Source organism: Pantherophis guttatus, chromosome 4 (assembly GCF_059756535.1).
Source record: "Pantherophis guttatus breed Tessera chromosome 4, ASM5975653v1, whole genome shotgun sequence".
NCBI classification, from domain to species: domain Eukaryota; kingdom Metazoa; phylum Chordata; class Lepidosauria; order Squamata; family Colubridae; genus Pantherophis; species Pantherophis guttatus.
Window position 1 is genome coordinate 52,190,651 of NC_142066.1, and position 107,210 is coordinate 52,297,860.

Consider the following 107,210-nt stretch of genomic DNA (forward strand, 5'->3'; position numbering starts at 1 on the left):
TTAAGTCCTATTGCTATTGCTATTATGACCAGATCAGAATTGGAGCTCCAAGCATTTGTGCTCCTGTTTCATCTTCCCATACTTCCACCAGTAGCAATAAAAAAGAAATAGAAATAATGAGCCTGGAGATATTACCCTAATCTCCTGACTCAGTGAAGAGAGGAATAACCTCAACTTTTTTTTCGACCTGGATAAGAGCAGAAACTCAGAACAAAGTAAATAAACTTGGGAACAACGTTTTTATAGCATGCTTTGTCTTTCAATAACTTGATACAACAATTTATTTGAATATTCAAGTTAGCAGTTTGAAAGTACTATTTTAATTGATCAAGTTTGATAGGAGGAGAACAAATGCTCTCTGACTATTTGAGGCTGTTACCTTTTCTGGATAGTTAGTCACAATTACAGTTCTATTCCACAGTAAATTAGGTTGAAGAATTCTGAAAACGGAGAGCAAATATCCTGAAGTTACCTCTCAATAGCTAGAGCCTAAGTAGCAGGCTAAGTAAAAGCACAGAACACTGGGATTTCTTTTTTTCTAAAAATATAAATCACAGATCTAGATCACATGACATACAAAGCCATATGACTGCGAAAATTCAACATATTAAGCTAAACTGATGATGATGGTTTGCAAAATCAGTGAATCATAGTTAATTCTTCATGCAAATGTAGTCAGAGTTGTTTAACTTATAGTGTGCACATCCACATAAGTTCTTTACAACAGTTCCAACCCTGCACAGTCTCACAAAGTTGGCAGAATCTGGGCACCGAATCAATTTATTACTGGCATCTCTGTGGTTATTTCAAGTCACTGCAAATCTAGTATTTTCTTTTGAAGTGCTGCAGCTCTGTAAAACTTCTGTCTAGTTGTTTTTCTGTAGTGGGAACTCCAGTCTCATCTAGCAATGTTTGCTGTTCTTTAAATTTCATGTAGCCATGAGTATGAAAAGTTTGTGAGTACAATTATCTTCACACTAGTTTTTGGTCTTTTTTTAACCTTCTGCATGAGTGTGAAAATATTTGAGCTTTGTAATGAATAGCATAGAGGGGTTAATGTAAATAAATGTAACATTTATTTAGAATAATGTTTGGCGTGTGCACTGCAACTCCACAATTTATTTGAATTTATTATTTGTTAATAAATTAATAAATAATTTATTGTTAATAAATAATTTGTTAAATTATTATTTGTTAATGATAGATAAAATCATTGTAGATTCTTAATGCCACATACGTTTTCTCAATGATTTTGTTAATGAAAGGAGACAAAAAAGAAAGACTGTGACTTTCCTCCCACTATTAAATATCTCTAGTTGCTAGTTTTCAACCAGCTTTTTTTCCCTTACATCTTTAAGTACATTTCTATTTTAGCCTTGAATTTTTAAAGTGTGGGGAGCATAGTTGAAAACTACATTGGCATTCTCTTTCTATTTGAACTCTGAACTATTTTTTCCCATAATCAAGAGTTCTGTTTTTAATTTTTATAAAACGTTTTAAAATATTCCCAGTTAGCCTGCTGACAAGGTTATGTAATAATCACAATAGGTGTGAAGAGCATTTCATTTAAGAAATCTGTTTTACAATATCTGAATATATTAGTGACAACAGAATTTTCTCCATTTGAATGTCTGTTTTGGTTCCTGGATTTTAACTTCGGTAGTAAAAATGAGGCGCTAAAGAATGTAATAAAATTCTGAGAAGCAAGATTAAATATAATTAAGCATACCCATAAACATGCTTCCTTAGTTTCGGGGGGGGGGGAGTGTAATCTCAGGCTATGAAATTAGTGTTTTAGTCATCTTCTTTGCAATAGTGTAATATGTATGTATATTCAGAAATAAATTCCATTTTTCCCTGATTTGAGCTTAATACGTGTATTAAACAATTGTCACTTTTGAACTACAACTCCCAAAAGCCTTTGCAGTGCAAAAGGTTGTTCTAGCCAATCCGGGCGAGGCTCTTTCTAAGGTGCAAAGATGGCGGATCCCAGGAGGTAAAGGCTGTGCGTTTCCTTTACATGTGAATGGGAGTTGGTAAGTCTAATATAGGCTGTTCATCCTTCTCTTTTCGGTATTATAAATGAGCCGTAGAGTGTCTCTCGCTGTTTAATTTTTCCGCTTTAGTCCATCACATTTCGGGTCTCAAAACCGGTAACAGAAACTAAGGGATAATAATGTATTTCAGTTCTGGGATAATCTACTTTATTAATTTGTTCCCGGAGTTGGCCCATATCGTACTGTTATTAAGGGATTCCAGGGCATCCGTAAAAGGAGAGTTTTTAGTGAAATGTATGACTGCTTGGCAGTAAGTACTCTAAATTACTTCAGACGTATGTTTTTAAAATTACCATTTAAAATTACCATGGTTATCACTTATACTTGAAATGAATGTATTTAAGAACCTAACGATGCCTTTTTCGACTCAAATCAAGGTCTATCGTAATATAAATTGTTTCTGTTTTGACAATTCCAATACATAATAATCTGCAATGCAATTTGCACATTAACAGGCATATGAAAAATTTGAGGAGATTTAAGGACCTTATTAGAGATCATGTTAAAATTCAAGAAGTGTAAAGAATCTAATATTTGTAACTAAATAAAAGTGTAAGGATCTTAACTTGCTTGCTTGTTAATAAGTGAGCAAAAGATATTTTTTTCTGATTTCTGAAGTAAGGGTTAATTGTGTAATGATTTTAACATGCCTGCAATCAATGTTTTCTACTTCCCGGTTGCTTCATCATAAAAACATAAATGGTTATTGACAGTAGTTTTTAAAAAGTGAACAGAAAATACTTTTCTAACTAAGTTGCATTTATTTGGTATGATTTTATACATATCGTAGCACTTATTTTCCAATTTTTATACAAATAAAAGTTGCATTCCTATAACATTTAAGCAGTGTAAGATCTATTCAAAGTGTTCTCATGATGTTCTAAGCTGGAGAGTATAAACAAGCATATATATCCGACTACTGTGTTTTATTCTCCTTTATGCATAGCTTTTTAACAAAGCTGCACCTCTCTGCATTGTGAGTGTGGAAATAGCCACTGTTTAGGATTGGGTCTTGTATCCAAGTTTTTTTGCAGGCTGAAAGCCTCAACTTTTGGAAACCAAAAAGGCAGATGTTTTGATAACATGGTAAGCCACCGTACATGATTAAAAAGCTGTATATATTATTTTGTGTGTATATATGTATGTATACTTGTGCACACAAAATAGTGGTATTAAAAAATCTTTTTAAATTAGCATGTAATATAAACTGAATTCAATGGGTCTTATTTCCAAGTAAATGTGATGGAAAGGATTAGTTCTCAAAACATAACATACATTTTGAAATGTAAAGCAAAACAAGTGGGGATGTTTTTTAACAACTGTATCACTGATCCAATATATTTTATATAGAATGAATCTCTGCTCCAGAAGCTTACAGTTCAAAATATATACACAGGGGTCCTCGACTTGCAACCATTTGTTTAGTGGCTGACACTTGACTGGTTTTTACACTTAGGATCTCAGCAGCATCCCCATGGTCATGTGATCAAAATTTGGGAGTTTGGCAAGTGGCATTTATTTTTGACAATTGTATTCTCCCTGGGTCATGTGATCAGAATTTGTAATCTTCCCAGCTGACTTCCGACAAGCAATGTCAAAGGAGAAGCAAGATTCACTTAACAACTGCATGATTCGTTTAACAACTGCAGTGATTTGCTCAAAAACTGCAAAAAGGTTGTAAAATGACACAAATGTCACTTAACAGCTGTCTTCCTTACCAACAGTTATTTTGGGTTCAATTGGGGTCATAAGTAGAGGATTATCTGTATTTTAAACTTTCTCTGTTTAAAATACAGGTATTCCCCCACTTATGACATTTTTTTATAAGTGTCCTTGTTTCTCCTCAGAGCTATGTGTAAAATGACTCTGTTCTATAGTATTTTATGATTTGATGTATTAATATTTTTTCTTTCCACTTTCCGTTTGAAAATTGCTTTCTGAATATTCTGCCATATGTATCCTAGTCTGGGCAAAAAGTCATGGGAGTTGTAAAATTTTTGTTTATAACATGCAATATTACACAGTTTATATATAATGCAATGTTATATAGTTATATAGTTCTGAAACCAGAAACCTGACAATGATATGTGATAGAGTTACTGTAATCCATGGTGTCCAACCTTTGGCTTGAAGAGGAATTGTCTTTAGCTGCATATAAAATATATAGTAATGCTAAAAATATTGCTAAAAATCACATAATAATGTTAAAAGTTTACAATCTTGTAAACATCTGCTTTATTAGCCGTCCGAGGCCACTATGGTCCATGGGTTGGACATGCATACTGTAAACATTTTCTCTATTTCTTTCAGGAAAGGAAGATGATGAAAGTAGTCAATCTCAAACAGGCCATCCTCCAGGCTTGGAAGGAAAGGTGGAGTGATTATCAGTGGGCCATAAATATGAAGAAATTTTTCCCCAAGGGGACTACCTGGGACATCCTGAATTTAGCAGGTATGGTTCATACCTTTTGTACATCATAAATGTTAAATTGTGGGTTGATCCTAAATGACGTGGTCTTCAGTGAAAAACAAATTGCTGTGAATGACAAATTATTTCTTGTTTAGCAGTACATACATTAGAATTTTTACCATTCTGGTATTTCAGACAACCCAAGCCTTACAGTGGATTCCAGAGCCTAGTAAGTGCGGTGCTAAATCAAGTTCAGTTACTATAAGACAAGGGGTCATGTTAGAAATTATGCGGGTGGTGCCAAGTATTCAAAGTAGCTATTATTTTCCTTTGGAAAATAAATCTTTGTCCTATAATTTCCTTGTCTATTACCTACAGTCTTTGGTAAGTAGATTTCTATGAACTATGAAGCAGATCAATTAAAAAATGGGGGTTGCAGTCTTTTAAAATGCTTGTCTTTTCCCTCATGGTATGTGATGAAATCAAGATATTTTGATTTTATCAGGTTAATAAAGCTGAATCACTGTGGAAATTGGGTATTTAGGTATTGTCAAACATTTTTATAAAAGCTACCCTGAATTAAGGGATTACAGGTGTCAAAAAGAAAAAAAGGATAGTTAAACATAGTTGAACTTGTAACTCTGCTATGCAAATGAATCACCTGAATTTACTAATTATTTTTAATATTTTACATTTTAGATTTAAAAATCCCAGTAAATTTTTTATCCATGCATAATACTAAGGCACCAAACTAAGGGCTTTGGTCTGTATGAGGCAAAATACAAAACACTGCTTTTCTCTTTCATATTGTGTAAATAAATGCAATCCATGCTAGTTGAAGCACTCAGCTAGTGCTTCATACCTCATCTTCCATGACCTAGCTTTTTTGGAATGGAAAATGTGTGAAACAGTTAATGGACCTGCATTTCTGAAGATTCGCACAATGAAACACCTTCAAGAAAAGTAAGTATGTCAAATTCTAGTTGCTCAGTATCTTGAAGAAAGTATGGTATCTTATTTCAGGCTGAATGTACATACACTAAATTGTATGTAACAAGTATAGAATGCTACAAATAGAGTAGCAAGTAATCACACATAAGGCAGACAGAAAGCTGCAAGAAATATAGGTAGGAGGGCCAGGTCTTGCCAGAGATCTGAATGGTTAGAATCTTTGATAGAATCCAGAATGCCAGCCACCCTGCCAGTCAGATCAAAGAATCAAGGTTCAGATAAAGAGGAGGAATGCAGGACACAGAAGGACAGATTCAGAGTTGGTGCTGTTGTTCTCAAAAAGAGACAGTTAGCTGCTCTGATATATTTCATCACAGATGTATCTCAGTTAGAGACAATTTGCTAGACTCTATCACAGGGTTGACGGTGAAGTTCCCCAGACTTCTGGTTTTCAGTGATTTCAATCTGCTTTCCTCGGTTTGGCCTCGAAGCGGTTCAAGGGTTCATGACAGCCATGGACCTATTCCAGATTATCACTGGTCTGACTTGGGACACAAGCCAGTCCTGATATTCTTATTGGAATTGGAGCAATATCAGTTTGATCTGGTGAAGAATCTAGCATTATCCCCTGTCACAGTCAGATCATGCGCTTGGGTTCTTGAGGCTCTCTTAAACCACCCCACTCTGCAGGGAGACTGGACTCATCTGCTCCTAGAGGTCTATGGACCCAAGTGGGTTCCAGAGGGAACTGAAGGATATCCCAAAGGCTTTGCTGCATAGCCCTGCCAAAGCCTTAGTAATAACTTGGAATCAAAAAGCTGTTGGGGCTCTGGACAGGTTTGTATCTCTTAATTTATCACTCCCGTCTTTCCTCATGATTCACAGAGGAACTGTGTGTTTTGAAACAGGTTAAAAGATGCCTAGATGACACTGGATAAAAACAAAGGATGACTTTTTAAATTTATTATTTAGCGCATGTTCTCTACAGAGGTCAAAAGGATGACTTTGATAGGACACAATTTAGAGCCACTGTTAAGGCCTATGTCATGGCAATAGGAGCAGCAAAACAACATTATTTCTCTGCCCTTATTGCATCTGCAGAGTGTCGCCCATAACGCTGTTCTATTATTCTGTAATTTACTGAACTAAAGCCATTTTTTTTTCCACTGACACCCCATATGCACATATCTAGTTAATCTAAAATTAAACACTTCAAAACAGCAGAATGTGTAATTTCTATTTATTTTTGCCATTGAAGGAACTATTAAACAGAAATATAAAAATATATTTCTTAAATAATAGTTGGTATAGGAAATGGACTAATTTTTATTCTTTTATGAATATTGTCAATCAACTTTTTCTGCAATTAGGCCCATTCCTGACTTTGGGTTTCTTTTGAGAAAGGGAGGCTAGAAATGTCTTGACCAACACCCCACCTACATCTGGTGACATTTTCTTACTTTAGAATTATTATAGCATCTTCATTTGCGCTCAGAGTTCATATAAACTGCTACTGATATTGCAATTGCGTACTTGGGTTTGAAAAAGGAGGGGACAATTTGCCAGGAAACACATGAGAATGTGTGTTTTTGTGATTGAAAACAGCACAGCTGCCAATCTGAGATGCCCAAAGAGAGAAAATTCTTACTGCTTTGCTGAATATGTGTGCAAAATCTGGCTTGTAGCCTGGCTGCCCAACTATAAACGTTTTCTGGCTCTGCCCCAATCTTTTATTCAGATTAGCATAAAAGCACTCTAGTTTGGAATTATAGTTTATGCAAAGCTTTGTTCTCTCATTTAGAGAAAGCCAATATGACTTACTACATTAATGGAAATCTTCTAATCTACAGAATTGATTTGGAACAAGTTCATTTTTGTAGTATAGATAGGTTCTCAGTATGTCTTTCTATCTTTCACACCCCTCACAACTTCTCAATCTGTTCTGCTTTCTTTTTGGAATGCCACACAGAATTTCTTTCTCCTTAAGATAGTTCTAGCTTTAGCAATAACAGATGAAGAGATCCTGGAATAAATATGCAGTTAAGCAGAATTTAACTTTCTCATAAAGTTGTAGTTCTTGAGAGGTTTTTAGGAGATACAGTCAGAGCTTGTAGCTTCCAATTTCTTTCTTAGTTTCCTGTACTGGAAATATATTAAAAGCTTCTACTTCTGTTTACTGAATTTTAGATTCATCTAAATACAGATAAAATATAACTATCTCAAAGCAATATTAGAGAAACAAATGATATAATTAATGATTATTTGAAATAATGATAATTAATGAAATAGATTTCTGTCTCATCATAGTTAAGGCCCATTGTGGTTTATTCCCTTGGAAAAACAAAACAGTGCTTATTTAAAAATGGAACTACAATACTTAAAATCTCCATATAGAAAATTGGGGAAAGGAAAATATATAAGCCAAAAGCTCATCATAACTCATTTATGCAATGAAAAATGCCATTTCAGTGAAAATTAAGCTAGTCTCACATTGGTTTAATTGTTCAATGCAGGTATTCCTTCTTGTTACTCATTGCCTCATGATATTCTTCTTCACAAGACTTCAGAAGTCTTCATAAAATTATTAGAAATTTCAGGTAGTACTCGATCACAATTGAGCCCAAAATTTCTATTGCTAGGCAAGACAATTAAATGATTTTTGCCCCAGATTATGACTTTCCTTGCCATAGTTGCTAAATGATTCACAGCATTTGTTAAGTTAGTAACTCAATTGTTAAGTGAATCAGGCTTGCCCATTGACTTCACTTGTCAGAAGATTGCAAAAGCTGATAAGTTGAGCCCTGGACACTGGAACCAGGGATCATACCATTTGCCAAGTGTCCAAGTTTTAATCACCTGATCACGGGGATGCTGCAATGGTCGTAAGTATGAAAAATGGTCATAAGTCACTTTTTCCAAAGTTGTAACTTTGAAGGGTCACTAAATGAATGGTTGTAAGTTGAGGACTACCTGTAGTTCTGTAGGAGTAAGTAAAATATCTATCTGGAGTTCTGCATAAATTAATGAAATGTTGTGTTATCACTTTAGATTTCTGAGTTTTCTCACCTTTTGTTCAATATTGCATTCTTTTTCTATTTTGCTTAATTTTTTTAAAAAAATATGTCCTTTTTATGATAATCCTAGTATAATTTCTTGTATAGTGTAAGCTTGGGAATTCAAAGTCTGGTCAACATTTTTTTAAGGCTATAAAGCTTTTAAAGCTCTGTACTGTTCTGTTTAATTTTGCAACATACCATCTGGATTAATATTGAAATCTAAACAAACATGGTCATTATTAATTTTAGCTCTTTGTTTAGACAGAATATTTTTTTCTGCATAATTATGCAAACAATCCACCCTTTAAAAACCATGGGTAATTATCAAAAGTGTGAATTTGTACACATGGGAGATATTAAGTAAAGGAATGGATAATATCGCAAGTATGTTTTCTGGTGATCAGAAGGCAGTATTGAGGTTGTCAAAATCCGTTTCCTTTCTCTTTCTTGATTGATTGCCCTCTATCTAAAAGTATTAAGATAAATTATGTGTATTTTCCAAGTCGTTGCCTATAAAATCAGGCTACGTCATTAGCCCATGCTAATTTTCAATTTGCACCATAAATTGGCAGAACGCATCCATGAACATCAATTGGCAGTCAGAAGACATGATGAAAATTCTTTAATTTCACAACATATAGACAGATTAAACCATAGTTTCAATTGGGAAAATGTGACCATCCTAGCCAAGCCAAGTCCAAAAATACCAGGAATTTCTAAAAGCCTGGCACTCTGACAAATCAGCCATCAATAGACACATAAATATTAACAACATCTATAGACTATGCAAAAGAGACGATCAACCAGCCCAAAAGAGAAAAAGACTACGGCACCTCTCCATCAGTAATCAGCACTCAGGTCAGCATAGATTAATTCCAAAGTCAACTTCAGACCAACAATAAAGTAAGCAATACCTCAATCAAGAAACTGCCAAAGAGCCATCAGTAAACAATCCAACTAAAGAATCTCTAAGACCACCACCACCCACACAAACAGGCAACACACAAAAATATAAGATGGCAGCAAACAGCACTCCTTGCTAGCAATGATGATGTTACTTTACTAGGATAATGAAACATCTTCAAGAAAGCGCAGAGAGCACCAAGGACCCTGCACCATAAATTTTCCTAATATAAATAACATTGTGCAAATATATTTAATTTACATAGAAAGAATGTGCATAATAACACATAAATATAAAACAGTGGAAACTTTATTGGGACTACAGCTTCCAGAATTCGCAGCGAGTTTGGCTTCTCTAAAATTGCTTTAGAGGCAACTAAATACATGGTATAAGAAGTGGGATTATGTTAGCTGAATGGCTGCTAAGTTTAGCACCCCTCGCCAGACCTATTAATTACTGAAAATTTGAAATTCTTAACAGTTGGAATTGGAATAATAACAGGAGATGCATGGAACAATCCATCAGAATAATTGTTAGGGGAGTCACTAACTCTTAGAAAGATGTAGTGTTTGAAATACCAGTTCCCATGTGCAGAGGTTTTTTCTAGTGATGTTTGTTATTTGTAGACCAGAGAAAGCTTTCTGGGCGCTACTTTTTTCTTTGTTAGAACTCCAAATTCCAATAACTAAAACTGTAATGCACAAGACGTACGTATAAAAAGGAAAGATACTTGGATGTTAGGGTTTGGAAGTCTGGTAATTTCTTTTTATCCAAGCTTTGTCCTGAAGAATGTTAACATCTGTTGGCATTCCCCTTAAAAGATTGATGGGGAAGACATACAAATTCTTGGTGTGTGTGTGTGAGTAGTAGAAAGAACAATGGAGTAGATATTAAAACCACATTGTAAATATACAGTACTAATGGTGGCATATGTGGTGAAAGAATGTGTCAGCAGAAGAAAAGGCAAGGTCCAGTAATTACAGGAAAATAGAAGTAGGACCCTGGAAAAGTCATACAGTGTGGATGCCTGACTTGTAAGAAACATTTTAAGTGGAAGAAGTAGAAGAATATAATAGGTTATAATAACATAGCTATAAATTTTCATTGTGTAGTCGAAAAGAGTGTACATAGGAAAGAAAGTAGCTCATTTGTGAAGGAGATGGATTGTGGTTGGGACTTTTTATTGTATTTGTTCATTTTTTGATTTGTGGAATTGGCAGGAAAGAATGCTGAGTTGATTGGGTTTTGGACTATGAGTTGGGAATTACTGGTGTAAATAGCGATTTTATGGAGATTGCTAAGATTTCTTTGGAACTGTTCACAAATTATTTACAAAATATATTTACCATTTATGTTTACAAACTATGTAATTTTATGCCATTTTAACGAAAAGGGAATCTATATTGTCTTTGTTACTGCCATGACTAGAAGACAATATGGTATAATACTGTTGGTATATAATTTCCTGTGGTAAAAACAGTTGTCACCAAGGTTATTCCTACACTATCTTTTGCTCTTTTTCTTTGCTATTTGGGGTAAAGTAGTTTTAGGCGTTTTATTCACTGATTTTGTAAATAGGATTTGAATTAATATTTAAGATGTTGAGCCAGTGCTTTTATATTTGGGTGGGATTTTGTAGAGGTGCTTCATTTTATCAAGTAGGATTTGCATTTGGAGAAGGGATGGTTAATTAGCAGCTTCTGGACTAGATGGTAATTCCATAATGGACTAGAAGTGGTTCTTTCAAGAAATAGAAAGTCAAGAAGATTGTTCCTGTTCCTTTATTTAGCCTGATTTCCAGCTAAATGGGAAGATACATCCATACCTCCTTTTTTTATTTCTCTTGACTTCTAGGTCAATTTTAAATAAGGCCATCATTTAGGTGATTTGATCCTTGATTGTGAGACTGATCTGCTTTGTATGTCAGAAACCCAGTTGGAGAAACTGTGTGATGTCATCTGGATGCAGCTGTTCACCCGATGTCTGGATTCAGAAGTAGAATCAGGAAGCGGGATGGGAAGAAAGTGTGGCCATATCATTGCTAAATATTCTGTCCACTTTGCAAGACTAAAGTGCAAGAAGCTAAGAATTCAAAATAGGTTTACTGTTTATGGGCATTGTAAACAACTTGGGTAAACTTTCAGGTTATTCAGTTAATTTTAATAAACTTAATATACTTGCATTAGTTCTAAAATTTTCATAGATTCATTTAAATATCCTGAAATGTATACCTAGAAAATGTCTTCATTGCTGGAAGCTAATATTCTTTTTTCAGATTAAGGCTGGTATAATATATGGTTAAAAATCCCCATATATGGGGAAGAATAATTTAATATATATTCTTGGATGGGTTACCATATTATTACCTATAAAGCTTTACATTTATAAGATACTAAGAAAGGTTTTGTGGAATTTAGTCACTTCTAAATTATAGTATTTTTATGATTTGGGATTGATAAATTAATTTTTCAAGTGATTTGGGGACTAATGTGGCCCTTTTAGAAGAGTGAAGTCCTCCTTGAATCTTTGGTAGCAAATTGTGATATCTTTATAGACTTTGTTTATAGACAAAATCTATAAGTCTATTCTTGGCCATATTCACCATTGACCATGAATGGTGTTATATTAATAACACCATTGAATGATGGTCCATTGAAATACTGATCCTTAATATTTATCTCAGCAGTGGGGAGTACTAGTGGTATGCCACCTTTTACAAAACCAATATAAATTGTTTACTTTTTAATTATTTCAGGCCATCTTTGAATTTTCCATTTCTGAGAGGATGATGGTAGAACAACTTCAAGTTCTTTAAGTGAAATCATTTATCTAAATCTATTTCAGGGCGGGCAATGACATAGAGATGATATGGATTACCATGATGGATTAATTATTAACAGAGCCTGATAAGGACAACTTGTCTCTTCTTGTGAATGCCTTGATAGCTTCTGACATTATTAATTCTGAACCACCTTGAGACTTGGGAGTTATAATATGGCTTTGTTGTGGCCCTGCTCCCAAGTCAAGAGTAGGTTTAACACAGTAGTACTAGGGGACTTACACTTCACTCTTTTTTTTAAAGGTATAACTGTTACAGGACTTAGTTCTATTCTCCAGGTTAGTTACCATATTTATGAGACTGCTGGTAGAGCTTGTAAAAAGTGGTAAAATTCAGTGGCTCTTTTACGCACCTTCCTTTTCAATTTTTGTCAGATTTGCTGGGCTCCTGGTTGCTTCCTGCCAAGACTGTCCTACAAACAGCATGAGTTGTAATAGATTAAAATTAAATCCAGACAAGCCTGAAGATTTGATGGTTGGAGAAAGGGAGTTAATCAATTTGAGGGAATACTTTCTATCCCAAAAGAGGGCATTTTCCCTCTTAAATATCTGGTTCACAATTTGGGGGTGATCTGAGACATGATGTCCATGCATGCATAAGTTAATGCAGTGGTTAATGGTCATCTACATAAGGTAACTAGACCCTTTTTTTTGTTGTGAACAGGGTGGATAAAAATCAATGATTTTTTTAAAAAAATCAAAAAAATCAGATTTTTTTGATTTAAATCAGATTTTTTTGATTTAAATCAGATTTTTTTGATTTTTATCGAATTTATTTTAATAAAAAACTTTTGGGATAAAAATCTATCGTAAGATAGTTTTCTATTTAAGATACATAAATAATTTAGTTTATTCAGCATGAAATGGAGCTTAGTTATGTAGCATGAGGCTGTATATTCTGCAACACTGGGACTATCGGTGAGTCAACAGTGGGTCAAAGGAGTAGCAGAGATGACAGTTGCTCTTTAAAAATTATGATTTAAATCGAGTTGATTTAAATCAAGCCTTTTTACTAGTGATTAAAATCATGATTTAAATTGTGATTTAAATCAACTCGATTTAAATCAAATCCACCCTGGTTGTGAATGACTTAGCCACATTTACCCAGGTAATCGTAAATTCCTGATTAAACTATTAAAATTAGGTCTTCAAGAAACTGGCTTTAAGAAATTGTGGAAATTTTAATTGGCCCCAAACCTGGCAGCTATATTTCTAGTAGAAGTTTTCTGGTTTAAAATTTATTTTTCACTCCAGATTTCTTAATTCTAGAAATTCAGTTATTTTTCTGGGAGATATGAAGATAAATTAGTGCTATATTTAAACAGTTGGAAGAGAGAACACTCACTTTTCTTCTGCCTATTGGTATTTTAGAGCAATGTTTCTTGAATGTTTTTCTCTCAGATCCCCTTCCCATTTTAAAAAATTATGGAACAAATGAACTTTTGTTTGTGTAGATTATATTTATCAATATTTTCTATATTGAAAATTAAAATAGATGTACTCATTGCCATTACTGCTTCTCATGAGTGTTTGATGAGATTTTAATATTATATTATTTTTCAGGATAGGCAAGCAAATGATTTTGATTTTGATTTCAAAGATTCCTGAGACAGATACCGTCCCCCGCCCAGGTCCAAGCATGTAAATTTTAAATTTTAATTAAATTTTAATAGTTAATTTTTCAAAATCTCTTAATTATTAGATGCTTTGCAAATAGCTTAACACTGCTAATGTGTGAGATTTTGATTAATGTTCATGGGAAAGGCATATGTGGAGAAATAAGTTTCCAAAACAGAATTGTAGCCTGATTAGAAATTGGAGAATAAACGGAATTTTAAGGATAAGAAACAACTTAATCAAAGCAGACTTAAGGAAAACCATAAAACCATAACCATGTGTTAAAGAATCTCCCTGTGCCCTTTTATGTTCATCTGTAGTTATTCAAATAATTAATTTAAAAAATTCAGAGAAAGTATTTTATAATTAAAAATTTCCTCAGCTGAGGAAGTATTTTATAGAAGAGAAACAGCAGGCAAAGAGAAATTGTTAATATATCAAAACTTATTAATATAGGAAGATGAACTTAAGAGAAAAATTAACTAACTGCAGAGGGATTTAGTTTTCAATGGTTTTTATATGCAGAATTAAGATAAAGGTTTAATGTAGATTAAAAAATAATGAGGATTAAACAACATAAAACAGAATTTGAAATGAATTGTGTACAAATGATGAACATATGATTCCAAAAGTAAATAAACTATTGAAATGAAAGAGCCTTGGTAGTACAGGGGCTTAAGGCACCCTGTTATTAAGCTTGTTAAGACCAGCTGCCTGCAATTACTGCAGGGTTCGAATCTCGCCAAGGCTCAAGGTTGACTCAGCTTTCCATCCTTTCTAAGGTAGGTGAAATGAGGACCCAGTTTGTGGGGGCAATAAGCTGACTTTGTATAAATATACAAAAGGATGAAGGCTATTGCTGAGCACATTGTAAGCCGCCCTGAGTCTTCGGAGAAGGGCGGCATATAAATCAAATTAAAAAAAAAAAAAAAATTTGAAACAGAAGAGGAACAAATTAAAGATTGTCTGAGAAAATGGGCGAAGAGTATTGGTTACAATATACAGTGTAGATCAGTGGGAGAGAATGTGGATAAAGGGATTGAAATTCATGTGTTATAATTTTTAAGAGATATTTTAGAAAATTGCTGGAATAGGACATCAGAGAAATTATCTAAGTTGTATAAAGGTATTTCAAGTCAATGATGGAAATTTGAAAGACATGAAGGAACATTTTACCATGTATTGTTGACTTGTGAAAAAGCAAAAAAAAAAAATGGAAACAATTACGTATGATGACACAAAGGATTTTGAAAATTAATAATGAGATGAAATCAGAATTCTTTTTAATGGAATCTATGGGAACTTAGAAAAAGCTTATGGAATACTGATTTTATATATGGTAATTGCAGCAAGTAGTTCTTCAACAGGTAGTTCTCAATTCAACAGTTTATTTAATGACCATTAGAAGTTACAATGGCACTGAAAAAGTGATTTATGACCATTTTTCACACTTACCGGTATAACTGTTGCAGCATCACCATGGTCATGTGATTTACATTTGGATGCTTGACAGCTGATTCACATTTCTGACCATTGCAGTATCCCAGAGTCATGCGATCCCTTTTGCGACCTTCTGACAAGCAAAGTCAATGGGGAAACCAGATTCAGTTAACAACCATGTTAGTAATTTAAAAACTGCACTGATTCACATAACAAATATGGTGAGAAAAGTCGTAAAGGGGGGCAAAATTCACTTAACAAATTTCCCACTTAACAACATAAATTGTATACTCAAAAAAAATGGAGAAAAACTGAAGTACTTCAATGAAGGAATGCATTGTGAACAAGGCAGAAGTAGCAGAAATATCAAAACTGACCGATTTTGTCAGAGATGAAACAATAAGTACTTTTATAAAAGCCTGGAAACCTTTTATAGACTTTGCTGAAAATGGAAAAAGTAATGCAGTGATTCCTAGTTTTGATGATTGAAAAAAACAGTGAATAAGGGGCTGAAGACATTATTGTAATTTTGAGGGAGGGGGACCATAAGTAGTCCTCGACTTATGACTGTTCATTAAAAGATGGTTCAAAGTTATGATGGCCTTAGAAGAAGTGACTTATGACTTATACTTGCACTTACAACTGTCATACAATCCTTGCAGTCTCATAATCACATTTGGTTCTCTTGGCAACCGGGCTTACATACACAACTGGTTGCAGCATCACTTAAAGACTGTGGAGATTTGCTTAACAACTGCCATAAAAATTGTTATAAATCGAGTCCAACTTGACTTACAACTGCAACAAAAGAAATTACAGTCCCAACGGTGGTCGTAAATTGTGGGTTATCTGAAATGAGTTTGTAACTACTGTAAAGAAGGACTACTGTACAGAATTCATTTCTTAACTATCTTTTTTTAATTTTTTTAAATGTACTCTTATCTGCACTTTTCCTTTTTTCTTTCTTTTCTTTATATACTTTTGTATTTTTCTTTAAGCTATAGAAAAAAGTTTGAATAATTAAAAAAAAAACCAATTAAAAATTTGACTGAGTAGGAGAAATGTATATCGTTCTTTATTTTTTATTTAACATTCTTAACGTGCAATTAAGAAATACTTTTAAATTTTAAAAATAATTAGAAAAATAATCCAAATCAAAGAATATAATCTATGAAAAAAGAAAATAAACAAAAATCTCTCTCATTTTATATTTATCGATATTCACTGGTTTACTAAATGCAATCTATATATATAAAAGCGAAATACCACTCACGCATCATCACAAAATCTCCAGAACCGAAAAGCCTACAAACTTGAAATTTGCCACATATGTTCCTCTTGGCTTCTAGGTGCTCATTAAGAAAGGATTTTTTGAAATGACCATCAGAGCATTAGTATTTCCTATATTATTATTAACATGCTCTGATGCTAAGGACTTCTATTCCCCCTCCCCACCTGAAAAGAAATCTGTTCCAAATGCAAAACACAAGCAGAGGAGAGGAGTTTCAGTTTCAATTTTACTTTCACAGCAGCAAGCAGGGGCTAGGATAGGGGAGGCTTCTATGAGGCAAGCCTGAGGGAGAGAAGGGGGATAGGATAGGATAGGATAGGCTTCTGTGGGGCAAAGCTGAGGGAGAGAAGGGGATAGGAGAGGCCTCCGTGCGGCAAGCCTGAGGGAGAGAAGGGGATAGGATAAGGAAAGCTTCTGTGGAGCAAGCCTGAGGGAGAGAAGGGGATAAGATAGGAGATGTTTCTGTGGGGCAAGGCTGAAGGAGAGAAGGGGGATAGGATAGGCTTCTATGGGGCAAGCCTAGGGGAGAAGAGAGGCCGATCGTAACTACTCATTAATTTTCAACCTGTAAGTGTCGGTTTATCAAGCCTGATCACATAATTTTGTAGTGGAGCATGGGTATTTAGCTAGTATTATAATATAGTATTGTAAAATACCACAAAATCTATATCATCCTCCTGCATCCTTTGATCAGTAGACAGTGTTGCCTTTTCAAAAACAGATAAATCACAAATTTTTAACAACCATTCCTTAACAATCAAGATTATTCCAAATACGTTTATAATTTTTAGTATCATTTTTTACTACCACAAAGCTTGATACAAACATAATTCTTAATAAGCGCTCAGATTCCAAAGCCTTGGTATATAGTTCAGCATCATAAAGTAGTATTTAACATTTAAAGATTTCCCCAAAAAGATATGAGGTGGTCACAAAACCATATCATATGATTATTTTTACTAAATCCAGTGAAAGCTGCCATCGGGAAGTTCATGTCAACAGTATGCTTTGAGATATTTTTTGGGTCAGTTCTTAAACTTCTTTCTGTCTCATTCCTAAGGAACATAGATTGTAAAGTGGACACTTGACAAAGATTCTGCTACAGTTCTGAGGCTGCAGAATTTATATATGGTCATGTCCTTTGACTGCAGTAGTGTGTATAGCATGTGAGGAGAGAATGTCCATTTCCTCCTCAGAAGTCTTAATTGAACAAAGGATACTATAATTTCTTTTTCTCCCTTAAATTATTTGCTTTTGTTACTCTACAAAACACTGCAAAAATATAGGAATTCGTTGATTCTTGAAAGTGATCCAATTTCATGAGCGATTTTAGTAGAGAAAATTATGGCTGTTGTTATTCTTTGTGAAAATGATTTTACTTTTCTAGAAAGAATTTCCTTTGTTTTAAATTACAGAAGCACTTCTTGAACAGGCCATGATTGGTCCATCACCAAACCCATTACTCTTGTCCTATCTGAAATATGCCATCAGTTCTCAGGTAATAACCCCATCATAAATCCTTTCAATTTCAAGGATGTAAATTAATGTTAATGGATTAAATATTGTTTTAGCTATAGGACTGAAGTATCTTAAGGACTGAAGTATCTTTGAAAAAATGGAAAAAATCTGAGCTAATCTAGTTTTAAGTAGCTCATGGAGCAATTTTAAAATAATTGTGCGATTTTAATCTTTTTCAATTTGTGTAAATTATTTCCATTTTGCTGAATTGTAAGAAAGGTTTGTGCAGGGCATTGAAATGCTACCCCTAATTTTCCCAAAGGTGCTTTTTCAAGAGGCAACTAGACACTCTGGTTTTTCTTTGAAGATGTTTCGCTTCTCACCCAAGAAGTTTCTTCAGCTCTGAGGTCAGATCAGAGCTGAAGAAGCTTCTTGGATGATAAGCAAAGCATCTTCAAAGAAAAAAACAGAAAGTCCAGTTGCTCTTGAAAAAGCACCTTTTGAACAATCATGACCTGGATGACTGAGAATCTCCGTAGACATTTACCCCTGATTTTATTCACATGTCCACTTTAACTTTTGAGAATAATGTTTCTTTTAGTGAAATCAATGAATCTCATTGTCCGTTGCTTTCCTGCTGATCTGCAGAACTACTGCAGATATTTGGCTTTATTGTGGGGAATGGGTTCAAATATTTGAATGGATTAAATATGAATGTTTAATTCATGTTTTTGCAGCAAACATTTTTTAAAAAAATCTTCTATGGCCAAAAGAATAAAAACTGTTGTGAAAGACTATGCCTTAAAATAGAAATTGTCTTAAAAGGTGCTAATCAACTGATTTTGGACTAACATGGGTTCCCCCCCTTACAATGGATGCATCTGTTATTCTGAAAAAGGATGTTAGATATCTTGTACAAGTTTTATGATGATAGTGTTGGTGATGTGTTTTCTTATTATTATTCCCAAAATGAAACAGGTGACTGTTTTTCCATTGCTATGAATTGCCCCATTGCTATAAGATTCTTGGTAAAAATTGCCCATAAGAGAAGCTTTTTGGTTTCATTTTAAACTCTCCTTTTTTTCTTGGGTTGCTCACTCTAATGTTGATGTGAAACTACACCATTGCCTAAAAATGTCTGTTTAAATTTGTGCCAGGCCAGTGCTTCAGCAAAGCTGTATTGCTGATAGGTGACCTTGCTGTCCCTCACCCTTTCACACAGCAGTTGAAATGGCAGGCCTTGTTTGTAGGTTTGATTAAATATTAGCTTTAGCTTGTAACCCTTTCTCTTGTTTACAGATGGTGTCATATTCTACTGTTTTGATGGCCATCAGCAAGGTAGTATTCAAACATTTCTCTGTGTTCCTCCTCTGAATTTTGTCATTCTGCCCTTTGCAGGCTTGGCTCTTATAGATATTCAGAGCCCCCAGAAACCTGTTCAGATATGACATCAGGTGTGCAATTTAGCAGATTTTGTGAGCCAGGGAGAAGTGTTAGTTTCCCTTAGAGCTTTGCAGCAAATTCTAGCCCATATGACTGAGTGCAACATTTTACCATTGTTTCTATTATTCATGCTTGAAAATATAGTACCATGAATATTGGTTCTATATGTGTACTTTGGCAAGTTTTGTAAAACAAGAAAAAGAGGAAGATTTAAAGGTAATAGACGGGTGTCAGCAATCTATGACTCCGGAGCTGCATGCAGCTCTTTTGCCTCCCTGCTGTGGCTCCCTGTCAGCTGAACCCACCACTGGCTGGCTCCGCCCCTCGTCCTCCCCTCCTAGTCACTCCTTGCCTGAGAAGATAAGGGCAGCAGAGGCGGATGGATACTTGCTCCATATTCCAGAGTGGGACAGAAGCACCCCTGTATTTGCCTCTTCTTCCGACCCTTGTTGGTGCTGCACGCACTTCAATTGCTCAGGGAGATGTGCGACTTTTTCTCCGCCCCGAGACACTGGCCTGGCCCAGCTGCAGTTGATGCCGCTGCTCTTGCCGATTCCATGGCCTGCTCGCTGCTCTCACAGTGCTTTGCACAGCAAACTTAAATTTAGCGTGCTTCACAATGGGGGAGACAGCGTCCCCTCTTCCTCCTGTCATTATGATGCAGAGCATCAGCTGTAGCTGGGCTGGGTGAGTGTCTCAGGGCAGAGAAAAAGTTGTGCATCTCCCCGAGCGACCGAGGTGCGCACAGCACCAAAGATAGGAAGAAAAGGCAAATACAGGGGCGCTTCTCTCCCGCTCTGGAATAGCTTCATTTATCTGGGAGCCTGATATGACTCTTGATTTAAATCATATGGTAAAAAGCAACCAAAGAAGAAGGAAGAACAATCTCATCAATAACAACAAAAAACCCAACCCATTTTTGGAAATGGTTCAAGAGGGAACACATACCCACCCACCCACCCACACACACACACACACGAGAAAGAGAGAGAGAGAGAGAGAGAGAGAGAGAGAGAGAGAGGGAGAGGGAGAGAGAGAATGAGTTGAGAGGGAAAGAGAGAGAGGGGGAGAAAGAGAGATGAGAGAGGGAGAGAGAGATGAGAGAAAGACAGAGGGAGAAAGAGAAGGAGATGAGAGAGACAGAAAGAAAGATGAGACAAAGATGGAGGAAGAGAGAGAGAGACAGAGAAAAAGAGAGAGAGACACACACACACAGATACTTTTTCCCAGAGAAAAGAAAATACTGGGAGCCACAAAACCTGGGTAGGTGTGGATGGGGTATATGTCATGTGACTGGGTGGGAGTGAGTGATGTTGAGTTGGCCACGTCCACCCAGGTTTTGTGGCTCCCAGTGTTTTCTCTTGGAAATGGATCCAAATGGCTCTTTGAGTGTTTAAGGTTGCAGACTCCTGCTATAAGATCTTATTCACTTGGCAGCATTGCCTCATTGTCATCTGCTTGCCTTTGTAGACCTGTCTTCAACAAACTTTTTCTTTCCTCAGCCATTTAACAAAGAAACAAATACTGTAAATATGCATTTCACTAAAAGAAAATCATAAAAATATGTGCAGATATATTTCATTAGCCTGATTGATTTTCATGTCATAGTCTTTTCAGAACTGGGTATGTGAAAATAGAGACCTCAGATGTCACAATCATTCTAGTTTTTCCTCTCCCTTTCCTAAGAAATATTTATACAGTGCATACACCATCCAACTCCCAATAATTCTGGTCAGCTTACCCTGGGCAAATCCATTTTCCAGAATTAAACATTGAATTTTAAATCTAGAATCATATATTTAATTATGTTTTACGGCTCACTCATACACTCTGGCAAGTTTATTGATTGATTGATTTTATTATTCTTACAAATAACTCAAGGCAGCGAACATATCCAACACACCTTCCTCCTATTTTTCCCCACAACAGCAATCCTATGAGGTGAGTTGCAGGGCTCACCCAGCTGGTTTTCATGGCTAATCCTGATCCTAATACAGTTTATACAATTCGGTTTATATTGTTGTATAGACTCAGCCGTTGTAGTTTTCAAGTCACAGTACAGTATATGGTTTAGCATGTGGTGTAAACCCAGTTAACTGAGAATTAGTAATCCATAGTAACATTATCTACACAATAATATAACAAAACAAGGGAACTTCGTAAGTGTAATTGACTAGCAGATGGCTGTCAAAATCAAATGTACTGTAGGTAATCCTCAATTTACAACCATTTTTTAAATGACTATTCAAAGTTACAATGATACTGAGAAAGATGACTTATGACCAGTTCTCACATTTATGTCCGTTGTAGCATTCCCACAGCCACGTGATCATAGGTGCTTGGCAACTGGCATGTATGTATAATGGTTGTGTCAAGGTTCCAAGTAATATAGCCCTTCAATGAGAACTCCAAGGCAGGCACATTCCTCAAAGAACATTTATTGGGACATATCAAATTGGTTCAGACTTGGTAGAAAACCGGCTCTAAGTTCCTGCCGGTTTTACATCCAATTAAAAGTAAAACTTTGTCACTTCCCCCTAAAGTCTCCAGTCACATGATCCAATCAGCATATAGTCCAGTTGCTAGATAATCTCAGTCTCCATCTTTCAAACATCTGCACAAACATCCTTGATTCCCAGGGGAAAGGATTTTATTTTGGCTACAACACCCCAGCTATCTCTACACCCCCTTTCCTGGCCCCTTGGCTCCAGGCTGTGTCAGCCCTGAAGCAATGCGAAAAAAAACCTCCTTAGAGGAAAGCTACAGAAAAGAAAATGGCCACAGTTAGGCCAGCTTCAGGGTTGATAGCAGGGGTGGGTTCTAAAATTTTTTGCTACCGGTTCTGTGGGCGTGGCTTATTTTGTGGGCATGGCTTGTGGGAGATTGCAGAAAATAATCCTTTGAAAAGCCTCTGCTGATCAGGCAACTCAGCTGGGATTGTCAGAGGCTTTTCAAAGCATTTTTTTTACCACCTCTTGAAGAGGTTGTAGAAAAAATGCTTTGAAAAGCCTCTGACAATCCCAGCTGAGCCGCGGGATCATCAGAGGCTTTTTTTTTTAAACTTTTAAAAGCATATTTTTGGCTGAAGAGATTGTAGAAAAAATGCTTTTAAAAGTAAAAAAAAAAAGCCTCTGATGAGGTGGGCGGGGTAAGCGAGCGGTGACTGGGCCAGGGACCTGTTCGGGGGCATGGCCAGCCAATGTTATTACCGGTTCTCGGAACTACTACAATTTTTTACTACCGGTTCTTGCGAACCGGTGCGAACCAGGAGCAACCCACCACTGATAGGTTGTAGCATCCCAGGGTCCTGGGATTATCACTTGCAGTCTTTCCAGGACATGACTGTTTGTCAATGGTGGAGGCAGATTCCCTTAACAACTTCATGATTCACTTAACCAATGTAGTGATTCACTTAATAATAGCAAAAAAATTGTAAAATGGGACATGATTGACTTAACAACAGCCTTGCTTAGCAATGAAAATTTTGAGCTCAATTATAATCTTAAATTGAGGACTGCCTCTATATTTCCTCCAGGATTTATTTTCAGAATTTCTAATTTGCTAGTTAGCACCTAGTTTAAAATTTTGCATTGAAGGCTGGATGCAAGACTTGGTTAAAATGACTAGTTTCCTCCCCTCTTGCCTGGAATCATCCATTTTGCAGAAAGATTTAAAATCAGATGTAGCTGAAGTTTTAAAATCTATGCCAGGTAGAGTGAATAAAAAAAAAAAAAGAGGGTAAAGATTCAGTAAGTGGTAATTATCTTCCAGTTTTAGACTGGACTGCATCTCCGTGTAAGAAGGCAATACTTGGTGGTATTTTGTTAAATCAGAAAACATATTTCCATTGAAGTCTTAATTGTAAAATATAAAGTATGAGACATTTTGATAAAACATAATGGGAAGATAATTATCTATTAATAATGTTTGGTATAAGGTTCTTGAAACATCAAAGTGCTTTAGGAAAAAAATGGTAGGAAACATTAACCTTGCAAGATTCAAGCCCATGTCTGCCTTAATTTTTGTGTTACTTAAGACCAGTCATAATGTTTTTATGGTCTCTGTTTTAGTTTGATGACTTCTCCCGAGATCTCTGTGTCCAGTCGTTACTTGAAATTATGGACATGTTCTGTGACCGTCTCAGGTAGGGAATGAATTGTATGTTTAGGTGCATATGTGTTGAACGTAGATGAGACACTAGCATTATCAGGCAGTGGCTTATCAAATGCCTGTTGGTTGCTAGGATCAGTCTTTTAACTATGATATTACAGTCGCAAAATGTATTTATGTATGAGTATTTGCCCTGAGCTCAGTTCCCAGATGGTGTGGTCTCTTTGGTCCTTTCTATTCACAGTGTAAACTCTTGATAAAACTCACCGTCTCAAAAGCAAAATCCTTTTTGCAATCTTTGAAGCCAACTGATTCTTAGAGAATGAATCATTGTTAACAAAAAGAACCAAAGTTCTTTTTTTTTTTTTTAAAGGCGAACAAGGGACCTCAAAAGAAGATTTAAACTGTGAAAACTGAAAATGGATCTTGTGATATAAGCACACTGAGATAAAATTATATATTTAGTGAGGGTGCTAGGATCATTACCTAGTTTGGGTAATGAAATGTCTGCAAGAAAACAAGCAAGTTCAGAGAGCACCAAGGACCCCTCATGTCAACCCTGAATTATAAATATTCTCCTTTATTAGTGGTACATTTAGTATCCTGGTAAATGAATTGCATTTAAGTAGACAGTGCAATTTCTGATTAGTTGCCATAATCTGGCAAGAGATTTCTTACATTTTGAAATAAGGCCATATATTTCAGATCACTTAAATCCTATTAATAATACTTTAATTATATGCAGTCAATTATTCTTGTAACTTTTCAAAAATTCTTTGATAGACAATTGAAATTCCAATACAAATAAATGGAATTCATAACTCTAAAAATCATGTACTTCTAATACATGAATCCCAAAACAATATGTACTGACTATTAAAGCACATATATATCTGAGAACATACAGTGAGACTCACTTTACCCCTAACTTCGCTCATGCACATTCTTGATCAGTCTGAGAGATTGTGATGGCATATCTAAATAGGAGGAAGCTACATAGCTAGTCAGGTCCAATCTTCAAGCCACTAACCTACCTGTGATAACTGACTATGGTTTCAGCAATATATATATTCAACAATTGACTAAACTAGATTAAAAAAAACATAATACAAAAAAAGAGCAGGAGGAAGAAAAATATTCTATTATGCTGTGTATGTGAAGAGAAGCATTTGGATTTTTAAAAAGCTAGACAATTAGCAAACTGAATATATATAGAATTATCATCTATGCTAATATCTTCTACCTTGTTTTCAATATTCCTGGGAGAACCACAATTGTTAGATAAGGCTTTTTTTATTATTTTATTTTATCTTTGATTTCAAAAAATTAAAACTCTGTAAAGATCTTACCTTTCTAAATTCAGATTAAATGTGTTATATAGAGGTAACAGGTGAGGGTGCTGGAGTGGATTGAAATGTGAGGAAACAGAAATTTTCTCTTCCTATAAGAAAATAGAAACAATGAATATTAAATTGTTACCAGAACACTGATAAACACCTGTTACAGCCAGATACAAAGCCCAATACTTAATCCTCTTTCTGCTTAATTCAATGTTCTGCTTTTTAATTTGATCAGAACCCTTCAGCTCCGAGATTATTGCTGCTTGTTGAAAAGGTACTTGTCCCATCAACAAGATTTTTTTCTCAGTCCCCATCTGCTTTTTGGGCCCAGTTATGTTAATCACTGAATGATTGAATATTTTCTCTTTTTAATTTTTTAAATAAAGACATGAATTGTAATGAAAGCGACAACCTGCACTGTGGTGCCACATTATGCAAGATGTTTGATGTCACTACTTTGATACCTCTGGTTGATAATATAAATCCCCTGATATTTTACTCTTTCCTGAGAAATCCCCAAAAGAAAGCAATGGACAGGAAGTTGGTTAGAAAAATCAAAGTAATAACATTTTGTATTATATTATATTTTGGGGTATTCAGATTACATTTGGTGCTGTAGCAATCCTATGCTAACATTGCAGATGGAAGGCTAAGATTAAGCACTCATGCAATTTCACCACAGAAGTAAGATTTGAAATGGGCATTTTTTAATTGGCAAGTTATTCTCATAGTAGGGTACTTACAGGTCTTTGTGGCTTAAGCTACTGTGTTGAACATAGTGTTGCTCCATGTACTCTTGCACCATTTTGCTCTACTGCTTTCACTATTGGGCTCATTATTTCCATAAAGGGAGTTTACTCTTGCAAAACTATAACTGAGCTGTAGCTACAGGAAAGTATGTCCATGACTAAACTTGATTGGACTCAGAAGACCTAATGCAGCAATATGGCCTTTCAAGAATGGGCAGTGGCTATGAAACTGGGAAGTCAGTAGTGGGCAGGCAAGTGGAAAGAAGGTTACAAAAATCATTGGAGCTTTCAGAAATAAGATAATCTATCTTTTCTCCTTCACAGTTGAGATTTATCTGGCCGCCATGACAATTGAATAATGATGTGAACCAGAGCTTTCTTTCAGGTTCCTCTTCCTATTGTCTCATATATTTTTTCTTTCTTCGCATCATAGCCCATGTTCAAGTAGGAGAAGTCTTTCTCTGATACTTTTTGTGAGATTTCGCATTTCTCCCACACCCTTCCAAAGAAGCTAGGATTACATTTATGTTCCTGAAGATCATGGAAATTCTGCAGTAAATGTCTGCATGCCAAGCAAGATAGTCTTTTTGCTATATAACTTATTCTGTCCCTTCCTTACTGTATTTGCAGCTGCCATGGTAAGGCAGAAGAATGTATTGGCCTCTGTCGTGCCCTGATGAGTGTTCTCATTTGGATGCTGCGATGTGCTGCCTTCTATACAGAAAAGCTGAAAGAACTGCTGGAACAGGGGGCTGCAGAGAACCAGCTCAACATGTGCTTGGAGCGTCTGGTGAAAATTCTGGGGAGCACCAAAAATCGGGCCCTGATTCATATTGCCAAGCTGGAAGATACATGTATGTGGCCAGTGTTCATATGGAAGAGATATTTTTTAAAATTATGAAAAGAGCAACATACTGCAGATTTTAATACAAAACATTTATAAGACTTGAAACAGCATAAGTTTCTTAGTGATCCTCATTTTTATTTTTATTTAGTTGTGGATCCACAAAACTTTATAAACTTAACAATTATTCCAAGCCCTTCCCTGAAACTCAAGGAAGCAATAGCACACTTAATCTAGGTGCTTGGTTAAGTTAAGATGAACTTTGGATAGCAGATGCAGATGAGTAGACTGAATTGATATAAAACAGATCTTTATACCTTTCTTTTAAATCTAGCAAAATTGCATATGCCTGCAAATAGGTGAGGTTGTTAGTAAAACCAGGAAGACTGGAAGTGTTATCCTTGTCTCTAATCCTGTTCATCACTATTCATGGGTATGAGCAATAAACATTTAATAAGATTCATACTTATTACTGAGCCTTTTTTCCACCCCGGTTGCAATCTGCCAAATTTCAAGTCATTTTCTAATTGCTTGTGTATGAGAAACTGATTGTGTATATGTATGTGTGTGTACGTACGTACATACACACACACACACACACACACACACACACACACACACACACACACATATATATATATATATATATATATATATATGGAATTTTCTAGAAGAAAAATAAATGAGATATATTTTGGGTTGTTGGACAAATTGTGATTAAAATGTAACCTTTATGGTGTTTTGTTTAGCTTCCTGGAGTGCAATTGAACAGTCCCTTGCCAAATTGGGAGACAATGTGGGACATATTAATAATAATCAGTTGCGGAACCAATTGGAAGAGTGCATTAATCTTGTCAAAAGGTGAGCAAACAACAGCCACAGGTTAAGAAATGAATGGTTTACTTCTCCATATGCAAGTAAAGTTAAATGAATCTCTTCTTTCTTGTGTCACAATTCTCTACAGTATCCCTACCATGCTCTCAATTCATTCAGAACAGTTAAACAAAACAGGCTTCCCCACCATACATGCTGTGGTGCTGCTAGAAGGAACCATGAATCTGACTGGAGAACCACAGCCTTTAGTCGAACAACTGATGATGGTGAAAAGGATGCAGGTATGGATGGATCATAGAGGAATTCTCAGCATCTCTGTACTAGTCTTTCTGTTTGGCCTTCTATAGAGAAAATATCTCTATAGATCTTTTTTTTGCCTTTGTGGAGCCAGGGTGAGCGTGGCCTCTGTGGGCCATATCCAACCCACAGACCGCCAGTTTGACAGGACTAATGTAGACATATATGTGTTGAACCCAACCAAAAGGCTTATCATCATGTGTGAGCCTATTGTTTCATTTTGTTCAACAATATACAGCAGCTAAATCTGTGAATAGCCAGATATATGATCTACTCATCTTCTATATGTAGAACATATACATATGATGGAATATAAAGTTAGGACATTTCATTGGTATTCATTCTGAGCTGGTACAGCCCAATATTATTTTACTATGTAATAACTATCTAGACTAGAGTGACCTACCTTTTTAAATGGGGCTATAGTGATATACAAGGAATTATTTAAGGAATTTCTTGATGGATAGGCTGGTGAGTAAGACCATGACACAATCATATATCTCTTTATGTCTCCATATCTGGTATCTCAGACACCCAATCTCCTTTCCAGAAATGGAGAGATATTAGATATTTGACCTTGATCTTTTTTTTTTTTTTTGAAGTTACTTTCCTTCCAGCAAATTAGGATTCTTGGTATGAGACCTTTGGCTACTACATACTGTTGATTCTTCTGGGGTTCCATGTTCTGTCTCCTCTTTTTGAAAGTAGTGGTGGTATGGAATTTGCCATGTTACAGTTTCAGCTGTTTTTTTTTTTAATGGTAAAACTTTTCTTTATCTTTTTTGCAAGCATAGCATTGATGACATCCTAAAATTTCAAACATGCCCATCAGCCCACAGAGGTTGGAGACCTGACAGAAAGTTTTTACCCTTTTCATTTTCCGTGGAATGAAAGATGCATAATTGGCTTCGTAAAAAAAGAAAAATGCTTCTCTTTTCAGAAACCCTGTTACATATCATTGGCTACCAAGTAATGTTTGGATTCTTGGCAGCAGGAAATTTTGAGAGAGCAGGAATCTGCATTGTTGGTTGAGGTTGGGGTGAAATTGAATTTCTAGAAAAGCTATGGATAGGCTATACATTTACATATTTAGCTTATGGTGAAGCCTAGATCATTTTGTATTATAAGTATTTTTTTCCTCTATTCTTGGTTAGCGTATCCCATCCCCACTCTTTATTCTGGAGATCTGGAAAGCTTGCTTTGTGGGACTGATTGAATCTCCTGAAGGGACGGAAGAGCTGAAATGGACAGCCTTCACTTTCCTCAAGGTAAGCCTAAATGTCGGGGAAAAACAGCTGCGCTTAGTTGCCTTCAGTAGGATTCTGACCAGAAGGCTGTCATGAAGGAGTGTTCATGATAAGCATCTGGCTTTCAAAAAAGGTCAGAGAAGACAATATCTCAGCAGGAAACTATGTGCAAGAAGTCCTTGGTTCAATTCCTGATATTTCCACACACAGAACTGCAAAAACCTATCTATGAAATTTGTAATTATTACAGGCAAATCCAAATTGCATAGACCAATTCTCTGAAGTGATACAAAGCAGTTTCTTTCACTCCTAATAGAGAGATTTTTTTAGTCACTTGTTTTTGTTTATTCCAATGGTATGATTTAGGTGAATGGAAGGAATTTAATATGAACTCTTTCTAAAATCTGTATTACCCCTTTACAAATATGATTTCAATGTGTTTGCTTTTTCTGCATCTTCTGCAAGCTGTCTTACGTTCTCTGGCATTGCACAAACCCAGTTAAATATCCAGGGAATCTTTTTTGCATTTCAACCCATTCATGCTCATTCAGCTATGGATCTATGTACATATTTTCTTTGGTTAGTTACTTTTGTGGATTTTTTTCTTCATTGTAGTGTGTAGAAGAAATTCATTGCAGAATGATAGCAGTGTCAGGAGTGCATTCAGATGGCTCTTTAGCTTTCTGTATGAACTATGGATGCGTTTCTAAGTTTGTTTTTTGCTTTTTCTGCAACTGAAAAAAAGTTACTTTTAGAGGAATAAGAATGAAAATGGAGAATGGCTCAAGTACGTGACCATTCAGTGCTAGCTTCTAAACCAGGAGGGTCCTTACTTTGATTTCCTATGGTCTTCAGTGGAAATTTAAAAATTCACCGCAAGTAGTCTGTTCAGGTATCTGACAAAGGATATATTTTTTTGTTCCCTGTAAGGAGTAGTATGTAGGAGCAGGAAAATGAGGGAAAAAGATATAAAGATATAAAGAAAATATAAAGAGAGAAAGAACATGGGATTATTTTATTTTGGCTGTGACACTATTACATCAATGGCATGAATTCCCCAACATAAGGGGACTTGTTTACTTCTCTTGGCAACTCCAGGTCAAACTGTTCTGGGGACCTTTGTCAGGATCAGTTGCTCCTGGGGCCGTATACCAAAGATTAGATGTTCTTTTTTAAATTTAAGGATATTTACAGACCTATCTGATCCATGTGGAAAACCTTTCTTCAGATATTTTTGGCATAAATTGTGGCAGAAAACTGCAGCCATGTTACTTCTTGATTTCGACTCTGCATAAATACATGCTTTCAGATCTATTCTTCCTCTATGTAGCTGGTGACATTCATTGCCATACTAGTGACTTGAAGCCCAAGTTATTCTTTGTTCTTTCTTCTGGGCTGGTGTCTTTTGGTAGAGTATGGAGAAGTCTGCATTTAGCTGCATAATATTTTTTATAATATAAACATAAGCCAGATGGCTATGTCTTTCTTCTTCCTTGCTTTCTTAGTAAACACACTATGACGCTACTAGATTCCCCAAAAGAGACTCAACAAATTGCAATTTAACATTCCCGGCTTGTTCAATAAATCACTACTGCAGCTCAAGGACATCATGTATCCAATTGTCCATGCAGAGATGAATACATTAAGCATGAAAAAGTCAAGCAGATATACACAGGAACAGCCTGTGGACAAATTGGAATATTATGGAATAAAAGATAGGACAGTTAACTTGTGAAACAGCATGAAAATCAGATTAAAAACATCAAAGCTTTCCTTTATTTCTTTGGATCTTTTCCACAATGTCACTGTTGTGTCTTCAAATGCTTATTCATATTCAGCGAATGTCATAGCTAAGCAGTGATATTAAATCTGCCTTTTCTACCTCCATCATATCAGAAGAACTTCAGATTTTTTCCAAGAATATAGACATTTACAATTGCATGGTGTATAATAGAGAGCTCTGGTTGAAACTCTCCTGAGGCGTTAGCTGAGCTACTTTAATGTCACAAAATGTTTACAAATATTGTCATTTTGCCCATGCCTTTGGTGAGTGGCTGAAGGTCTCTTTAGATTGTGTACACTGTTTTCTTTGTTCTCTGTCTGGTTTTGTCATTTTGCCATCTTTACTCTTCATGTGTTGTTGTTGTTGTTTTCTTCTTTTAAATATTTTTTTATAATTTGCAAATCACCCAGATTTGCTGGGAGTCAGGCAGCATATACATTTGATGAAGAAAAAAGGAACCTTTTTATTTTAGTCTTGATCAGCAAAAGTCCATTAAGGACTTAACAGAGAGAACAACATATCTGTTTTAACCTTGATCACATAAATCAATTTTATATTTCTTCTTTTTACTTCTAACAGTCTTGATCTTTAATCCCTTCAAATAATCTCCTAAAATTTGATTTATTTTCATTTTTTTTTCTTTCTCACAGAAGGAACTTTGACAAGCTTCTTTTGCAAATCCAATATAGGAAAATTAGCCAGGTTTTGGTCTGTTATTTGTATATCCCTTTTAATTACTAAAATATTAGCTGGCTTTTTTTATTTGTGCAGTGTAGCATTTTTCTCGTATCATTCTTGTAGCCTATCATTTTTTAATCCACTTTCACATCTTGTCATATATAACATGTCCTCTTCCATGGCATCTTTTAAACATAATCAGTCTATAGATGCAGACACTATTAAAATTAATTTCTGAACTCATTGTTCCAATATTAAAATATTTTGCATCCTTCTGTATTAGCAAGTCAAATTTAAATATTCTTATCCTTTAGTTGTAATCTTTAATGCCTTTTAATTCCCTCTAATGTACAACCTTCAAAGTTCATCCTACTGTGTTTTTTAAGATAGTTCAAAACACAAGGAAAGGATTCCCAAAGGAAGGATTGTTAATTAATTTCAAAATCTTATTTCAAATCCATTTGGATCTTTAGTCCATTTGTAACTTTTCAAAATCAAAGTTCCAATCACTCTTTCGCTGTTTATTCCAAAATATTTTGTAAGTCTTTAAACTTGTATTTAAAACTTCTTTTCCTGAGTATTGAAAGAAATTCCCCCAGTCCCATAAAACCTGTCGATCGAGGGTTTCCTAATAGCTGTTATCAATAGCAGTTAAGAAACAATATCCAAAAATGATTTGGCCAGAGAGAAATTATGAAATTTCTTACTATATTATTTTTTCTTTGTTTTTATTTTGCTTTCTATTTTTGTTTTCTGTATTTTTTTCTTCTTTCTAGTTTGTATTAGTTTTTATCTTTTTAATTGCAGTTTTTAGTAAAATTGCTATGAGGAGAATCTTGAAAAATGAACCAATGTTTATGGGAGGAATGGGAATAGATTTATATGGAAGAAACCATGTTAGAAGGACATGTAGATCTTTGTATTGTTAGGAGGATAGAGAAGAAAAGATTAGGAACAAAGATTCCTAAGTGGTTAATTTTATTCTTTTTTTTAGATACCACAAGTTTTGGTGAAATTGAAAAAGTATTCTCCAGGAGAAAAGGTAAAAAATATATCAGAGTGACATTTGAGCATTATTTTAATGCTCTGTTTTGTTTTCTATATTTGCTTTTTTAAATTATGGGAAACAGAAACAAATAAAAAAATACTAATTAGGCTAGTGGTGATCATGTAAACTGTGAACGCGCCCATGTCAGTGACTTCGAAGAGTGAAGTCTCTATATCGACGAGCAATATAGTTTTGATTGTCAGTTTGATTATTAGAACAAAAAGGAAACTTAACAGTGAGTTTGTGACTGAGTTGGGATTTGAATGTTTGTGTTTAATTTTATTTTAGGAGGCCTTATGTTGATCTTTTAAGAAAATTAAATGCTCACTAACAGCTTTTATTTGACTTCTTAAGATTCTCCCTTTTGAAATTGGAAATCATTATAATTGGCTGCTACTTCTCCTCCTCCTCCTCCTCCTCCTTAATACAGACACAAACTCAGCCTACCCTTTATAATTAAATTCCATTGAAAATGGAAACAATTAAAGAGTGTCTTTTCCAAAGCAGCAATCATTTTTTAATCCAAGGTAATTGCATAAAATATAGATAACAGTTTACCACATACAAAGATAAGGTAAGAGAAGCAACCACTTTATAAAACTTCACTCTACACACTACAAACAGAAACAGAAAAGGTTATCAGGGTATCAAATGTGAAAAAATTATTTTTTAACCTCATTAAACATTAAAAAATGCATATTCCAGCTACTCTAAAATATTTGGCGGTATATCTTATTGAAATGCACTGTCTCAGCTTAAAATTTATAACAAATTAGGGGTAGAGTTACCAGGGCTCAATTCCTAGATTTTTAAAGATCTAAAGAAGTATACTGTACTGTTCTACTGTTGCAGGATTTCACAGAAGATGTGAATTGTGCCTTTGAATTCCTATTGAAGCTGACCCCGCTCCTGGATAAAGCTGATCAACGGTGCAAGTAGGTCCCTTCAATGGAAACATCGCAAATAGACGATGTAGAACTTTCTATAGCTAATCCCCGGGTTATGAGTGTTCATTTAGCGCCCGTTCGAAGTTATGAGATAAGTGCCCCCTAGTGTTTATGAGCAAGTCTCAAAATTATGAATGTTACAGCACCACAACATTCACCCTATTCTCCCTGCTTCTGCTCCCCACATCCTGCCACACCGGACTCACTTACTTTAGAAGATCTGTCTCCTCTTTGCCACGGTTTCTTTGCTTTTGAGGGAGAGGAGAGTTGATGGAACCTCCTGGGTGTTGTAATATCGTGCGAGTTCAGGCATCCATCCCATTTTGCAGAGATTTGGTCCTGAACTCTTGCAAGATCACAGACCCCTGAAACTTTCATTCTCATCACAAAAATGTTTCCTGTGCCTGTCTTCTGCTCCTCCCCCCAACTCTTTTTTTTTTTTTAATTTGATTTATATGCCGCCCTTCTCCGAAGACTCAGGGCGGCTTACAATGTGCTCAGCAATAGCCTTCATCCTTTTGTATATTTATACAAAGTCAGCTTATTGTCCCCACAACTGGGTCCTCAATTTACCTACCTTAGAAAAGATGGAAGGCTGAGTCAACCTTGAGCCTGGTGAGATTCAAACCCTGCAGTAATTGCAGGCAGCTGGTCTTAATAACCAGCTTAATAACAGGGTGCCTTAAACCCCTGTACTACCAAGGCTCTTTTCCGCCACCACTAGGACACTTTTTGCCCAGACAGAGACGAAGCTTCATATGCGTGCAAATGGGGCCTTTGAAAACAGAAGAATTTGCTCCGTTTGGAAACGCCCCATAGGCACCTATGAGACCTTTGAAATGGAGCAAATCCCTCAGTTTTCAAAGGCCCAATTTGCACGCAGATGAAGCCTCCAGTCTCCGTCAAGTCTTGATGTGGGTAAAAAGTGTCCAGGTGATGGTGGAAAGGAGTTGGGGGAGAGGGGAAGGAGTAGGAGACAGGTGCCACAAACACTTTTCGCGCCCAGGAGCTTCCATTGACTCGACTCTCCCTCAAAGGGAAAGAAACCGCAACAGAGAGGAGACAGATCTTTGCAACGTTAGTGAGTCCGGTGTGGTAGGGAGGGGGAAGCATGAGGTATCTTAGTGGGTTGGGGAGGCCTTGGGGCTTGTTCCATCACTAGCCCCCCCTCCCCGGCTTTCCCCATCCTGAGATACCTCATGTGCATTTAATGAACTGCGTATTCGCCAACGCATTAAATTAGCGAATGCATGGGTGAAAGCAGGAAGTGATCTCATTCATGGTACGAGATTCACTCCCATGAATCCTTGAGATACGAATGGAATGGACAGACTCCATTACATTCATAACTTGAGGACTACCTGTACTTAGAATTTCTGTCTCTATGATTACAAGTCTCCAGTGCGGCCAGGAATATAGCAAGTCTGACCTGCAAAATGTTGGCCATACATTCATCTTGGCTTTCGTTTTTAAGAGTACGTGAATTTCTGTCTCTATGACTATAAGTCTCCAGTGCGGCCAGGAATATAGCAAGTCTGACCTGCAAAATATTGGCCATACATTCATCTTGGCTTTCGTTTTTAAGAGTAAGTGAATACCCATTAGTTTACTGAGAAAAGAGGTAGCCAAATAGGAAAAAAATGCAAGATTAGGATGAGGATAGTATTTAGACATGGTAGTTCAGAGGAGGACTAATAATGGGGAAAGCAGCCCATATTTAGCATTTAGCCCATATTTGCATATGGGCTAAATCCTGAAAATTAGCCTCTTAAACATGTTATTGTTGTTATCTGACAGGGTCTGAATAATTGAAAATATGGATAAATTTCAGTTCAAACTCAAGTTAATTAACTACTGACATATGTTTGCTTACCAATATGTATTCTGTTTGTATACTGTGAGTCGAGTTGTTCAGTTCCCCAGATTTTCTAGCCAGTTTGAGGAAGACACGATGTCTGTTTGGTCTTGGTTTCTGCATTATATGCAAAGTGAGAAAGAAACAGCACAACCGATATAAAGTTTTTGTTTATATTTAAATATAATTAGGTAGTTGCATTAATAGTTTAGACAAGCATTTGTTTTATATAATACTTGTATAATACTTCACATTTTAAAGTCATGAACCATAGTTTATTATAGATGTATGAACCAGGTCAGAGGTTGGGTAGGAGCACTAAGATGTCCATTGAATTCAGTTTAAGTAACTGCTTTTTTAATTCATTGTCTAATGACAGAATACAGGTAGTCCTGGCTTAACTGCCATAAATTGGTACTGCCAATTCGATTGCTAAGTGGAAAATCACATGATCACAACACACTTACAGCATTCTATTGTTAAGCATTTGCTGACTGATATATCATGTAATTGAAACTGATTATTTTACTTCCATGTTCTCCATTCTGTTTGTTCCAAAAGCACGCAAATATGTGACCATGGGTTGTTACGACAGTTGTAAATGCATGCCAATTGCAAAGTGCCTGAATGGTGATCACATGAATGCAGGACACTGGCGGTCAATATTGTGAGGATTGGTTGCAAAACTGTCTTTTGTAATACCATCATAACTCTATATAGTCATTAAACAAGGCAGCTAATAAGCAAGGACTACTGTATCTAAAGCAAGCGCACAATACAAATGTACTTTGTTTATATAATATAACAGTCACAAACTGATAATTTGGTATCCAATGACAGATTTTGCAGTATATACATTTAGAAAGCATTAGGAATGATGAAAATTGGACATAGGCTTAGTATTTGGAAGATTGGACAGGCAAGAACAATATGTCCTTCTCTGTGAGTCAGGAAACTGACTGAATTAGCTTAGCTGTATCATCACATCTCAACCTAACTCTGCACAAGGCATTTTGAGAGGTTACTTTGACATTATCTCTGGATAAGCCACCTGGACGTACAGGAAGCAACTGAACATGATAAAGTCAATTTAAACTTTTGTTGACTCCATATCCACCAAGTGCTGGAAGCTGCCTTTGAGTGGATTTATTGTAACTGTTTTTAACACTGAAAAAGCTGGAAAGAACCAATTTTATATCTCGTCCTTCATATCAGGAAAAAATTAAAATATAAATAAAAATGTAAAGCACAGTAGAACAGCACAGCAATATTTACTGCATGAAATATTTTCATAATTGAAAGGCCATGGAAAATAATTCTTTTCCTGTTACTAAAAAGCATTAATGATGACTTTCTGTCCATGGCTCTTAAAGAAAGCCTTTCCACAGAGAAATTTCTATTATCATTTGTCACTTCTTTTCAGGTAGTTGGGCCACGCTGTGAAAAGCCTATGTGAGGGCAGGTCATAAGTAAAAGAAACAGATGAGTGAATTCATAACAATAACAGAAGTTTGCAAAATTATATATAAAAAAGACTAAAACAGGAAAGATGCCTAGAACTGACTTCTTACCAGAAATGCTAGGAGGATGAACTTTTACAATCTTTACAAAATACAATGAATTCTATTTTACAGAGGGGAAAGAAGTCAGAAAGTAGGAAAAAGGATAATATAGCTTCAATAACTAAGGAGGGAGATTACCGTATTTTCCGGTGTATAAGACGATTGGGCATATAAGATGACCCCCGACTTTTCCTGTTAAAATATAGGGTTTGGGCTATACTCACCGTATAAGACTACCCCTCTTCCAACGCACACCAAATAAAAATTAAAAAACATCAACTGGCTCACCCACAATGTAAAAGCAGCAGTGCTTTTAGCAATGCTAGACCCAAAATGGCCCCTGCAACAAGCAGGAACCTCACACAGCCACAAAAAGTCCAAAAAAACAACTTTCACACTTTACATACACACAGCACAACACAACTGGCTCACCCACAATGTGAAAGCAGCTGTGCTAGACCCAAAATGGCCCCTGCAACAAGCAGGAACCTCACACAGCCACAAAAAGCCCCAAAAAACAACTTTCACACTTTACACACACAAAATTCCACATACAGCTTTGTGAGATTTTGTGTGTTTGTGTAGTTAGAGTGAAACACTACAGAAACACACTAAATCTCAGAAAGCTGCACAAATATTATTTTATTTTATTTTTATTTTTATATGAAAACTAAATTTAAAACTTCCTAAACTTTAAATGGCTAGGTCTAAAAAAGAACAACTAAAAAAAACCCCAATTAACTATTTTTTTTAAAGCTCCCAAAGGGGGAAAAAAACTTACCCAATAGAACAGGAGTCTCCAACCTTGGCAACTTTAAGACTTGTAGACTTCAACTCGCAGAATTCCTCAGCCAGCTTTGTTTTGCTGGCTGAGGAATTCTGGGAGTTGAAGTCCACAACTCCCTGCCTGCTTGATTGCAGGCAGGGAGTGGCTTGCTGATGGAATGGATTCAGGCAAGCGAAGCAAGGCAAGCGTTGCGACTAGCAGCTAAGGTAAGCAAGCAGGAGGGGGAAAACTTTTTTCCTTTTACATGGCTCTGGCGATCCCAGCTGCGTGGCCTGATTAGCAGACAACGCAGCTGGGATCGTCAGAACTTGGATCACCAGAGCCATGTAAAAGGAAAAAAGTTTTTTCCTTTTACATGGCTCTGGCAATCCCAGCTGCGTTGCCTGATTAGCAGGCAACTCAGCTGGGATCGTCAGAGCTTGGATCGCTGGCTCTGGCGATCCCAGCTGCGTGGCCTGATTAGCAGGCAACTCAATTGGGATCGTCAGAGCTTGGATCGCTAGAGCCATGTAAAAGGAAAAAAGTTACATGGCTCTGGCAATCCCAGCTGAGTTGCCTGATTAGCAGGCAAAGCTGGGATCATCAGAGCTTGGATCACCAGAGCCATTTAAGGCTCGTCAGAGCCTTTCGGGCTGGTCTGCCTGGTTACAGGAGAATGACACCCAGCATATAAGATGACCCCCGACTTTTGAGAAGATTTTCATGTGTTAAAAAGTCGTCTTATACACAGGAAAATACGGTTTTAACTTTAATAAGAAATTATTGGCCAATATCATTATTGAATAATAACTGTAAACTCTTTACAATAATTTTAGAAATATTTTGCAAAATAATTTTGTAATTTTGGAAAATTATTTAATTCATAATATATTACCATGATGGGTGAACCTGTGGCATGCATGCCAGAGGTGGCATGCAAAGCCTCTGTGGGAACGCGCACTATCGCCAGCTGCTCTCTTCCGGGTTCTGGTGCATGTGCGTACACACTCCAGTTTTGGCACTTGGTGCCGAAAAGGTTAACCATCACTGATATATTATCAATATTCTGGTTTTGGTTTTTTTTGCTTAGAATAATTGATTTACTTGAGGTGGCTAATTTTAAGAGAATTAAAAAAAATTTTTTTTCCTCAGTACAATTTTCTCCTAGTTTTTGTATTTTTATATTTGGGGAAGTTTTCTTGTCCTGGCAGATTCTTTGTTGTGCAAAGTTTGCTTTTCTCAATCCAAGGCTATTTCTTGTTGATGTTTTCTGTCTGTTTGGGATATCTCCCCCATTGTGAAGGTTAAAGTGACCCAGCTTTGATATTATATCTTTTGTTTGGGTTTCAGCATTTCCCCAAACCTTGAAAATTTTAATTCTAGACTGAAACAATTGCATTCAGACAAAGGCCTTTTACAGACAGCTCTTAAAGATAGTGTACATAATTCCTTAGAAGGGCATGTTTTATGTTGTATCCCCAAACCTCTACATTTTTTTTATCCCAACATGTGGATTGTGATTAGGCATAGAACAAAAGTGACTAAAATTATTTCAGTTGCTAATGAGATAATAGCATAGTAGGTATGTTTAGAACTATGTGCCGCTATTTAACATTTGAAAAGGCAGTATTGTGTATTATACATTTTAGAAGAGACAGGATATCAACAGCTGCCTGAGATCAGAGGAGGATTTGCTACTCCTCCAGATGTTCCCTTCTTTTCCCCTTTTCCCCAGAAGAAGTGTACACCCACTCACTCTCTGGCCAGCTGCTCTCTGGAGAAATCATTTTGAGATGGTCTTTGAAGTAATATATTGTGAAGTTATTGCAGCATTTACCTGAACAGGCAAATGCCATGGAAACTTTATAATGTATTACAATTCAGACTCCCTCAGAGTGATGCTTAGGGTAGTGTACTGTAGCATCAAGCTGGGCATAATGGTATGTGATTGGATATTAAATATCAATCACAATATGTCCTCTCAGTTGATATTATGGAGGGAGGAACAACTAAGGAGAGAGTGATTTAGCTAGGTGAAGGGACTGATCTAAGGGAAACTTGGAGTCCAAACCTATATATCAGAGTGAGAGGCTTATGAATATATATTTAATGCCAGGTAAGGCAGAAATTCATATTCTATAGATATATTAAGAAAGTCAGTCTACAAAGCATCAAACCGTAACAACTTCCAGGCACTTCTCCTGCATTGCCTACTTGGGCCAGAACAGAAATATATAGAAATATATTTCTAGTGTATTGTTGATACTTCATCTAATGCCAACAGATAATTCTCTCCATGACTTCATGTAGATGCAGGTAAGCAGATTGGGCAGTCCACCAAGGGGAACCACTTGCTCCGTGGTTTGACTGCTGACTCCCAGGTTTTGCACTTCACCTGGAAGAATTCCAGAATTAATGGTATCAAACTTTTGACAGGCCTAGTAGAACCAAGGGGGATATTCTCCCTAATCCATGTATTGCTTGCTACAAGTTATCCACAAGAGCAACTAATGCAATTTCTGCCTCATGCCCATGCCTGAATTCTGACTGGAAGGGATCTAGATCAGGGGTCACTAACCTTTCAGACCTCCAGGACCACTAAATTCATAATTTTAAATCCAGTGGACTACTAATATGAATCAAGTGCACCACTCGCTGAAGTGCCTGGACTCCCAGTGATGGGATGGGGTCCTTCAGGCACTTAGCTTGGCCACCTGTTTCTGCAACCTTAAACACAAAAGAGCTATTTGACTCGTTTCCCACAGAAAACAAAACACCAGGGGCCACAAAACCTGGGTGGGCATAGCAACTCAACTCCCACCCAGTTATATGACCCCCTCAGCCATGCCTACCCAGGTTTTGTGGCTCCCATGCTTTGCCTCTTTCTCGCTCTCTGTTGTCTTTCTCATGATCATGTCTCTCTCTCTCTTTCTGTCTCTCATCTCTCTCATTCTGATTCTCTGGCATGCTCTCGGTCTCGTGGGTGCTTCTTTGACCTTTGTTGGTGCTGGACACACCTCGGTCGCTTGGGGAAACACATGACCTGCTCTGCGCCCCGAGACACTCGCCCGACCCAGCTGCGGCTGATGCTCCATGTCATAATTGACTCCAGGAGGAGAAGGGGACACCATCTCCCCCATTGTGAAACACGCTACATTTAACTGTGCTGCGTAAGGTGCTGCAAGAGAAGTGGGCGGGCCATGGAGGCGCCAACAGTAGCGGCAGAGAGAAATGGCTGGGCCAGTGTCTCGGGGTGGAGAAGCAGTCACGTGTTTCCCCAAGCGATCGAGGTGCGCACAGCACCAAAAAGGGCCAGAAGAAGCACCCGCGAGACCCAGCAAGAGATGAAGAAACTACAGGGGCGCTGTCCATCTGCCGCCTTTGCCCTTACTTTCTCAGGCCAGACAAGGAAAGGAGTGACTGCGAGGAGAGGGCGAGGGGCAGGGCCAGCCACTGGTGGGATGAAAGATCTGCAGGTTGCCGACACCCGTTGCTTCGGCCCACCTGCGCCACCCCCCCTTTCCGCAACAGCACCTTTACCTCGCTCTGGCCAGCAAGTTGCAAGTTGCATGTACTATTCTCTACGGTGGAGATTTCCAGCCCTACCACAAGCTGCCTGGCTGGTCCCATATTCCAGAGCTCTAGTCACAGGACTGGCCCATTGGTTATCCTGGAGCAGCTCCTCCATCCGGGTGCACTGCGGACCACCAAAATTTTCTCGTGGACCACCAGTAGTTCATGGACCACCAGTGGTTCATGGACCACCAGTTGGTGACCTCTGATCTAGATAATTCATTTCATCTGTAACTGCCACTGCATCACTGGATGTGAGGGCGATCTGGCTGCAACATTTGTCAACCCATTGATCACCAGGGTTGATTTGACTGATCTGGCTGGCTAAGTGGGTGTCCCCTTCCTCCCTCACTGCTCCATGTGTGTCCCTCCCGAAGCTGCATGCTTGGAGAAAGAGGATGACCATCCCAGATAGAAGGAGTATACCGATCTGTAACTGTCACTGCATCATTTTATGAATATCTTCCCTGCAGAAGGGGAGATTGAAGACAGGTTGATAACTGTTGGCATGACTGGGTTGGGAAATGGCCACTTGGGGACAATGTGATCCTCAGGTAAAGAAGTATTCATTACTGTTAGTAGCAAGTAGATAACTGTGGCCAAACTGTCACCATCCAGGGTGGATTAGAACTTCAGTGGAGGTATTAGCCTCATCTGATTAAAAAGACATTTATCTATCTATCTATCTATCTATCTATCTATCTATCTATCTATCTATCTATTTATTTATTATTTAAATTTTTATACCACCCTTCTCCCGAAGGACTCAGGGCGGTGTACAGCCACAATAAAACAACATATCTCCACAATCTCTAATTGAAAAAATAGTTTAAAACTTATTAAATAATTTGGCCCTTGTATTAAAAAACTAAAAATATCCAATTAAAATTCATTTTCTAAACCAGCCCAGCCTGTTGAAACAATAGAGTCTTAAGGGCACAGCGAAAGGTACATAGGTCGGGGATCATACGTATCTCTGGGGGCAATTCATTCCAGAGGGCAGGTGCCCCCACAGAGAATGCTCTCCCCCTGGGTGTCACTAGTCAACATTGTTTGACTGATGGCACCCTGAGGAGTCCCTCTCTGTGGGAGCGTATTGGCCGGTGGGAGGCTATCGGTGGCAAAAGGCGATCTCGTACGTACCCAGGTCCTAAGCCATGGAGCGCTTTAAAGGGGTAACCAACACCTTGAATTGCACCCGGAAGACCACCAGGAGCCAGTGCAGCTCGCGCAGGAGAGATGTTACATGGGTGCGCCAAGTCGCTCCCATAATCACCCGCGCGGCCGCATTTTGGACCAGTTGGAGCCTCCGAGTGCTCTTCAAGGGGATCCCCATGTAGAGAGCATTACAGTAGTCCAGACGAGAAGTGACAAGGGCATGAGTGACCGTGCGCAAGGTGTCCCGGTCCAGAAAGGGACGCAACTGGTAGATCAAGTGAACCTGATAAAAAGCCCCCCTGGCCACAGCCGTCATATGATCTTCTAAAGACAGCCGTGCATCCAGGAGGACACCCAAGTTGCGAGCCCTCTCTGAAACATCTATGCCTTCTTCAAATCTTCAGAGATAAAACTGGATTCCTTACCTGTGAACCTGTCCTTTAGACTTGGGTGGGCAGCTTATTTTCTGTTAAGAACTGCATTTCCAGATAAATTACTGATAAGTTTGCCTAAGACAAGCAGTAAGTGAAGCTAGAACGTCAACATGGATGGGTCTGTTTTTCTCTCAACTCCCTTCCAGCACTTCCCCCCACCTTTTTTTCCTCAAAAGACAGGCTATTGGAAAAAGTATAGTTAAGTCTTATCAACTATCTGGAATGTTTGCAAATGGCTTTTAAATCTTGATTGAAAGTGCAAGTTACACATTCTCATAACCTTGTTTAAAGCAAGTTGAGCTATTTTCTTAAGAAAATTCATAAGGATGTGCAAAACTGACCATTATAGGAGGCAATTAAGCCAGATGACATTTACCTGTCTTTTGCCATGTTCCTTCAGAAATTTGTACATCAGTTTCTTCTGTTGTTCTAGCTGTGACTGCACAAACTTCCTCCTCCAGGAATGTAGCAAGCAAGGTCTGCTGTCTGAAATCAATATGAATAATCTCATAGCAAAAAGGTATGGTTGTTTGAAAAACTTTTCATGAAAAGAGCAAGAGCCAAGTTCAAGTAAAAAGACAATATTGATGGCCATTAAAAATATATTAGGTTTCCATCATGAATTGGAATAGAAGTAGAGAGTAAGTTTGGGTCTGAGTTGCCAGAGCCCAAGGCCATTCCTCAGCCTTTCAGGAATCATGTTTTCCCCAAATTTCTTAATTCCCAAGAGGAAATATTTTCAACCATTTAAAATGGGGTGGGAAATTTTGCTTATGCATATACTGTACATAAAAGAATATTAGTGTATTCTCATATTCTTGACCATGTAATCACAGCAATATTAGTGTTTGAAATCAATCTCTTCTTTTGAATATTTCTCCTTTGGGGGGAAAATCTTGAAAGCAGATTGCTTTGTTTTAATCCAGTAGCATTTTCCTTCATGTTTTTGAGACTATGAAGGCATTTATTATATGAAAGTGCAAGTTCCAATAAAATACCTTTCTGTGTAAAATCTCATTCTAAATCTGTCATATGATTTTTGTTTCATTTAATAAAAATGTAGAAACATGATTAAGGCTAACTACAAAGGTATTAAATTTAGATTGCTTTGTTTTAATCCAGTAGCATTTTCCTTCATGTTTTTGAGACTATGAAGGCATTTATTATATGAAAGTACAAGTTCCAATAAAATACCTTTCTGTGTAAAATCTCATTCTAAATCTGTCATATGATTTTTGTTTCATTTAATAAAAATGTAGAAACATGATTAAGGCTAACTACAAACGTATTTAAATTAAAGGTATTATTACTATGAACCAGTATGTGTGTTGAGTTTTACTTATACATTGAAAAGTGTCAAATGCACCACGCTTATATATGCACCACTTGTATGACTTTCCTCCTTTCCCAACTAGGGCTGCTGATCGAGAACATGCACCATGTTTAAAATCTGCAGAAAATGCTAATATTCAGCCCAATCCAGGCCTTATCTTGAGAGCAGAGCCCACTGTTACCAATATCTTAAAAGTAGGTCCTATTTTGGTGCTGATCCTATGCATGTTTTCCATGGATTAAAGTATTTTCAACACAGACATGTTTCTGAGTAAACATAGCTAGGAAATGCAATTCTTCGGCTGTATTTCAAGAAGCTTAACACAATTTTTTAAAGGGTTATTTTTGGATTGTTATGTGGTTCTGGTTAATAGTAGGCCTAATAATTTAAAAGGAGTCTGAACCAAAGTTTTCCAACTATAAGAAATTGTTTCAGTTATCCTGGGACGCTGTTTTTCTCTAAAAAAAATACCAGCAGTTTTTGGTATAATGGGATTATATTGATGTTTAGTATATATCACTGCAAAATGATTAATTATGATTTTACAATACTAGATGATTTATAAAATTATGTACTTGTTAGAAAAGCCGTAGCGGCTTGGTTCTCCCATAGGATTAAACCAAAATTACAGCACATTATGGCTCAGCACTGTGAGCAGTTCAGACAAACACAGTTCAAATTCCTAAATGTGATGATATAAATGAAGGCAGAATCAAATTCTATTCTAATTCTGTTTCTATCTTAGAGAAAACTTTAGTAATTCTGTCTGGCCAGCATATATCACTTAATATCTCTTTACTTATTTCAGAACTAAATATAGGAACTGTTTGTGATAAAATACAAGATTAAACTATATACACTACAGACTTAAATGTACTTTTAGCCAAATGCCTCCAAATTTAAATGTAAGGGGAGAAAAATTAGATACTAAATTCATATTGCAAATGTAGGCAAAGATAAGGTAAAATTGGTCCCCAGACTTAACAAAATCAGATTACAATATTTTAAGGAAGAAAGGAGTCTGGGCTGGATACCAGCTTCCAGTGCTTGCTACCTATGTGGTTACCCATAGCTAGGGTCATTTTATTTAAGTGTTGAAAGCTGATTTTTCTTTTACTCAAATTCCTATGTTTTGTGCATCTAGATCCACCTTCCTTATTTTATTTCTTTTTATATCAGACAATGGATTCAGATCACTCAAAATCCCCAGAAGGACTACTGGGAGTCTTGGGCCATATGCTTTCAGGAAAGAGCTTGGACCTACTATTGGCAGCTGCAGCAGCTACAGGAAAGCTGAAATCCTTTGCTCGGAAATTCATCAAGTAAGTGTGTATGATGAATTGTTGAAAGTCAGGGTTGTCTGTTATTCCCTCATCCTTTGATAAACTAAAAAGTGTGGTGTAATATCATCATTTGGTAAGGTTGTTTGCTCCTGGCTATGGAGTTGCCTATGGAAATTGTAATGTGACAGTTTTATTTTGCTTGAGTAAATTGATACAGGGAACAAGTGGCAACCTTTTTGGGACTCAGGATTGCATTTTCAAAAATTATTTATGAGAGCAGCTACAGCTACTGCTACTGTAAGGGCCATAGTGGTTAAACAGCAGCATTACTGAATGGGAAGAGGACAGAATTTGCTGTTTACTCCCCCCCTTTTTTTAATGAGGTTTTTAATTAAAATTTGCTTAATTATTAGAAAGTTAAGATTGTACTTTACCTAAGAATTTTTTTCCCCCTGCAAATCATAGAGTTAAAACCCCCATTGTTATTCAATAGTACAGAATATTTGGGAACTACAAAAATGGGGTTGCTTCCTGCTCATTCCTGCCGGTGCCTTAGAGCCCTAACTTGAAGGCTATAAAGTTGTAGCAAAGTTGTAGCAAAGTTATAGCAAAACAGCTATAGGGTTATGTGTCATCCTCAAAGGTTACACTGAGACCTGCACTGTGATCAGAATTTTATCTAAGTCCTATTAATAAATGAAGATATTCTAGTTAAATAAACAACAGCTGGAACAGATTACTGTGTTCTGACCTTTATTGAATGTGTTCAAGCCAACATTAACTGTCCTTATGTAAAGCCTTAAATAATCAGCTCTCTTAAGAGAGTAAACTGAATTAGATTTTCAATCAGTGAGATGACAATCAGATCTGAACATGAGGGGACCTTCCATGTTAAAAAAAAATCATCATCTTCATCATCAGAGTCTTTTTCAGGAGATATGTTTATGGAAGTCATTAATGCCCCATACGGAAGAGATCTCTGTAGATCTTTGAAAAAAGGATGTCAGTGCTCAAGAATATCAATAGAGTTTCAGAACTGTTGCTAGAGCGTTTGGTCTTCATCAATCCATCACCTTCAAATAAAGAAAATGCATCATTGATATTCTCTCTATGGATGATCATGCCATACTATAAAAGTCACCCCAAGAACAAAGTGTACAATACTATGGGAGGCTGAGAACAACTCCAGGCTAAATAGCAAAGCTTCTGCAGTCCTTTCTTTCATTCACAATAAGTAAAACACTGAATAAGAGTGATTTACATATATAGGAGGGTCTAGCCAAAAAAGCCAGTTTGGTGTTGTGGTCAAGGCACCAGGCTAGAAACCATGAGACCACGAGTTCTAATTCCACCTTAGATACAAAGCTACCTGGGTGACCTTGGGCTAGTAAGTTTCTCTCAGCCCTAGGGAGAAGACATTGGTAAGGTACTTCTGAAAAATTTTACCAAGACTTTTCTAGGCAGTCTCCTTGAGAATCAGACATAATGGTTTTGGCCAGCAGGGAGGTGACACGAGGCTGGCTCCAGGCTTTAGTTAACACGTCCTTGAGGGAAGGGGCCTTCCTGCAATCATTAAAGGAAGCGGTTGTAAGGCCCCTCCTCAAGAAGCCTTCCCTGGATCTAGCAGAATTAAAGAACTTTCGTCCAGTCTCCAACCTACCCTTTGTGGGAAAGGTTGTAGAGAAAGTGGTGGCACTTCAGTTCCTGTGGTCATTGGAGGAAACGGATTATCTAGAGCCTTTTCAGTCTGGCTTCAGGCCTGGCTATAGCACGGAAACTGCTTTGGTCACGCTGATGGATGATCTCTGGCAAGCCCCTGATGGGGGTCATTCTTCCATCTTGGTGCTACTTGACCTCTCAGCAGCTTTAGATACCATTGACCATGGTATCCTTCTGGGACGACTAAGGGAGCTGGGAGTGGGAGGCACCATGTTACGGTGGTTCTCCTCCTATCTCTCTGGTTGGTCTCAGTTGGTGTTGGTAGGAGGACAGAGGTTGACCCCTAGGCCCCTCGTTTACGGGGTGCCTCAGGGCTCGGTCCTCTCTCCCCTCCTATTTAACATCTATATGAAGTCGGATGACATGAGATCATCCGACGACACGGGGTGAGGTATCAGCAATATGCGGATGATACCCAGCTGTATATCTCTACCCCGCATCAATTCAGTGATGCGGTGGATGTGATGTGCCAGTGCCTGGAGGCTGTGAGGGTCTGGATGGGAGTCAACAGGCTCAGACTTAACCCAGACAAGACCGAGTGGCTGTAGGTATTGCTAAAGACTATGTCGATTGTCCATCCTTGGTTCTGGGGGGAGAGAAATTGTCCCCCTCAGAACGGGCTCGCAATTTGGGTGTCCTCCTAGACTCACAGCTAAGATTAGAGCAACATCTGATAGCTGTGGCTAGGGGGACCTTTGCACAGGTTCACCTAGTACACCAGTTGCGACCCTACTTGGATCAAGAGGCTCTCCTCACAGTCACTCATGCCCTTGTCACCTCACGGTTAGATTATTGCAACACGCTCTACATGGGGCTACCCTTGAAAAGTGTTCAGAGACTACAGTTGGTCCAGAACGCAGCCGCACGAGCTGTTGTGGGTGCACCTAGATACACCCACATTACACCAATTCTCCGCGAGCTGCACTGGCTCCCTATTGGTCTCCGGTCACAATTCAAGTGTTGGTTATTACCTTTAAAGCCCTACATGGCTCAGGGCCAGGTTATCTTCGAGACCGCCTTCTGCTGCATAGCTCCCAGCGACCGGTAAGATCCCACAGAGTTGGTCTCCTCCGGGTCCCGTCAACTAAACAATGCCGGCTGGCGGGCCCGCAGGGGGAGGCCTTCTCTGTGGCTGCCCCAGCTCTCTGGAACCAGTTACGTCCTGAGGTCCGGACCATCCCCACCCTATTGGCCTTCCAAAAAGCAGTGAAGACTTGGCTTTTCCGGCAGGCCTGGGGTCGTTGATCTTGCTCTTGTGATCTGGCGAGATCCAGCCATGAATGGCTTGAATGAGTTTTTAATGTTTTTAATGTTTTTAATTTTTAAATGTGTTTTTTATAATGATTTTTTAAATGTATTGTGAGCCGCCCTGAGTCTTCGGAGAGGGGCGGCATATAAATTGAATTAATTAAATTAAATTAATAATTGAACAGAAGAAAACGAAAAGGGAACCCCTATTCTCCAGAAAGAAGATTACTGCCTGCTTCAAGTTTGACAAATACCATTTGGTTGATGATAGAGGAGTTGAACTTTTGGATAGTAATGAAAAATGTTATGTTGGAAGAAACAAAGATGCTGTAATTCCAACAAGAACCTCATCTCAGCTGTGAAGCATGGGAATATCATGGTGAATTGAGTAAATAATAGATTCTAGGTTGAATCAGCAAATTCTAACGATATTGAATTCATCTGTGAGCTGAAGTTTAAATAAATGTAGGTCATGTAGCCCACAAAAAGAAATCTATAACCAAATGGCTGAAGCAGAAGCAATTTAATACTTTGGAATGGCTGAATCAAAGTTCTGAATATTACTGATTAGAAATGTTCAATAATATCTGAGAAGTGCAGCTTATGCAAGACAGCCAAACATATCAATGAGTTGACACAGTTCTGTAAAGAGCAGTGAGCCAAAATACTTCCAATTTGATATGATCAAAAGGTACTGGAAATGCCTGCTTAAAGTGATTGCTGTTAGTGCCACAAGTTAATAAATCTAGAATGTTCCATATGTCTTCCAAGAAGACAATTAATGTTGGCTTAATATATTCCATAAAGGTACGACATTCTTTCGTGTGTCATCTGTTTAACCAAGTCTTTTTATTTACTAATTGACCATAGATGAAACTCAGATAACACTGTAGGTCATACTGTTCCAGATTTATAGAAGCTTCAAAAGGATTCACAAACATTCTCTTACCATGTGAATAATACAAAAATCACTAAATAAATGCAGAGTTTATTTGCTGCTCCCATTTTTGCTAAAGAAGATAGAATAACTTTGCCTTGATATTATGCTAAAAACTAGCTTAGTAAAATGTATCAGAGCAGTTTAAGACCAAATTATAGTCAGCTAACAATTCTAGTTTTTCCATTTATGGCACAAGCAAAAAAACAAGTTGAATAATTTAACACAGTTCAGAAGTCAAACTGGGAGAATAGTGGGATCCTTGATATTCTCTGAACTTGGTTGTTTTCTTGCAGACATTTCATCATCTAACTAGGTAACATCATCAGTGCTAATTGAGAATGGAGCTTGTTCTTATTATATATAATAGTGTTTTGCCCTGGTCAGTGTTGGTGGGAGTAATCTCTCTCTATAGAAATAATTTATACAAAGAGACTAGTAATAATGGATTAGCAGACCATTCCTACCAACACTGACAGAGCAAATCACTAGAATATAAATTGTGAACAAACTCCATTTCTTAATAGCACTGGTGATGTTACCTACTGTGTTTTTCGCACGATAAGATGCTCCAGTCTATAAGACACACATTAGCTTTAGAGTCGGAAGACAAGAAAAAAAAATCTGTCTCTGCCTCCCAGCGTCCATCTGGTATTCAACCTTGCAGCCAACAGCTTGTTTGTATTGTTGTATTGTATGTTTTTTATCTGGCTGCACACCGCCCTGAGTCCCTTGGGAGAAGGTGCGGTATATAAATTCGAAATAAAATAAAAAAATAAAAATAAAATAAACAGCCTGCCTGGTGTTTGTCTGCTGCCTCCGGGGAACGCTGGAGCCTTTGCTACTGAGCATCTGATTGGCGGTTAGATTGGCAGTATTCCTAGATCGGTGGTCGCCTGTTCGCTGCCACCCGTTCGAATGGGCGGTGGTGATAGGTGGTGCCGATCGCTAGAACAGCTGATCAGCAGTATTCCGGGAGGCTGATCCAACTGCCAATCAGCTGTTCAGCAGCAGGCTCCAGTGTTCCTCAGCACTCTTCTTCCCTGCCGCAATATTTGCTCTATAAGACGCACAGACATTTCCACCCATTTGGGTGGGTGGGTGGGTGGGGGCAGTGTGTCTTATAGTATGAAAAATACAGTAATTATGTCTGCAAAAAAACAACCAAGCTTAGAGAGCATCAGTTCAACCCTGAGCTACAATATTCTCTTCTATGGGAGGTTATTAATTGGTGGTCAAAGTTCACAAGGTCTGTTAAAGTAGTTGGTTTGAAATAGGAATAGTTTCTAAGCCAGGAGTGTCTAGAATTTCTAGAATAAGGAACATGTGCTGGGAGCAACACTCAAACAAAACACACACACACACAAATTATTTAAAAATGTGATTTCTATTTATTTAAAAGTATTAATATTCAGTCAATGAAATACAGTTGATAATTTATCATCTGAATTTTTTATACTTTTCCTTTCTGATTAAAAATTATAATTTAATGGCAACCATTAGAAAGATTCTGGGAGAATTCTGTAAAAATGGGGGGATTTCTATACCAACAAGGCAAAGGTGAATTCAGATATTGTTTCAACACCTAATAATCCCTTAGTAGAGAGATACGAAAACGAAGACTCAACCATCCAGGCCAAAAACATCTTTTAAAAAAGGCTAAATCGTAGCAACTAATAGTAGTTGTCACAATTTAGCTTTTTTAGATCACTTACTAGTGATTTTTGCCCAGTAAGCACCAGACCTTCTATCTGGCACACTTGGGCTAATTGGCTGTAATCAAATAACTGCAATAATAGTCAACTCTTGAGTAACTTTTATTACTAGATTATTTGCTGCCTTTTTGCCTTAGAGATGCCTTTTTCTTAAAAAAAAATGTATTGGTGAATTATAATTACCAGATGATATGATAAAGTACAACCAAAAATATGCTAATAGAATCAGAAAATTATACATTGATACTGTATTCAATTTAATTTAATCAGAAAAGAATATACTGGATAGTAATTAAAGGAGTGACATTTTGAAGAAACCAAAGAGAATATTCATAAAGAATCCATAAGAAAAGTACCTCAATCAAATTTCTTTCTCTATTTCATAGGGCATGTATTCTGCCTGTATTCTATTTCATAGGGCATGTATTCATAGGGCATGTAGATCAGTTTAAGAGCTAATTATTGTCAGCTAATCTGTTTTCTCTTTCCTTCATTTTTGAAATAAGTATTCTTTATGCCAGGTGTATACATTACTTATCCTGTGTAGAGCACATTAAAGGTCTGGGGAATTATTGGATTGAGCAGAGCTATAATCTTGCCACCACTTGTCTCTTTGGTAATCTACAATGCTGGTGAAGATTGGTTTCAGGAAGAGGTCAAAGAATGATCTTCTAATGAAGGACTTTTTCACCAAGCCAGGATTTTCCCAACTTTAAAAAAGAAAAGTCCAGAGGTTCCTGAACAATTGTGACATTGCAGCTTACTAGAGAATGGACCAGGGTTGGGAAGATTTTACCTCAGTATAATTGTTACAGGGTAGAGGATAAATAATGTCTATAATATTGGCCTACCAAAGTCTGAAGATGCAGAATTCCTGTATTCTGACTTTGCTTTCGCCTCATTTGGAAGATGGGAATAATTGTGATCTACCTGATTTTTAAAGATTATTTTGCACATTAAAGATATCAGCTTTTTTTAAAAAAATTAAATTGTTAAAAACAGTTAAAGTGAACATTTTGTATTTTCATTCTTTACACATTTCAGGCTCAATGAATTTACCAAACATATCAGTGGAGAAAGCTGTAAGTCCCTTTCCTTTTGTCTTTTTTTTTCCTGCCATCAAGTGTCTGCGTAGCTAACCCTGGAAATACAGGCTTTCATGGGTTAACCATAAAAAGCTGCTAGGGAAGGGGGCCTGGGTCAGAGAAGAGTTGAAAGTGAGCATGGTGCCTGGCAGCGTAGGCTGGCCCAGCTCAGCATTCCTGATGCAACAAGGGGGACATTCAAGTTATGACTGGGGTCTCTTTGTCTTTTTGGCTACCATGTGCACCAGCCTTTCCTCCAATCCCAAGAATAGTGACTTTGTGTGCTTTGGGTGGGGTGCCCAACCCTGAAGAAAAAGGGTTAACTTGCAGCTGTGTGTCTGCTTCCTTCCCTCCCCCCCCCCCCAATCTTAAGCTTAGTGCACCCATGTAGTTCAAGTCCTTTGGATAGAGTGATGTTTGAATCCTACTCAGCCCAAGATAAGGAGTCTGAATATGTTTGCATGTGATTACACACGCAAAAGCTCTCTGACTTTCCACTGGACAAATCAGGAAGGAGTTTGCAGTTGTTGAAAGAGTTGTTTTGTTTTCATTTGTGTGAATGTTGCAGTTTTGCTCAAACTAGATTTATCCTCAAGATAAATTGGATTTTAATTCCTATAATCCTCCAGCCAAGTATTATGGAAGTGGAAATCCAACACAGTTTGGGGAAGGCTGTTTTAGAAGTTGTATAATTTCATCATAAACCATTCCAGGGGGGTTGATAAAATTTCCGAATACAGAAAAATAGAACTGAGCAGGCTTTCCATGTTTTTTAATAGCATCTCTTTCCTTTGCCACTTAGCGTAATGATATCATTTAATACTTGCTTTGGAATTACACAAATAAGAGCAAAAGACACCAACTTTATTATTTATATGCCTCATTAAAAAAATTACTTGAAATCTGTGGGAAGGGATGGATGGAAGGGTTTAACTGTTTGTTTCCGAAAATGTTTGGTGCCCTATGCTTTAGAACCCTTTTTCCTGTCATGTCAAATGTTTTGTTATAGATGAATAAATAAATGAAGTTATACGCAGAGAATGAACTGTGATGGCTAAAATTTTTGGAAATCAGATTTCCATTTATTTGAAGGACAATTGTTGATGAGATTTGATTTATTTAAATAAATAAAAATGAATGAGTTGGTATATTCCATTAATGGTACTGTTTAGTGTGATGGTGGCTACAAAGCACTTCTAGCCCATCATATATCAACATTTTGATTTACATATGAAAATTCTTATTTTTATCTCTTCCTTCACCATCTGAAATCTAGCTAAGGGAGCCTCAGTCCGAGCACTTCTCTTTGATATCTCATTTCTTATGCTGTGTCATGTTGCCCAGACCTATGGCTCTGAGGTAGGAACATTCTGACTTTTGTATTACATCACACAGAGAAAATAGTGAGAAGCTCACGCTCCGATATTTATCTTTCAACATGTACTGCACAGAATATCTTTTATTTGCCATTCTTCCCTACATGCTGGCTGAGATTTTGGGGTTTATATTCCCAAACCTCCGGACAGTACCAGATTGAGATACCTGACATAACATTTTTTTAAAGAATAAGAATTATAGCATAGTGTTGGTGCTCATCAGTTTAGAAAAACTTATACAATAATTTCTAAAATTCTGAAGGTCTACCAATCCACAGTCAGACAGCCTTAAATTGAAGAAGATTTGGGACAGTAGTGAATCTTCTCCAAAAGGGCCATGTCATCGAAATTATTCCAAGAGAGAAATATAAAATTGTTCAGGAAATCATAAAGAACCACCTACACACCTCAAGCACTTTGGATACAATCAATATTCATGATTCTGCCATCTGGTTAAAATGGGGTTCATAGGAGAGAGTATGAGCATTTTAAAGAGAATGTTTTTACAAACTATCAAGGTTCCTGACACAAATGAGCTGTTGGGGTAGAGGATTAGAAGATAACTTTATTTAAAGCTGCAAAATGAAGCATTACCTAGAAGTTTCATCTTCGTGTGTTTGTACTGCAAAATGGTGTAATTGAACTATTCTAATATCAGAGATTTGGTTGTCCTCTCTGCAGTCCTCTAGACTTAAGGAATGAAATTATCTCTGGGATTCTATTCTTGTCCATAAAATTGCAAAGGAGATAATAAAGCGAAAATTGCAATGGTCAATTATCTCTGACATTGAGACTGACACTCAAACAAACAAAATAGGGAAGCAGATGATAATGCCTTCCCTTCCTCCCTCTTCCAAACTATTGTCATCCCAGAATTCTTTATCTGTAGTGGGACATTATACTAGGCAGCAATATAAAGTTCTGTTGTTAGTAACGGGACTATTTTTTTCACTGAGCATTTCATATATTTTACTTACTAAAAATTAAATATTTCTTGTTTGCTGTTAGTGAGTCACATTTCCAAATAGACTGCTGAAGGAAATTTATTATGCGTACTAATAAAAGCAGTTGTAAACGTAAAAGCCATTAAAGAGAAATAGAGTCCATAGCAATAAAATGTTACAGACATACAGATAGTTTAATTACTGCATGTGGTTAACTCTAAATTGCTCCCACAAATTATGTTAATTTGGGGAATTCTTTTATATACGCATCTTAAAGCCTCTTTTATTTCTGGAGTGAAATAAATTTCTTTTACTCCCATGTGCTATTTGTACAATGCAGTAAGTAGCATACTGTGAAAGTATTTCCAGAATTATCCTATGGTTGTCCAACTATTCGCTAGAGGGTGCTATTGTCCTTAGTTAAGAATTTCATGCTATATTATTTCTTGGTTGGCTGCTTTCAGGTGATCCTGTCAGAAGCTAGCCCTCCAGGAGAAGTGCCTTTCTTTGAAACCTGGATGCAGACCTGCATGCCAGAAGAAGGGAAAATTCTCAACCCTGACCACCCTTGCTTCCGACCTGATTCCACCAAAGTGGAAACACTGGTTGCTTTGCTGAATAATTCTTCTGAAATGAAGTTGGTGTAAGTATTTAGTGATGAGCCCCTAGGCTTTGAAAAAAACAGATTGAAAATTAAATAACATAAAACAAAATAAGGGTAAGTGGGGATAAGGGAGAATATTACCTTGGATAAATTCTTATATTTATTTTGCTTTTTTGCCTCCTTCTATAATATCGTTACTACTGAGAAGGCAGATGAAATGGCAAGAAGCATGTCTAAGCATCTCTGCTGCCATCTTGGAGATCCTGAATGCTTGGGAGAACGGGGTCCTCACCTTTGAATCCGTCCAGGTATCTTTCTTACCCAGAGATTGTATCAAAACACATATATGGCACTCTAGGGCTTTTAAAAACTAGAAACATTTGAAGGGAAACACTGGATTAAAGAGCCCTGGGTTGTTCTAGAATTGGGCTGATCTTTAATTGGAAAAATTTAGCATTATCCTCCACAGTAGGATTGGGTAGTCTGGAGAATGTGAAGTTCAAGAAAGCATATTCAGGGACTTCTGGGGGAGGCATGCGGAACTAAGCATATCTCCAAAAGAGAGAAGACAAATTGTGGTAAAGACCAAAGAATTAAAGAAGATCCAGGCTTTTTTCCAGCACAGCACAGCAGTTCTCCTCCCACCTGTTAAAGAGACTACCTCACACGTGGTGGAATCTCTCTGGCAAGCAATGTTTCTTGTACTCGAGGTTGGCTGAAAAGAGTTCCTCAGAAGGAACTTCTTAGCCAACAAAATTCTAAGCAACTGCTTAGAAAACAGAAATACTGCTTTGAAGAGTCTCTGCCTGGTGCAGGATGAAATATCTCCAACAAGAAGCTTTTGTGTTTTCAGGGAGGATGGCAAGGTTTGATTTCAGGATGGACCATTTTCAGTCAGGAACCAACCAGGTTGACGTCTCTGGAGATTCTCAGTCATCCATGTCACAGTTGTCCAAAGGTGCTTTTTCAAGAAGCAACTGGACTTTCTGGTTTTGCTTTGAAGACATTTCATTATTAATCAAAGAAGCTTCTTCAGCTTGGATGAGAAGCAAACATCTTCAGTTAATAATTTTGATTTATTTTGATTTATTTTTAAATCCGCCACTGCACCGAATTCCTCTACTTTTCTAATCAATTTAGGGCCTGATTTTAGCGGGTCTTCAATTATAAAAACCATATCATCTGCATATGCTTGAATTTTATACTTCTCATTCTTAATTCTCGAACCTTTAATCTCTTGATCTTCCCTGATTCTATTTAAGAGTGGTTCCAGTGATAGGATAAAAGAAGTTGGGAGAGTGGGCAACCTTGTCTTACTCCCTTTGTTATCTCAAATCCCTCTGTCGTGTCTTGGTTAAACGTTACTTTTGCTGTTTGTTTTGAATATATTTTTTCAACAATTTTTCCAAATTTTTGTCCAAATTCCATTTTCCTTATCAATTTTGTCATAAATTTCCAGTTCAAATTATCGAAAGCTTTTTGTGCATCAAGGAAAACCAGTGAAATTTGCTTCTCTGAGTGTATTTCGTAATACTCTAATATGTCAACTGTCATACGTGTATTATTTTTAATTTGGTGTCCTGGTAAAAATCCTCTTTGGTCCGGATGAATATGTTTATTCAGAATCATTTTTAGTCTTTCCGCAATTATTGACATAAATGTTTTATAATCAGAATTCAATAGAGAGATAGGCCTGTAGTTTTGTATTTGTTGTTGGTCCGAATCTTCCTTGTGTATAAGTGTAATTAATGCCTCTGACCATGATTTCGGAATGTTTGTCTCCTGCAATACATCATTAAATATTTCTAACATTAGCCCTCCTATCTGGTTTATTATATTCTTATATAGTTCAATCGGTAATCCATCAGGGCCTGGGGTCTTATTATTTTTTTGTCTTTTTATAGCCATCCCAAATTCAGTTTCAGAAATTGGTCTGTTCAATATTTCTTTTTGTAAATCTGTCAATTTATTTCCTCCAAGTATTTTTTAATTTCCGATTCTTTTTTTTCTTGTGTATATAATTTAGAGAACAAATTATAGATTATTCGTTTTTTATCTTCTTTTCTGTATCGAATTGCCCCTTCTTCATCTTTCAGGCATTGTATTGTTCTTTTGTCCTTTTCTTTTTTCAGTTTGTAAGCTAACCACCAACTTATTTTATTTGCATGCTCAAAATAATTTTGCTTCGCTGTCTTTATTTTCCAGGCTACTTCTTCCTGTGTAATCAAATTTAATTTATGTTTAATTATCCTTCTTTCCTCTTTAATTTTCTTGTTTTGTCGGTCTTTATATAATTTTTCTTCTAATTTTTGGAGCTCTTCCTGTAGTTTATTTTGTTGTTGATTTTTCTCTCTCCTTTTCTTTGCAAAATATGCAATCGAGACCCCTCTGATGTAGGCTTTTAGAGTGTCCCAAAGATTTTGAGGGGAGGTATCTTCTTTTTTATTTATGCTCAGAAATATCTCTATTTCTTTTTCAATTCGCAATTTATATTCTTTCTCCTTATATACATATTGATTTAGAGTCCACCTTTTATATCTTTTTTGTCCCTTCCAATGAATTATTATAGGGTTATGGTCTGCCCTTTCGTTTAATCCAATATCTATTTTTTCAATTTCCAATTGCAATTGTGTTGACATCCAGGCCATGTCGATCCTGGACCAAGACTGATGTGGATGTGAATAATAAGTGTATTGCCTCTTTTCCTTATTGATTTCTCTCCAGGTATCTTTTAAACCTAATTCTTGTGTCATATTGAAAAACTCTTGGTAATATTTCTTTCTTTTTTTTTTTTTTTGGTTTTCTTCTCACTATGATAGTCTTTTTTATTATCCATTATAGCATTATAGTCTCCTATTATGAAAATGTTTTCTATCTCCTGTTCTACTATTTTATTATGTAATTTTTTATAATATTCTTGCTGATTTGAACTTGGGGCATATATCACAACTAATAAAAATTGTTTGGATTCGGTATGTAATTTGACCATCAAAATTCTGCCTTCATCATCCGCATACTTTAATTCTGATTTTATTCTTTCTTTTATGTACACTGCTATTCCCTCTTTTTTTTTGTTGAGATAGAGACACATATAATTTCCCTAATTCCTTATTTTCCAATAATTTTTGAAAACCTTTTCTTATGTGAATTTCTTGTAAACAAATAATATCTATGTCTAACTTCTTTAATTTTGAGAGTGTTTGTGTTCTTTTCTTCTGTATATTTAAACCATTAATGTTCACGGAAAATAATGATATTGCTTCTTCCATCCCTTACTGAACTTGTTTTTTTGTATTTCTTGTCTCTCTCTTAACTCTTCCTCTTGCTCCTTCTCTTTCTCGTTCTTTTTCTTGAGCTTTCTTTCTTTCTTTCTTTCTCTCTTTCTATTTCTTCTTGTTGTTCCTCTTCTTGACTTTTACTTTCTAGTTCGTCCTTACTTTCTTGTTCGTCTTCCAAATAATTTTTATAAAACTCCTGTGCTTTTTCTACTGAGTCAATTTTGAATTTTTTATCTTGCCACGTGATAAGGATTCCTTCCGGCATAATCCATCGGAACATCACTTTGTGTTGTATTAGTTGGGATGTCAGCTGATGATATTGTTTTCTTTGGTCTCGTATTTTCCGTGGAATTTGCTTTAATATAATAATCTCTTTTCCTTTATAAGATATTGTTTCCTCTCTAGATTTTTTATATATTTCGTCTCTCATTGCTTTTTTACTGAACCTAATGTGTACTTCTCGTGCCAATCGATGTCTTCTAATATAGTTATTATGTACTCGGAATGTTTCGTCCATCAAGTCTATTACCTCCTCTTTATCCCTTTGTATTAGTTCTGATGTTATTTCACTCATCTTCCCTTCCAAATCTTCTTTCTCTTCCGCCACATTCTGAAAACACAAATAGAAGGAAGCTTTCTCCATTTCTAAAAATGCGATAGAATCAGCCAATTCTTTATTTGCTTTTCGAGCATCCTGTTCTGCCATTTCTAGTTTCAGATCCAATAAGTCTACTTTAGATTCTATTTTTTTTACTTTCTGTTCGTTCTCTACTACTGTTTGTTGAATATTCTCCATCTTCTCCTTCATACTCTTTAGATCTTCCTTTAATTCTCCTATTTCATTTTTAATTTCTTTATGGAACCTTCTAGCTTCCTCTTGGTGATCTGCCATCTTTTCTTGAGATTTCATTAAAGTCTCTTGAATCGTTTGTAGCATGGTCTGCATAGTACTCATCGTTGGTTCCTTCTTATCTTTTTCTTTTCCCAGCATACTTTCAATTGAACGCTGGGTTGTGGGGGAAGGCATCAAGGTTGGGGTTGATACAGTTTTTTTTTCCAGTTTTTGTTATTGTTGTTGTTGACATTAAATTTCTTGTCAGGTTCCTCCACAATTTCATAAAAAAGTTTAGATATCACTTGACCTGTTACAATTCAATTTAACTACTCTTAGGATCTCTCACTTACGATTGCTATCTATTTGTTATTTATTTAATCCTTAAACCCTTTAATCCTTGAATTTTAATAACAGTTTTCTAATACTATTTTCTATTTCGAGATTTTACCCTGTTTTAAACAATCCCTTTCCCCCTTTTTTTCCTCCTATATATATATATTCCCCTTCAACTCTCAATTTTCTATATCACAATAAAGCCTTTTCAGCAAAACAGAAAGCCCCCCTTCTCTGATTACAATTACTATTTCAGAAATAATCCAGTTACAATTTCAAAAATAATACTCAAACCAGAGTTCAATCTTTTACAGCAAATTTCTCTCTTTAGAATTCTTTTTTTTTCCTCTTAAGACTGCCTTCTTCCGGTTCTTCCACATCTTATTGCATCAGCTTGTCCATTTTATTGTTCTCATCCTTGCCACTCTTCACTCCGCCATCTGATCTGTCCCACTTCTCAGTCTTACACCAATTTACATTCCACTGTATTTCCTGGTATTTATAAATCCACTGGATTCAATTGTCTATTTTTAATTTTCTGTCCACAGTTTTCTTTTTTTTAAAAAATTTTTTATTATATTTTTATTGTTAAAGAATAACAAAAAGGAAAGAAAAAAAATCAATACAAAAAATCAATAGTAAGAAAAGAAATTTTTTTTCCCCCCAACGTGCTATACAAACGGAAAGGAAGTTTTAGGAACTTGAAGTCTTCAATTCTTCCAGAAATCTCTTTGATAAGGTACTGGTGCCGATTCATCCAATCTCCCAAGTGCAAAGTCCACAAATGATTGCCAAGTGTTCCAAAAAACATTTTCTTTATATATACCACTTCTAATTTTCATATCACAAGTCAATTTATCATTTAATGCAAATTTCCATGTTTCATTGTACCATTCTTCTAATTTTAAGTCAACATTTAATTTACAATATCTAGCAATTATAATTCTCCCCATTATAACCAAAATCCTCACCAATTCTCTTTCTCCAGTTGTTAATGTTGTTTCATTCAATATTAATAATAATATGGTTTCCAGTTTCAATTTGACCCTCTTCTTAATTATTTCAAATATTTCATTTTCTATCCTAGACCAAAAAAGTTCAACCCCATTACATTTACACCACATATGAGCATATGTCCCGAGTTCCACTTTACATTTCCAACACATTTTATCCACTTTATTATCCATTTGAAAAAGTCTTATTGGGGTCAAATAATACTTCCAAATGACTTTATAGTTATGTTCTTTAATCCTTATTGATAATGTCCTCATTATTCTACTAACCCAGTTCATGTTCCAATTTTGATCAGAAATTTCAATACCCAGTTCTTTTACCCAATTCTCTTTCATTACCCTTTGTGAATTATTATCAAAGTTAATAATTTTATAAATTTTACTAACTAATCCCGTTGGCCCAATTTCATCTTTTATTATTCGAGATGTCAAATTTTCAAATTCCGTTTCCTTTCTACTCTCATCGTTCCTTTCTTTGCATTTCCTATTCCATTTATTCATTCGAATTCTTTCAAACCAATTAATGTTTAATTTTCCATAAATTTCCTCTTTCCTCATTTCATTTTCTATAAATTTCAACCATTCACTAATTGTTTCCACTTTCTCTTCTATTATAATCCTCTCTCTGTTACTATTTAATTTCATTGGGCAATTCTCTTTCAGTTTACCTAAATACAATGCATCTGGTATTAATTTTTTTGCTACTCTGTCCCAATTTTTAGTCAAACTATTTAACCAATAATTACAAATTTTAACCTTACCTTTAAAATTTTCCAAAAACCATTTGTAACCAAACTTCTTTATTTCCTTCATTTCCAAATTACCCCAAAGTTTAACATCTCCTTTTAAAATTTTTACTACTGTTTCTATATTAAATGCTCTATAATAGTTTAATAATTTTGGAATTCCTAAACCACCTTGTTTTTGGTTCTGATACCACATTTTATTAATCAATCTTGGTTTTTTATCCCCATTACAAAATTTATCTATTTTTTTTTTTATATACTTCAATGTCCTTCTCGGTTAAAAAAATCGGAAGCATTTCAAATAAAAAGTTAAATTTAGGAAGTAACATCATTTTACATAAAGCTACTCTACCAAACCAAGATAACTTAACTTTTTTATATTTCCCAATTTTCTCTTCAATTTCTTTTGTTACTATGTCATAATTTAGTTTCTTTAAATTTTTAATTTTAAGTGAAAGTATAATACCTAAATATCTTAAATTATCCTTTATCCTAATTCCAAATTGATTTTGTAATTTTTCTAATTTATTTTCCCTATCAATTTCCATTAATAATTCTGATTTTGCCCAATTTACTTTCAAACCAGTCATATCTTCAAATTCTTCCAAATGTATTTGAACTCTTTTTATATCATTTGTAATATTATTTAAAATGACAAGAGTGTCATCTGCATATAAATTAACTTTGACGCCTTTATAATCTATTAACTCTGAATCCTCTTCAATCAAAGTTGTTAAAATTTCCATTGCTAATAAAAATAGGGTCGGAGACAGAGGACAACCCTGTCTTGTCCCTGCTTCCAAATTTATATCTTGTGTAAATATACCATTTACCTTCACTCTTGCCGTACCCCTCTGGTACAATTTGGAAATAATATGAATAAATTTATTACCAAATCCTAATGCAGAGATCATTTCTGTTATAGTATCCCATTGTATAGAAACAAAGGCTTTAAAAATATCCAAGGCAAGAATACCTATCTTATCACCATTATTCTCAGCAATATCAATAACATTTAATACTCTTCTAACTAAATCACACATATAATGCCCTTTAACAAAACCTACTTGATTATGATTTATATATTTATCTATAAAATTATTCAATCTATTTGCTACAATTGCAGTAAATATCTTAGCATCTTGGTTAATCAAGGAAATGGGCCGATAGGATTCAATTTTTTCTAAATCTTTACCTGGTTTCGGGATTAAGGATATGATTGTTCTATTCCAGGACATGGGAATATCATCTCCATGTAATATCTTATTATACAATTTCTGTAATTTTGGGATCAAAGTTTCTTTAAACTCTTTATAAAATTCTGCTGGTAACCCATCCTTACCTGGAGATTTTCCAAGTTTTAGCTTCTGAATCACATCTTTAATTTCTTCAGAGGTAATATCCTTTTCCATTTTTTCTTTATATTTATTATCAATTTTCTTCTGACCATATTTTTCTAAGAAATTTTTTAATTTACAATTATTAATTTCTTTTTTAAGATATAATTCTTGAAAAAACTTTTTAACAATTTCACATTTCTTTAATTTTTTATAACCTCTTACCTTTTTCATCTATTAGGACACCTATTTCTCTTTTTTCTTTTTTATCTTTCGCCATTCTTGCTAATAATTTTGAATTTTTATTACCATATTCAAAAAATTATCTTTTTAAATAGCTTAAATTTTTTTTAACTATTTTTGTATCTTCCGCTATTTGTTTATTTTTCAATTTTTTTAAGTTCCTCCCATAATTTCCTATCCTTAGTCTCTAGAAATCTATTTTCCAGTTCTTTTATCAATTTCTTCTTTTCCTCTATTTTTTCTTTATAATTCTTATACTTCCTACTTGATAATAGGATACTTGATCCTTCATCTCCTTCAACTCGCTCCTATCTTTGATGTATTCAACTGCGGAGCTCCTTGCACTGCGAGATTCCCCCCTCTCGCATGTCTGGCCCTCTCAGTTATCAAGGGCCGCCCTTGAGGACGGGTTTTGGAACCCTGAGAGGTGGTTTGCAAAAAACCGACGGCTTTGGGGGTTTTTAGATAAATCTTTAAGTTCTATTTTAAGGGGTTCTGGGAGGGATTGTGGGAATGGATCTGGGGGGATCCATAAATCCACTGAAAGGGGTAATGGGTCTGATAATCATGGTGGGGAGGATGGGGACAGAAATCTGACAAGGATGCAGGGGGATGAAGCGATGGGCATTAGTATAGTAAGTGGGAGGGGCAGATATGACGGCTGCAGGGGGCCATATTATGTTTCGGGAGTGCACACTCGATGTTTACGAGCGATTGCCCACTCCGACCCCCAAAGCACTGCTCGTTTCCCGGGTTGTTCAGAGTCTCAGACCCTGGGTCTACGGCTGATGTTATGTAATGCCAGGTCAGTGGTAAATAAAGCCCCCCTCATTCATGATCTTATTTCAGAGGGGGGTGCTGACCTGGCAGGGATTACGGAGACCTGGTTAGGCCAGGAGGGAGGAGTTCCCCTTGTGGAAATGTGCCCGCCAGGTTTCCGTGCATTCCATCAGCCAAGGCCTCAGGGAAGGGGTGGGGGAGTGGCAACAATCATTAGAGAAAGTCTTTGCCCGAGGGAGGCCACTGTTCCTCAGATAGCCGGATGTGAGTCCCTCCTTGTGAAGTGGGGTCAGGGGATTCAGATGGGCCTACTGATTGCGTACCTGGCTCCCTGCCACGTAACAGCGGTCCTGCCTGAGCTGCTCGACATTATAGCCGGGGTGGCGGTGGAAACCCCTAGACTTATTGTTATGGGGGATTTTAACCTGCCGTCTGCTGGTGAGATGTCGGAGACGGCTCGGGAGTTCATGGCTTCCATGACGGCCATGGGCCTGACCCAGGTAGTTCAAGGCCCCACCCACTTGGGGAATCACACTCTGGACTTGATTTTTGTCTCTGATCAGTGGCTGAATGATCTAAGAATAGGGGATATAGACATCAAGCCCTTGTCATGGTCTGATCATTCTCTCCTTCACATAGACTTTCAAGTCACTTCCACCCACCGCAGGGAGACAGAACCAACCAAATGGTTCCGTCCCAGGCGCCTGATGGACCCCGAAAGGTTCCTGATGGAGCTTGAGCCATTTCCTGAGACTCTGGCTCACGACTCGACTGAGGACCTGGTGGTCGCCTGGGACAGGGTGGCTACTGGGGCCTTGGACCGTGTCGTGCCTTTGCGGCCTCTGACCCGATGCCGATCTCGTCTAGCTCCTTGGTTTTCCGAGGAGCTGAGAGAGATGAAGCGTCGGAAAAGACGCCTGGAAAGTGATTGGAGGACAAGCCGATCTGAATCTGACCGAACACAGGTGAGATCTTATATTAAGACCTACCTAGTGGCGATAAGAGCGGCGAAGTCTAGCTACTTCTCCGCTCTTATTGCATCTGCAGAGAACCGCCCAGCTGCACTGTTTAGGGTGACCCGCTCCCTACTTCAGGTGGGGGTACGGGAAGATCCCTTAAAGGGTCGAGCTGAGGATTTTGTACAATTCCTGCATGATAAAGTCGCTCAGATTCGGGAAGGCCTGGACTCCGATTGGGTAGATCCAGGGGAAGAAACGGGGGCAGGTCTTGAGAGCGTTATCTGGGAAGAGTTTGACTCTGTGGCTCCTGAGGATGTGGACAGGATTCTGGGCAAGCTTAACGCTGCCACATGTTTATTGGACCCATGTCCCTCCTGGTTGGTACTGGCCTCCCGGGAGGTTACACGAGGCTGGCTCCAAGGGATTATAAATCTTCTCTGAGTGAGGGTGTCTTTCCCGCCGCCTTGAAAGAGGCGGTTGTGAAGCCCCTCCTCAAGAAGCCTTCCCTGGACCCGGCTATATTATCAAATTATCGTCCAGTCTCCAATCTTCGCTTTGTTGCGAAGGTTGTTGAGAGTGTGGTGGCGTGACAACTACCCCGATACCTGGATGAAGTTGTCTATCTGGATCCGTTCCAGTCGGGCTTCAGGTCACGATACAGCACAGAAACGGCATTGGTCGCATTGGTGGATGATCTCTGGAGGGCTCGGGACAGAGGTTGCTCCTCTATCCTGGTCCTATTAGATCTCTCAGCGGCTTTTGATACCATCGACCATGGTATCTTACTGCACCGGCTGGAGGGGTTAGGAATAGGGGGCACCGTGCTTCAGTGGTTCTCCTCCTTCCTCTCTGACCGTTCGCAGTTTGTGTTGGCAGGGGGGCCGAGGTCGACCTCGAGGCACCTTATTTGTGGGGTGCCGCAAGGGTCAGTCCTCTCACCCCTTCTGTTCAACATTTATGTAAAACCGCTAGGTGAGATCATCCATGGTTTTGGGGTGAGTGTTCATCAGTATGCTGATGACACACAGCTATACATCTCCACCCCAGACCACCCCAATGATGCCCTTGCTGTGATGTCCCGTTGCCTGGAGGCCGTGCGGATCTGGATGGGGAGAAACAAGCTCAGACTCAACCCCTCCAAGACCGAGTGGCTGTGGCTTCCGGCGTCCCGGTATAGTCAGCTGGTACCATCACTGACAATAGGGGATGAGATCTTGCTCCCCACAGAGAGGGCCCGCAACTTGGGTGTCCTCCTGGATTCACGGTTATCTTTAGAAGATCATTTGACGGCCGTGGCCAGGGGTGCCTTTTATCAGGTTCGCCTGATCCGCCAGTTGCGTCCCTTTCTGGATCGGGATGCCTTGCGCACGGTCACTCATGCCCTAGTTACCTCCCGTATGGACTACTGTAATGCTCTCTACATGGGGCTCCCCTTGAAAAGCACCCAGAAGCTCCAACTGGTCCAGAACGTAGCCGCGCGGGTGATTATGGGCGCAGCTCGTTACGCCCATGTAACACCTCTCCTACGCGAGCTGCACTGGCTCCCGGTGGTCTTCCGGGTGCGATTCAAGGTGTTAGTTATCACCTTTAAAGCGCTCCATGGCTTAGGACCTGGGTACCTACGAGACCGTCTTTTGCCACCAATAGCCTCCCACCGACCAGTTCGTTCTCACAGGGAGGGACTACTCAGGGTACCGTCAGTCAAATTATGTCGACTGGCGACTCCCAGGGGGAGGGCCTTCTCTGTGGGGGCTCCAACCCTTTGGAATGAACTGCCCCCGGATATACGGAATATCCCTGATCTCCGTGCTTTCCACCGTGCCCTCAAGACCCTGATGTTCCAACAGGCAGGGCTAAGCATACAAAGATGCGAATGATTTTTTAAATGTTATCTAATTCTGGGTTTTATTTAATTAATCAAACTAAGTAACAATTTTAATTAGCAATTTTATGATGTTTGTGTGTCTATATTTTTCTTGACTGTACACCGCCTTGAGTCCTACGGGAGAAAGGTGGTATAGAAATATAATAAATAAATAAAATAAATAAATAATGTAATACTTTCTCCTCTAAAAATTGCTTTCATTGTGTCCCAAACTGTTCCATAATTAACTTCCCCATTATCATTCCAATCCCAATTTTCTTCCCATTTCTTAAGAATACGATTCTTATCTTCCTCGTTTTTATACAATTTTTCATATCTCCAACAATTTTCTTTTTTCTCCAAAAACATATCTAATTCTAGTAACAATTCTGCTTGGTCAGAGTCTTTAAATATTCCAACATCCATATTATCCACGTTATCCATCAGATTCTTGGATACAAAAATATAGTCAATTCTTGAATATGAATTAAATACCTTTGAGTAAAAAGTATACATTCTTTCATTACCTTTAATCTCCCTCCAAACATCTACTACACCATTTTGCAACATCCAATTATCAAGTATCCCCATTTTTCTTATTCCACCATATCGGGTAGGATTGGTACTATCCATCTGGTTTCTAATTAAATTAAAATCACCAGCAATAATTACCTTCCCTACCCTTTCAGTTTGCAACAAATCGGTAATCTTATTCAAAAAATCTTTTTGATTCACATTTGGTGCATATAAATTAACTAATGTTATTTTTTCCTCATTAATACATCCTGTTATTATCAAATATCGTCCATCAATATCTGCTATTACTTTATTTTTTTCAAATTGGACTCTATTTGATATTAATGTTGCAACACCTCTAGATTTTGAGGACCCAAAAGCTTTTTCATAAACCTGCATCCCTTTTAAATACATCCTGTTTATATCCTCAGATTTCTGATGAGTTTCTTGCATAAAAAGTACGTCAGGAGAATCTCTTTTAATCTTAAATTCTAAACGTCTTCTCTTAATCTGATTCCCAGTACCTTTAACATTCCAAGTCATTACCTTAATTACCCCCATTAATATTTTTAATTTTAACTATTCCCTCTTTTTCCTTTCCATGACCCAAAACCCAAACAAATATATGTAGATAACACATAACATAAAAATAATAATAATAATAATAATAATAATATAAAACATACAAACAACATAAAACAAAAACTAACATAACACACAACCACATAAAATCTTCATCTCCCACCGTCTTCATTAAGACACGCCTCGTTTCCAAGAGTGGGGGAGAGGGGACTCCGTCCATCAGCTGGGTCGTCTCATCATTGGCATAATTCTGGTTTCAATTGAACAACTACAGGTTCTTCGTCCCTGCACTCGGGCTCATTTTCCCTTTTATGTTCAGAGTCTAATGTAATCATCCTTTACACTCCTTCACCAGTAAGATCTCGACTTTTCTTCTGTACCTCCGCCAAAGATGGAGAAATATCTTTTCGTTGGTTTTCTTTTCCTCTTTGGTTTTGGACCTAAACCTCCGACTGCCCCTCCTTCTTCCTCTGGTGTTGATGTATATATTTCAATTCCACCCATTTTGAGTAATTGTGATCTTAATTCACTTTGTTCTTCCTCTTTTTCCAAAAAGCCAAGCTCATGGAAGTATTGGACCACATCCGTTTCTATTGTAAATATATGCATTCTATTTTTATAGAAAAATTTCATTCGCTGTGGTGGTCTCCAATTATACTTAATACCTCTATCTCTTAATATTTTAGTAATTGGCTTCAGATAATATCTCCACGATCTTTCCTCTCTTGAGATATCTTGAAAGACTTGGACCTGTTTTCCCTCAAGCTTCAGCACAGCATCACCATTTTCTCTAATTTTTGCCATTACTTGTAATTTATCATTAACACTTGCAAATCTCACCAAAACAATTCTTATTATTTCACGTTGTCTTCTAAATCCAATTCGATAGACACTTATCAAATCTGTAGTTATAAAATTTTTATCCAATCCAAGTTCATTAAGCCATTTCAAAACACGTTGTTTAACATTGTCCACTTTTTCTTCCACTATGCCTCTTATAACAATGTTGGACTTCCTAACTTCTTCTTCCAAAATACATATTCTTCTATCCTGTTTTTCATTTTTAAAAAAGATTTCACTTATTTGCTTATCAATTTTTTTTGTTTGCATTTGTAGTTGGTCTACATTATCTTTTATCACTGTTACTTCTGCTGTGTATTTAGCAAAATTAACATTAATTTCTTGAACAATTTGTTCCAGCTGATTGGATCTTTCCTTCTTTTCTTCATCCATTTTTAAATGTATTTTTTGAAATTCTGTATCCATTATTTCAATTTTATCACTTAATTTGTTTAATGCCAACACAATTTGAGCTGAGTCAATACTAGCTTGAGAAATCTGTTTGACCTTAGATCGCACCGATTCATCTTTAGATGGATCCATCTTAATAACTACTATAATTTTTGACCAAATATTTCTATAACCTTATTCACAGTTCAAAATCAATGGGTCATCAACTTGTATTTAAGATGTTAAATTATTGTAGAGGAAAATCTTTAATCATCAATTCTGTACCACAGATACTCAGAAGGGTCTTTTCAAAAGGACTTGGGCTTATTTTACTTTCACTTTAAGAAGCCAGAGACGACAAATAAAGCATTAAAGAGTCCCAAATTTAAAAAAAGTTGAAAGTCCAAGTTATTGAAGGCTTGCTTACAATTGCTTCTTGCGCCAGAGGCAGTGTAAAATACAAACAGTGAAATTCCTGTAGTCACGTTAATCAAGATCAGTTACACTCCTCAGCGCCATTTTGCCCGCTGCGAACTTCAAACAGCAAACATGCTTTAGATTACTTTAAAACTTTAACTTTTAGTCCACAATTTTCACAATGTCTTCAAAAAAAAGGATAATTGCTTTCAAATTTTCAGACGATCCCACAAACAAGCCATTTAAATATTCGGCTGTTCCAAAAAAAAGGTTCCTGTTCTCCACATTTATGTCGACTCCAACATTCAGGCAGCTCTCATATATCTTATTTTTATCTTATTCAAACATAGCCATAAAACTTAATTTGCTGACCTTTGCCCTGCCGACGTTTTTTGCGGATCCAGCTCACAATTAAATTCTAATTTATTGTTTTTCAGACCTCTTTAAATCATCGTTTCGCCGTTTCATCACCCCCTCTGCTCACTTTTATCCCCCAAAGGGAAAGCACTTTAAAAGAAAACCTCAATTAAAAGCAGTTCGGGGTGGCTTACCACATCAATCTTAATCCAACCAAGACAGGAACTCTTCAATAACACATTTAGTTGTTATCGGACTTTAAAAATGCTGTTTATTTTATTTTCATCCGCTTTCAATTTTCCATATGCCTCAGAGAGACGAAGACAATGTCTTCTAAGCCACAGCCATATTTCTTCTCAATATTCTCAGTCCACCTACACCAATTTTATCAATTAAAGAAAGAAAAGTTATCAGTTTTAATCTTAGTTCCAAAAATCACCATATTAATTTACTCTTTTTCCATCTTCCGTTGCAATAATCCTGGTTGTTACTTTGTATCTTCTTTGTTGCTTCTGCTTTCACTGCTTCCGCCGTCTTTGCTTTCTTCGTTCAATCGCCTCCTTTTAAGCGCACTCCCTCTCGATCGCCGCTTTCTCTGCTCCCCGCGTCCCTCTCTCGTAAATCTTTTCTTAAGTGTCACTTTTACTTTCTTTCTCCGCTTTCAAATAATCACTGCCACTGATACCACTCTTTACTTCCTCACTAAGGCGGCCGCCATCGCTCCTGATCTGCCTTAAAGGCAGATTTTTCCCTGTAGGATTTAAGGGTTCCTTTCTCCAGGGCACTAGCGTCTCGCCCAGAATCAAAGCCTTTCCCTTTAATATTCCAGACCCTCCGAGCCTGGAATTGCCCTTGACGGGGCTCCAAATCAGGAATTAGCTGAGTTTTCGGGAGCTGTCAAAAGCACCCTCACCCACTCCGTGAGACGTCACTGCCGGAACGGTCAAAATTATTAACCAAAAACTTTACAAAAGAACAGGAGCTAGAACTAGAAAAGACTATGGATATACAAACTACCAAACTACCAAAAAAATAAAATATTTGGGAATCTGGCTAACCGCAAGAAGCTCATCAATCAAAAAAGAAAATTATGATAAATTGGTTTGGCAAATTGAGAAGGATTTGGAAAATTGGACAAAGCTGCAAATCTCATGGACAGGAAGAGTGGCGGCAATAAAAATTTATTTATTTATTTATTTTATTTTATTATATTTCTATACCGCCCTTCTCCTGCGGGACTCAGGGCAGTGTACAGCCAGGTTAAAACATAGTATATAAAATTTAAAAACATTTTAAAAACAATTAAATAATTTTGGCCTGAATTTAAAACAACCCAATTTAAACCAAATTTCGATTAAAAAACTAAGAGGATGGGATCAAGCCAGCCCAGCTAGATGGAACAAGTGTGTCTTCAGGGCCTGACGAAAAGTCTGGAGGTCTGATATCGTGCGTATCTCAGGGGGCAGGTCATTCCAGAGGGCAGGTGCTGCCACAGAGAAGGCTCTCCCCCTGGGGGTCGCCAGCCGGCACTGCCTGGCCGATGGCACCCTGAGGAGGCCCTCTCTGTGTGAGTGAACCGGTCGGTGGGAGGCTATCAGCGGCAGAAGGCGGTCTCACAAATACCCCGGCCCTAAGCCATGGAGCGCTTTAAAGGTGGTCACTAACACCTTGAAGCGCACCCGGAAGACCACAGGAAGCCAGTGCAGCTCACGCAGGAGAGGTGTTATATGTGAGCGCCCCGTCGCTCCCATAATCCCCTGCGCGGCCGCGTTCTGGACCAACTGCAGCCTCCTGGTGCACCCCAAGGGGAGCCCCATGTAGAGAGCATCTTGCCCAAAATAAGTATCTTGCCCAAAATCTTATTCCTCTTCTAGGTTATACTGATTAGAATGGAAAAAAAAATCTTTGATTTATTAAACAGAATGACTACAAAATTTATTTGGCAAGGGAAGAAAGCCAGAATTAGATTAAAAGTATTACAAGACACAAGAGACGGAGGAGGAATAGCCTTCCCGGACCTGTTACCAAGCAGCTGGCTTAGTCTGGATAAAGGAGTGGATAGAATTAGAAAATAAAAGACTTTTAATATTAGAGGGACGTGATCTTCATGTAGGGTGGCACGCATTTCTATGGGGGGGGGGGGAACAGAACACATATGGATACTTCAAAAGACATGTAATTAGGAACTCACTCTTAACAATTTGGAACAAAATTAAGAAACTTCACTATGTAGGAGTACCGTCCTGGATCTCTCCAGAAGAAATATTAACACACCCAAATTTACTAGACTGGTCCAAAATTATTAGATATAGGGATATTGTTAATGAAGGGGGAACCCTAAAAGCAAAACACGAATTGGAACAGGACTTAGGTAGAGAAATACAATGGTGGTCATACTTACGAATAAGATCAAAATATATTGAGGAGAAAAAAACGGATCAAATTAGAATAGAACTAACCGACCTTAATAAAATTTTGTTAAAGAATGAACAAAAATTAATTAGTAAAATATATAAATTTCTATTTATACAACAATAAAATGTGGTATAAACTGGAAGAGGAAACCATGAAAGAAATGATGATCAAATGGGCCCAAAATTTTAATTATCCGATAGAATTGGAGAAGTGGGAGAAGATGTGGAAAACAAATATGAAATTAACGATCTCTGCATACAAGGAAAACAAGATGAAAATGTTTCACAGATGGCATCTCCCACCAGTGAGAATAGCAAAGATGTTCCCCAGCAATTCTCCGAAATGCTGGAAATGTAAGATTAGTTATGGAACATTTTATCACCAATGGTGGACATGGTGGTGAAAAATTTTTGGAAGAAAATTAAAAATTGGATCGAAGAAATAATCCAGAATTCAATAGAGGGAAAACCTGAGCAGTTTCTATTAGGGATATCAATAGAAAATTATACTAAAGAAACACAGTATCTCATATTACATATATTGACAGCAGCACGTATTATATATGCACAATACTAGAAGAAAGAAGAACTACCATCAGATAAGGATATAATTAAAAAGATTCTGGAATGCGCAGAACTGGATAAACTAACTAAAGAAATTCAGGGGAAAGAGGAAACTAAATACTATAAAGTGTGGAATAATTGGTATGAATGGCTGAAAAATAAGGAAATAAATTAAAGGAATGAAGAAGGGAAAGAAAAATGTGACAGATCAATTAATATGTTAGTAGAAATGAAATATAATAGGAGAAAAAGGCTGAATAAGTTAACATTATAATATCTGTAAATATATATAGTAAGAAATGGATCACTGTTATATAGCTGAAAAAGAAATTAAGATTCTTGTATATGTTGTATATCTATGTATGTCTTTTTAACTATGTTTAAAACAAAAAACTTTTTTTAAAAAAAAGAAGCAAACATCTTCAAAGAAAAACTAGAAAGTCCAATTGCCTCCCTCTTGAAAAAACACCTTTGGGACAACCAGGTTGACTTTTTGGGAAAGTCAATAGGGAAGATTGCAGATGGTGATCAGATGATCTCAGAACACTTTGCAACCTGTTGTAAGTGGGATTGCCTAGATTGCAATCAGACGACCACTGGGATGTTGCAACGGCCATAGGTTCTATGTTGGTTGCAAGTCCTAGCAAAGATTTGAGATTTTATGATTTTAGAAATTGAGCACTAAAGGGGAATTTTGCCTGATGCAGAAACATTAGAACCAGAAATATTGGATGATGATGATGATGATGATGATAAAACAAACAAGGTAGCTAAAATGGAAACACAAACAAGTCAAGAGAATGGCTCAGATAAAGACTTTCTACTGGATGTACCAAAAAAAAAAAAAAAAAAAAAGCTTTGAGAATCAAAGTGGAAATATGTATAATAAGCATTGGCTTGGATAATGACTTTTTAGTAGATACAGATAGTCCTCGAGTTGGGAATGTAATGGAGCCTGCCCATTCCATTCGTAACCTGAGGATTCGTGGGAGTGAATCTCATACCTTGCACAGGATTCTTTCGCCTACACATTTGCTAATCGAATGCAAGGCTTGTTAAATGCACATGGGGTATTTCAAGTTTGGGAAGGCCATGGGGGGAGGGAGGCTACTGATAGAACAGGTCACCTGCCTAAGACCACCCAATGCTTGCCCGATCCACTGAAATACCTCATGGTCCCCACAATTGCTTCTCCCCCAACCTGCCATGCCGGGTCACTTACCTTGTGAAGATCTAGCAACCAGTCTCCTCTCCAGCCTCTTAGTTGCATGTGCCCCTCCGACATGCTGTTTGGCCTTCATAGGCTTGTCTGGCATGTTGCCGGTTGAAATGGAGCTTCTGAGGAACGAATCCGATCCTCCGAGGCTCTGTTCAGCCCTCCATGGGCCTTCCCCGGCCCATCACAGGCCAAAATGGAACCTTTGCGGACCATATCTGACCCTCCGTGGACCTCCCCCAGCCCATCGCAGGCCTAAATAGAGCTTCCAGGGGCCAGATCTTTATATTCTTTCTTTCTGTTTCTCTTCTCTCTGAATTTAGTTTGTTTTTGCTTTTACTATTGTAATTAAAAGCTTCAATAAAAATTACATATATAAGTAGGTATACAAACATGTTCAGCTGAATGTGCTTATAATTCCCTGTGGATACACTAAACAAAATAATATCCATATAAGATGTAAAAAAAAGGGCATGTGCATACCCTTGATCCTGATCACTTTAATCTGATATTCATTATAGGACTATATGCTGCCATATTTTTAACAAAATAATTCTGGAAATCAGAATCCAAGGTCTTCCTTATTTCACTACACCCAATTTTATTTTATTTATTTATTCAGTGTATTTGGCTGCCGGTCTCACAAATATGAGTCTACAAGAAAGAATACTGCTGAAATATCTGTCCCAGTTTAAGTCTTCTCTTCTCTCTTCCATAGCAAGAACTGTTTCTCCTCTGTATTAAAATTCTCAGTTATGTTCATGACTCCTTTCTTTTCCCATCCCAGAAAATCACAGATAATATTAAGGGAAAGGTATGCAGCATGGCAGTATGTGCTGTGGCTTGGCTTGTGGCTCATGTCCGAATGTTGGGCTTAGACGAACGAGAGAAGTCACTGCAGATGATTCGACAACTGGGCAACCCCCTATATGGCGAGAACACCCTGCAATTCTACAGTGAAAGGTAAACAGCAGATCTTGATCTCTTCAAGAAGAAAACATTGGACACTATTTAAATCAGGCTTTTCCAACATCGTTTTGAAGCACAGTCCTCTTGATTCCCAGCCAGCATGGCCTATGACTAAGAATTAGAGGCACTTTACAGCACTTAAAAATATAGGGTGAAGGCTACAAGATTTTGTTTATTGTTCTACTTTGTACCAATCTGCATCTTCTCCTGATTGGCATGTTTATCATTTCAGTGTAATAAGATATTTTATATAGAACTGAATTCTGAATCTCAAATTTTACTCCATTATTTATACACTGTGTTATTTTGAAATATGAAAAATGTAGTCTGTAGAATAGGGTAGTCAATAAAGAGTTAAGGAAGGGTATTTTTTGGATATTTCATTCCCCCAGCTACGTCTGATATGATTGTCCCAATTCTAGGCTATAGTGTTTTAAAAGTTTTTTTCCAACTTCCTTTTGGAAAGGATTGTTTTAGAACATTAATTACATAGCCGCATCCAAGCAAACCATAAAAGAAAACAAGTGTAATAACTGAATATTTATCTTTTCCCTTCCCTCTCCAGAGTGGTGATCATGAGTTCAATCCTTGAGCACATGTGTGCTGATGTTGTTCAGCAGACAGCTGCACAGATTAAATTCCCGGCTACAGGAGTTGACACAATGCCCTATTGGAATCTTCTTCCTGCCAAAAAACCTATAAAAGAAGTGTTGATGAGCGTCTTCTCCAAAGTCCTAGAGAAAGGCTGGGTGGACAGCCATTCTATTCATATCTTCGATACACTATTACACATGGGTGGCGTCTATTGGTTCTGCAACAATCTTGTCAAGGTATAGAAAACATAAGAAATATAAGTGAAGATCAACAATTTGGAAGATTGAAAAAAAAGATTTACTAAATTATCCGAGTATCAGGATATTGGTAGTTACAATTTGTAATGGCTACGCATCTTCCCCAGTGTCAGAGGTCATACTCATATCAGAATTAGTTGCTTGGAAACATTAGTGGGAAGCTGTTGTTAGGTTGTTGTGATAACTAGTTCCGGCAAGATTGGAAGCAAATACCTTGAAACCAGGAATATTCTATTTCTAGAACAAGGAAGTAGCTATTTTTGTTCAAAAGAGGCATGCCTCAAGCTTATTGTGTTGCATGAACAGGAGAAAAAGCTGCATATTTTTGAACTTTTATTTCATAATAAATACAGCTTGCATTTAATACATACCGTGTTTCCCCAAAAATAAGACCCTGTCTTATATTTTTTTGAACCCCGAAATAAGCTCTTGGCCTTATTTTCGGGGAGGTCTTATTATTTTGGGGCACGTGGAGCAAGATGGGGCTTTTCTTGCCGTTTCTTACCTGATTTCCAGCTCTGTCTCCCTAACCCTAACCAGAAGCGAGGCCTTATTTTCGGGGAGGGCTTATTTTAGTGCATACGTTCAAAACTGCGATTGGTCTTATTATCAGGGGATATCTTATTTTCAGGGGAACAGGGTAGCAATCATGGGAATAGCTTCATTAGTTCTTCCAGTAAACTTACCACAAATCTGTATTTTCCAATGCCCGCTGTATTAAAGCAGATGAAGAGAAACCTGATGCGAATGGGTTTCTCTGAGGTTTTTAATCGGCATTGTGGGAACTGAATACTGGATTATAGATCTTTGGTCTGATCACCACAGTTCTTATGTTCTTTCTCGCCAAAGTATGGATCTTAGCATATTGAATGCATGAACTGTGTAAACCAGATTAGGATTTTGAGGTGTGATGGGTTAAAACCTACACTGATTGCTGTAATTCAGTGGAAAATAAGGACAAAGTTTACTCCTTTTTTTCCTTTGCATTATTTTTGCTGCCTCTCTTCTTTTTTCAGGAACTCTTGAAAGAGACACGGAAAGAGCATGCAATGAGAGCTGTGGAGTTGCTATATTCTATTTTTTGTCTGGACATGCAGCAGCTCACACTCACCCTCTTGGGACATATCTTGCCCAATTTGCTTACGGACTCTTCGAAATGGCATATGCTAATGGATCCACCAGGCAAGGCCCTTGCCAAGTAAGAGACAGATCTCAGTGAAATTAAGGAATCTAAAATTAATGGATAGTGTATAGCAAACGAAAAGATATTATAATGAAATGTTTTATGTAATGTGTAGTAGGTATGTATATAAAATGTATTGATCATATGAATAAGTATGTAACAAAAAATGTGTATGTACAGTTTATACTGTAGTTGGCTGAAAGATAAATTGGATATTACTAAAAAATGCCAATATTGAAAAGCTGTAATAGTGTAAGATTTAAAAGATGTAAACATTGAATAAAAATAATTTTTTAAAAAAAGAGACATCTCAATGAACTACACCAAAAAACTAGATACCTGCAAGCTGAAACAATACATAGAGGCTTTTGTGATTGTTTTGTTATTTTGGAAATGGAACAAATATTGTACTGTGTTATTTCCTCCTGGAAATTCTGCATAATCAGCTTTTTTATGTTAGGATTACAAATGAGGGCATTCCATTGAGTGTAAAGGAATGTGAAATAGTGATAATCAAAAGCTTCATTATTTTGATGGAGTATAACAAGACTTTAATGTAGATTAAAGTACACTGCTCAAAAAAATAAAGGGAACACAAGCAGAAGACATCCGAGAGCTGAATGAATGAAATAGCCTTATTAAATACTTTGTTCGTTACATACAGTAGTTTTGTGTTCCCTTTAGTTGTTTGAGCAGTGTATAAACTACTGTATGTAAAGAACAAAGTATTTAATAAGGCTATTTCATTCATTCAGATCTTGGATGTCTTCTGCTTGTGTTCCCTTTATTTTTTTGAGCAGTATATATACTCTTAAGAATTGTATATTTTTAAATGCAAAGCTAGACCCTTTAGTCCTTCCTTAAGGACTTGTTAGTCCTTAATCCAACTGCTAGACCCTGTTAGAAAAGGTGCTATGATGTCTTGGAATCACAGGACACCATGTTGTCTTCAGAACTGTATTCTCACAACAAAAAACAAATCTTGCACTGAAAAGAGTGACATATATTAACTCATTTCAGGTTATTGAGTCCCTTAATACCTGCTCAGTCTTCACCAACCTGCAAATCCCAATACATTTGGAGGACACCAGATTGAGAAAAATCGCTTCACAGTTGTTTGAGTGAACCATTACTATAATTTTTTCTCCTAGGACACAGACTTTTCTATTGGTCAGCATCACAGTTTTCTGTGATAACAGTGCATGTTTGGGGTTTGGGTCCAGTACAGGAATGAATCCTATGTATTTATTGATAGAAAGATTCTAAATATGGTGTAGGATTCCATAATTTCCTAATACAATTTGAGGTTGTCAGCCCATTTCCTAGATCCTGTAAAAAATGGAAGAAGTTAGTATAATGCAGCCTTGAAGTTGACTTTCTTTTTGTCCCCTACCAGGTTATCTGTGTGGTGTGCTTCCAGTTCTTATTCCTCTCACAATAAGGGACAGGTATCTCCCTGGCAACGAAAGAGGCACCGAGAAGACATAGAGGTACACTGGAATTACTCTAAGACAGGGGTCCCCAATCCCTGGGCTGCAATCATTACTGGACCGTGGCCTATTCAGAACTCGGCCATGTGAGAGGTGGACTGGCGTGCACGAGTGCATAACTCATGTGAGCGGCAGACTGGCATATACATGCATGCACGTGCAGCTCCACTTGCAGTGAAGCTGCATGCGAAACATGTGCGTGCTGGTCACACGAGTTGAGCTGCATGTCCGCTGGCCCATTGTTTGCATGGCCCAGTTCCCTTCTCCCCCCTGCCAGCCAGGCCACCAAGCCGCAGAGTTGGGGACCGCTGCTCTAAGATGTTGGGAAAAAAGAAAAAAGGCTGGAGATTGAGCAGAGGGAATGAAGTTGGTAAATTTAAAAATATAAGAAAGAATGCTTGAGAATAGGGGCAAGAATGTTTTGAAAAGAGCACAGTATTCTTGTGATTAATAACTTGTTGCGGGCATTTTTAGCTGTAATGTATAAATATTTATCTAATATTTTTTTGTATAAAAATCCACAATAGAAAAAAGATGTTGAGATTCTAGAAAGAGTTCAGAGAAGAACAACAAAGATGATTAGGAGATTGGAGGCTAAAATATTTGAAAAATGGTTGCAGGAATTGGATATATCTACTCCAATTAAAAGAAGGACTAAGGGTAACATAACAATTTTCCAATATTTGTGGGGGCTGTCACAGAAAAGAGGTGGGCAACATATTTTCCAAAGCACCTGAAGGCAAAACAAGAAGAAAGTTATCAAAGAGAGAGCCAACCTAGAACTAAGGAGAAATTTCCTAACAGAACAAATCACTGGTGGAATGGCTTGTGGGTGGGTGCTCATCATTGGAGGTATTTCAGCAGAGATTTGACAACCATTTGTCTGGAATGGCATAGGGCAGTGTTTTCAGCACCGAATGCCAAAATGGGAGGGCATGCACACAGGGGAGCACCAGAAAGCAGAAGAGCAGTTCCCCGGCACACATGTGCAAGCTGGTCACCTGGTCTTCCAGTTTCTGGCGCGCATGCATGCGCGAAGACCAGCTGGCCGGCACTTATGAATGCACCGGAAACCAGAAGCTCAGCTTCCCGACACACCCGTGCGTGCCAGGGAGCTGTTCTTCTGGTTTCCGGCGCTTCTGTGTGTGCCCATAAGAGCAACGGGTGACAGCTGGTGTGCCCGGAGAGATGGCTTTGCGTGCCACTTCCGGCATGTGTGCCACAGGTTCGCCATCACGGGCATAGGGTCTCCTGCTTGAACAGAAGGCTGGACTAGAAGACCACCAAGTCCCTTCCAACTCCAGCAATCAATATTTTGTATCTTCATAATATTAGATAGGAGTATGGGAGTTTTGAAATTGCACCAAGGAGAGTGGCTCACTCTGAGATCTAAGACATGAATATATCTTGACTGAAACAAATAATTAGTTTTTGTTAAGTTGAAGGTTGGTTGTTATTAATTCTGATCATAGAAATTATGTCTTATTTTTTCTTCTCAAGCCATATAAACTAGAAGCTTAGTACCTTAAAAAAACACCCAAAAGCCAGCCTTTTTTTCAAAACATTTTGAAAAGACATATACAGTGTTGTGGGTTCAGAGTCTCAGAATACACAGAGTAGCATCTACAACCATTTCTAACATATTTTCCTATTTGCATTTAAAAATAAAAGTGCAGAAACAGAATGAGAGGACTCCATGCCACTAGCTTGGGGCAGCTAGCAGGCCTCTGCCAACTTTGCTATTGTTTCCTTTTCTCTTCTACTACCACCACGACCCCCTTTTTTTTTTCTGTACTTTCAGCAGCGTCTATGTCATAGACTCTATGATGACCCATTGAGGAGCCAGCAGCGGGCAGCTTTCTCACCACCGACTCATTGCCACCATTTCTTTGCAGGATATTTCAACACAGGAAAGTCACTGCAGGGATAACTTGCTGCGGGTGCTGGATGGAGAGTCAGATGAGCAAGCAGGTTGTCAGAGGGCGGTGGAGGTAGGTTGGCTCCGTCCCAAACAGAACCGGCAATTCAGCTGCAGCGGGGGATGAGGTGGAGGATGGGGAGGCAGCGGCAGGTGGGGGTAAGTGCTGCGGCTCTGCAAGGTTTATTTAAAGACACAGGGATCTACAAGGTTTTTTTCCTAAAGTGCCAAGGCTCTGCAAGGTTTCTTTTAAAGCCACAGGGCTTGTAGAGCCGTGCAGCCCAAGGCTTGTCAAGGCTCAGAGGCAACAGTGGGGAGTATCAAAATAAGAAGCCCCCATCTGCCGCTGCTTTCCTACCCTCCCCCTCATCCCCTGCTGCAGCCAAACTGCGTTTGTGTTGGAGCCAACCTACCTCCGCCCCCTCTGAGAACCTGCTTGCTCATCTGGCTCTCCATCCAGCACTGGCAGCAAATTATCCTCACAGTGACTTTCCGGGGTTGAGATATCCTGCAAAGAAATGGCGGCACTGAGTTGACGGTGGTGAGAAGGCTGCCCCTTGCTGGCTGCCCCTAAGCAGGAACAAATCATCATAGACCATGCAGGGGAAAAAAGGGGGTGGGGAATAGAAGAGAAAGGAAACAATAACAAAAACAATAAACAAATGTCTTCTAAACTTCATCACACCAGGTTATTATATTAACTCTTTACCTTGTAAAGTTAAGATAAAAATTTCTTCTCCCTATACCCTAGCTTTTTCAATACTCAATCCAAAAATCATCATCTTTTCAATCCGGGTTCATCAAAAAGTCTGCTGGGAGCCACCAAAAATATCAAATAACTTATCCATGTTCAAATAGTCTAACTTTATATACTTTTATATGGCGTCACAGGATTTGATCTTTTAACACTCTTCAATATTTAAAAGAAGTCTTCAAAATTTTTACCACCCACTTTCCAAATTGCATGAAGTAGCATCATTAGAGGATTTCTTCTTGGAACTGTTCCATATCCAGATTTGTTTCTTCCTATAAAGAGGCATCATGCAGACTTTCTTCTTCTCACTATCCATTAATCAAACCTCAGTTTTTAATAAGGGCTTAGTTCCATTTCAGTTGTTTCCCAACAGTATATTGATTATATATATGTTTCTCAAGTCTTAAGAGCTATGGTGGTGCAGTGGTTAGAATGCAGTACTGCAGGGCTAACTCACTGCTCACTACAGAAGTTCGATTCTGACCAGCTCAAGGTTGACTCAACCTTCCACCCTTCCAAGGTTGGTAAAATGAGGACCCAGATTGTTGGAGGCAATATGCTGACTATGTAAACCACTTAGAGAGAGCTGTAAAGCGGTATATAGGTCTAAGTGCAATTACTATGGCTATTGCTATTATATCAAAAATAACCAATTCCAAATTTGATCTGATCCATTTAAAACTTTCTTAAAATATTTTTTCTACTTTTGGCCAATTGAATATTATTTTAAATTTTTGAGGCTATTTATCAAATCAAATATAACCTTTATTATGAATAATAATAAATTTATAATAATAAATATAACCTTTATTATGAATAAAGTCTGGCATTAAAAGGGTGGGGTACAAAGAATTAAAATGCATAATGCATATAATAAAAATATAACAAAAACTCTATAACAGGAGTCAGCAACCTTAAACCCTCAAAGAGCCACAAAGGTACTAACTGGAAGCTCCCCTATTCAATTCTGGAGCCGACTGGAAGTCCAGTTTCCCCACCATAGAGTCTCCTCCTAGCGCGGTGTCCTGTTTCCTCTACCTGTCCTAACCAAAAGCCCTATCAATTGTGGAGCTGACTGGAAAACCTGCCCCTTGCCATAGAGTCCCCTCCTGACACTCCATGCTTCCCCCCCCCCAAACTGGAAGCTCCTCTCAAAATTGGGGCACTGACCAGCGACAGGGAGCCGCAGCAAAGGGATGAAAGAGCCACATGCGACTCTAGAGCCTTGGGTTGCTGATCCCTGCTCTATAATAAAGAGCTAGGTGTTTAAAACTGGTTTCTGGCACAGATCATCTGACATATTTTGAATGCTGTTCTATAGAACCTGACTATAGTTATATGTTGTAGCAGAGTTCATTTGTAAAAGCAGCAGGGAAGTGGAAATTTGTTCTCACCAGGTGTCAAATTAAGCTTGCTGTTTAAAGTTCTCTAATATCTGATAAAATAATTAAATTGAACATTTCCCAAAGTGATTAGAGAGTAAATTTGACTGGGTTTGTGTCTGCGAAAGTCTCCATGACTGCTGAGAGCACAGATGTTGTCTCCCTCAGCTTAGAATAAAAACCCAACTATTGTAGAGTCCTTGTAATTATAGTCATTGCAGTTGTAAGTTGAGGCACCTGTGTGACTGGATCCATTGTTTTTACTGCTTTTATGACACTCGCTAAGTGAATCGTGGTTATAAACCCGAATCCTAGGATCTTTAAGAGATTCACACAGTAAATAACCAAATCAAAGTGGAAAAAAATGTCACCAATCTTATCACATGACTGTGAAATTCCACAGTCGGTCGTAAATGCAAGTCAGTTGCCAAGTGCCAAAAATGCGGGGATATGCTGCGGGTAAAATGCAACGTTTTATGACAGCCAAAAGTCCTTTACAGGCCACACATTGCTCTTTCCAAGATCCTATTAATTTCAAAACAGTCATTAAATGAATCATGGTAAGTTGACAATTAACTGTAAAAACTATGGCTTTTCAGATATTGAACTACATCCCCAATATCTCCCTTCACTAGCTATGCTGACTAGGCCTATTATGAATTATAGTTTAGTAACAACTAGGAGTTGTAATTACCATTATACATTAGGTCAATTTTCACTTATCTCGGTCCTGCAAGATAAATCGGTATTATGTTCATATGTTTGCAGAAAGAGTGTTAGGGCAGCAGTGGTCTTTGAATCAGAGACTCGTGCGCCACACCTCAGGTTCTTAACTATCATACATTTTTTGCTGTCTTATACTTTTACTGGCTTTCTACTCACTTCTCTTCATACATTGCGAAAGAAGGAAGTATCAAAATACACAATGTGTGAATCATCCTTAATTAGCCTGCTTGATATGGAATCTGAGTTTGTACTACAAGCTCATACTCGAATGGGAGGATGAGGCCCAGAATGCCTGCTTTGGTTTGCATTTTGTTAAAAGTAACTACAGTTTGGTCTTGGGGGTGGGGGTCATCCTCTTCCAGGATTACATCAGTCTTTTTCCACTGGATGATACTCAGCCATCAAAACTCATGCGCCTGCTCAGCTCCAACGAGGAAGACACGAGCGTTCTGTCTAGCCCCAGTAAGTGGAATCATGGTGAGGAATCTTTTCTGGAACTTGCCTCATTCAGCTTGCTTATTGTTTCTCCCATCCCCATCCCCCAATGCTTAGAGAAAACACTACAGAAAAAGAAAACCAGGAAAAGACTATCAAATGAAAAATTACTGTGACAGCAAGACATTTACAGCATTAGTCAGACCTTCATAGAGATGAAGAATATGATTGTTCATCACCTTGGACTCTTGCCCAATTTTTGTTGTCATAGTATTTGTGATTTCCTCTTATTTCATTATGCTTTCTTGTGATTTCACTTTTTCCTCTATAACTGCAATTTGGGAGTTTTTAATGTGCTGATTCTTCCTTTCACTGAAGCGGTTTAAGATTCCTCTTTCTTTTCTGCTGCAATAGTTACGGTAGTTTAATAGGAAAAACAAAAGGCAATAGCCCCATATAACCAAGAGTAAATGGGGGGGGAGTCATGACAGAATTTGAATTATAACCTTCCTTTCTAACTCGAATTCTGTCATGGATCCCCCCCCCCTTTTACTCTTGGTTATAGAGTATATAGGTCTACTTTATTTATTCTTGCATATAGAGCATAGGTCTACTTTTGGTTATAGAGTTAAGTCTACTCTCTGAAGCTGATCAACCAAGTAGATGGCCTAAGTGGAAATGGCCTTAGCTTAATTGTGAACCATTTCAAAATTATCTGTGATCAGAAACATGTCTTCCTTCCTTCCAAGAGGAGACGACAGATGGGAGTAGCAGAAAAGGCAGTTGTAGCCTTGTCTAGACTCATCTGATAACATACAGCAGCCATAACAATGATCATGATAATATTTTGCATTTATATTGGTCTTTCCCAAGCTAGTGCTCTCCAAAACTGCTGGGCTACAATTCTCATAATTCATAGCCAGCTGTTGGTCTTGGGAATTGTAATCTGGCATATATAAAGAACAACTTTAAAGGACAATTTGGCAAAGACTGAATCATATAATACCTGTTTAAACTGTTTCACGTATCACATTCTCTGTAATTCTGATAATCCCTAAATATTTATCAGTGTTGTTATCTCCATTGTTACGAAGCCTGCTGAATAAGTTTCTCTGATGGTGATGTTTACTTCTGAAGATTCCAGTGGAACACTGTAACATATTTTAATACTACTGTTAAAATTGAGTTGAATAATACCATCAGACATTCAGAACAACAGTGTACTTCATTAATTTGATTTGTTTAATAATGATAAAACAGAAATCCAGCAGCAACCTATTTTGGTCACTGAAAGCTCTGTGACTGATTGCCACAAAAGGGGAAGTGTCGGGAAATTCTGTTTAAGCAAATCTCCTTGACTGAAAGACACGTGTAAACTTTAGAAAGAATGCAGTAGATGCTATCACAAAATGGTTGCCTTTTGCAGTTTACAAAAACCTACTCATTAGAAGACAGATTTGGGAAAGGGGTTCCTGCCAGATACCATTCCATCTAGTTTGCTCTTGACCACTGTAAGTGATTTGTATCTTTTTTGTGGAGACATTTATAAGCAAAATATTGGGCTGCAGCCATGTCATTTTTTAAAGTGCTTATGAGCCTTAATGAGGCTTTTATTTTATAAAGATTAAGCTTGATGCTAACACACACACACACACACACACACACACAACAATTAAAAGCATGTAACAAAATTCAGGTTGGCAGAGTGCTGATTGGCTTGTAGAAATATATGGGCATCACATTGACTAACCATGATCTGGTAAAAAGTCTTCCTCGTTTAGTCTGTGTCTTCATAGGTGAGTTTCTAGTTATGGAAATGGGTTTGTTTTTCTTTTTTTCAGCAGACCGCACAATGAGCACTTCGCTTTCTGCCTCGCAACTCCACACAGTCAGCATGCGCGATCCCCTCAACAGAGTTCTTGGTAAATTCTTCAGCTTTTACTAAAAGCGCCAGGAATAAAATTCCCCAAGGAGGCCAAAAGATTACTTTGGCCAGCAGCCGATATTGTGCAGGAGCTTGCCAAACAAAGGGATAAATAGGATCTTTGTTAGAGAGATCTCAAATATTTTATTTCAGTACAAGACCAGAAAAGCGGAAAGAAAGCATCATATGCATTACAGCAAAATCTTTGATATCTAAATGCCAAAGAAATTATAACCAATTGTATAAAGCAGGGTTTGAAAGGTGCCATTTCAGCCTGGAATTAAACAAAGAAATAGTTTCCAGAACAATAATCTTGTTATTCCATGGCAAAAGTGCAGCAAAGAGTTTTGAAGTATCTTCTTCATAATTACTGAGGTGAGAATCAATACTGTACATAGTTTTCCAAATCATATGGCAAGCTGTGCTGGTCAGCAGAATTTTTCTTGGCTAGAAATCAAAGACAAGGGGTTTCTATACTATATGCTGAGTCCTTCAAGTGAGCTTTGGGGTGTTAACAAAAATTATCCACTTACCCTAACCACTCAGTTTTACAGCTCTCCATTCACTCTTGTTATAGGGCATGTGGAAATGTAGTGCTGATACTGCTTTCTTATTATAACAATAAAATTAATTATTACCTTGTTTGAAATGCAAGCATGACTTTTGTTCATATGTTTGTCTGAATTCTGGAATCAATGAGAAAAAGCTGGTATCTCAAAAGTTCAGTGAGTGATTTACACAGAACTAGATCATACTTTTGAATAGTTTAGTGAAAGAAAAATATTTTATAGTGTTAAACATCACAAAATATTTAAAAAACAGTAATACAAACCAATCACTATTTGGAGAGGATAACTCCAAAACTTTTAATTTAATAATTTTTTAGCTTTAGATTCACCAGAATGGCATTTTTAGAAATTCAAGTATACGGTACTTAGAATGAATAATCGCTGCAGCTTTGCCTTTACCAATTTTAAAAAAATTAAGTCTCATTGTTCAATCCGCCATCCAAACCATCAAAATGGGAGATGACTGTTTTACTATAATGAACTAAGATGGATTTTATTAACATTTTTTTCTTTGCAAGCTATTTATTTATTTATTACTTCTGAAAAGTATGTGAAACCTTGCCTCTGAATTTAAAAATCTTAGAAACTAACATATTGAACCGGTGTCTTAATATAGGGCTCAGTGTAATGGATGTCAAGTAACTGCTTGTAAGCAGAGTTGTTAAGAAATACATTTCACTGACTTATTTCTGAATCAGTGTTCACAAGCTTATACTTTCCAAGAAAGCTGTTTTAAATCTAAATTCTGCACCGAATTCATTGTTGTGGCCTTACAACAGCTGTATTTTTTTTTGAAACCAATATGGAACTACTAATACAGCAGGTGGCAACTCCTAGGCTCCTTAGCTGGTTTAAAAAAAGGCTAAGCAGAACTAGAAATACCTAAGGAGGCAGTGGCAAACCAGGAAATGTGAGTATTTGTAGTTACAAAAAAAAACAACCTTGGGTCAAGAAAAGTTGAACATTTATCCTGACTTTGATGCCTCATAGGATTATCTGCTGCTGTGTATGCCACCCAAGGACAATTATTATTTATTTTCCCATATGCATTCTACTCCCCAGCCAACCTCTTCTTGCTGATCTCTTCCATCTTGGGAGCCAAGACAGCTGGAACACATACCCAGTTTGTGCAGTGGTTCATGGAGGAATGTGTGGATTGCTTGGAACAAGGAAATCGTGGCAGCATCCTACAATTCATGCCTTTCACCATGGTAAGCCAGTTCCATTTTTTTATTAGGCAAGATGCCCATTATTCTTCAAACTTTCCTTTTGAGTGTGTCTTCTTAACGGTGCCCTCTGTAGCATGCTCTTTGTAAATAGCCTCCCATTAGATTCCCCTCCCCCCCAAATAATTACCAGATTCTCTGCTACTTTCACCAGATCACAATCTTCTGGTGAGAATGGGGTGCTTTTTCAAACAGAGTTACTTTCTACATTTGCATAACAGATTTTTGTATCCTAAGTTAAAGTATCACTTCTAAAGTGATTTCTTCTGGATTTCATTGTTATTGGGGACATGGGCTGCTAAAGCACCAGCCATCTCTGATTTGCAAATTTTCAGCATTTTGCAAATTGTAAGAATTTCTCCTTTGTATGTTGTTTGATTTTTCTGACACTAGAGGGAGTCAGTTGGCAAAAAATAATAGTATTGAAAACAATTGGAATGTTTTAAGGGGGAATCATTTGTGTGTTACCTGAAACTAAGCCCGTTGCAGAGTATTATTTTGGGGGTAAACATGCAGTGGGTTGCAGAATAAAATCCATAATCTTTAGATTTTATAAAATGAAATGTATTAATTTTGTAGATGTTAAAAATGCAAGAAAATAAAAGAATGGCATATTTTAGCTATATAAATGTTTTGTTATTACTAAAAGTTGTATGGAAATATTACAAATACTATAAATATTTATAAGTATTTCTTGAATCCAAACATTTTTTAAAAAGCTCAAATCAAAACCCAGTATCTCCATATTTGTATAAAATCTATTAAGGGAATGGTACAATCAGTTCTTTATTTTGAGGAAAAATGCTTCATAGACAGAGCCAAATCCCAGTTTTATCCCATGGGAGATTATGTTCTTCTATGCAAACTAAAATCTGAGATTATCTTGCACCCCAGCATACTCTTGCCCTATAAGGTATAAACAGTATGCTCCTACACACTAAGGATGCAAATATAACTTCTTCCCCCCATCCCCAAAAAATTATTAAGATGGATCCTAGCTATTACTAACTGCCGGGATAAGGAGCTTTGCTAGAAAGATGCTCTCATAATCTTGATTAGAAATATGTTTCACTAGTAAAACTAACTCACACTCTTACTCACACAGGAAGGTATAATTTCTACCTTCCTCTTTACCAGCCATAAAACTCTGAATAATACGCCGTATGGGGCAATAAAAAACTCAGACTAACCAAAAAGCAAGAAAAAGGAAGAAACCCAGATCAGGAAATTCATACCATTTTCCTTTAAAAATTAACACATAATTTTCTTTAATATTTTCAATAAGTAACAGCTTATTTTAATTGTTAATGCTTATATTTCTATGATATTGGTCCAAGATAATAAATATTTACGTATGCATTAATCAATACACATACATACATTTCCAGAGCTTGACATAAGGAACTCAATATTACTTATAGATAAGTGCTTTAGTTTTTACAGATCGATTCTTCAGAGAGATGTGGGCTACTTGGAGGAGGCTTTTTGCTACTGTATGCCTTTGGTCAATTGATTTATTTGTTATTCCTGGCCAGGTCTCGGAATTGGTGAAAGCATCAAATATGTCCAGCCCTAAAATCGTACTGGCCATCACAGATCTCAGCTTGCCTCTGGGCCGTCGAGTGGCTGCCCAAGCCATTTCTGCCTTATGATCCTCCCATTACCTTACAAAGGCCAGAGGCAAAATCACAAGAGACAGGAAACATTGGAAAAAACTCTTTTTCAAAGCTGTTCCACAGAAGCAGGAGCTGCACCTCTGAGAGATACTGATGAAGCACATAACCAAATTAGCTTCCAGTGCAATCCAGAACTCTCCAACAAGAACTTGCCAGGATTGCTATTCCAAGTATTGAACTTTTTTGGCTTTCAAATAGCATCATCCACTGGCATCCAGTGCCAGTGACACCTCTCTTAAGTTGTTCATTAATATTTGTAGAATAAAATAAAAATTATTTTGATTTGCCTTATTTTATAAGCAACATTTTCCTCCTATTTATTTTCAAATGCCCAAAAGGAGCTGTGTTCTTGGTCAACGTGACTGGAACCAGGTATTATTGATATAAATTTTTAAGTTGACAAATTATCATTGGTTTCAAAAAAACAGTTGCACATTTTTTAAAAATTGCACAGATCTTTATCAAAAATTGCTACTATATTTGTTTTCAAGAAAGACCTGAATTTAGTAGGCTATCATTCTTTTCTTTTCTGTCTGCCAACTTTCATATTTTTATAGCTTTTGCAAGTCTGCATTGTTTTATAATGCTAAAGAATAACCTCTTTCTGCTTTTTTCTTAAATATAAATAGTCCTTGACTTGCAACAGGTCATTTAGTATCTGTTTGAAGTTACAACAGCACTGAAAAAAGTGTTTTTCACACTGACAGTTGTAACTTCCCTGTAATCATGTGATCCCAAATTCAGATGCTTGGCGATTGACTCATATGATGGTTGCAGTGTCCTGGGGTTGTGTGATCACCTTTTGCAATTTTCTGACATGCAAACTCAGTGGGGAAATCAATAAATTCACTTAACAACTGTGTGACAAACTTATAACAGTTGCAGTAATTCACTTAATAGCTGCAAGAAAAGTCATAAAATGGGGTAAAACTCAACAACTGTCTCACTTATTAATAGAAATGTTGAACTTGGTCGTAAGTCAAGGACTATTGTAGAATTATGTTCAAAACACAAAGCTGCTGGATTTGCTTACTTTGCATCCAGATACAAAGTTTGATGAATTGGTGAATTAATGAATCAACATAATGGCTTTAGAGTTGATTCTGCAATATATATAAGATTTACCAAACAGAATTGATTCAAAATAAGAGCATTTATGCAAATAGCACAATTCCCAGTGTTGTCAATTTCTTTCCTTTTGTAGAACTCGCATATCAACAGAAATGCTTTTCTGTTTAAAATGGTACAAAACTTTCAATAATATACTTCAATATTAAATTTTATTACAGTTTTAGATTTTTGGTCTGGCTTGAACAAAATCTCAAATTCTAATATAATTTGGAAATTTCAGAATTTCTGAAGGTACTAGCTCATTTTAAACATGACAGTCATGAGCAACACAATACACCTCATGTATTTTTTTTATTTTTTGTGGCAGAAGAGGAATACTATACTTTTTTTAAAAATACACTGGTTAAAGTAATTATTTACTAGTAAGACATTGCATCTCAAAAAAGTGATTGTCTTGTAGAGTTGATCGAATAAGAATTGTCTGTTCAACATACCATCTTAAGAATTCTGTCACATAAAACGGGCAGGTTGCTAATGAAAGCATGCAGGGTTGTTCATACTGAATCATAACCCCTCCTGCTGTCAAATATGGTATGCTACGTGACAATTAGTGCAGAAAGCACATAGACCTGAGTCTAGGACAATTTGCTGCAGGAGAATTACAGCGGGCCTTGACTTGCTTTGGGTTTGAACCTTCTCAAGTTAGAAGTCCTCGTGGCTGGGGTGAGCCAGAGCATAGAATCCCAGCAGCCCTTAGGTCCACGTGGACTCCATGCTCTGGCTCACCCAAGCCTCAGGGACTTCTAACTTGAAAAGATTCAAACCTAAAGCAAGACAAGGCCCCCCGCAATTCTGCTGTCCCATTCTACATAGGACCTTATTCTGTTTCATTCCCCCATAGTTACAAGTTGTCATTTTGCAGCTGTGATAACTATAGATAACATGTATAAGTGGTTTTTTTTAGTGGACTTTTGCTGCCCAGTACACCATCTAAAAAGAATCTCCAGCTTTGCAAATACTGTACATGCCATGTTCTTTTCACTTCTGCTGTCTGCCTGGAGCCTGTCTGCTTCTTCTGATGATGATCTGAGATAGCAGCCAGTCTTTGTGTTTGCAGAATGAGCTGATGCTCATCTGTTCCTTTTGCTTTTTTTTTGTTTTGTTTTGTTTTTTTTTTTGCAGAAGATTAGGTATAATCTGGCAACTCCAACATCTTCCTAGTGATGATTGTATTAAGTTCCAATTTCCATTTTGAAGCTGACTTTAAAATATACAGTAGGTCCATACCTAACTTAAGTGTTTGTTCTTTTTACTTCTCTGCTTTATCTCTGGGTTTTTTTCTACCACTAGTCTGATGTATGTACTGTAGACTTCTAGTGCATTTCTAATGCTGTAGACACACATGCACTTGTATACACACATGATATTTTTGTTGGTCCTGTAATAAACCTGTGGCTTCTGCATTCTGTTCTCCAACCCACCTCTTAGTATAAAAATCTTAGTAATATTCCAGGATTCTGAACCCACAAATGAGACATTATTATTGTAATAATATTGTCCAATTTTATTTTTTATGTATGTTTGTTCAAGAATATTGTGGATGCCATTATGTTTACTGAATGTAATCTTCCGACCCGCAACCCCACTGCAGTTCAGTTCCTAAGACGTGAATGGGATACTTCTCTTACATATGTATTACATAAGTGTTGCAGGGTTTCCAGTCAGATTGTACACAATTTGATTGGTGCATGAGGTCATCATTATATTTGCTGCAGCAAGCAGGCTGGCAGGAGACAACTAGGCAGTGGCCAATTCACATGAAAAAGTTGGCCAATCCCTGAAGAAGAATACTGCTGATCCAATCCAAATGAGGAAATTACAAGAATTGCGGTTTGAACTTGATGCAAGGGATATCCTTTGACCTGGTTAGCTTTGGATCTAGGAAGAACACACTGCTCTTGGACCATGAGTTGTGTTTCCTTCCTGTTTAGCTGCAGAAGGAAGTAGTGGTTAGGCTTGAAATCCTGCAGAACATCAATGACAGCTTTGGGACTGGAGCTATGCCTAAGGAAAATACTCAGGCTGACACGAGACAGCAATTACATTGTAATGAAAAATGCTTACTAGCATCTTCCTTCAGATTTCTTGTGAATGAAATGTTTAAAAATTAGATAACTGGTCTAATACTTGGCTAGTACTTCCTGGAGTTGGATGACTTTTGAAAGATGAATGGAAGAATTTTATAATTTATTTTTGCCACATATTAAGCAGTACTGCAACCAGAAATGCAATAGTTGATTGACAGTTGTGTTGGTTAATCAAAGGTGTTGGGATATTTAGGATGTGATTGAGGCCAAATTTGCAGAGCCACTCTTTAAGACCTGATAAGTATAAATAGACACCGAACTTCCAAATACTGTTTCCCCCCGCAGAGTAACATTCTCAATAGAAGTATTCTGCCCCACATTAAGTGACAAAGGGTTGACCATGCTATCTGCAAAGGTTGATTAATTGTACAAAGCTAATAAACTAACGAGAATAGACCAAGTGACATACAATTCCCATTTCCATAACTTAGGTTAAAAAATACAAAGCACATAAATCCATAAAAATGACGTGCATACACACACATGCACAAAGTGACAGCCCAACCAGAAATTAAAATCTTCCATTGCTAAAGAGAGCAATCTTACTGTTCATGGTTGAAGAGTAATTGGGTGAAGTTGGATCTTAATGGGGAAATGAAGAAAATTCTTCCTAACTTGAATCAACAATGACCTTAATTTATTCACTGAATTAAAATGCTGCAATATTTCATTTAATGTATTTAAATTGTACAACAAAACAAGCAAAACCTTAACAGCGGGCAAAAAAGGGAAGTATAGCAGCTAGGAAGGAATAGGAACAATAACAAAAAAATAATAATTTCATTAATAGAGTGCTTTTTTGAGTGTTCACAATTCATACTCATTCTCAGAAATTAATAATATTGTATAAAAGTTGTAAAATATTTAGTAATACTTTAGTAGTTTTCCTAAGAAAAAATACAAGCTGAAAATGCATTGTGTTTCCACCTTTTTCATCTCTTTTTTCCTCTTTATTTCTTCCATTCTGTGTACTATGTTTTTTTGTTTTTTTTAATGTTTCTTATACTAACTGGTGAACTTTCAAATGGTTTTCTGCTTGTATTTTAGTAGTGTTAGAATTTTAAAGTCAAGCAAGGTCAGGCCTGCTGAGCAAAAATTCATTGGGGAATTCCTGGACCACAGCTTAAATTGAGAAACTGGGAAAAAAATTCTAGAAAAATGCCATGGCACTTCCTTTAACCAAGAAAGCTACCTGGACAGATCCATGAAGTCAGTAAGAATTAAGAGTAAAGAGTCTTTACTTTTAATTTAGTTATTCTGTAAGTATCATCCCTCTCTTTCTTCTTTTCAACCGATCTCCAATTTATCTTCATTTTAAATTCTTCATCATGTCTGTAAAGGCAAATGCAATTCTCTGGTGCCTCAGCAGAAGAATGATTTTCACATAGTGAGAAGTAATCATTCTGCTTCGGTCAGACCACCCTCAAATATTCTGTTCAATTCTGAGCATCTCATATTAAAAAGGACTGGAAATTGGAAGAGATTCAGGGAAGAGTAAAGAGGTCAACCAGGTGCTAAGAAATTAAGATTGAATGAACTAAGTCTGGTTTGTCTTAAGAAAACATGTTGGGAAAATATGATAACGCTCTTTTAATACCAGGAAGTCATGTAGAAGAAATTGAGACCTGTTCTTTCATGTTTCAGAGTCCTTGATATAAATAATGGATTTTAGTTACAGGAAGGGAGATTTAAATTAATTATTGGAAAAACACTATAATGGAAACAGCAGTGGAACCACTTATTCAAAAGTGAGGGTCTTACTAGCTACATTGAAGTAAAGCCAGCCTTTTTATTTTCCAATATGCCTTCCTTCTACCAGTTAATTTAGGAACTGGCATCTATTTGTTGGTTTTCAAACATTGTAGTAAGAAAAAGAACTGGCTCTTTTGGAAATAGGAAGTTTATATAGCAAACTGCCTGATTTGATGTTCTGTGATACTGTTTATTTAACATTTTGAACAAATGTGCCTTATAGTCTCAAATTTCAAGTTGCCATTGATATATAACTTTGCCACTGATATATAACTTTGCAGTTTAGGCTTACAAAAATGTAGAAATATATTTGAAGCCTGATAGTTGCTCAACATGAACATTACAGATAGTCCTCCACTTACGATCACAATTGGGGCCAGAATTTCCAATGCTAAGCAAGTTGGTTGCTAAGTGAGTCATGCCTGATTTTATAACTTATTTTTGCCACAGTTAAGTAAATCTCTGCAGTTCTTAAGCAAATCTGGCTTCCCCCATTGAAGCTGGCTGGGAAGATTGCAAATAGTGATCATGTGAAACCAGGACACTGCAACAACCGTAAATAAGTTCTGGCTGCCAAGTGCCGAAATTTGTATCATATGACCGTAGGGTTACTATGCCATTGTATCTTGAAATGGTTGCTAAACAAATGTTTGTAAGTTGAAAACTACATGTAGTTATACAAGTAGATCTTGTTTAATTACTACTCTTAGCAACCATTCAGAGTTACAGAGGGGGGATAGACCGCTTCACAGTGCTTAGTAGCTGTCTCTAAGTGGTTTTACAGAGTCATCACATTGCCCCCAACAATCTGGGTCCACATTTTACCGACCTCGGAAGGATGGAAGGCTTCCAACCCGAGCCTGGTGAGATTTGAACTGCCAAATTGCAGGCAGCTGGCAGTCAGCAGAAGTAGCCTGCAGTACTGCATTCTAGCCACTGTGCCACCATGGCTCTTAGCAAGTAATAGTTATGATTTCCAGCCATCCCCAGCAACCCTGCGATTACAATCTGGACACCTGATGGTTGCAACATTCCACAGTCACCATTTGCAACCTTCCCTGACAGCTTTTCACAAGCAAAGCCAATGGAGAAACCACCAAGGAAGGCTGCTAATTGCTCTAAGTCACTCGCACCCTCCCCCTCCTAGCAACAGCTACACCCAGCCCCATTGTGTTTGTGCCATGTCTTGCATTGCTCCTCCCTGCCTGCTGTCCGGCTTGTAAGCCACCTGGAACTTGCTTAAGGACCTATAGTCCTTGCTTAACAATGACAATCAGGAATACTGGAATTGTCATTTCTAAGTGATGCAGCTACGTGGCATAGTGTTTTATGACTGCATGGCTTAGTGATGAAAATTCTGGTCCCAGTTACTGTTGTTAACCAGAGACTACTTGTATACTACAGGAAGTTCATCTTTAATATTGTAAGGAAGTGTTTTCAACTTTGTCAACTTTAAGATGTGCAACCTTTGACTTCCAGAATTCCCCAGCTAGTAGGGTCCAGCTGGGGGTAGTAACTGCTGTGTACAGAATGATGTATTATTGGCCACCATGCTGTTGCATGAAGCAGCCAGGCTGGTGTGTATGTGCTATGGAATGCAGATGGGTACACACTATGGCGTACAAGATCTTCAGGATTGCATACTCCATAACTAGGCTCCTTGGGAGAAAAAGCAGCAGGAGTGGGAGCAACTTGCAACCATGGAATGCTGCAACTATTGTAAGTGTGAGTCAATTGCAAAGTGTCTGGATCTTGATCATGTGACTGTGGGGTATCAATGTTTACCTGATCATTGTGGTCCCTGGTCAATTCCACACTCAAGCCCTTCTCAGATACAGTGTTTCTAAGTCATGATTTCCCCATCATTTTTTTTTTTATCTCCAGACTCATTGAGAGTTGTGTAGCATACCAGTTTAGTATTTTATTATTACTACCTCACATTTTGCTAATAAAATGGTAAAGGGCATCTTATTCATCTCAGCGACATCTTTCAAACTATCCAGGTTAGACTGAAATTGTGTTCTGTCATCTTGATACAATTTCAAAAATATAAGCAGCTATCAATTCTATCATCCCAGTCCTTAATACAAAATATTGAATAATACTGATCAGAATACAGATTCCTGAAGAACCTCACTAATTATTGATTTTCAAGCCAAAGTAGAGTAAATAGTGCTACTTCTTTAATTGTTAAAGAATTGTTAAAGAATTGTTAAAGAATTGTTAAAGAATTGTTAAACAAGCTAACCTGTTATGGACCTATTTTACCACAGTGCCATCCAAATCAAAATGCCATGTGGAACTTTGTCAAATGCTTTGCTAAAATCAGAAGAGAGGTCATCAACAGCATTGCATTCATCAATTGTTAAAAGAGATGAGATTTTGTCTCATGCAATCTATTTTTGAGAGTCATATTGGTTTTTACCAGTCTCAGCATTATCTTCAACATGCTTACAAATGGTCTGCTTTGTTTCCTGCTCTATCATCTTTCTGGGAATGTTAGGTTTACTGGCCTAACATTACAGGAGCCTCTTTTTCCTTCTTTAAGAGAATATTACATTTACTCTTCCAGTTCATTGGTACTTCCCCAGAATTCTCCCAGATTCCTCAAAGTTAATTAAAACTCTTCAACCAGTTCCTCCAATATTCTAGAATGCATTTCATCAGGGCATATATTTTTCACATCAGGGGTGAAATCCAGCAGGTTATTGAGAACTGGTAGTGGAAATTTTGAGTAGTTTGGAGAACTGGCAAATACCATCTCTGGCTGGCACCAGAGTGAGGTGAGAATGGAGATTTTGCAATATCCTTCCCCCAGGAGTGGGGAGGGAATGGGGATTTTGCAATATCCTTCCCCTGGAGTGGGATGGGAATGGAGATTTTGCAGTATCCTTCCTCTGCCACACCCAACAAGCCACACCCAATAAGCCACATCACGCCTACCAAGCCACGCCCACAGAACCGGTAGTAAAAAAATGTGATTTCACCACTGTTTCATAAGTATTTCAAATATATGTGTACGCACATACCCAGTAATATGCTGAGAAAAAGCGGGGGAGAGAAGAAACATACACACAAACATCCAACACGCATGCATCCATTCGTCTTAGATCCTTCTCACAAGCACAATACACTACTTTATCTCTTTTCAACCATTTATAAACAGTGGCCATAAGAAATGTTCACATTTTCTTCACTGTAATAAAGAAATGTGAATACTTCTTACGGCCACTGTTTATAAATGATTGGAAAGAGTTCAAGAAGTCATGTTTTATTGTTCTCATATCTTGTTATCGATCTTTCCAATTCAATAGAACATTGGAAATAAGTTGCTCAGAACTTATTACATCTAACTATCGAACAATTGAACAAAACAAGGCAAAATGTAGTGGTCATGCAGAAGCCAACAGGTGAGCAGAAAACATTCCAAAAAAACTTCCAATACATCCCTATTAACTTCTCTGTTCTTATCCCACATCCATAACCCTAAATTCAATGGATATATTGCATATGCAGTTGTGAGCAAACTTTTAGGTGATGCAATTATTATCTTGGTAATGATTCTTCTGACTTCCAGTCTCAACTTGTCATGAGTTGGCTCATGTATACCCCCACCCTACCCTGTCTTGTGAAAACAAGTTCAGCTAGGAAGTGAGGCTTCTGCAGGCATCATCAGAGCCTGCAAAAAAGGGGGAAATGAGGGAAACATCGAAGAATTAACCTAGAAAACTATGTCAGCAACAAGCTGTACATTGGCAAGGAAGTGAAAAGAATTCCAAGAAGCCTATGGCTGTTACAATGGTTCATTTTGTGGCAAACATACATATACAATATGTTATAGAAGTAACAAGATGTGATCAATGGAGATAAGCATTGTGATATAATTCTCAGTTGTCTTCTGTGTCTAATCTAGCACTACCAATTTCAGATTCTCCAGCTGCAATAGATTACACTGCCCATCATTCCTATCAGTTTCCTAGTGGTCCCCTATCCAAGTTTTAACCCTGTTTAGCTATTACTAGTTTAGCCAAGGTCAACTAACTATTGCCACCTTGACTTAAATCCAAACTTAGCCACAAAGTTGCTTGCATGTTTATGAGTCAATCATTTCTTTTTGTTTAAATTATTGCAGAATTATTCTGAGGATAAAATTGATGTCCATGCTGCCTTTGGGCCTAGGGGAAAGTATAAACAGTAAAATCAATAATCAATTTGAATAATATGGAAAAATCTGCCAGTTTAACTTTTCCGTCTTATTAATGGTTTACAGTCTTAACAATTCCTTTGCACAGTAAGAGCATTAAGCAATTCCATCTGTTATTTCTTATCAATGCTATATATTTCATTACATCAGAAACATATAAATATACAATGAATTTTTAACAAGTGATGGAAATGACACAATGGAATCTCTTGATGAAATTCCTAATTGAAGTGGGGATGGAGGTATTATACTTAGCCAATTCATTTGATCCAGGAAAGAGCAAAAATTCAAAAAACAAATAGTAAATATATTTTAAAGAGCTGTATGAAAAGTTAGCTTTTTAAAAACCCAGCTTTTAAAAATAAAATAATTGTGAATGTAAATCTATTTTCACTCTTTTGTAAAGCAGATTAAAAATAAAATTTGGTAAATCATTGATTTAGGATGCAAGAAAAGGAAAAATGCAACTACTTTAAAAGCCTCAAAAATATATGAATATATATATATATATATATATATATATATATATATATATATATATACACACACACACACACACACACACACACACACACACACACACACATATTATCCTCAGTATATGTGTGTGTAAATTCTATATAATATAATAATACATGATAATATAAGATTATAAAATAAAGTAATATATGATATGTATATAATAATAGTATAGTATAGTATAGTATAGTATAGTATAGTATAGTATAGTATAATATAATATAATATAATATAATATAATATAATATAATATAATATAATATAATATAATATAATACAATACAATAGATGGCAGCAGAATATCTGAATTCCCCCTCTCTTTGCTGCCATCTACCTGTCATCTGGATTTCACAGACATGGCAGTAGTAAACAGTATTGAAATGATTTCCCAGCATTTAATTTCATCCACAGAAATATTTGTCACATTATACCTTATTTTATAAAGCAGGGCTTCATAACATGTGGGTTATCACCACATTGTGAATTACCATCAATTTAGAGACAGTCACAACTTTTCAAAATCTAATCAGGCTTGCTTAAATACATATATAGTTGCTTGAGAAAACTCATGGATTTCACTCTTACTTTCCTATGTAAGTTTGCAACAAGCAGCGGAAGCCTCAAATAGTTGAGAAGTCCTGGGGTACATAAATTCAAATATAGCAATTCAAACTAAGAAGTACATTCCTTTTTTATCCAATTTGATTCTCAGTGAAATCATGAGTTTTACTGATGGGGGTACAGGGCTGTGCCAATACTGACTTAAGGGTATATGGCACCCCTGGGTCACACTAACTGTTGGCGCCATCTCCTGTCAATGTAAAGATTTGCATTTTTAGAAGATGGAAACTTTGGTAGCTAGTGCTCATTCATTCATTCATCCATTTATTCATTCATTCAATTTTTATAGCTGTCTTAGTTAATAACTCCAGGCAGTTTACAATTAAAAAAATATATTACAATCAAAATACTAAAACACTTTAAAACAATAAAAACAATAGAAACATCAAAAATAAATGCACCACCATTGAAATAGCAAAAGACTCAAAGCTCACTGCACTGCAAAGCCCCTAGAACAAGGATGTCAAATTCAAGGCCTGGGGTACTAAGGCCCATGGGATACTTAGATCTGGCCTGTGGGGTCATCCTGGAAATAGCAAAGGACCAGCCTGCAGTTCTTCTGCAAGCAAAAACAGGCTCCCGAGTTCCATTTTTCACTGGCAGAGGGTTGCAAGAGGCCATGGTAGCCAAAAACAGAGCTCGGGAACCTGTTTTCGCTGGCAGAGCACTTGGGCACCCCCAACAAGGGTGATATCGAGCTGGCCACGCCCACCCTGTCCACGCCAACCCCAGCCCCCTGAAGTCAAACACAACCCTGATGTGGCCCTCAAAGTAATTGAGTTTGACACCCCTGCCTTAGAACCAGTGGTGAAATCCAATTTTTTTTACTACCAGTTCTGTGGGCATGGCTTGGTGGGTGTGGTGTGGCTTGGTGGGCGCGGCAGGGGAAGGATACTGCAAAATCTCCATTCCCACCCTACTCCAGGGGGAAAATCCCCATTCCCTCCCCATTCCTGGGGGAAGAATATTGCAAAATCTCCATACCCACCCCACTCTGGGGCCAGCCAGAGGTGGCATTTGCCGGTTCTGCAAACTACTCAAAATTTCCGCTACCAGTTTTCCAAACTACTCAAAATTTCTGCTACCAGTTCTCCAGAACCTGTCAGAACCTCCTGGATTTCACCTCTGCCTAGAACATCTCAGAATCCTATAAAAATCCATCTATTCCTAAGTCAAGGGCTCAGCCAGCCTAGAAACATGCTTCTGTCACTGAAGTTTCTGGCATCCAAATAAAGAAACACCTTCTTTCCATGCAGCCTCTATTTTATTTCCAGTGCCTTTCTCCTGGATTGGAATCAGACTGGATTTTTCTTCCGACAATTGGCGTGCCAGATGGGACTCCAAGCTAACCTGACCAACAAATCTGGCCCGAGTAAGTCTCCATGTTCCCGGGAGCAGAATCCTTGCATCTGTGGATGGGATCCTTGGACCTTGGCCATTTGGAGCAAGAGTAGTTAAGGTAAGGTGACCCGCTTTTGGCGGGACAGTCCCGCTTTTGAGCAATTTGTCCCGCGTCCCGCGGCGTTTTAAAAAAGTCCCGATTTTTCATTCTGCCTCCTGAGTCCCGGCTGCCTCCTGAATCCCCGTTGATGGCTAGAGGGAAAAAAAACTCTTTAAACTCTTGCCGCGGGGCTTCAAAGGGCCGACCTACAGCTGATCAGTGTTAAAAAAAAATGAATAGACCCATGCCTGCAAAAATAGAAAAAACAGCCCCTGTTAACAGCTTCCGCTAGGTTAATTAGCTGCAAAAAGCTGCAAAAAGTTCCTGGAGCAGATTTTTTTCCCCCTAGCTATACTGAAAACAAAGGCGAAAGCGAAACTAAACCTGCAACGTGACAAAATGAGGCAGAGAGAGATTTCTTTCTTTTTCTTTTTCTTTTTCCTCACCAAAAAAGGTAGGTACAAAACTGCAAACAATGGGAAATTTTGGGCAAAAGAGGAGAGTTCAAGATTTTAAAACACAAAAGAAAAAAAGCTCTATTTAACTAGGGAATTGTAATAATTGAGATACTATTAATAATTGTATATTGTGTTGAAAGCAGAAATGGTTAAGTTGTGGTATGGAGGAATATATGGGGGAAATTATTTGGTTTATTATTATTGGTAAATATAATTAATTGATTTGTAAGAAATTGGATTGCATGGAAATAATTGGAATATTCATGTTCATATTGATTAATATACAAAAAAGATAGTTATATAACTAATTGATTTATATTAAAATGTTGAATTTGTATTAAACAACTGTATTACATAATTACATAATTAACCAATGTGAGGATGGATATAAAAATAAATGACAATGGGAAGGGGTATAATATAGAATAGAAGGGAAAAATTGAATTTGATTAAGATTAGAGATGAGGATGAAGGGTAATATTGTTTTTTTTAAAAAAATAGATGAGGAATAAATATGGCAAAAAGGAAATATAGAAATTGTAAATTTAATTGAAATGACTAAACGCTGTTTAAATTTGTGAACCAGCCAAATATTCTGTTCAAAGAAAATACATTGTATGTTTGTATGTGTGTTTCTAATTATTGCCATTTATTCATATTTGTTCTCTTTTATTCTTTAAAGTTTAACAATTCATTCTTAATCTTAATATCTTTATATTTGCTTGGGGTTGGCTTTCTTCCCTTTCATCTTTTTTATTGTACAGCAATCTTTCTCCTCAAACCTACCACCACTCTCTTTTCTTTCCTTCTTACTTTCTCTTCCCCCCACCCTCTTTTTCTCCTCCCTACTTCCTCTTCCTTTCTCCTTCTCCTCCTCTCTTCCTCCCTCTCTTACCCTCACTCCTACTCTAATTTCCATTCCTTCATCCCTCTCTATTGCTGTATCCTTTAATGCATATGGACTACTCAGAGGGCTGAAAAAGTTATTTTTGACTGGTCCTCACACTTTTGACCAGTCCTCGAACTTACGACTGTCCTCACATTTTACATTTTTGCCCTATCTTGTCACCATGGTGAAGAGAAGCAGTTGTGAAATGAGTGACATAGTTGTTAAGAATACTGCACGGGCATAAATATGAGGATGGTCATAAGTGTGAAGACCAGTCAAAAGTGCGAGGACCTGTCAGAAATGACTTTTTCCAGCCCTCTGGTTAGTCCTTTTGTGCATATGGACTACTCAGAGGGCTGAAAAAGTTATTTTTGACTGGTCCTCACACTTTTGACCAGTCCTTGAACTTATGACTGTCCTCACATTTTACATTTTTGCCCTATCTTGTCATCATGGTGAAGAGAAGCAGTTGTGAAATGAGTGACATGGTTGTTAAGAATGCTGCATGGGCATAAATATGAGGATGGTCATAAGTGTGAGGACCAGTCAAAAGTGCGAGGACCTGTCAGAAATGACTTTTTTCAGCCCTCTGGTTAGTCCTTTTGTGCATATGGACTACTCAGAGGGCTGAAAAAGTTATTTTTGACTGGTCCTCACACTTTTGACCAGTCCTCGAACTTACGACTGTCCTCACATTTTACATTTTTGCCCTATATTGTCACCATGGTGAAGAGAAGCAGTTGTGAAATGAGTGACATGGTTGTTAAGAATACTGCACGGGCATAAATATGAGGATGGTCATAAGTGTGAGGACCAGTCAAAAGTGCGAGGACCTGTCAGAAATGACTTTTTTCAGCCCTCTGGTTAGTCCTTTTGTGCATATGGACTACTCAGAGGGCTGAAAAAGTTATTTTTGACTGGTCCTCACACTTTTGACCAGTCCTCGAACTTACAACTGTCCTCACATTTTACATTTTTGCCCTATATTGTCACCATGGTGAAGAGAAGCAGTTGTGAAATGAGTGACATGGTTGTTAAGAATACTGCACGGGCATAAATGTGAGGATGGTCATAAGTGTGAGGACCAGTCAAAAGTGTGAGGACCTGTCAGAAATGACTTTTCAGCCCTCTGAGTAGTCCCTATACACATAGCCATGGCCACCCGGTCACATGACCAGCTAGCCACGCCCACCCAGTCACATGGCCTCCAAGCCACGCCCACACAATAAGTCACGCCCACAATGGTGTCCTTCTTACCAATGTTAAAATCTGTTCACCTTACCCTATACACATAGCCACGGCCACCCGGTCACATGACCAGCTAGCCACGCCCACCCAGTCACATGACCAGATATCCACGCCCACAAAATAAGCCACGCCCACAATGTCCCTCTTTACCAATGTTAAAATCTGGTCACCTTAAGTTAAGGGACTTTTGAATCTTGAGCTCAACAGGCTGATTGGAAAGAAGATGAGTACCTCTAAATTTTAACTTTAAAAGCCCAGGAGGCAAAAGAGGCTATGTGTGTGGTGTGTGGGTGGGTACATTTGAGTAGAAACCCCTCCCTCTGCCATATCTGGATACTGCTCCCTCTGCACCTTTCCTAGCCACAACAGATTCACTGCTGGCCCCACTGGACTGTGACCAGTGGATTTTGGAAAGCAAGGGGGTTGGCCAGAGCGCAGGACCTTCTGTTAAGAGAAGGGAGAGAGTTGTAGGGAAGTGATTGAATAAAAGGAAAGTGAGAGATTCACTCCTGAGCAACTAGCTGAGAATCACTCAGCAGAGCTGTATTTTGGAAAAGGAGGTGCTCATACTCTGATTAATTTTGGTGGACAGAAACTTCCCAGGCCTGAAAACACAGGGTGGCAGACCACAGGTTGAAAGCTGGGGTGGGCTTCAAAAATTTTAGCAAGGAGTTCTCTGCCTGATTGCTGGGTGGGTGTGGCCATGGTGGACGTGGCCTAGTCGGCCTCCTGCATCACAGTGGGGGTGCATTTTTGCCCTCCCCAGGCTCTGGGGGCTTTCCTTGAGCCTCTGGGAGGGTGAAAACAGCCTCCCCAGGCTCCGGAGGCCCTCTGGAGGCCGGAAATGGGCCTGTTTCCAGCATTCCCAAACTTCCAGTAGGCCTGTTTTTCACCCTCCCTGAGCCTCCGGCCATGCCCTACACTTACCTGCATCCAAAACAGGTTGCGTGGGGACTCCTGGGAGGGGTGGGTGGGTGGAGCCAGTCAGGAGTGGGATTTGGGGGTTCTCAGAACTGCACAGAATCTTAGCTAGAGGATCTCCCGAGCCCTTGCAAATCCCCAGCAGCCCACCCCTGGTTGAAAGGTACCTTCACTTGACAGGGGCAGTATAGTACCATGGATTGCGAGAGGCCCAGGAAAATGAAGCTCAGAATCTCATGGTGGACAGGGGGAACAGCAACCCAAGCATGGAGAACTCAGAGTCTAGGATCCCACTGAGATCTCCCCTAGGGAGACTGATGAAAGCCTGGAGCCAGGAGAAATTGCCTGTCCAGGTAGGGATGAGGAAAAAGCGTGCATGCAGATTGTGTAAGAAGTGGACTGTGCTCAAGGATAAAGTAGGAAAACCAATTTGGCTAGATAAAGGTACTTAAAAGAAAAGAAAATATAGTAACATTGATCCCTTCTAGATTTTTGCCTTTCTAATTTAAGTTAACAGTGATTAATGGTGAGAATGAACAGGGTGTGTAAACCTGAGAATTCTGTTTTCCCTTTCTTTCCTCTTTTTCTTGTCTTTGTGTGTCAAAGTCTTTGTGTGAGGGGAATGTAAAATGTCTCCAGTTCATAGAGACAAGAATTTTAAATTCTGTTAGAAAATAATGTTAAAATAAGCAGTGAAAAGAAAAATACCTTCACTCTAGTTTGCCTGCCCAGCAAAAGAGGATGAAGAGAACTGTGTCTTTTCTCCCCCTCCCTCTCTGTGCCTTTAAGAACAGGGTTGTCAGGAGGTGTCAGGTTCTGGATTTCCGCGGTAAAATAAGACTCCAAACCAGAAGTTCTCTGTGTTGTAGAAATCTTTATCCTCAGCTCCGGCACGAACCAACAAACACCTATTGCGCAGTGCTTCCCACCACCTTTTAAAGTTACCCGCCAACCCTGTGACTCCATTCATAGTCCCACCCCAATGTTAGCTATGTTCCATCATGGTGGGTATGGTATACAAAGCTCCGCCTTTCCAACTCGTCGAGGCACCAAGGAAAAGTCTTTGAAAATATAATCCCTGTAGTTAGCCATTTCCAGGTCCACCTCTCAGCTATGCAGCAGTGACAGCATTGGAGACGCTGTAATGGCGGCTCCCTCAGCAGCAGCCATCCCATCCAAGGCTTCCACGTTACGGCAGCTACTGTGGCCATGGCAAGCAAGGTGGAATCAGCAGCAGCAAGCACCCTGGACATGATGGCTGGTAAGTGGGGTTTTCCCTCCCACCGCCCACCTGAATGACAACCCTGATGCGTTGAGGTTGACAGAGGGAATGTTTTAAGCTCATTTAGAAGAAAAGTTATGTTTTTTTGTTTTTTGCATTTATTGCATTTATTGTAAATGGAATTTATCTGTCCATCCTTTTTCTGAAACATGAGGTATGTCCAACCGCAGGAGCCTCTCAAGTTTACTTGTGTAGGCATAACCATTTCTTATTTACTTTTCTTATTCTAGCAGTAGTCAGTAAAATTACTATGGAACTAATTCTGGAACATACAAACAGTTTTCAAAAATAATGTGGTCTTTTCATCTAAACTGTGTATTGATAATACCAGGCCAAATGTTCAGGATGTTTAGATATTGTAAAACAAATGTTAAAGGTAGACTCTCTGTGCCTCTGACAAATTGTACATACCAAAATACTAATTATAAAATTATTTGGAACTTCCAGAATTCTCAATCTGCCAGTCCTTAAGACCTCTTTAATATGTGCTTTATAAAATTTATGTTGCATTTGTTCAGTTTCAGAGGTGACACTCTTCATCTTGTCTTGTTCTCTTTCAGCATTACCAGAATCCAGCTTCTCTTTTTTCTCATCTGTGGTGTCCCCATTTTCTTGTGGCTGGTTTAACTGTTTCTTTAACAACTGCAGTACTGATGCTTTTTTCAAACCCTGCCTGCAAGCTATCTACCCTCCCATTCTATCTCTCCATCTCTTATCCACTGTTCTCCATTTGAACCAGGGAATTGGGTTTGGATCCGGTCATCTACTAGAAAGTCATCACTGCAATCAGAGTGGAACAGGCCTTCCCAGGTCTTATGGATCGCCCAAATGTCTGTGACAGTTGCAGAGAAAAAGAACTTCTGGATCCATTGGCCCCCACATAAAGCCAGCCATAATCGACCATAGCACTAAGCCAAGTTCAACACCACCCATCACACTTAAAAGAGAGGACCCTGAGATGGACAAGTGAATATTAAAGACTCTCTTTGTAGCCTCAAAAGATAACTGGAAAGGCTATGGGAAGAGGGTGGAAATTCATTGTAATGTTTTCTTTCTTGCCTCATTTACATTGTAATTAGACAGTTAAATGCATTCATGGAGGGATGGCATTTGGAAGTAGTTGGGACAACAAATCCTTGGACTTCTGTCTAGTGGGAGGGAAAAATTGTCCAGGATGTTTATACTGACCTGTCTTATAGGAGTAGCTGCACATATACACCATTCAGAACCACACTGAGGCACTACCTCCACATAAAGCTTTCCCTAGCTGGTCCTTGCTCTGTGGCAATAAGGCCTATGCGTGTATACCTTCCTGCCAATTGCCTGAGAGGCCATGTCCCTCTCAGGCAATTAACAATTCATATGCCCTCACTGACGAGGTAGCAGAAAAGAGATCTTAACCCCTGATTGTGACAGATAAATGAAGGCAAAATATATTGCACTGGTAGTCTCATAAGTAAAAGTCCCAGGGCTCACTGTGTGCAATTTCAAAAATATTAATAGCCTGAACTTGCACACTAAATAACCCCATTTTGATCTCACAAACCCTGGATGCACTAAACCAGGGGTGTCAAACTCAAGGCCAGATCCGCCAGATCCGGCCGAAGGGGTGCTTAGGTCTGGCCTATGGGGTTGCCCTGGAAACAATGAAGGACCGTCCCGCTTTGCCTCTGCCAGGGAAAACGGAGCTTGAGAGTGCCACCCATGGCCTTCCCAAGCTCCATTTTTGCTGGCAGAGGGTTGCAGGAGGCCATTTCAGGTGAAAGCAGAGCTCGCGTGGGCCACACGCAGCACTACAAGCTTCGGTTTTGCTGGCAGAGGGTTGCAGGAGGCTGTTACATCTGAAAATGGAGCTCAGGAGCCCATTTTCACTGGCAGAGTGCTCGGGCCACCACAGGCGCACTTGACACAAGTGATGTCCAGCTGGCCATGCCCA

The 107,210-nt window shown here is 37.7% G+C and overlaps 1 protein-coding gene and 1 long non-coding RNA gene across 10 annotated transcripts in view; both read left to right on the plus strand.

Moving 5' to 3' along the window:
• Nucleotides 1–1,912: 1,912 nt before the first annotated feature.
• On the plus strand, nt 1,913–89,012 carry MED24 (mediator complex subunit 24). Of its 9 annotated transcripts, none has more exons than XM_034415796.2 (26): nt 1,913–2,036; nt 4,368–4,509; nt 17,980–18,062; nt 19,322–19,360; nt 23,536–23,609; nt 26,295–26,518; nt 27,258–27,369; nt 27,473–27,623; nt 28,794–28,907; nt 32,342–32,389; nt 33,248–33,330; nt 43,124–43,210; nt 44,106–44,217; nt 45,203–45,345; nt 51,970–52,007; nt 53,287–53,369; nt 54,795–54,973; nt 55,143–55,242; nt 74,406–74,581; nt 75,153–75,417; nt 76,455–76,636; nt 78,018–78,111; nt 83,254–83,368; nt 85,168–85,248; nt 86,882–87,030; nt 88,581–89,012. In XM_034415796.2, the coding sequence occupies exons 2-26, from the start codon at nt 4,377–4,379 to the stop codon at nt 88,695–88,697; spliced, it is 2,982 nt and encodes a 993-aa protein (XP_034271687.1). In that variant the 5' UTR covers nt 1,913–2,036; nt 4,368–4,376; the 3' UTR covers nt 88,698–89,012. The 9 variants fall into 9 exon arrangements, with proteins under 9 accessions (XP_034271687.1, XP_034271688.1, XP_034271689.1 ...); XM_034415797.2 differs by having other exon boundaries at nt 1,919–2,036; nt 85,171–85,248; XM_034415798.2 differs by having other exon boundaries at nt 1,919–2,036; nt 83,254–83,353.
• A 15,018-nt stretch (nt 89,013–104,030) lies between these two features.
• Nucleotides 104,031–107,210, plus strand: part of LOC148114097 (uncharacterized) — a 4,587-nt gene continuing 1,407 nt past the window's right edge. Inside the window, exons 1-2 of the long non-coding RNA XR_015733827.1 lie at nt 104,031–105,253; nt 105,835–107,210. The exon at nt 105,835–107,210 is cut by the window's right edge and continues 1,407 nt beyond it. This is a non-coding gene — a long non-coding RNA (uncharacterized LOC148114097). The remainder of the gene's footprint in view (nt 105,254–105,834) is intronic.

Excerpts from the sequence above, each read along its gene's own strand:
- MED24 (XM_087892174.1), top strand. Across the intron at positions 53,370-54,794 it reads CCCAGACCTATGGCTCTGAG|GTGATCCTGTCAGAAGCTAG; the intron begins GTAGGAACATTC and ends GGCTGCTTTCAG. Across the intron at positions 85,249-86,881 it reads TCCCCTCAACAGAGTTCTTG|CCAACCTCTTCTTGCTGATC; the intron begins GTAAATTCTTCA and ends TCTACTCCCCAG.